Source organism: Diabrotica virgifera, chromosome 5 (genome assembly GCF_917563875.1).
Source record: "Diabrotica virgifera virgifera chromosome 5, PGI_DIABVI_V3a".
NCBI lineage: Eukaryota > Metazoa > Arthropoda > Insecta > Coleoptera > Chrysomelidae > Diabrotica > Diabrotica virgifera.
In genome coordinates this window covers 169441911-169586089 of record NC_065447.1, presented here as the reverse complement: position 1 = coordinate 169586089, position 144179 = coordinate 169441911, and the positions used below count along the sequence as shown (strand labels likewise).

The window sequence follows — 144179 nt, the reverse complement described above, 5'->3', positions numbered from 1 at the left end:
AAAGAGGCATGGCGGATGGAAGTCATCAAACGTTGCTGAAGGATATATCGAAGAATCGCTTAACAATAAGGTTGAGGTGGCAAATAAAATTTTCACAGTACAAAATATTCAACAAAATGACCCTTCCACTCTGCATGTTGTCCAAAATGTTTCTCATAGTTCTAAGAGTGTTCCTCCAATGTTCAATAATTGTACTAACTGTCAAATTACTGTAAATATAACAAATTGATCTTAAAAATGTATTCAGCAATGACTTGATGTTTTCAAAATATAAATTAATTCCTTATAAGCAATGTGTTTTCTATCATTTATGTAGAACACTAACAACTGTACGGAAATATCATTTCCTTACAGTAAGGAAATGACATTTCCTTACAGTAAGGAAGTCCTGACTTTTTCTTCAAGAAATTTTGACAGGAATGTCAAAATTTCCTGGCGATTTGCGGAAAAGGTAGATTATTATTTAACTTTCTGAATTTACGTTCCAACGTCAAAATTATTTGCGAAATCATATGGGTTTGCTGATTAGAAAAAGGGTTTCATCTTTGTAATTATTTCTTGTTTTGGATTTTTTTACTTGACTTTCAGTTCAGTCAGTTGGCTGGTATCTTCTGATGTAGGACTCTAATGTCTTCTTTTTTCGAGCAGGGATCTGTATGTGTCCTTAAAGTGAATTCCTCTAACACCGACCTCGTGTCACTTTTTTAAAATTCAAGATTAAATATAAAAGTTATTAGGCCTTGCTCTGTGGTTAGTTTCAATTACTTTTTAAGATGTTTTCTGTCTAATAAGACAGAAATGTATGGTATGGTGTTAAAGGTGAGAAATTTGACCTCTTAATTTCGGTTTTTGGACTTGCTACCGGAAGTACGGGTTTAAACTCGCCGAAATAGTAGAAGCAATATATTATTCGATGCGTCTTAGCAAGACGAGAATAAATATATACTTCCGGTTTCATGCCTGTCTGTCCGTCCCTCTGTTTGTTCGCGAATATAACTTCTACGTTATTAAAACAGATAGAATGACAAATGAGGTGTGGAATGAGAGCTTATAGCCTAAAGATGGCATTAGAGATGAAACATTTGATCTCAGACTTTCAGTTCCAGAGTTGCAACCGGAAGTACTGTTTTAATCTTTCATCTTTGTAATTATTTCTTGTTTTGGATTTTTTTACTTGACTTTCAGTTCAGTCAATTGGCTGGTATCTTCTGATGTAGCACTCTAATATCTTCTTTTTTCGAGCAGGGATCTGCCTTATATACGCAGGTTCGATCCCCAATGCAAGTTTTTATTTTTTTTTATTTTTTTATACATTTTATGATAAGTATATTTATTATATAATTTATTTATTTTTTTCAGAAAATACGTATTTAGTAATTTTTGCCAACAATTATTGTCCAGAAATCATTTCTTTGTGGCATTTTTCAATGTGTTTGTGTGTGTTTTATTCTTTTATTTTTTTGATTTTTGGGATTGTTTTAATAAAATTTTTTGGAAAGTAGTAAGTAGTAATTAGTTTAATATTTAAATAAAATATAAATACACTGTTTAAAATATATTAATTTCGTTGAAATCATATAATAGAAGTATGTATAACTTCTTACGTGCGTACAAAGTACACACACATTCTTTTTTGATTTAAAATAATCATTTTCTTTGTTTAGATGACGTTGTTTTGGACCTTCAAAGTTAGGACAGAAAAGGTAGATTATTATTTAAGACTAAACTTTCTGAATTTACGTTCCAAAGTCAAAATTATTTGCGAAATCATATGGGTTTGCTGATTAGAAAAGGCTTTCATCTTTGTAATTATTTCTTGTTTTGGATTTTTTTACTTGACTTTCAGTTCAGTCAATTGGCTGGTATCTTCTGATGTATGACTCTAATGTCTTCTTTTTTCGAGCAGGGATCTGTATGTGTCCTTAAAGTGAATTCCTCTAAGAGCGAACTCGTGTCACTTTTTTAAAATTCAACATTAAATATAAAAGTTATTAGGCCTTGCTCTAGTGGTTAGTTTCAATTACCTTTTAAGATGTTTTCTGTCTAATAAGACAGAAATGTATGTTTTGGTGTTAATGGTAAGAAATTTGACCTCAACTTTCGGTTTTTGGAGTTACTACCGGAAGTACGGGTTTAAACTCGCCGAAATAGTACAAGCAATATATTATTCGACGCGTATTAGCAAGACGAAAATAAATATATACTTTCGGTTTCATGCCTGTCTGTCCGTCCCTCTGTTTGTTCGCGAATAAAACTTCTACGTTATTAAAACAGATAGAATGACAAATGAGGTGTGGAATGAGCGCTTATAGCCTAAAGACGGCATTAGAGATGAAAAATTTGACCTCGGACTTTCAGTTCCAGAGTTGCAACCGGAAGTACTGTTTTAAAGTCGCCGAAATAGTATAAGCAGTCGATTATTCGACACACCTTAGCAAGACGAGAGTAAATGTATACGTACTGTTTTATTTAACTTTTGGTTAAAAAGTTGTAACTGGAAGTGCCACATTATAATCGCAGAAATAGTACATGTGATATATTTAATTCTGGTTTTGATGTCATTTCGGGTTACAAACTTATGACCGGAAGTTTGGCAAAAATTACTTAAAATGAGTGAATTCACACATCAATCGACACAAAGTTAAACGAAGCGTCCAAATATCGACTTCCGGTTCTACTTCCGGCCGTGTTTTGGGTGAAAACCTAGGACTTACGAAGTTCAATTGCTTCTTTAATTTCTGGATCTCAAATTAATGTCAAATCAGATCAAAATACCTCAGCATCAGTAGCATCACAACTACTATTACGTCGACCTAATCTGTAAACTGCGGAACTACATTTATCCAAATTTTACAGGACACAAAAAACTATCTCTGTAAATATGACTACGTATGTTTCATTTTAAAAGATAGGATGGTAAAACGGAAATATTTTATAGATACACATATCACTACATTTGTATATTGTTTAATAAGTATTTAATATTACTTACCACAAACTTTTTCTTGAAAATATAACTTTCGTGTGGGTCATAAAATAGGTCAGTCGTGTGGTATAACAAACTAGGCAGTTACGTATTTTTCGTAATTTGGCGGCAAGGGAGATACGGTGTATACGAAGAGGTCGCTATTTACTTACTCATTTGGTAAAAATATGCACGTGCGTCGTTTTTTAAACGATAAGTAGGGACTTTTTGAAACAAATGACAGTGATAACTTATTTTCAGAGAATCATTGAGTTACGCAGTTTATAGATTAGGACGACGATTAGTATATTATTACATTACTTGAATAAATGTAGATATATTTGAGAGAAACTGCATTTAGTCATCGTTATATATTATATTATTTACTGAAGAATTAACCATGTTTCAGGTGTCTCTTGATCAACAAGTCGAGATCTTAAGAAAATTAATAAAGTGTATTGATGACAATCCGGATACAGATGTGCTGAAGATCCCAGAACTGACGTTAGATCTGATCAACAACATGATTACCTTCAATTTAGTGAACGAATCGAACTTTTCAAGAATGAACAGTTTCCGAAACAGCTTGAGAAGATTTTCAATCGCATCTATTAGAATACCATCCCACAAAACTGTTGAAAGATCAAGAAATGTTACTTTTAAAGATACACCGATTATTTATAAGATTTCTAAATGAAATGAATTTTATAAAATAAATAGTTTCGAGATCTGCTGTTTGAGTTTGCTTTAGTTTCATTTATAGATAGTAGGTATTAGGAAGTTCAATCTACAGGGTTGGCCAAATAAAAGAGACCACCCTGACTATTGGCAATATTCTTTGGATTTTGTGAAAATGCTGAAATATGTCGATTTTTAAAACATTTTTATATACTTCACTTGGTTCTTGTCACTATATGTCCGAGAAATCTTGTAATTCATATTAAACATACTTCCAGACTACCTAGACGCCTACCTGCAATTTTTAGAATAGCTCAGAACTCGATAAAAATGCAATATTCAACAGCTTTTATATGAATTCATTAAGTTTTATTTTTAATTTTAATCCATTTTAAACGTAAATAATACAATTACATTTAGATCCCATTGTAAAGTAGGTAAATCAATAGCGGATATAGCTCCGTGGTAGAACATTCGACTGCAGGTCGAGAGGTCCTCGGTTCAAGCCCAATTGTTCTCTATTTTTATTTTTTTTTTCTCTTAAAATGTGTGTAAAACATTTTCTTCGATTTATATGAGTTTAAAGTCGATTACAAAATTCTTTTATGACAGAAATTGAAACAAAATAGTTTATAATTTTATATTGGGTCCTATAAATAATAAAAACGTGATATTATCAAAAGTTCTTAAGAACTCTTAATTTTGTAAATAGGGAATAGACCATCATAATGTATGGTACATTATCATTCCAAAAGTATTTCGCTGGAGAATTCAGGCATGCACAATTGCTCTTTTCATATTATTTATGTTCTTGTGAAAAAGTATGAATTTTCTAAAAGTGTTACACCTCTTAAAAACTAACTGTAACACGTACGTTTTGCTAGTGTTAATGAAACATTTTTTCCGTCGCGTCACAAACTATATTGAAAGAAATTTGCAAAATGTTTAGTTATTTGAACTGTTGTTGGTAGCGTAACAGTAATATTAAATAAGTATTTTTTTAATTCGTCCCTTTTAAAAATGGAAAGTATGCAAGGAGAACAGCGAAATTATTGAACAACTTCATCAAGATAAACAACTTCATCACTCATACGTATTAAAACTAGTAAAAAAATTCATGAAATAGCTGATAAAAAAAGGGAGTGTAGTAAACGTATTAAGACTGAGCTTTGGGTTAATTTGTACTTTTATGTTAATTTGGAACCTAATTCAAGTACTAAAAAATAGCTCAAGAATCTGGTTTTATGAACATTACTGTTCTCAGAGTATCTACTAAAACATTAAAAATTTCATCCCTACAAAATACATTTTTTACAAGAAATAAATGAAGATTATCCATACAGACAACTACAGTTTTATGAGATTATGACTATTCTTATTCTATTCATGATTTTCCACGTTTCATTTCATTGTAAAGTTTTAAACCCATTTCTCTTATGATCTAGAATCTAGACAATCCATTAATATTTGCGAGCTAAATAAAGTCTCACATACGAACCAAACATCAGTTTACACCAAGTCATATGGGTATCCATAAATCCATAACGAAGAAGCACGAAAGCAGATAACTTAAATGCTCGACCAAGTCAGTTAACCTGGCCATCTCAAATCTAGGCCTTAGCAAAGAAACCAAATGCTTCCGAAAAAATTAAATGGCGAATAGTTGTCAACTACAGAAAGTTAAACGGGACATGATTCAATAAAATTGTGTTTTTACTGGGAAAGTTTTGGGGTAGTTCTGATTTCTTTCATTATATATTGATTTTGGGCTGCTGAATTCGAATATGAAGTTTGCGGACAAAATTTCTTGCCGGAACATTGAAAAAATCCCGAAAAAAGCGAAAAATTTCAGCTTTTTTCCGCTTTTTTGCTCAAATCTTGAAAACTATTAACTTTTAGTAAATGATCTGTTAACAGAAATTAAATTACTTAAAATTATCTACAAATATCACTATTTACTTTTTTTTTCAGACGAACCGTTCGGTCTAAAGTGCAAGTTGAAAATTGCCAATTTTTAACGGTCTCGGCAAAACCCACTTTTTACATTCCAAAACTTTATTTTTTATTAGAATGCTGTCATTTGATAAATTTCTCCTAGTTTTCTGTACAAATAATAAATGTTAGTTCATAGGTATGGTATGTCTCTTGTGACAGCTTCCATGAGTCCATTCCGTTCTAAGAGGCCGGGAATGTCTCTGCTTTTCCCTTAGAGTCACAGAAGATCAGGCACAGATGGAGTCACAGTTTCAGTTGGTGTGAACATTTCCTTTTCGGATCTGTTATCTTGATTTCTGATAAACCTTGAGGTTTTGTCCTTTTAAAATGAATTAGTTGAACAGCTCCCTGACTTCCATAAATCTCAGACGCGGGTTTCTTTTTATCCGAGGAATGGATTGCTTAGGAGCTATACTGCATGTTTTGGTGCAATACAAGAAATGCCACATATGACGTGAAAAGTGTGGTATTCGTTGATTGTATGTACGTCAACAGCGTTATCGCAACCCGCACCTGAGGTTTATGGAAGTCATAGAGCTGTTTAACTAATACATTTTGAAAGGACAAAACCTCAAGGTTTATCAGAAATCAAGATCCGAAGAGAATGTTGACACCAACTGAAACTGTGAGTCCATCTGTGCCTGATCTTCTGTGGCTCTAAGGGAAAAGCAGAGACGTTCTCGGTATTTTAGGATGGAATGGATTCATGGAAGCTGTGAGGAGAGACATACCATATTCATAATTATGAATTGTGATTATGAACTAACATTTATTATTTGTACAGAAAACTAGGAGTAATTTATCAAATGACAGCATTCTAATAAAAACTAAAGTTTTGGAATGTAAAAAGTGGGTTTTGCCGAGACCGTTAAAAATTGGCAATTTTCAACTTGCACTTTAGACCGAACGGTTCGTCTGAAAAAAAGTAATATTTGTAGATAATTTTAAGTACTTTAATTTCTGTTAACAGACCATTTACTAAAAGTTAATAGTTTTCGAGATTTGAGCAAAAAAGCGGAAAAAAGCTAAAATTTTTCGCTTTTTTCGGGATTTTTTCAATTTTCCGGCAAGAAATTTTGTCCGCAAACCTCATATTCGGATTCAGCAACCCAAAATACATATATAATGAAAGAAATCAGAAGTACCCCAAAACTTTCCCACTAGGGAGCTCGTAGAGTACAAATTGACTGAATCAACAGCCATTCTGAACAAACGAGGAGGAGGCCAATACTGTTTCACCCTCTATCTACCCAGCAGATTCCATCAAATTGAAATGACCCAGAAAAATATCCAGAAGACTGCATTTAATATTAATGACCAGTATGAATACATTAAAAAGCCGTTCTTAAACTAAAACGACTTATAGGAGAAATATACTTAGTACACTCTCTAGTCTAGATTCAAGATCATACAGTATATACGACTACATAGTAACTCTTAAGAAGATAATTTGAAAGATTACAAGAAACATACAAGTGGGCAAATGCGAATTTCTCAAGAAAGAACTCGATTTTTCAGACTATTTTTCCTCCTGCGAAGGAATAAAACCAAACCCAAAATAAAAAAGCTTTCCATATGGTTCCAACTGACTGTATATAGAGATAAAAAGATGATAGTACAAATTACCCATTTTATAACTTATATCTATAACCTATGAAGCCAATGATGCCAAGAAAATAAAAAAAAAATAATCTCTTGCTGTGTCTGAAATCCAAATTATTTATGAAAGGGGAAAATGTTTTGGTACTTTATAATTATAACACAAAATTATGGCTGTACCATTTAATCCTGTCGCCAGGAGGGGTACAACGGCCTCCTTAGTACAGATGGACTTACCCAAGTTTTTTATGTATTTTGACCCGTAGAACACGAATTTTTTGGGTAACAGTTGATCCGGATGTCGATAAGATTGTTATAAACAAAGAACTTGAGGAATTACATAACAGCGATTTCTCGCAAAACAAAACATTTTTTTGGGTGATTCTAAGCAAAAAATGTTCTTACAAGTTTTTTTTGTAGAATGCATAGTTTTCGAGATAAACGCAGTTGAACTTTCAAAAAATCGAAAAATTGCACTTTTTTAACCCGAATAACTTTTGATTAAAAAATAAAATAGCAATTCTGAAATTAGCAATTCTTATTGAAAGTTCAAGTCAAATTCTATTGGTTTTGATTATTTGCATTGCTAAAAATTAATTTTTATTGGTAAACAAAGCTATAAACACATAGTGTTTCCCGTGCCCAATGCATGCGTTTAATGTACGTAATCTACGTAGAAATTGTCTGTATGCGCACCTACTCGTTCGAATTTAAATTAGAAATGCTTTGAAAACATCATTCAAGCACTATGTGTTTATAGCTTAATGTTTAACAATAAAAAAATTAATTTTTAGCAATGAAAATAATCAAACCCGATAGAATTTGACTTGAACTTTCAAATGCGGTAGGCAGAATTGCTATTTTATTTTTTAATCAAAAGTTATTCGGGGTCAAAAATTGCAATTTTTCGAAAGTTTAACCGCGTTTATATCGAAAACTATGCATCCTACGAAAAAACTTGTAAAAACATTTTTTGCTTAGAATCACCCAAAAAAATACATAAAAATGTTTTGTTTTGCGAAAAATTGCTGTTATGTGATTCCCCAAGTTCTTTGTTTATAACAATCTTATCGACATCCGGATCAACTGTTAACAAAAAAATTCGTGTTCTACGGGTCAAAATACAAAGAAAACTTGGGTAAGTCCATCTGAATTAAGGAGGCCGTTGTACCCCCCTGGCGACAGGACTAATTGCTGTACTGTACCTACTTAGAATGAAAGTGCATGGAGAAATAAAAAAACACTATCCACAATAATTTGTTATAAATATATTTTAAAACATATTTAAATTACTTTCAAGTATAATATTCAATATCAAGTTCTAAAATACTTTTATATGCACATTATAAACCCATAAACACATTATAGGTAGTTACGAATCAATGTATCGAAAATCTTTTTTATTATACTTGAGCGCCTATTTGAGCGTTCCCCTTCAAATCTAAAACAAACATGTCGATATTACTGACAATGCAAACAAATGATAAAATACCCATACTATTATTTTTCCTAAATTACTTTCATTAAAGCAATGACATTGATATGATTTTATCTTACTATGCATACTACCAACACGTGTCAAGAGAAAAAGAAATTACAAAAAAAGTTTTGACATTTAAAATTCTTCAAAGGACATCGCACACATCTTATGGAAAATATAATGTCACTCAAATTCAATAAAATTTATACGAATAGATTCGTTTTAAATTAACGGCCAAATCTTATCATTGCGCCAACTCTTAATTATGATTAATTACGGCGCAAATTGCAATTAAAGTTTATCGAAATCACATTTTTTGAGTCAGTAAAAGTGTCAGTTACCATCATTATTGCTCTGGGTGCTATTCAAAAGAGCTTAAACCCCCCGCTGGGCCTAAGCGAATTAGTGAAACTAATCCTCTGATTTATGGAGTACCGAGAATTTGGGTGTTTTAAAATATTTTTTCTCTCTCTAACTTATGTACGTATCCATTTGATTTCAGATTTATTTATATCAATTTCTGCTCTTATTATTGAAAATATAGAGTTGGCGCAATGATAAGATTTGACCGTTAATTTAAAACGAATCTATTCGTATAAATTTTATTGAATTTGAGTGACATTATATTTTCCATAAGATGTGTGCGATGTCCTTTCTAATTATGAATAAACTAAAATTATAAATTAACTTTTTGTTTGATGTGCTGGCTTTCAGAAGAGAAGCGTTTTTGAAGTTATGCTTCTTTACGATCGAGAGTGAAATTTTATAATGCCGGGCGCATGCGCACCAACAGTATGTAGTTCGTTGCTAATCTTTCAAGATATATGTATGTATCAGCGCTGTCAGAGCAAATAAGTAAAAGGATATATTAGTGTTTTTAGTAAATGTATTATTTATTATAATTTTTATGTATTTGGATTTGTCTTCCTCGGAAATAAGATATTTTATAATAATAGTAAGTATATTTAAAGTATTTTTGTATACTTCGCTTGGTCTATTAAATTTGTCAGTATGTATGAGAAATCTTGTAACCTGTCAAAGCAAAGGGATATAGCTCAGTGGTAGAGCGTGTGAAGTTCAAATCCCGGACGATTCATATCTTTTTTTTTATTTTTGGTATCGTTTTAATAAAAAATTTTAAAAGTGGTAGGTAAGAAAGTTAGTTTAATATTTAAATAAAATACAAATAACCTGTTAAGTATATTTATTTCTTTGAAATTATATAATAGAAGTATAACTTCTTACGTACGTACAAAGTACACACACATTCTTTTTTTTAGAATATAATTATTTATCTCGAGGTTTTGGGCAACACAGTGGGCTAGAGACGTTTTCCGGAACACTAAAAAGATCTTGATGAACTTCTGCGGTCACGCAGAATCTAGCACTCTTTCTTTCTGCGTAATTTGTCATAAATTGCTTAAAACTCGACTAGCCGTCATCTTTTGTCTCATGTTGAAGGACTCGTGCTTCTTCCGTTTCATTTGAGCCAGCCTATGGTGCAAGATGATTTATATGAACAACTTTTGGTTTACCGTTTGGTAACTTCTTAATTCGGTATATTACATAATTTATTTTCTTTTTTTAACTTCATACGAACCTTCCCATTGTCTTTGTAGTTTAGAAGACAAGACTCGACGACGTTGTAGATTATATAAAGCCAGACAAAATCACCTACTTCGAAGCTTTCATTCATGCATCGAGAATCATATTGATCTTTCATTCTGTCACTGGCTATCTGGATGTGTTGTCGAGCAAGTTCATGAATGTTGTTCATTCGTAACTTCAGGCGGTCGACATATTCTTCGCCTGCAACATGTTCCTCGGAAGGTCTGCAGCCAAACTCTAGGTTGCAGGTCAAACGAACTTCACGACCCAATATCAAACAGGTTGGGGTCTGACCTGTAATTTCATTCACTGCCGAACGGTCGGCCATCAGGAATAAATGAATGCACTTATCTCAATCTCTGATGTTAGGATACAACTTTGGACAAGTGTTTACCCATCGTTAGGTTCATCTTCTCGACCATTCCTTCTGAATGAGTATACAGAGGTGTCGTTCTAATCTTATTGACACTAATCAATTAACAAACGTTCTGGAAGAAGGTTGACTAAAAGTTTCGCCCTTGGTCGAAGTGGATCTCCAAGGGAAAACCAAATCGGCTGAAGAATTCTTTAACGAGTACCTCTGCAACGGTAGCAGCTTGTTGATTTGGTAACGCATATGCCTCGCATCAGGCGTAACGTAATTTTCTATAATAATCCATGGCTACCAGAATATATTTGTTTCTAGTATCCGTTTCTGGAAATGGACCAGCAATTTCGATTGCTACTCTTTCCATAGGACCAAAGAATATATACTCTCCTAGAAGCAGTTTTTAAATGGAACAGATGGCCACGCTTATTTGTCACTTCAAAGCAGGCTTGTTGACGAGGGATGTTGCGGCCGGTGGTGAGATCGCTTTAGCTCCGTAGTCGTTGTCAGGTCTATGCACCTACTCAGTGGGAACACAAAATCCTATGCTAAAACATTACAGGGCAGTACCCTTCTACTCACGTATATATTCTTTGATAGGACTACCAACATTTTATTGTTTCATGGGGGCTTTCTGTTTACCAACTGGACCATTACTAGTTGCACACAGTTCACATTTCCGGCACCATCTCCTTACATCATTTTTACAGGTCACCATTACTTTATAGTTCACCCATTCTCGAACCTTTTGTAGAGTCTTCGTAATACCAAAGTGTCTACCTGATGCACTGTCGTGTAACTGTCGCAATACTGCTGACACTTTACTTTTAGGTACAATCGACTGAAGCTCAGATTCTGTACCATCATCGATCTCAAAGGTTCTTTACGGAAGATCATCTTTTAGAACCAGGCAATTCCATTAGCACCAGTAGACTTTGACTTCTCGACTACATGCACTAATGTCTTGTCAAGAAGGTGTCTCACCTCGACGCGTCCCATCCAATTCTCTTTTTATACATGAATCATCTGCTTGTCTGTCTTGTAGATATTGAGGCTAATAAACAGCTACGTCACCATCTGGTGATGGTGATTCGTCTCACATGACAAAGTCGTTCCTCTACTTTAAGACGGTAATTACAACTTTCACCGCATGGCCGTCTCGAGGAAGCATCTGTACGCAATCATCTCATTACTTGCAGCTAAGGTTTTGGTATGTATTACTCGCTATAATACTCGGTTCCGTCATCGTTATAAATTTGAAAAAGTTGTAGATTATTTTTTGTAATTATGGTCTCCAGTTCATAGCAAAATTCCACCATTGCTTCTGTGTTGGCACGAAGCTATTCGCATTGATTGGTAAGCTTATGAATCCCGTGACGTTTTTTGAATCGATGTAACCAACCACTGGATGTATTGAAAGGTTCTTTGATATTCAAGTGTTCGTGAAAAATCTCCTCTCGCTTAGCACATATTGGCTCAAAGATTATTACGCTCTGCGATCTTTTTCTCAGAAACTACTGGTCTAAGAGCTAGCAACGTTTTCGAGAAACTATTTTAAGACAGCTGATTCTTTCATATATTGTTCCCTAGACCGTACCGGCCATCTGGCTGCTGATACAGGTTGCGTTCATTACTGCGCAGTACACCTGTACAGGTAAATACAAAATCAGGGTGATTGATTAGTGTGATAAAGCTTAGTAGATCCGCTATATATAGTAATAGATAGCAATAAAAGTTAATAACAAAACTTGTAGCCAACTTTGAGCTTCACATTACAAAATTAGTTAGAATGTTACAGGGTGTTCGATATCATAGTGGCAGATCAAACTTATGTTTTTTTTTTTAATGGAACACCCTATATTTTATTTTATATTCGAAATCCTGTTAACTTCTCCATCACAAAAATATAAAGGTTTGTTTTGTTATACAGGGTATTTACAAAGTTATAACCAATGTTCTACGAAAATCGTAATAAGTTCAGCTCCCTGTATAAGTAAAAATAAGCACAACAGCAATGGTTTATTGGTGCCATATTTTTTTGTTGACTGTCAAAATTTATAAAAACGGTTGATATTGCTAATTTTCTTTATATCGAATACAGGATGAGTCAAAACGCAAACGCAAGTACATTATTTTCTCAGTAATTTTAAATAGAACACCTTAATAAATAACTTGCTCTGAAAAATGAAAATATCTCGAAAAATAACAAATTTAGACATAGGGAATATTATAAAAAAAATAAAGTACGGTAATGATACTTTTCGATGGTGATATAAAATACAGGGTGTTCCATTTAAAATTTCTGAGAAAAGAATGTACTTGCGTTTTGACTCACCCTGTATTCGACATAAGGAAAATTAGCATTGTCAACCATTTTTATAAATTTTAACAATCAACAAAAAAATATAGCACCAATAAACCATTGCTGTTATTTTTATTTATACAGGGAGCTGAACTTGTTACGTTTTTCATAAAAAATTGGTTATAACTTTGTAAAAGCCCTATATAAAATAACAAACCTTTATATTTTTGTGATGGGAAAGTTAAGGGAATTTCGAATATAAAATAAAATATAGTGTTCCATTTAAAAAAAAACATAAGTTTGGTTTGCTACTATGTTATCGAACACCCTGTAACATTCTAACTAATTTCGTAATGTAAAGCTGAAAGTTGGCTACAATTTTTGTTTTCATCTTTTATTGCTATCTATTACTATAGCGGATCTACTGAGCTTTGTCACACTCATCAATCACCCTGTATATTGAATTTAAATTATTTGAGGACGAAACGTTTTTTTGTCATTACTTTTTAAACCACAAAAATGTCTGGCAATTATAGTTCATATTTCTAATAATGTTTAAAAAGTAATGACAAAATAATTTTTCGTCTTACAATAATTTTAAATTCGATATGTTTACCTGTATAATTGTACAAATGTGCTGCGCAGTAATGAACGCAACCTGTATCAGCAGTCAGATGGTCGGTACGGTATTCGAGGAAGCATAGGGAATAATATATTAAAGAACCAGTCGTCTTAAATAATTTTTCTTCCGACGTTGGTCCATACTTGGTTGGAAAGTGCTTCACCGAGTTGTTGAAAAGTGATCATTTCAATTATTTCCATATAGATATTATGTTTTAAAAGAATCATACTGAGATATGAAAATTTTGAAGGTTCACCTTATATTTATTGATATGGCGTATTGTTCGCTTGCCAACTTCATAGATGATAATTAAAATTTTTATTTACATCTAATAAAAATAAGTTCAATTTTTCATGATACCGTATAAAACAATTTTTACACAATGTTATAGTACATTTTCCACAGTGTGTAAGTGGTTTGGCTTTACAATTTTCCCCTTGGCATCGTCTCTGCTTTTCACGTTTTTCCATGGAGTGTCTTTTCTCATCTCTAATCCTACGTCCATGAAAACTTTTAATGATGGATGTATTCGGTCTGCCTACTATACTTCTTGTACTAAGAGTCAATCTTAGGTAAGGAACTGCTACAGATCGACGAAAACCTAATAAAGTAATATTTGATTCATTTACTCGTTTATAGAGAAGCCATGAATTTACTAATGCCATATCAGTCATAGTGTGAATATTGCCTAATACCACTTCTTGGCTCTGATTTTAGTGGCATATTTTCCAACAAAATACGTTAATTTTTTTAACACTTTTGGTTGAGAAGTTAAACGTTTTCCTCTGAGCTTGCAATCACATTTACTAGTTTGTGCGAGGAGTTTGATATTATCAAAATAGATGCTATAGTAACACACTTATTTTCGTTCCATTTTACAACAAGTATTCGTCTATTTACATAAAACCTAAAATCATATGAACCACAAGCTTCTTTACTAAGGGTTCTTGTATCTTGTATAGGACATTTCAATAATCTATTTACCCGCAAGTTTCCTGTTGCTCGGTATCCACATTTTTGTAAATGTATTGACAAATCTCTGCGTGTAAATAAATTATCAAAAATCAAGTACTACTTTTGATTCTAAGGTCAAATATTAACGATCATTTTTAGCGATTGTTTTGCCAGTATAACGGTCAAAATTATAAACATATCCGCTATTTCCACAAACAGCCCAATCGAATAGGTAATTAAAAAAAGATAATGCGCTAAACAAAAAAACACACCAAAATACCTTGTATGCGGTGTACCGAACGACATTTAGCCACAACAACGACCAAAGCGCTGTGTTTACATCTCGCGATACTCCGTAATTACATCCCCAGTCTGGCCATGCTTTTTACTGCAGCCACTGCCGCTTCATTTTACTACTACACGCGTTAATTTGACGCTCGTCTGCCCTTAGGCTAATCTGGATGCTACTATAATAACGTGGAATTTTAATTCTAAACTTTTTCTAGATTTTTCCACAATTTTCTCAGCTGGAGTATATCAAATCTCTTGTTATAAACAATTTTCCTCAGACATTTTGTGCTACTTTTGTATACACTAGTAACGTTGATTGATAAATACTGAAAGATACGCAACTAAACCGGAGTTTATGTACGTCTCCATCGGTTTTACATCTAGATGGCGCTAAGAGTTTTCTGGTCTGAGAATGAATACGGATTCAGGTAAATTTGTAAATTTCGTGCTGCTATTTTTATTCACTGGGAGGATAATATCGGAGTAGATGCAAGCAGGCGTAGCTACCTGAGTTCGGGATAGACCCAACAGTATTGAGATAATTTATTATATTTACTTATTCATTGTTCTTTTCATGCATTGAAATTTGAGTTATCATTCAACTATTCAACGCTAACAGTTTAAAATAATTACTAAAGTTAGTATTTTCCAAACTCCTTTTTAAATTAGCAAGAATAATAATTGTAGTTGTAATATTGTCTTTTAATTTGAATTCTTGAAACAAATCATTGAATATTATTAATAAAAAAAAATTATTTAACGAGAAATTTTTTTTTGTGATTTTATATACCTAAATATTGTACATTTATCTTATTTGCCCCATAGTCTCAATAAAAAATTAGGTAGTTATTTTCGTTAATTACAGACCCTTCTGATGACTGTATATTTTGTTTGAAGATATTGCAATAATATTTACTTAATATGAAATTGACTAAGCATCTTTTGCATGACATCTTCTCCTAGACCTCTCTTATTACCCTCTATCTTTCCTTCCAGTACCAGTTGCTGAAAAGTATATCGTTCTCCTCGTAATTCGCACCCTCAGTGCAAGACTGCAGTAACTCAAAATTTTATGAAAAGGAAGTAATCATGGAATTCGATTGTAAACATGCATATCTATCCCCTGTAAAACTTTAGTAACTTTCAAATGCTTAATGGGCTAAATATTACAACAACAGTTTAACTATTTTGCATTTTTGAACATAAGTTCCGTGCAAAACTGTTGTAACTCTAATGTAACAGAGTTACAACAATTTTGCACGGAACATTGCAACGGATTAGATAACAAGCAATGAAAAAAGTAAGATATTTGTTATTTTAATATTTATATCTGTGGTGTTTAATTTTAATATACAGCGCGTCTACGTAATCCATTAACGGCTGAGACAATAAACAAAGATTTTCGAGACCAATCTATTCATGTAAATTTTATGTCCTTTGTGTGATATTATATATATTTGCCATAAGATGTGTGCGATCGTGCGATGTCGTTTGACCATTTGTTTGTTAGATTGGATTAAAACCACATAAATTAAGACTAATTATTTACGACCAAAAAGTATTTTTTCTCATGAAAGGAAAAACAGTTATCTTAAAACTTGTGTATTGACAATACTGAGAGGTCAAAAATATCTATTCTCAGAAAACTTGCAAAAGAACAGCCAAAAATTCAAATGGCCAAAAAGAAAGATTTGGTATACTTATGCCATTCGGGTATGATACCAGAAGCCCACCATAGTTTTTATAAAAATATTTTGGCACAAGATGATGTACGAGAAGAGGACAACAACTACGGTAAAACCTGTCAGCAACGGCCACTAAAAATGAAAGAACTATTGGCCGATATAGAAAGGTGGCCAGTATTGCCAGTTTTTGTAGTCTAGATATACATAATTGGTTTGGGGAATATTTAAACTGGCCGTTCGTACAGGTGGCCGGTAACACAGGTTTTACTGTAAAAGTAAATGTGTCTACACTTTTTACAATTTTCTCCGTGCAAAACTGTTGTAACTTTGAAATTCTAATACTAAATGTGTAGTGGTTAACAATTTTTTCCGTGCAAAAGTGTTGTAACTTTGAAATTCCTAATTTTTTTTGCAATATTATTTTATTTAAATTTCTATTTTTTATTAATGTAATATAGGCTGAAAAGCATGCAAAATCATAATTAAATGTTAATTTTTCTTAAAACTTGTGTCTATTTCACCGATATTAGCACGAAAATAAACAAAATCGTCTTTATCTCGAAACTTACTTATTTTGACTTACTGCAGTCTTGCACTGAGGGTGCGATATGTGCCCTAAGTATGCAGTCTTCTTACTTTTTACATAATTAAAAAGTTCCCTATCTGTCTGTCTGTCTATGATATTTTAAGCATTCGTTGCAGGCACCGCATTTCAAAGACTGCAGTTTTGTTAATGGGGCTGGCCTTTAATTAATGTCCATGCTTCCATGCCATACAAGAGAACAGGTCAAACGTAATACTTTAGCATCTTGTATCTCGGGTTGAAATCCAACTTGCGATCAGTCAGAAATATATGAAGCCTCAAAAAAGCATTTCTGGCTTGTTCTACTCTACTCTTTATTTCAGTTTCAGGGTCCCAACCTTCGTTCAGCAGACAAACCAAGTATTTAAATTGCATGACTTGTTCGATTTCTTCTCCAGAGACATTTATATCTTTGCGTTTGGGTAATTATTTCTACTGATAATGGCTAAGTAATACCTATAGATATATTTTTATATTACCAAGTAACATGCTAATTTCCTCAAAAAAGACAAAATGCATGGTTATATGAGCAGATCCAATAAGATGTAAATTGGAGCTGGAAGCTCCAGAACCATCCAAACTATCTAGCTACAGAAGGCTCGAAACAGAAGTGGAAGATCAAGTGAATAGAGCAAACAGAGACGCAGGTTGCCTGAATGACACAATGAGAAATAAAAATATCGGAAAAGAAATGAAAGGCCGGATTTACAAAGCAGTCATCAGACCAATAATGACATACGCGGCAGAAACACGATCCGACATAGAGATGACAAAAAGATTGGTCGAAACAGCGGAGATGAAAACCTTTCGAAAAATCGATTTTAAGACTCTATGGGACAGAGTTAGAAGTACAGATATACGACGGAGATGCAAGGTGGATAACATTAATAACTGGGTAAGAAACAGAAGTAGAATGGAATGACCACATAAGCCGAATGACAACAAATAGGTTATTCAGGACAGCGAGAGGTTCCCCAATAGGAAGACGATCAGTGGGAAGACCACGAAAACGATGGAACCACAACTTACTATAGGCACATTGAAAAAACAGACAGTCATATCTAAACAAAAAGAAGAAGTAATATAACTACTATATTAATATAAGGCTAAGGTATTATCTCCTGAGTTAAAAAGGTGGTTCATCTGATTTTGAACTGAGCTTGTGTGGTGTGCTCCAGTGCAATTCTCATTGCTGAATTATGTACTGGACCCACTTTGAGTAACAGTGAACCTTCCGCGTGTTATCGGCAACAGCACCATAATCTAATTTTGAACGAATTAAGGTTTTGTACACAGTCATAACAGTTTGGAAGTCGGCACCCCATTGTTTACTACTGTTTTGAGCTGACAGTTGGAGCGAGTGTATATGGTTTTACCAAAATACGAGTAGATGATTCATCATCAGTAGCTTGACAACCTTTTTTGGGTCCTGGCTTGTTCTAGGATTTTCCGCCATTCTGCTCTGTTCCTTGCTTTGTTCTTCTAGTGAGTAATCTCAAGTGTTTTCAGTTCTTGTTCCATGTATCTAAGTTTGGGTCTTCCCTTTGACCTTCTACCTACTGCCTCATTATATGTTTTGGTGTTTCGGTTTCCAACATCCGTTCAACATGGCCCATCCAGCGCAGACGTCCGATCTTTATGGATGTTACGACGTCGGATTCGTTTTATATAATAGTTCAAAATTATATCTTCTGCGCTATACGTAATTTTCTTTCACCCCCTTATATATGTGACTAAGGATTTTTCGTTCAAACGTAACCTAATAAGTTCTCATCGCTTTTCGACAGTGTCCATGTCTCTGATCCATATATAAGGACCGGTTTTATCAGGGTTTTGTGTATTTTGCATTTGGTTTTTCTCGTGATGTTGTTAGATCTAGATGAGTAGGTGATTATCCAGTTTTGTTCCCAAGAAATTAATCGATTCTGAATAATTTATTATAAATTGTTTAGGTAGAGTTTCGCTAGTATAATGCGTTTCTTTGGAGTTTCACCGAAGAGTATTGTTTTCGTTTAGTGGGAGAAAATTCTAGGCCAGTAGTGTTCGACCAATTCTCTAATTTGTAAATGACTAATGGGCTAAGTGATTTAGTGATATCATTGATGGCAATAAGGAAAAGTGCAACACTAAGAGTAGACCAATGAGGAATGCCGTTTAATTGGATTTTGGAGTCTGAAAGAACGTTGTCTATTCGAATGAAGTTTTGTCTATATAGGAAATCACTAATAAATTTGATATTTCCTTGAATCAACCAACTTAACAGAATTCTTGTATAGATTTTTGCATTTGTTGTTCTTCGTTTTAGACGATTTGGAATGTAGATCTAGACTTCCTAAATCCACTTTGTATCTAAGTAGGGCTAAGTAACTATCGATCAAATAAAATTATAGAGATCCAGAAGATATTGTTTGGTTTGCGTTGACTTAGCTTTTAAAAAGGTGTATGTTCTCAAAAAAATTATAGTGTGTAAAAAAAACTTTTAAAAAAGTTTTTTTACACACTATTAATGTTTTTGAGAACATACACCTGTTTTCCGGTTTGACCATTAAATTTGTTTTTATGAACTAGGATATATTCTTGCTTTGTTGAATAAATATATGGTTATCACGTTCTAGGTAATGGATGATTTTTTTTTTATTAATGGCTTTGACATAGCCAGACTATTTGTTTTTTTATGGTATTACAATAACAATTTTAAGTTAATATCTAAGCCTACTTATTATCTAAATTTACAGGGTGTTATAATATATTAATGGATACATTTTTCAATTTTGTGTGATATTTTTACAATTTTTAATTTTTATTATCTAAGCCTATTTAAAATTTAAATTTACAGGACGTTACATATTCGTAAAGACATTGTAATGTCTGCTTATTTTTTGGAAAAAGAATTTCGTTTAAATTGACAAGTAAAGGACAATTTAGATCAATTAACTTTTCATACATTACTTTAATATTTTGTCTGTACTGTCCACACTCCAATATGAGGTGCTGTAGATCTCATTCCACCACAGGCGCAATATGGGTTATCACTGATACCTATGCTGTGTTTGTATGCTGGGGTTAATGCGTGATTTGACCTCATTCTGTTTATTGTTTTTATAAATAGCCTATTTGATTCTTGTTTAAACCATCTCTTATTGGGAATTAGTGGTTGGCAATTTCTAAAATTTATTCCCGTTGTACTTTGGTTATATACACGTTGCCAATTTTGTTTGCAATGGTTTTTACTGATATTATCTATATCGGTTACTGGTAGAAGTATGTTGTTTATGTTTCGTTTGGTTAAAGCTGCAGATTTAGCTAATTTGTCGACTTCTTCATTTCCAAATATTCCAGAATGTCCTCTAACCCAACAAATAATAATTGAACTGCCCGAGGAAGTAGTATCATAATATAGACTCTTAATTTCTATCTCAATGTGGTTTAGATTTTTTGTCGATTGGATAGAAGTGAGTTTGTCCACAATACTTCTACAATCGGTGAAAATGATATAATTGTCCATACCAACAGAGGCTATATATTTTAACGCAAGTAATAAAGCTGATAATTCGACAGTATATATTGAAGCTTCATTAGGCAATCGGCATGATTCTTTGTATTCAGAATTCCAGTGATATATTGCACTTCCGGTTTTATTTTGAATTTTGGAGCCGTCAGTAAAAATATATCGAAACATAGGCCACCTGTCTTTAATTATTTTGTTGATAATACTGCCGGGAAGGTTTGAATCCATGTAATTTGTTTGTATTACTTTGGAAAAGAGAGTTTCAGGAGGTTTAGTGTAAATTGGAGGTATTTTATTTTTGTACATTTGGTCTTCATACATTGTCAATTTCCTTTCAACGTATATGGATGATGTTAAATGATTAGAGAGATATTGCAAATTTAACACAGCCTACGTCGAGTTATTTACACCGCGCTATTTTGACAGAATTGACATTTCTCAGACGTGTCATAAATACAGATATTGCTCAACATTTTGGTTGCGGTATTTTTACGGCTCGATTAAGATTAGTTGTTTTTCTAATTTGCATGTAATTTAAAATAGATCACGACTTAGAAGCTCTCATTTTGACCAATGCTAATGATGAAGACTTCGAGTTAATCATTGTGCAGAACATTCTGGGAGATAAACATATATTACATGTTCAAAATAAAAAATTTGATTTAAATGGAAGGTTTGAATTTTCTTCGAAATATCGAACAAGAGAAACAAACGATCCTTGAATGTAATAAAAGATTTTCCTGTTGCACTCTTCATGTTTTCTTGAACTAACGTCCAATTTTTGGATAGGTCAATTGAATTTGACCTAAACCTTGTTTTATTAAACACAAAATCGTCATCAGACTTCTGATTTGTTTGCTGATACTCATTTTAGAAAATTATTACAAATAAACTTGATTTAAATGAAAGACAAATAACAAACATAACCTGAAAATAAAATAGCGCAGCGTAAACTAAATCTCACATCTGCGCGTGCTCTACTGTCAAAATAACGCGTACTGTAATAAGCTAGTGCAAAAGTGACTCTGCAATATCTCTCTATTTTTCCCATTCATTGTGTTAATAATTTGCCAAAAACCTCAGAAGTAGGGGTAGATCAATTTAAAGCTGATACATATTTTTGCAGTCTTCTCCACTTTTTTATAAGCTGTATTTTTGCTAAGAATATCTTTTTAACATGAAATACTTACGTTTTGAGTTATTTGCGAAAATACGTCTAAAACGTGCTTTTTGTCGAAAAATAAACATAGTACACTCGCAAATAACTCGAAAATTAGTATTGACTTATACTAAGCGAAAAAAACTTAGTTTCCAATGTGCCGCCGACTTTCGAAGACACACTGTATATAAAATAATTTTATATATGTGTTGTCGTCATAATGCGTATTATGCGTAATTAGTAACTAACTATAATAATTAATAATATTGAGCTTAAAACAAACAAATAAGCTAAACATGTTTATGCAAATAAAAAAATGACGATAGAACATCATCTAAACAATAGGTACGCTAGCGACTGCTGCGTTAAGGCTATGGGTACATAATTCGCAAATATTTTACGTGTATCCCTACTTTTTCTGTCTTTACACGGCAAATTACGCGTAGTAAAATTCACACTGGTATGGATATATAAACATTACTAGAATGTCATTCTACTTGAAAATGTCATCATTAATTTCAAGAGATGGGTTTTGAATGTTCTTGGATAACTGTTATTTTTATAATTGGAAATTATTAATCCAGTTAATAAATGTGATAATTTTTTCACTAACTATGTATTCCATGATTGTAATAATTTATTTGTACAACAAAGACTAATACTCAATCGAGAACAGAGGAAAAGTGTTAAAGTGATTTTTTAATAATATATTGTTATGGAACGCTTACAATTTTGAACATCTCTAACAACAAAATACTTGGATCACAGATTATTATCCTGATGTATTCTCTGCTTGGATCTTCCACAAATAATACACAATAAATAACTTTTTATTAAGTTCACGTTTTAAATCAATTATTTATAAAATACACTATATTTCAATAATATTTAATCAATAACTCAACATATTCCCGATGCAATGTCAAATATTTAAAATTGTCACTGATATTGTCAGTGCCTGACTGACAATATATGCTGACAATATTATATTCGGTTGAGTGCGTTGTAAGACAAAGATAGATTTGGAAAATATTACCACGGCATTGTGTTTATTTTTTTCGAATCTTGAAAAAACCAATAAATATTTTTGAAAAATTTAAACGCAGAATGAAAGACTAAATTATTACCGAGGGCCGAAAGTCCCTTAGAATAAATAAAAAGTTTATTTTGAATGATATATTTGAAATTAAAAATCACACTAAATTTTCTCTTAGTTTTTCACCCCTGTAACTTATTAAAATAAACATTATAGAAGTTCTCAGGGACTTTCGGCCCTCGCTAATAACGTGTTCTTTCATTCTGCGTTTAAATTTTTCAAAAATACTTATTACTTTTCTCAGGATTCGAAAAAAATGAATCCCCATTTGAATTGCATTGCAGCCGAAAATACGTACCGATCCTCTTAAAATTTTGAATACGGGCAACGTAAAATAAATACTATTCTTGGCTGGTTCTTGGCTAGTTTCAACAAATTTACACCAGGCGCACCACTATACGGGCAAATTTTAAAGGAGACAAAATAATGCATAGGCTTTTGTATCTTCTTCTCTATAATTTATCAATTAACGCTAGTAATATACCGGGTAGTGAATCGTAAAACGGGCCATAGGAAACTCAATGTAAAATTCTAAACTGTTGAATTCCTGCTTCCCTAATTATTTTACATCAAAAGTAATAAGAGAATATTTGTAGAGAATTGAAATCTGTATTAAAATCAAAAGTTAAAATTGTTCTACGATTTAAACGCATTCCAAAATTTTGAAAAATATACATTTTCCACAGTAGGTAGGTATGTGTGTAAAAGTTAGGCCACACGTTACTATTTAACTGACAATGCTCACACCATTGACCGAATAAAAAATCTTTATTAATACTTTCTCCACAACTGAGGGTATCTTATCAACTGTATTGTTTTTAAACAATAAATGATATTTGATGTAAAATAATTAGGGAAGCAGGAATTCGACAGTTTAGAATTTTACATTGAGTTTCCTATGGCCCGTTTTCCAATTCACCACCCAGTATATAAAAGGTAGCTCAACTTCAGTAAGTGTTTAGGTTTATTTAGTACTCATTATGGTTTTAATTTTTTGTAAATCTTTATTATTCCTAAATAAACATTATTATTATTTCTACAAAAATCTAAGTATGTACTGGCTTTCAATAGCCAACTTTTACGCTTAGTCCATAATGAGAGCGGTTTGCCAACGTCGACGTTGCGGTGTACCTGAACAACCCAACCGCCGCGGTTCAAGTTAACATAGAAACAAATACAACCGCTCATCATCGCACATTATGCAATCGCGAGTTTACCAGCGTTTAAACTGGTAAATTGCGGAGTAACCCCCTGCATTTGTACGCAGCCTAAGATTCCAAGTGAACTATAAATTATATTGTTTGGAGAGGGGAATTGAAGAAAACCCCTGTTGAAAGCAAGACATTTATTAAAATGCAATAATTTATAAACAATGAATCATCAATAAATCAATATTACGATACTTACATACAAAAAGATAAATAATCTATCCAAATTAACCGAGAAACTTAATAGAATCAAACGACAACATCGTGATTTTCCAGCTTTTGGTTACAAATTAAACTATGTACAAAATTATATGAAGCCGCTGCTGCCCAGGGCGTAGATAGTACCAGTTTCTTTTTAATGAATTTGAAAACGGGTGTACATACTTAATTACTAATAAAAAGGCACTTAATCAAAAAATGAAAAAGATTGTTTTATATATAATCAAACTGTACAAATAACTACTTCACTGGTCAGTAGAGTCAATTTTACATTCAGTCACAGAGAGGTTACTTTTAAACACAGATTTATTCATGAGTTGCCGTCGCCGAATTTAAAAGATGTTGGCACCGCTTGTTGAGTGAAGATATAACCTAAAAAAATAATATTCATTACTACAGAGTTGATAACATAGATACATAATACTCTAGATTGCGCCCTGTCATCTTAAAATGGGTGACGGTTGCGACAGAGATAAATGAGCCTATTTGGTCGGTAGTCTCTTTTTAATTTAAGGGGAATATCGACGACGTGACTATCCCACTTTATCGAGTAATATGTGTTGACAGTTGGAGCGGGTGGTGACGAGAAATGGTCTTTGGTCTTCGGACGTGGATAATCGTGGTTCGAATCCCATACCAACTTTACCTTTTTTATTTTTATTTAATCAATATTGCGTTTATTAGATATTTTTACATATGAAAAATGGACCTAAGTAAATCTAGCAGATAATAAATGTACCTATGTATAGTAAGTTAATATTGGAATACATCATTTGTGAACTGCATAGTAAAATAAAAGTCATTCGTTATTAATATAAATTCGTCCTTATTCGAATGATGTGAATAATATTTGTTTTGCTTCTACTTTTTTAAAAAATTGTAACAATAGTTTCATAAATAAAAATAATGTCTAATTACTTATAATTAAATCGGTCATTTCAAAAACAGCAAAGTCCACAATTTTGAGAAACTAACTTTTTTAGAGGAATAGACTCCTTTAAGATAAACGTTGTGTGCAAAAACGACACCAGTCCAGTAAAAACATTAGGAACAAAACTACAATATAACTCTGAATTTTGATGTCATCCATTTCATCCATCTTTCAACTATATAGTTAGTTTTCTTTGCTCTTCTGTAAAATTAGGAATATGTGACTAGTGTTGTTTTTGAAATGACCGATTCAATTAATAAATCGATAGTACATTATGTTGATATTAATTATTGGTAATTTGTACGAATATTTAACAATTACTGTATACTATTCTACATTTAACTTATTAAAAAAAATAACATTGGCTTTTATATTTTTAAAAATCTATAGGTACCTACACAGTGTTTCTTATTTGTTATATATTTTTTGCATAGATTTACTTTAATGTAATAATATCTAATAAACGCAATATTGATTAAATTAAAAATAAAAAAAGTAAAGATTGGTACGGGATTCGAACCCCGATTATACGCGTCCAAAGACCAGTTCCCGTCGCCACCCGCTCGAACTGTCAAGACATTTAAATAATACTCGATAGAGTGGGATAGTGACGTCGTCGATACTCCCCTTGAATTAGAAAGAGACTACCGACCAAATAGGCTCATTTTTCTCTGTCGCAACCGTCACCCATTTTAAGATGGCAGGGCGCAATCTAGAGTATTATATATCTATGGTTGATAATAAAAGGTAAGGCTAGTAGTCCAGTAAATGGCAGTTTTTGAGTGTAATTTTCAGCGTCATGAAAGATTTGCTTGAAAATTTGGATTTAGGTTCTATTTACAATCCACTTCAAAGTTGGACTTGTGCCTTTGGATGCTTTACTAAGGGGTGAAAGTCACCCCTTTTCGGGGATGAAAAAACATACGTTTAAAATAAGTCCGACAATAAATAAATTGACTAATTCTAAGCAACGAGTTTTTTTATCTAAGTCAACACTTTTCGAGTTACTTGCGTGTGAAAATGTCTAATTTTCCAACAAAAGAACCACATTTTCAGGCGGTTTTTCGCAAACAACTCAAGAAGTAAGTATCTATCGAAAAAAATTGTTCTGAGCAAAAATGTAGCTTATAAAAATGAGAAAAATGTTATATGTATTCATGAAGTCTATTATAGACTCAGTAAAAGCCAAGTTCTAGCTCATGTTCTTATTCGACAATTCCAAATCGAATATTCAACGTAAAATAACTAAAAAATTGAAGCACTTTTCGGGGAAAACTGATTAAACATTTTTAAACGGTTTAAAAAAAAATTATTTTTATTTTTTATAAAAGTTTCTGGCGAAAAACCTAAGCGAGTTACGATCACAATAAAGTTGGTCCCATTTTTTTTGGTCAAAAATCGTGAAAATCTCCCCCTATTTTGAAAAAATGCCCTTAAAATGACATGGCTTACAAAGTATTAGTGATACGAAAAAATGTAGGTTTTGCTTTTATAAATACTTTGGTTTTATTTCGTTTTTCTTTAATACAAAAATTGATTAAAATATGATGTTCAAAGTTTGCATAAACTCGTGATTAGTGACTCGTTCAAGCCCTTTCAAAATAAGCACTTTGATCCGGTGAAACCTATAGATCAAAAACAATATGTAAAGCGGTAATGATTAATTATATTTGGAATGCTAATTAGGGGCGATTATTACGATTTTTTTAGTAAAAAAAGTAATCAACTTTATTTATACCGTAACTGGCTTAGTTTTGACGCTAGAAAATTTTATAGAAAATAAAAATAAAGATTTTTCAACACTTTAAGAAATTTTTAACCCTGCTTTAGAGCGGTGGGTAAATATTAGTTAACAGTTAACATTAACAGTTAGTGCGGTGGGGTGTGTAGGTAGAACCCCAATAAAACTAATCATGAGTACAAACTAAAATTTGAAAAAATAAAAAAAGTTGCAAAAAAATAACCGTAATCTTTACTAAATACATTTATTGCTTTGACCTAAAAAATAACAGTAAATTGCAAACGTACAAATAATATCATTCTGAATATGTCAACAAAAACACCAAAATATTTCCGGGTGGGGTGAACCACACCCAGCCGCACTAACGCATGGAATGAGCTTTCCCCGAAAAGCGGTTCATCTTTTTGTTATTTCACGTTGAAATATTCGATTTGGAATTTGATGAATAAGAAAGTATTTTTCGTGAGCTACAACTTTGCTTTTATTGGCTTTGTAGACTTCATAAATAGACCATTTTTTTTTTCGTTTTTTTATGAGCTAAATTTTTGCTAACAATTTTTTTTTTCGATACAATACTTACTTTTTGGGTTATTATCGAAAACCCGACCGAAAACTTGTTTTTTTTTTGTTGAAAAATAGACATTGTATTAACTCGCAACTCGAAAAGTCTTGACTTGGTGAAAACACTCTGGATCAAAAGTTGGTCAGAATTAGCCAATTTATGTATTTGCAGACTTATTTTAAACATATGTTTTTTCACCCCCTTTCACTCTCACCCCTCAAGTAAAAACAACCAACGACACAAGTCCAGCTTGAAGAGGACGGTAAGTAGAACCTAAATCTAAATTTTCATGTAATTCGGTGCTCGGTGGTGACACTGAAAATTACACGATATCGCCGTATTTCACTTTTATTGACTGGGCTATAGAAAAGGAAAAAGAATAGACGGCCGGAGTGTGACGTCATGGTTGACTGCGGCTATATTTAGTTAGGTTATGATCACTTTCCAAACAAAGATTATAAACACGTTGAAAAGTAAGGTTTTACCGAATCTCAAGACTTTTTAATTAGTATAAAATCTAAAATAAAATATAAAATCTAAAATTTCTAAAAATCAAATAAATTCTAACCTTACATCACCCATACATACATTTTATTGCTATTTATATAAAACATCATGCTTTATTATTTACACACCCTTGTAAAATTGTTGTATGGGCCATTCCACGAACATACGCCTGTTTTGGATTACTTCGACAACGAATATTTTACTGTGCAACATAAGAAGTACAAAAGTAAATGGAGCTAATAATTATTCCATTAAACAACAATATAATTTGCAATTTACTTTCGTTCTTCTTATTTTTGCACAGTAAAATATTCGTTGTCGAAGTATGTAATCCAAAACAGGCGTATGTTCGTGGAATAGGGTATAGTAACTATAACAATACTTGCATATTGCAAAGAACGGAAATATTCTCTGTAAAAACTGAAAAAATAATAAAAAATACAAATTTGCCACACTAAACAACGTTTGTTTGGAAAGGTTTGGAAAAATCTGACATGACATATGTCAATAAAAATTGACACTTCTACGTCATCACTCCGGCCATCCATAGTAGGAAATGGTTCCTCTAGCTGCAAAATCTAATGTCAATATTAATAAACGTTGGATTACCTCCTTGCTGTTCAATTCTTTTACTTTCCCTAGCTGCGGCTCTTTGTTCTGCCAAAACACAAACTTCGCTTAAAGACTTCAGTTGGGTTTCGTTCAGATTATTCGTCAGGGCGTTATACCATTCTGGGTCTTGACCTTGCAAAGCTACAAAATAAGATGTTCAATTATAATTATATCATATCAAAATAATCCATATTAAATTTGTTACATTTAAATAGATATGGCATTCAGTGATAAGTGTGGACGATCACTGAGATCAGAAATGATGAGTGGCGTGATTGAAGTGCGTGTTCCTTCAAAGGGTGTAAATACCAATGGGTAATTGAGTATTCATGAATCGGTTATTAAATATTAAGAATATATTTAATATGTAAACTATAAAGAATATTTGGGGAAGATGCATAATATTTGTGGAATATTTGCAATTTGTTAAATTTCTTTATATTGTTTACTTTTCTAAATAATTTTCCTTGTGTTTTTTGGATAAACAGAAACACTTAATCAGTGTCGGATCTATAACGTGAACTCTGAAAATTGTAAAATATCTGAACATGTTTTGTAAATTATCTAGAAACGATTTAAGTGAATATATTATCCATCAGTTTACCTAACGTGTGTACTTGATGCTCTAAGCGATTAAAGGACCAGGCCTTGGGTGAACGATGATTTAGAAGGAAACCAATATGCTATTCACCCTCATAAAATTATATCTCTGCAGGAAATATGAAAGAAATAAATTGTCAAAACCTGCGTTCAAAAACTTTATTTAATGTTTATCTAAGTAGGCATATGTGATATCATTTTTGTTAATTTATTTAAAATTCAAAGAAAATATTTATATAAATTTGAATATTGTACATCCTTTCTAGTAACACCCTTAGTCGTTCGTAAGGATGGGTTGCAAATAAAGGATTTTTTTATATAGCACTTTGGTTTGGCATCAATACAAATATATTTTGCTACAACCAAGTGCACTAATGAATAGCCAGTGAGAATAAGAGTGAATGAAATGCTCGAAAATGAAGACCACAGGAAAATAAATAGATTGATCAAGCTACCAAGGAGGCTTTACCTCCGTGACTGTGTTGGTTGTCGCCCTGAAAGGCAGGGTCTTCTGACATTGTTGTCACAAATGGTAACATTACTCCTGTAGTGATCTTTTCCCAAGTTAAACTGCTCCTTCTTCTAACTTGGCTATTCGCGGTGTGCAAGTACTTGGAAAGGGAAACGAGAAACGACCGTGCGCGAGTCGCGGAGAAATATTGCAACTATCTTAAATAATTCATATTGTCAATTGAAATTGTCAAATTGACGTATATTTCATACCTTCTGTCATTGAAGCAATTTCTGTAAAGAATATGGACTAAAAATGAATATAAAAAAGACCAAATACATGATAATAACTAAGAAAACAAACATACAAACAAGCATACATTTGGGAAATGTACCGATAGAAAGGGTTGATAAATACAAATACCTAGGAACCTGGATTTCAGAGAAAAATGATCAAACAACAGAAATAAGGACCAGGATAGAAATAGCAAGAAATGCGTTTGTAAAAATGAAAACAGTTCTCTGCAACAAAGACCTTAGCTTAGAACTGAGAGCAAGAGCTTTGAGATGCTACGTGTTCTCGATACTACAATATGGACTTGAAAGCTGGACATTAAAGCAAGAACACATAAATAAGCTACAGTTATTTGAAATGTGGTGTTACAGAAGAATGCTTAGAATAGCATGGACACAGAGGAAAACGAACACGGAAGTACTGCGAGAAATGGGTAAAGAATGCGAAATAATAAACACAATAAAAATAAGAAAGTTACAATATCTGGGACACGTAATGAGGGGACCGCGATATGAAATGCTAAGACTGATAATACAGGGAAAGATAAGAGGCGGAAGGAGTATAGGAAGAAGGAGAGTGTCATGGTTAAAGAATTTAAGGGACTGGTTTAGATGCAGTTCTATAGAACTCTTTAGAGCAGCGGTGGATAGAGTAAAGATAGTGATGATGATATCCAACCTCCGATTAGGAGACGGCACTTGAAGAAGAAGAAGTCATTGAAGCAGAAAAATTATATATTGCTCCACAATATTGATATGATATGCAATTATTATATAAAGGTAAATTTAATTAATTGTATTTTGCTTGCAGTACTGCATTTTAATAACTAATTTTATTTACTACATACAATTGTTTATGTTTGCATAACATAACCTGCATCTTATTTTTTCTTCTTATTATTTTTTTGGACTATGGCCTTGACAATTATCCAGCAACCAGGACTAATATAATTGGCTAATATAATTAAAAGTGCGAAGGAAAGTACAGAGCGTAGAAATAGAGGTCGCTTTGCCGAACTTGCACGGTCCCAATACTGTACTGATGACGACTAATGAGTCAGAAACACGTGTCTGCAGTTGCATTCCATCTTTTTATATTGTTAATTTTGTATTCACATTCACATTGCGAGTTATTTGCCAATGATTTTTCTTTTCTATTTTTATAGTTGTTGTACTCGCTTACTTGTTGTTTTCCGGGTTTGAATCCGCGTTGAATAATTTTGATTTTGAGAAAAACCATTATTTTGATGACGTTTCGGCAAGATCTCACTTACCATTGTCAAGTCAGGTAGTTCCGCTTCTCGCTGCTGCTTGAAGTAAATATTTTTCAGCCGCGTCGATCTGTCCAATATCCTGGTCGTAGATCTAATCTCTCTCAGACATTGCTTTCTGGATTCCACTTATCCAGGTAGTTTTCGGTTTGCCCCTTTTCCTTCCTTTCGGGGGTTGCAATTCCATTATTAGCTTTGTCTAATGTTCCTCCTTCCCAATGAGTCGATGTTCCTCCATTCTTTGTACATGGCCTTACACGTCAAACAAAGTTGTTTTTGTTGGACTTTTTCTATTCATAATATCTCGTACTCGTTCATTCGTGATATGTGAGATGCAGGCCGATCTTCGCCAGAAGTCCATTTACAGTGCGAGCAACTACTGTTCTGTTCGCTTATTCAGTTGCCAAGTTTCACATCCATACAGTACCACGCTTTTAAAGATGCTATTTACTTTGTGCGAGTTCTTTTCATTAGAGTTATTGCCACCGGAAAATAAAGGATCCTTTATTACAGGATACTTTAATAAAGGACAAATACAGGACGGGTCTAAAAGAGTGGTATTGCAAACGCAGTTAAGGAATCTTTTATTTTGACAAATGACATGAAATATTTTTGTAAATATAAAAATAACCTATAAAATTCCATTTGTTGAAAAGAGTAAAACGTTAAATTTAATTATTTTGTCATTTTTAAAGATGTTTAGACAACAACAATATCCCATAATACTCATCGTTCAATAATATGGAAGCGCAATTGGAAATACTATTTTAGGAGTTTTTAAATACTTTTGCATTATGGGTATATAAAATGGGGAATTTCTGCAGAATATATTATTAGGAAATAGTGGATACCCAGTACTCAACTACAACTACATAATGACACCATTGCAGAATATTCAGACAGAAGTTGTGTTTTATAATCAATCACAAATCCCTTCAAGAATTGTTATTGAAAGGACATTTGGTATTTTGAAGAGATTTCCCATTTTAACATATGTAATGAGATGCAAGTTACCTTTTGTTCAAAGAATAATATCAGCTTGTTCAGTTTTACATAATGTTGCAGTAGATAATAGAGAAAACGTTGAAATACTGGCAAATGAGTGTGCTGTTGTTATTGATGTAAAAGCTGTGGCAGTACATTTTCAACCAGGAGCTAATTTAATGCAACTAAACTGTGTGTGTGCGTGTTTGTATAAAAATATTGTTTGACATTTAAAGCTAGTTTAAACTAATTTTATGTTTATTGAACTGCAGTTTGTTAATAAATTCATAAATAAATATAAATATTATATTGGTGACTGTTACTAGTTACCAGGAAGTTTATCTAACAGATTAGATACTAATAGATATCTGAGAAAAACTTCCCGTTAACTAGTTATCCGGAGCTGAAAAGACAGATACTAAGGATACTGTTATATAAACTTCCCAATAATTAGTTATCTGGAAATGAAAAGACCTCTAATATCTAATCTGTCAGATAAACTTCCCGATAGAAAAAAATATAATAGAAGAATTAAGCTTTATGGTGGTTTTTTATTAATTTTTATGGCAGTGTTTAAATAAACAAATACCAATGGCATGAAATGGGTCATGAACAAGGAGGTTCTAGGAGGAATGAAGAAAGAATTGGATTGTGTTTACCATTAAACGCATAAAACTGCAGTATCTGGGACACATATGAGAAATCAGCACCAATACTCCCTGCTGCAGTACATATTACAAGGTACAGTCAAAGGTAAGCGAAGACCCAGTAGAGGGAGAATATCAATGAAACTGTTTCGAATCGCAGCTAGCAAGGTTATGATTGCTAATATGATTTCCAACATTCGAAATGGATACGAACCAAAAGAAGAAGATGGCATGAAAATGAAAGTGTATTAATACTTTGGATTAAAAACTTAATAGATTCTAATCTATAAAGATTAAATTTTGAAAAATAAATACTTGAACCTTTGTTTTATTTTGTTAACCTGTTGTTATATATCTGTTGAATTGAACTCTATTTTGAATCTAGAATTTTAACAAATCCTAACCTTCATTAAAATTTATTGAAATTTCCTCTTATATCTATAATATTTATTTATATGCAAAAATGTAAAATATATTGAATTTAAATGAGTTAATGATATTCTGTCTGATCATTGTAATTAGTAACACTTTAGAATTATTTACATAATATTCCTTTTTACAACTTTTTGTAATCACTCAAGCTTCAAAAAAATGTTCTTTTTTATATTCCTTTGGGTCAACATCAATAATCTATATCTGAGAATAGTACTTGGGGTTCTTTTTAATAAATAAAACCCAACATACAACTTTAATGATGAAAGTTTAATTGGTTTAATCAAATATCAATCCCGCAATACATAAATTATCAATCCAAAGAAGCCACAATACACCCCCAGCGACGAGATAAATTCAAAATACAAGTGAAGTTAGACTTTTCTTCACATTTATGTCAAAATAAAGGAACTTTTATTAAAAGAACGGTGTCCTCTAATTTTCCTTAAATACAGGCGGCCTGTATTTTATTAAAGGACAACAATAAAAGATGTAATACTGCGCATGCTTATATGTCAAAATAAAGGATCTTTTATTACAGGCGGACTGAAAAGACGTTGGCAATAACTCTCTATTATCTTTAACTTTGTTTTCTTCTACTGTTTGCGCAATTACATTATTATTATACTTCCTTAAATATTTTCTAATTTCCGCTGCAATTCTTTTATTTTGTTTTCTGTATTGTTCTTTGTTTCCCTGTTCTTTCTCGCTTTCTCCTCGTATTTCCATTAGAGCTTTTGTATCTTTGCTATTTTTTTCGCTTTTAGCGTAATCTTTCTTGCAAAATTTGAGTTGTGCATTTTTTAACTAAGTCTGTTATTAATTTATTGTAGTTATGAATACTTAGTAGATCCAACATTGATCTAATGTTCAAACAAACATATGTATTGAAAATTGGCACAGTAAATATATTTCTGCACACAAATCACATGTCTTTAGCAAATAGCATGTAAAATTTCACATTTTCTATCATTTCCTCTCAAAAAAGTCAAACTATGAAAAAAACCTTACCTGTCATCACTTGCTTAAATGCTTGATATTCGTCTACGTCGCAGTCTTCTTCATCTAAAGGTGTCGTGTATGTTTCCAAAACAGTTTCTTCATTTGGTTCAAAATTGGAATCATCATCTTCTGAAGCATCATTGATGTCATTAATTGTGGCTGTTACATTCATGCCTTGCTGAGTTAAAGCTGTAGTTGCTCTCTTTGATAAATTCTCGAGATACTCCTGTCCCTGATCGTCTATTTCGTCTTCATCAGAACTTAAAATATCTGAAACAAATTTATAAATAGGATAAATGTAATGGAATGTCATATTTCACTTGTTCCCTTTTAAATCTGGCAGCACAAGGAGTGATAATCATATCTGTCTGAGATAATGTATATCTAAGTAAGCAGATGCGAGCTCATTGTCTGTAATTGATTAAAAAGTCAAAGAAAATACATAAATTTGAACATTGTTCATCCTTTTTAGTAACACCCTTAGTCGTTCGTAAGGATGGGTTGCAAATAAAGGATATTTTTTATAGCACTTTGGTTTGGCATCGATACAGATATATCTTGCTCCCACCAAGTGCACTAACAAATAGCAAATGAGTATGGCCCTTCTCCGAGACATTTTTCAGTACGTCACAACTAACCAAAAAAAAGGTAAGTCCGTGATAATACACATTTATAACATTTATTCTAACATGACATTTAAGTTAAATGTGACAGTTGTCAGAATCGTAATCAGCCAAATATGATTTTTTTTTTGTTTTGATTCTGGCCTTGGTTTAGAACCTTTAGCCACGTAATTACATATACAATTATTATTCGTTCATACAAAATTGTCCAGTATACACTTAAAAATAAAGAATAATAAAAAATAAAGATTACAAATAACAACGTCTACTTACTATGTTAATAAATACAACTATGCTAATTATTATTTTTTTTTCACTACGATAGGAACTAAACCCGATTCAACCTCTCGGAGATTTAGAACCTCTTAGTGATTTTTTTAAATCTTTTTTTTTAATAATTTTTTTTTATTCTTTTTATATATTTTTTTTTTCGAACATAGGTTACAAAATGATATAATTAATAACAGGAAATATCTCATTCATACATAATACAAAGGAATTACCTATCCATTAAAACGATTAGTTTTACATTCACACCTTTAATTTAATTTTTTGCAGAAATATCATAATTAGTTTAATGGTATTGCAGTATAACCCTTTTTTTGCAATTTGGTATAAAAACTAATCAATTGTGTTTATTGCATTTATAAAATGATATTTTCTTTGATTTGTATAGTGTTATAAATTGTACAGATTACAGTCGTATATATAATTTGTAAATCATTTTTTGTTCGATTATAGCGCCATCTATCAACAACTAGAATAAATGCTATAAATTACTGTGATCACGGAGGTACCTTTTTTTCTGTCACTTCCAACTTAATGCGTTAGAAAGAAATCGAAAAACTGTGACGCACTGAAAGATGCCTCTGAGAAAGAGTATACAACAATACATTAAATAACTAAAGGTTACCCCCCGTTAAGATAGGCAAAATGCCCTCATTACCAGAATTAATTTTTTCTTTCATTTTTTACGTTCTATGTGATTAAAAAATAAGGTACGGCTGAATTTTAACCCTCCACTCCCCCTCCCTCCACAGCCAAAAGCGTCATTTTTTCGTTTTTATTTTCTTTAGGTCGGATCTAATTAATTTAAAAAATTGCAAAAAATTCACAGGCATATTCGAGGCTTTTACAAAACAGATGCATTTTTTACATAACCTCAAAATGCATTTTTTTTTTAAAAATGCGTATAATTCTTTTGACATGGCTGTAGATCTAACTATTTTTTGTATTTTCTGTATTTTTTTAAAATCTATATTCCAATTTTTTTTTAGATTTTTCCGCAAGGTGCGCCATCTTAAAAAATCTGAAAAACTGGTTGCTAGGGGGTTTTTGGGGATTTTTCCCGTTTTATAAACTTTAAAATAGACCAAAATCAAAGATTTTTTATAGGTTATACATAATTTAAAGTATCTCGGTCCTTTCGAGACATTAAAAAATGGGAGAAACGCGTTTAAACCCCCCAAGGACCCCTCCAAAACGGCGGGAGGTTTTAACGTGTTTCTCCAATTTTAAAATGTCCCAAAATTTGGAGTATAGTTTTTAATGAAATACACAAGATACAAAAATAGACATGTGGCCATCTTAAAAAAAAATTAAAAGCATTTAAAAAAATGCATTTTGAGGTTATGTAAAAAATGCACCTGTTTTGAAAAAGCTTCAATCGGGGCTGGGTTGAGGGAAGGGGGTGGCGGGTTAAAATTTCATTGAACCTTATTTTTTAATCACATAGAAAGTAAAAGAAAATGAAAAAAATTGAATTCTGGGATTGCTATCTTAACGGGGGTACCCTTTGGATGAGATTGTTAAAAACATTTAAATGATATTTATATCATGAGTTTTTGAATCTGCGTAATAATGCAATGAGAATCATTTTGAAATTAGTGTTAACACGTTAAGCGCCACGGCGGTCCCTAGGGACCGATGTAGGAAGTTCCCCATAAGCCATGGAGGTCCCTAGGGACCGCTGTGTAAGTTGTCGAAACTGCTATGACGAAATTCCTTGGCCTTGCGGGCAATTTTTCAATATTGTGTCTGGCGTTTAACGTGTTAAGAAAATAAGTTATTGATTTTCAATGCTATTAAAATAGATTACCTTCTAATTCCCCGTCGGAACTTTCGCTTTCCTCTTCTTCAGCAGCTTCTGCAGCTTTGGCTGCGTAAGCTCTCTTAAGTCCTTCGAATAGCAATATCAAAGATGGTACCACTTTCGGAGCTACTTCGATCAATACTGGAGGCTTGTTTGGCATCGATATTAATGTACATAATCCTAATACGCATAATTTTCTATCGTGAATACCTAAAGAACAAGAATAAAATTGAATACAATAAAACATAAAACAATTATAATTATATAAATTATAAATTAAGCATAAAGCGCAGGGTTACGATTTTTAATACAGACTGCTTAGTTTTGGACCATAATAACTGAAAATATGACATGGAGTCGGTGGGCGGGGCCTACGTAGCTACGTCACTCTGTGAGTAGAACAGCATTAAATTCAGTGTAGTCGTATAGTAAACGGTGTTTATTTTTTTGTTTAAGGTGAATTTTACTTATAATTTGTTACTTTTATTAAAAATGAGGTGTGCCCTGTTTGGTTGTAATGTGGACAATCAATCACAAGGTTTCGATACGAATATCAAGTTTTTTAGTTTCCCAAAAGACAAAAAAGTGCGATGTGTGTGAAAACAATTATGTAAACGTAAACGTGCAGACAATTTTAACGTTAACAACGCTCGTATCTGTTCAACACATTGTAACAGCGACGATTATGAACGCAATCTGAAACACGAGCTGCTTGGAGATTCTCCTAAAAATTTTTAATGCCTAAAAAAAGCTATTCCATCCCAAAATTTAGCCAAAGCGGGAAAAGGCAAAGTGGATTCTGGTAGAGAGCAACTAACTATTTTTAATGGGAAATAAGCCACAATTTTATGGTATGTTAAACAGTAAATGGTTAAGTTCAATTAGTTACCACTATAAACAGCCCGGATTAACCGATAATAGTATAAAAGGCCCGGTTTCAGGTAAAATTTATTTTAGGCTTTATTATGGGAGTACCGTCTAGTCAGCGTTAATTGCAAAAGACCAACTCTGTCTACCTCGGTGGCTTATCGCTCCGAGTGGGTCTTAACAATGGGCCAGGTCAGATAAATTTAATAATATTTACGACCGCACTAATTGAACTCAAACCATTTACTGTTGAACAAACCATACGAAAAAATGATGTTATTAACGTTTCGACGTCCAAATCAGATGCCGTTGTCACAATACAAAAAATATTAATGAATTAAACAAAAATGTTGTTGCTTAGTAAAAAATTCTTCTAATAATTTATTTAATCTGACTCATTTATATCGGCAATTCAGACATATATTATAAATTTTAAAGTAAAAGACTTTAAAATGATATTGCCAATTGTTCATTCTATTACATGAAATCAACCCCAACTCAAGAATATCCGTCAAAAAAAAATCATAGCATGTGATGTGTCTTTAAAAATACAACCACATGCAACGGTGACAGTAAAATTCTCGCGTTAGAGATTCCATAGTAAATCACGAGGGAAAACCAGGAAAAAACCTCGTGATACCATCCCGACATCGTCAGTATTAGGTCTTATTTTAGTTTACTCTCAAAACTAATACCAGATTCTAATATAATACTTACGATAATAATAGTAAGACCTAATAGTTACGATGTCATGATAGTATTACCGAGGTTTTTTCCTGGTTTTCACTCGTGATTTACTATGGAATCTCTAATGCGAGAATTTTACTGTCACCGTTGCATGTGGTTGTATTTTTAAAGACAGATCACATGCTATGATTTTTTTTGTGACGGATATTCTCGAGTTGGGGTTGATTTCATGTAATCGAATGAACAATTGGCGATATTATTCTTTAAAATGTATAATATATTATGTCAGAATTGCTGATATAAATGAGTCAGATTAAATAAATTATTAGAAGAATTTTTTACTAATCAACAACATTTTTGTTTAATTCATTAATATTTTTTGTATTTTGAGAACGGCATCCGATTTGGATGTTGAAACGTTAATAAAACCATTTTTTTGGTAAAATTGTGGCTTATTTCCCATTAAAAATAGTTAATTACAAAAATACCACAAGAAAATAGCTTCAGAACAACAGTAGAGAGCAACGCTGTGTATTATACAGTATAATATATGAGACGTATCTTGTCTAATAATAAAAAATCATGTTTGTAATTGATTTCTATTATTAGATTATGTTCTCAATAATTATATTTAATCATACTAAACAAAACAGCACTTCTCGAAAATTTCACAACTGATATTAAAAGCTAAAATCCCCAAATCATAATGGCAAATGCATTCGAAATGTAAAGGATCTACTCACAACGTGACGTCATGCGCGACCTGAACGAAATTAGGAACGCTACATGTCGTATATTGGGATATTGTATCATGGTTTTGGACTGGATTTACCTAACTGAAGGATGCGCTAAAATCGACAACATTGCCATGATTGTAAAATGAAAAATGACTGAATGAATCGGCGCGATTTCAAAACATACATTGTTATCGTCTTATGGGAAGCGGAGACCGTCTCGATCGTACGCGACGGTTTTGCGATGGTCGATTCGTACTCGACGATGTTGGTCTTTATAGCATGTATATCTAATTTAAAACTAAACAATCTGTATATTCAATTATCCATGCTCAGGTAAAACTTGCTTGTTTCGTAAGTACAGAATGTTAAAGTTGAAAATAAAAGAATATTATTGGCCATTACGTATTTTTATTATTCGGTTTAATTTTCTCAATTTGGCATGTTTTGTGTCTCTGGTGTATGTTTTAAGATAATATATGAAATACCTGAATAAATAAATATAAAGCTTTTGTGTCATAAGATATTATCTGAAAACTATTATTGTAGTCAGAAATAGTGTGCAGTCAGTGGTGTAGTAACATTTGGATGGAAAAAAACGTGTTGCTTGGCCATACTCTATGTCACTGGTAAAGCAAAATTAAAACATTTTGTTACTAACAAGTGTATCTTATGACTTGTTAACAGATTTAGCAAAATTATACAGAGTAATAAAAAAAATGTGGTCAATAGTATTTTTTCTTTTTACTTTTTAACTTTAACATCCTGTATTTTCATCATCACGGAATTATATCTCAGAAATACAAACTCAGGTGAATATGAGAGCAATAAATTGTAAAATCTCCGTTAAAATGTTGTTTAATGTATAATGCTAGGGCCACAGTAACGTCTAATGATGTTAATTCTGTGGTGCTAAGGCAAAACCCGATATGTCAAAAAACGTGATTTTGCAGCAGATGAGTTTAAAAGTTCGCAGTGTTGTTGCAATAGTGGACATATCGGAAACGAATTTTATCTTCTACTGGTTACATGGATGCGTTTAGCCATGTAGGGTTTTGTCATCATATTATTCATCATTCAATGTACATATTGGCATTAAGGGGGGGTATGGTTTGAAATCAACATACCAAGCACATTTTTGTGAATTTTTTCGCAGCTCTGGTACAATTATTGTTTTATTTTTAAATTAAATAAGCATATTAAGTACATTCAAAGAATATTTGGAAAAAAATTCAATCCAAAATATTCAAAAATAGGCCACTGGTGACAAATTTTGACAGGCAGCTCACAAAAAAATGGATTTTGCGGTGGACATCAGAACTCGTCACTCGATCATACGAAACAAAAAATTCAAAGAGATTTAATTAGCTTATGAGTTTCACGAGGTCACAACGTAGAGTTTTTTTTATTTTTAATGATTTTTGAATTTTTGGTATCACTCTGAAATCAAAAAACTTATTATTGTTGAACAAAAAATAAGCAAAAAAAGAAAAATATCTCGACGTTGTTACCTCATGAAATGTCTCATGTCTCAAGAAAATCTGTGCAAAATATCAGGTAGATCGGCCGAGTAGTTTTTCAGTTACAATGTCCACCGCATTTGAAAAAGCAGTTTTGAGAAAAATGCGTTTAAAGTTTTGACAACTGCATCTTCATCTTCTTATTTGTCTGCCAAATCGTAAAGTGATGCACATTGGAATATGTTTTTTGAATCGAGGAGTAATCTACGAAAGAGAAGGCGAACAGTTGTTTAACGTGTCTCACTACGCTCAAGCGTGCTGGCGCGAAGTCGCTCCCTCCCTTAAGAGGATCGGTACGTATTATCGGCTGCAATGCTATTCAAATGGGGATTCATTTTTTTCGAATCCTGAGAAAACTAATAAGTATTTTTGAAAAATTTAAACGCAAAATGAAAGATCACGTTATTAGCGAGGGCCGAAAGTCCCTGAGAACTTCTATAATGTTTATTTTAATAAGTTACAGGGGTGAAAAACTAAGAGAAAATTTAGTGTGATTTTTAATTTCAAATATATCATTCAAAATAAATTTTTTATTTATTCTAAGGGACTTTCGACCCTCGGTAATAATTTAGTCTTTCATTCTGCGTTTAAATTTTTCAAAAATATTTATTAGTTTTTTCAGGATTTGAAAAAAATAAACACAATGCCGTGATAATATTTTCCAAATCTATCTTTGTCTTACAACGCACTCAGGCGAATATAATATTGTCAGCATATATTGTCAGTCAGACACTGACAATCAGTGACAATTTTAAATATTTGACATTGCATCGGGAATATTTTGAGTTATTGATTAAATATTATTGATATTGGGACCGTGCAAGTTGCGCAAAGCGACACCTATTTCTACGCTCTGCACTTTTATTCGCACTTTTAATTGTATTGACCAATTACGTTAGTCCTGGTTGCTGCATAATTGTCAAGGCCATAGCCCAAAAAAATAAGATTCAGGTTACGTGATGAAAACGTAAACAATTGTATGTAGTAAATAAAATTAGTTATTAAAATGCAGTACTGCAAGCAAAATACAATTAATTAAATTTACCTTTATATAAAAATTGCATATCATATCAATATTGTGGAGCAACATATAATTTTTCTCCTTCAATGACAGTAGATATGAAACGTACGTCAATTTGACAATTTCGAATTATTTAAGAAAGTTGCAATATTTCTCCGCTATTCGCGCACGATCTTTTCACGTATCCCTTCCAAGTACTTGCACACCGCGAATATAGTGTATTTGATAAATAATTGATTTAAGACGTGAACTTAATAAAAAGTTATTTATTGTGTATTATTTGTGGAAGATCCAAGCAGAGAATACATCAGGATAATATATTCTGTGATCCAAGTATTTTGTTGTTAAAGATGTTCAAAATTGGAAGCGTTCCATAACAATATATTATTAAAAAATCACTTTAACACTTTTCCTCTTTTCTCGATTGAGTATTAGTCTTTGATGTACAAATAAATTATTACAATCACTGAATACATAGTTAGTGAAAAATTATCACATTTATTAACTGAATTAATAATTTCCAATTATAAAAATAACAGTTATCCAAGAACATTCAAAACCCATCTCTTTAAATTAATGATGACATTTTCAAGTAAAATGACATTCTAGTAATGTTTACATATCCATACCAGTGTGAATTTTACTACGCGTAATTTGCCGTGTAAAGACAGAAAAAGTAGGGATACACGTAAAATATTTGCGAATTATGTACCCATAGCCTTAAAAACGAAAAATCGATAATTTTTGACATATGGGTTTTGCCTTAGTACCACACAATTAACGCATTATTTGCATTACCGAGATGGCAAATAATGCGTTAATTAACGGCATTAGACGTTACTGTAGCCCCAGCATAAGGGAAGCAGATACGAGATCATTTTCGTTAATTTAATAAAAAGTTGAACAAAGCATTTATGTAAAGTTGAACATTGTGCATCCTTTTTAGTAACACCCTTAGTAATTCGTAAGGATGGGTTGCAAATAAAGGATTTTTATATAGCACTTTGGTTTGGCATCGATACAAAAAAATATATCTTGCTCCAACCAAATGCACTAACGAATAGCGAATGAGTATAAGAGTAAATGCAATGCTCGAAAATTTAAAAAAAGGAATACAAGCAACATTTTATTTAAGTATTTTTGTCATTTGATTATTTTTAAGCAAAGAATCTTCAGTTATTCTCTTTTCCATTCTTACAGGATTTGAACTCCCGACTTTTATCTCTTATGCTGTAAGTTGGAACGATACCAACATCACATGTTTGTTATTTTTCTTCAAATAACGATTTTATTAAAATGTATTAAAGGATACCGCCCACATCTTATGGAAAATATAATGTCACTCAAATTCAAGAAAATTTACATGAATGGGTTCGTCTTGAAATTACACCAGTTTCATACCATTGCGTCAACTTCATTCGCGGTGTGCAAGTACTTGGAAGGGAAACGAGAAACGACCGTGCGCTAGTCGCGGAGAAATATTGCAACTATCTTAAATAATTCATAGTCAATTGAAATTGTCAAATTGACGTATATTTTATACCTTCTGTCATTAAAGCAGAAAAATTATATATTGCTCCACAATATTGATATGATATGCAATTATTATATAAAGGTAAATTTAATTAATTGTATTTTGCTTGCAGTACTGCATTTTAATAACTAATTTTATTTACTTACAATTGTTTACGTTTTCTGTACATAACCTGAATCTTATTTTTTCTTCTTATTATTTTTTTGGACTATGGCCTTGACAATTATCCAGTAACCAGGACTAATATAATTGGCCAATATAATTAAAAGTGCGAATAAAAGTACAGAGCGTAGAAATAGGGGTCGCTTTGCCGAACTCGCACGATCCCAATAGTTTGAATAATAAAAGCGTAGATTGATAAAAATAAGTCTGAAATCAAATGGGAATGTACGTGTGTCAAAGAGAGCAAAAAGATTTTGTAATTCGCTTACTCCATAAATCTTTCTGAGGGATTAAGGCAGAGCTCTTATCTTACCCAATTATTATTGATAATAAAGTAGGTATATTTTGGTCAGTTGTAATGCTTCTAATCGGCTTAAGCTAATGGTAGATAAGCTGTTTCAATAGCCGCTAGACTCATTTTATTTATGAATGACAGTTTTATAGACTTCAAAAATGAGACTTCGATAAACTTTAATTACAATTAACGCCCTAATTAAGCAAAATTCAGAGTTGGCGCAATGGTACAAAATTAATAAAATTTCGAGACCAATCTATTAATGTAAAGTTTATTTCATTTGAGTGACATTATATTTTCCATAAGATGTGTGCGGTGTCCTTTATTGATTTGTTAACTTTCTGATTTGTTTTACTATTTTTCTTCTAAAATGGCGCTCAACTTTTCTGTCAACTAAGTATTCTCTTTGATCATTATTGTTCAATTTAAATTTTCAATTATTTGAATAATTCAATTCTCATTTACGTACCCCGCAGTATACTATGTATATTAGTTTTTGTGTGTTGGTATTTCTGATAGTCTATGTGAAATATTAAATTATCAAATTATCAAACTAATTGAAGTAGGGTAGGAACTTGAGTATCCTTGCTATTGCTATTTTTTTTTTCTTTATGTTACATACTTTATATTATCAGCTATCACAAGATTTATTGTAGTAGTTTTTTATTGGGCCTTTTCTAGGTGTCTCTCTTTTTGGTGTGACGCCCCAATTAACACCAAGTGTGGTGTTCCCCACAACAACAGATTTAAGGGATGTAGCAAACTACAATCCTAGCTACAACCTTTACAGCCAACATCAATGCAGCTACCATTACAGCTAACATCAATGCTCTACCAACTCTCCTCCAGAAGTGACAGTGAAGGAGAAAACTGTGTAACTTCATATTTAGCTAGACGAGTAGCTTGAGCTATTTTTAAAATTTGCTTGTCCCAATCTTTATGATTACAGTGGAACCTCGATTATCCGTCTCTCTATTAACCATCACCTCTGTTAACCGCCAGGGTCCATACATAAGTTATATTGACTACATAAGTAAAAATTTTGTCAATTCATTTTGTTTGAGCATTGCGATAAGCCAAACGAAATTCGTTGAAATGTACACGTGTAATTATGCCAATAATTTTTGTCCTTATTCAGGGCTCTGGATTAAATTTCAATTTAAATAGGTAATGATAAAATGATACCGTGCTTTTAGAGCTCTATTTTTAGAATCGCGAGCCGAAAATAAAAACGCACAGCTCAATAAGTATTACAGTCAATATCTGTGTGTCACCATAATCAGTTTGATTCAAATTCGATCATTGTTTGTGTCACTTAGTCATTTGATCAATTAAGTTTTGAAAAAGGGAGCCTTCCACATCTGGAGCATCAAAAAGAAAACGTGTTGTTTTGTCAATTGAAAAAAAAAATAGAAATTATCGCAGAACTAAAGAAAGGTGTTTCTGCTGTCGCATTGAGCAAAAAGTATGATGTTCCGAGAACAACAATCAATGATTTAAAGAAAAATGCTGAAGGAATTGAAAAGTATGCTTCGCAAATGGAATCGTTGGATGGCCGGGTGAAACATCGTAAGACAATGAAAAAAGCCACAAATGAATCACTCGACAGGGCTCTGTATTTGTGGTTCGTTCAAAAAAGAAGCGAAGGTGTTCCTTTGTCTGGACCAATTGTTGCCGAAAAAGAGTCGTTTTCAACATGGAATTGAATGGCGATCCTTCATTCAAAGGAAGCAGCGGCTGGTTGTTATACTATGAATTTTTATTTTTTTTAATGTTCTGTTAACCGTCTTTTCAATTATCCGTCATACCCTTGGTCCGGTGCCCTGACGGATAACTGAGGTTCCACTGTACCTTGAATAAAAGATCTGAGTGCTGTTACAATTGTCTTATTAACTCGTTCAGTAGGGTTAATATATGGAAAATACTTAGCATTGTACCAATTTTTTTATAGATACTTATAGTCGAAGCAATAAAGCATTGAACCTCCGAAAAAAAAACGACAAGACGGATCTCAAACAGACAATAAAAAAAATTCAGAACTCGTCAATTATCGGCGGAAATGAGTTCAATTTTGTTACTCGGGGGGTGGTTTTTGCGTCGCTGAAAACGAATATGACGTCGAATGTGATCTCCGGAGTACCTGGTGCCCAGGGTACCTACTGTTTACCTCGTCTTGAGGAGTTTTCGGCAAATTCATTAAACAATTAGTCAAAAATCATTACTCGGGGGTTTTTGGGGTCGCTAAGACGGATATGACATCGGAAGTGATTTCCGGAGTATCCAGGGTACCTACTGTTTAAATACCTCGTCTTGTGGAGTTTTTTCGGCAAAGAATTTATTAAAAAATTAGTCGATCGGATAGCTCAGTGCGACTAGCGGCTGACCCGCACTTCACTTCGCCGTGAGGTACGAGAGTTCAAGCCCAAGCCAGGCCATCGGAAAAACAAAAAAGGCTAACGCGTCAGTATAAAATTCTAAATATGAATCTGGCGCTTAGACTGGAATATGCGGGCATCTGATCGACCTATGAGGGAGCAGTACGGCAAGGGATAAGGGCTTGCGGCTCGGTGATACTCCCCCATAGATCCCTACCGAAGGGCGTTGACGCCTAAGAACGGTGTATATACAGTCAAAAATAATTACTCGGGGGTTTTTGGGTCGCTAACGACGAATATGACATCGGAAGTGTTCTACGGTATACCTGGTGCCCAGGTACCTTCTTCTTCCGGGAGTTTTCGGTAAATTCATTAAAAAAATAGCCAAAAGTCATTATTTGGAGGTTTTTGGGTCGCTGACGACGAATATGACATCGGAAGTGATCTACGGAGTACCTGGTACCCAAGGTATTTTCTGTTTACCTCGTTTTCTGTATTTTTCGGCAAATTCATTAAAAAATTAGTCAAAATTCATTGCTCGGAGGTTTTTGGTGTCTCTGACGACGAATATGATATCGGAAGTGATTTCCGGAGTACCTGGTGCCCAGGGTACCTACTGTTTATCTCGTGACTAATGATTTTTGACTAATTTTTTAATGAATTTGCCTAAAACTCCAGAAGACGAGGTAAACAGTAGATACCCTTGGCACCAGGTACTCCGGAGATCATTTCCATGTCATATTCGTCGTCAGAGACCCCAAAAACCCCCGGAGTAATGAATTTTGACTAATTTTTTAATGAATCTGCCGAAAATTCCAGAAAACGAGGTAAACAGTAGGTACTCTGGGCACCAGGTACTCCGGATATCACTTTCGAAGTCATATTTGTCTTCAGCGGCCTCAAAAACCCCCCGAGTAACAAAATTGAACTCATTTCTGCAGATAATTGACGAGTTATGAATTTTTTTTATTGTCTCTTTATGCACTTTAAGAATTCATTTTTTGTATGCAGTTTTTCAATATTATATCATGGCTCTGGGTCACAAAGTTTCCTGGCGCATTCACGAATCGAATGTAAAAAGAATTATTAAGATCCGTCTTGTCGTTTTTTTTTCGGAGGTAAGGCCGATTTTAGTGCTTTATTGCTTCGCTTACTATAAATATAGTAGTAGGGGAGAGTTAGACAAAACCGGGTAGGTTGATAAAACCGGGTACCCCTTAATTCTTCTAACTGTCTGCTGCTATCTATTAGAAAATGTTAAAATTAGTGTCCCTTTATCACCAACAGTCGTGTGTATTCATTTCTACCTTATTTGAGTAATCTGTGCCGGAGCAGTAAAACCTCACCTGTTTTTTGATGCAGAAAACTCGATTTTTAAGGTAAGTTTATAGCTGTTTTCTCCTCTAATGGATAACTAATGGCCATTTCAAAAGTTAATACATGTAACTTAGTATATTACCTTTAATTTGGCCAAAAATTTTGAATATTCTTTCATAACTTAAAAATTTAAATAACATTTAATGTCTTGTTTACGAGTTTGACAAAACCGGGTAGTCCGAAAATCGACAAAACCGGGTACCCGATTTTATCAGACCTGTTGTTACTTCCAGTTTCTGCAGTAGTTTTTTTTGTTTTTAGTTAACTACAACAAGTGACTTCTTCTGTTCAAGAAGCTAGTAATAAAGCTAGTAGGAAAAATTAAAAAAATCTCCAGTCGTAAAAAAAATTAAAACTAAATGAACTGGACAAAAAAATGGAAAAACGTGGTAAAAAGGGCTGCACCAAAGACAAAATTTTGGAGAGTTTGGAGGAAGAAGATAATAATGACGATGCGTGTCTATATTACAATTAACTATTTTCAAATTATAATGCGAAGGAGGGCTGAATAAAATGTGTGTCTTGCACCAAATGGGCTTATGACGCCTGTAGTGCATATGATGATGTAGATGAAGTTTTTATTTGTGACTTCTGTTCATAGATTTTCGATTTTTGTTCACAAACTTTTAATAAATATTTTATTTTCTGCCCATTAGTCTTTTTACATGGTAAATAAATTACTACCCGGTTTTATCATACCGGTTATTTTGCAATGTTTTCATAAAAATAAAAAAAAATTAAAAATCTAAGAATATTTTTAAAAATTGACATTGGCATATCAAACTTAAGTCATTTGAGAATATTTCAATCTGCAGCAAACATTTGCTACTCTCACATAGCAAAAGATACAGACGGTTTTTTGAGTGCTACCCGGTTTTGTCCAACTCTCCCCTACCTACTTTGTATCCACATTGAAATAGTACATTAAAAAAATACACTTACCTAAGAAGCAATCTGTGTCATGAAGCCATTGTTTAATAAAATGATTAGTGAAATCAGGCATTTTTGAAAGTACAGAAAACAGCAACTGTGGGTCGTAATACAAAGCCGCTATCAGAACCTGCAGACACATCGTCCTTAATTCGCTTGTCTTGACTTCTCTCAGCAATCTTGCAGCTGCCAATTCTATCAGCATGGGAGCGGCCGTGTCGATCTTCTTTCGACATTGCAAAAGAACGACTTCGAGAAGTTTGGCGGCGTGAGATTCTGGATCTTCGCCTGAGTCTTCAGTGAGTATTTGTTTACACATGTTGTAGATGGCTAGCAGTCTTTGTTCGTCCGAAAGGAATGCGTTGGTATCGATAGTTATGTAGTTGTGTAGAGCAGGCATCATGTCTGTGAAATGATCTATACCGTTCTTCATAAATACCTGAAAATATTGTGTAAATAGTATCTAACAAGAAAACTGCAATTGTATATCAATAACATAAGATACGCAGACGACACGGTGGTGTTCGCTGATAGTTCTGAAGCCCTCCAGGACTTAATGAATAGAACCACAGAAGTTAGTCCGAGATATGAACTTAGAAGAAATAGCAACTTAAACAAATCAGTGTGAACGGTCAACAAATAGAAAGAGTAAAAACATACACCTACCTTGGTACGAACGTCAATGAAAATTGAGACCATTCTCTAGAAATAGAAATCAAATGTAGGATAGAGAAAGCAAGCTCTGCATTTCAAAAAATGGCTAAGCTATTCAAATGTCATGATTTATCAATCGCAATCCCCATAAAAATAGGTTATGGTAAAGACAAGATTCCATTGGAAAATTTACGCTAACAAGAGCAGACAAGGTACTAGCAAAATGGCGACACTGTTAAGAGTGACCAGGGTGACAATTTAGTGAACAGTAGCGTAGATATCTAATTTAAATTAAATAAAAGTTATTATTTTGCAAACATTTGATTTTAAGTGTAAATTGTAAATGGGACCATCGCATGTCCTCAAATTATGTGGGTATCAGTAAATATTTCTACATTCTCTAAACCATTGTCTTAATCCGTTATTATTAAGGCCGGGACACACATATCCGCACCGACCAGCACCGTGTCCGCACCGAGCAGAGACAGCAAGGCTGGCCATGCTGTCTGTGCTCGGTCCGGATATGTGTGTCCCGGTCTTTACTGTATCATCTGCAACACGAAAGTTGTTCCAAAATTCTCCATTGATAGATATACCTTTATCGACCTTTAGATTGTAACTCTTTAGCGACGTATTATTAGTATAATATAATATTTATTGACAACCGTCGAAGGCCGATATGATTAACCAAAAAAGAAGATGTATTTGGTGATATTTCTAGTGACTTTCTTGGGTGTGAATCTATCTTTTTAGTTTACTCCTCCTTTAAAAAACAAAGCTTAGTAATACTTTTCATTAGTCTGGTGCTTATCTATAGTTTTGTACTTAAAATTATTGGCTTTAAGAATTAATCGAAGTATTGTTTGACATCATCATAGAGTTATTGAAAATGTCGCTTACGTTTTATTACACAGCTTTGTAAATCTTCCAATTGATTAGAGCAGCGATACTCAACATTTTTTTCCCTGGGCCACATAGCAGCTATTGCCACAGCTTGCGGGCCGCAATCTATGTGAAGTAATATACAGTATGGTACAAATGATAGGAATAAATTCGTTATTTCGTAAGCTGGCAACTTAAAGGAAAAATCCTGAAACAGGTCGATTTTTAGTTTTAAATTACGATTTTTTGGCATATGTATCATACTAGTGACGTCATCCATCTGGGCGTGATGACGTAATCGATGATTTTTTTAAATTAGAATAGGGGTCTTCTGCTAGCTCATTTGAAAGGTTATTCACAGGATGGCCAAAAAATTTTTGATTTGAATTAAATTAATTGACACAAAAAGAAGAATGTACATCATTTATTTAACTCAACATATAGCTTATTGTTGTCAGAAAACAGAAAAAAAAATGTTTATTTCACAAATAAACATTGCTTTTCGCTTAAATTTATTGTTCAAGCTTCCACCCAATTGCCTCTTGGCAGTTTGAACATTGGATTTGAGGGAAAAGCAGTGTTTATTTGTCAAATAAACATTTTCTTCTCTTTTCTGACAGCAGTAAAATGTATTTTAAATTAAATAAATTACATACATTTTTCTTTTTTTTTTCAATTAATTTATTCAAAACAAAATTTTTTTGGGCATACTGTATACTTAATTATGCCAATGTTTATATTGCTATATAGATAATTTCAAATGAGCTAGCACACGACCCCTATTCTCATTCAAAAAAGATCGATTACGTCGTCACGCCCAGATGGATGACGATAGTATGATATATATGGAAAAAAATCATAATTTACAAATAAAAATCGACCTGATTCAGGATTTTTCCTTAAAGTCGCCCGTTTAAGAAATAACAACGTCGTCCAGGTGCGAATCAGTGTCAGGATAGGTAAACATTTTTTTGCATATTTCATTAATGAATATGAGGATTCGCACAGGTATGATGAAGCGAACAACGCGAGGAACAAGTAAGCGCAACTTTTGAGAGTTTTATAGTTATGCGGTACTAATTTCCAGAATTCTTCATATTGATTTGCGTCTCTTTTTTCTTTAAAAATTGCCTCCAGGCTATCAGGTAGATCGGCCGAGTAGTTTTTCAGTTACAATGTCCACCGCGTTTGAAAAAGCAGTTTTGAGAAAAATGCGTTTAAAGCTTTGACAACTGCATCTTCATCTTATTTGTCTGCCAAAAGTGATGAACATTGAAATATGTTTTTTGAATCGAGGAGTAATCTACAAAAGAGAAGGCGAACAGTTTTTTAACGTTTCTCACTACACTCAAGCGTGCTGGCGCGAAGTCGCGGCAAAGCGAGTCGAAGATAGGGATATTCAACACGCTGTATCTCTGGTAATTTTACTCCGATTATTTTGAAATTTTCAGAGAGTATTCTTGAAAGTATGCACTTTTATTTAAAATAATAAAAAAAATTAAAGATTTCAAACCATACACCCCCCCTTAATAGAAGACATTTCCTAATGTTTCACAAATCATTAAATCTTTCCTTAAATTCGTTGCTCAAGAAAACTAGAAAATTAGAAATAAGCAGCATACTTTTCTGGAAATACAATTCCTTCTTGTTGAGCTTTAACCAATGTCGGAAAGTTATGCAGATTATTTATATTAATTTCCTCGATGTACATCTTTAGCTTATCCACGAAAGCAAATAGTTTTTGTCAACTACGAAAATAATTTTATGTTTATCTTTTTAATGTGTAAACGACGATTAAGTTCGCCAAGCTTTTCTTTTAAGTCGCAAATAAATGCTAACAGCCACCACCAACTATCTTACTTGAGTTCAAAACAATTTGACCATTTACAGGGCCTTTTAGTTAGCTTTCGGGCCGCATAAAAAACGTAAGAGGGTCGCGTGCGGCCCGCGGGCCACAGGTTGAGTATCGCTGGATTAGAGGGTTCCAGTGGCTCTTCAGCTGCAAAATTATTATTACACCACAGACGCCACATTTGAAAAGTGTCTTCGTAAAATGTTAAAAGAAATTTAGAAAGAACACTGATGAAGTCACAATTAAATTCACTTGCAGTGCACTATTTGAATTTAACTCAGTTTCTTGTTTCGCAAAATCTGTTTCGCTGCCGCAATTTAAAAATAAAATAATATACCTAACCACGTGCACACCACTGGACGGCTGCGGTCGGCCGAAAGATGACACTTTGTGATAAACTGTTTTATGGCATGGCTCGCTCAGCCAAATATTGTTACATCTTGAGCGAAGGGCGAGTAATTCTTCCGATAAAAGATAACGCATTATGATTGGTCATAACAGCAATATCCTATTTTTTGAGTGGCTCTTTGTCCACGTGGACTGATCAACAGTTCGATGGAAACTTAACTGGGTGACTGCCCATATTTTAAAATATCATACCAGGAACATCTGAATGTAGAACATTAAAACTTTTATAATTTACACATCTTAGTCATTGATAGTTTTGCAGTTAATAACTACTCCTGGTAGGGTACTTTTGCTTTCATTTTTATGGTTTGGTTTTATTACAGATACATTATATTTTTACGCAGTCTCACGGAAATTCGAGGCGACCACACTACGATGTTATATCCTTCCTATACTGTTGTACGGAATTGAGTCGTGGACTCTCACCGACGCCACCTGCAAGAAAATTGAGGCTTTCGAAATGAGGCTTTATCGTCGAATCCTGAAGATATCTTACCGATCACGTTACTAACCAGGGTGTTTTGTTGAGAATACAAAAAGAAAAAGAGCTGTTAACCACAATAAAACAGCCAAAATCGAATACCTCAGTTACATCATGAGGAACAGCGAAAGAGATATGGACTACTGCAACTAATCTTACACAGAAAAGTAGAAGGAAAACGAGGAACAAGAAGGCGAAGGATTTCTTGGCTGAAAAATCCATGTATGTGGTTCAACACAACAACCACAAAAATCTTCTCAGAGCAGCAGTGTGCAAAGTACAGATTGCCATTATGGTCGCCAACATCCGAAACGGATAGGCACTACAAGAAGAAGATAGCTACTGTATGAAAATAAAAATAAACTTATGCTTACCCGATATAATAATTCAAAGACTTTCCACATATCTGGAGAAATTTGTTTACTAGTTAGGTCGTATATTAGTGCCAGCACCTCTTCATAAAACTCTTGAACTTCGTTTTGTAAGACATTAGCTATAACTTGTAGTACAGTTGGTTCTAACAATCTCATAACTTCGGGTTGTTCGTCCATCACAGTCAAAAGAGTTTCTATGGTGTTCAGTAAGCCCATTGCTGTTATGGCTTTTTCGTCAGATCCTTCGTCAGTGTCCAGAACCTGGTTGAAAGTCGTAGCTAAGTGTTGGCATATTTCCACTGCTATCGGTATTAGTTGTTGTGTATATACACAAACTAATTTTTGCATAACACCTGAAAATAAATGTATGAAAAATAACAGAAATTCGTTACTAAGTAGCGTAGAATAGTATATTGTACAACAAGAGATCACGAGCGCAGAAGTTTGTTGGCACGAGCCGAGTGCCGCAAATCAAGCGAGGGAGAAATATGTCGTTTTTTCACATGTTGTACACTGTACTTTTTCTATGGATGCGTTTTTGTCAAGAGTTCAAGCTTCACAATTAAATAATTTAGGTGCTTTTATGTAGATTATATGCCAAAATGGAAATAAAAACATGAAGGACCACGGGAAAGAACGATCAGAGTCCATTTTTGGTCAAAATTTAAATATTGGCACCATATTTTAGCTTTTCGTGGAAAGAATCTAACCATGGTTTCGTTTGTACAATAACGATCACCGTACGTTATGATTAAAAATGTTGAATTTAATTTTCCTGTACCAAAATATACAAACTAAAACTTTCAAACTAGATTTGCACAGAATGAGCAAAATGTGACTCTGATCGTTCTTTCCCGTGGCCCTTCACATATTATACACATATGTAGGTATTTAACATTCTTAATATTTATATACTTTTATTTATTTAAAATTATAGTTACCAGTTATATTTAAACAGTTTTGAAAGGCAATTCCTGGTAAGTTTTGATTTGACACATTTTATTCGACAAAAATATTTGTGTTTGTATTGTGCATGTTACCATGGAAACCGCGATTCTACGTAAGGAACCCGTGAGAAAAAATATTTCTCACTGCAATGGCCGACTTTTCTCACAGCCTGAGAAATTGTTCGTTTTGAATGCATGTAAGTAGTGAGAGAAGTTGCACATTGTATAGCATCCATAGAAAAACATTTTAGCAGTGACTACTTAGTTCAGTCATGAGAAATATGGATCTTTTTAAAAGACATGGATCAACAGGTACTGATTACTTAAGAGAACCGGGTCACTAATTCTGGTCTCGAGTCATTCGGATATTTACTGATGGAACTACCGTCTAGAAAATTTATTGACAATGAATATGCCAACTTCATTGGAAGGTTACTGACTGTACCCTTAATGTCTCAAAGGGTACGGCTAGATAAAATTAATTAGTTAGATAAAAGGATAAATATTTTTAGATATCGCACCCTCAGTAATATAAAGGCACTATTCAAAAAAGAAGATTTTTGGGAAATCGCGTTTAAAGATTCTGGTTTCCAAAATTATAGCTATTTTTTCAAATTACATGCTTATTATTCAAGTTATAAATGTGAAATTTGGCAGATTTGTTATTTGATAATTGCACTATAAATAGCGATGAGAAAAAAAAATTAATATAAATAAAATTAATCCCATATAGTACAAAAAAACATAACAGAAATAAGGAACTGTGTAAGTTTGATCCCTTATATTATTAATGTCCTGTCACTGTTTATGCAAAATAACGATCTATTATGAATTAGACCCACTTATTTACTATATTTTGCATAATATAACGGCTCAACTAAAAACTATTCTGTATAAGCGTTTGTTAATCACGGGCAACTTCACGTAGTCAATACAAAACATAGGCCATGATTATCAATAAACACCGTAGGTCGCGTACAGAGTCAGCTGTGGTCACCAATAAATGCCATAGGTTAGGTACAGCATTTGTCGAACGCCGACAACAACATTCCGATCGTTTTCGTTATCAGTCAAGTGTGATATTTCAACTTGTTGATAAGAGACTTTTCTTGTTCTTTTTTACTACTTCTTTTACTTATTTCGCTAGGTTAAAACCTGTACCGGCCATACATTGCAATGCTCTCAAATAACTAAAGACGTTGCTTCCAGCATTTTAAGTCGCTCATAACGGATGGACTCTACTGCGCGACAGCATAGGCAGCGTACGGCGTTTATTGGTTACCACCGCCTGTGAAGCCACATACAGCAGTTTGATGCTATGTTCGGAGTAGAGATGTTGAAAAAGTATGTATTCGTTACAAAGTACATACTCGTTACTTACGAATACCGAAAGTAACGACTACTACACAGAGAGGCAAATCGTTATTTTGATTACTTCGTTACTTCGTACTAATCGTATCAGAGCGAGTAACGACTATTGTATCTACTTTGATTACTTCATACTAATCGTATCAGAGCAAGTAACGACTATTGTATCTACAACCAGTACACTTAGATTACTTTCTACCAATCATATCCCAGCGAGTAACGGACGGGACGGTATTTTACGAGTGTTATCGAATATCGTTATCGGTATGAAGCGTTTTAAGGGTGTGAGGGTGAGGACTGAGAAATACGATTCTCGATATGATTACCGGTACTCAAATACAAAAGTACCTACCGAGAAATACGATTCTCGATATGATTACCGGTACTCAAATACAAAAGTAATCATAGTAATCAAAGTAACGAATACTGTAATTGATTACTTTATACAAAAGTAATGATTTGTAACGAATACTCGAAAGTAACTATAATCAACATCACTAGCTCGGAGTACGATAACAGACTGCAACTATTATTTATTGTATTAAGCATTCAGATGCGACTCTTTATGCAACCTACGGCATTTATTGGAGACCACAACCTTACAGAAATAACAAATTGAAAAAACATGATTATGGACACTGTATTATAAAATGCCTTCTGTTAGGGATTGATTACATTGAAACTCTAAAAAGTAACTATGGCGTTTCTAATTCCAGAACTGGTCATCCTCAGAAAAACTTAATTACCGTTAATTTTCGAAATACACGAATGTTCGTGTAATTCTTCAATTACAAGTATTTTTGCTATGTAACCTCGTAAGTTGCGACTTGTCATGTTCTAAACATACCTATACATTTTAGTTTTACTTTCTGAACATTTTCTTTACAAACTACAGTTTTATGCAAAAAATTCACAACCTGATATCTATTCTTACCTGTAACATCCTCATTTTCTGTTTCCCTAATAATAGACAATAATTCGAGGGCTAATTGTTTTACTTGTGGTTCAATATACTTTTGGGCTCTTTCTTGGTAATTGAGCAAAGACTGTAAAGCTATGGCTGCCTCCACTTTCACGGGTAAATCTTTGTCGAAAAGAAGAGCACGAACCGTCAGATTAATGGCTTCCATCAAAATATTTTCCTGCTTAAAGTTGAACTCTGCAAAATAGTGTAGAACCCAGCATGCTCTAGCTCGCATGTGTCCCCTGTCGCTGTTGAATTCGGGAAACACGTACTTTATGAAGAGTTGATCCAACTGGTCCCTGTGAAAATTCTTGTTTATTTAAAGAAGCTTACACAAAATGTACTAGTTAGTACACTTTAGAAGACCAAAAATAAGCATTTTTTCAAGATTGTTTTTCTCAGGACCCTTATTAAAAATGAACCTAAAACTGTTTACATATTAGAGATATTCTCTTAGAGAATACAAAAAATGTATCTTTTTTAATTTATGCACGTACACTAATATTGTAGAGGGCGCCAAATTCGAGGCCTCGAAAAAAAGTAGTTCCGATGGCGGACAGTTAATCTCAGGATTGGGATCTCTAAAACAAAAAAATCGTACGGCATTTAAAAAAGGAATGTCTCTTACGTGACAATTTACCACCGTTAGTGAAAAATTCCACAAAAAAATATTTTACGAAAATTTGAAAAATTTTTGTGAAAAAATCGCCCGTTTTTATTCAGTTTTTCATGGCTAAAAAATATTTATTTTATATTTTTTGGTGAAATTGTGGTAAATTGTCACGTAAGAAACCTTCCTTTTTCAAATGCAGTACGATTTTTTTGTTTCAGATATCCCAATCTTGAGATTAACTGTCCGCCATCATTTTTCGAGATCTCGACTTTTGTGCCGTACTACTAATAGTCCTCTACATTATTAGTGCACGTGCATAAATGAAAAAATATATATTTTTTGTACTCTCCAAGAGTTAGGTATTAATATGTAAAAAGTTTTATGTTCATTTTTAGTAAAGGTTCTGAGAAAAAAATTCTTGAAAAAAATGATTATTTTTGGTCTTCTAAAGTCTTTGTTTGAATTTCGAACGAGACAGTCGATATTACCAGTTTGCTTATCTATAGTTAAATATAAATACAAAAATAAAAATCCAGTTTTTGTGGTGAAACAAATTAAACGATTGTTAATGGGACCCAAAAAGCGAAAATGGATTCCGCTTCGACGGCGATAAATCGGAATATTCTGCAATCTAACGAACCTATGCAATGCGACGCAATGGGTACTAGTCAGCAGCCAGTGGCGTACGCTCCAAAATACCAAATGTGCACTGATCAACAATTACAAGGTAATATGCAAATTTCTCAACCATTAAACACATCTTACTCTCAACCCTTAAAGCAACCCCAATATACTAACCCACCTTCCACCTCATTAAATCAAACCGAATGGAAAACAGTCGAAAACTCCAACAAAAGACATCGAACTAGTCCAGACAAAAGAATTGTAAAGCAAACAAAAATAAACGATTACTGGCTGAACTCGCCGACTACCACTTCTAACAGATTCGAGGCACTAAATAGCGAGTCAAAAGATGATGAAATAAATGACAATGAAAGCACAAGTGAAAAAGAGAAAATAACCAAACCGCCTCCAATATTTATTAAGGGGGTTAAACACATACCCCCACTTATCGAATTACTAAACCAAATTGCTGAAAATAATTACGAATTAAAAGTTCTTAGCTCCGATCAAGTTCAACTCCAGCCAAAATCTGCTGACTACTATAGTACAATAACAAAAGCCCTATCGGAAAAAAAGACAGAGTTTCATACTTATCAAATAAAAAACGAGCGCAGTTTCAGGGTTGTTCTTAAGAACATGCATTATTCGATGGACAAAAATCTTATAAAAAAGGAAATAGAAGAGAAAGGCCACACTGTTAGAAACATTTGGAACATCAAACACCCTAAAACTAAAGATCAGCTATCACTATTTTTCGTCGACTTGGAACCTTCTGATAATAATAGAAATATATATGACATTGAGTTCCTATTAAACCATAAGATTAAAATTGAACCACCGTACCAGAAAAGAGATACCACAATGTTCTAGATGTCAACGATACGGACATACCAAATCATACTGCCACCTTAGACCACGATGTGTAAAGTGCACAGGGGATCATGCAACAGAGCAATGCACTAATAAAGAAAGAAGTGCCAACGTCAAGTGTGTACTCTGCGAGGGAGACCACCCAGCAAACTACAAAGGTTGCAGGGTATACAAGGAGCTACAAACGAAAAAATTCCCAACGATTAGACCCAGGCCTAGCATGCCAATTAATCATGCACAACATGTCCAAGCAGGAGTTACCTACGCCCAAATCGTTAATAACTCACAACAAATTACAAATAGTAATACAAACCAAACAGAAGTAATTACTACCAATACTCCCACCTCAAATGACATGGCTGAACTAAAGAATATGTTAAAAGTCCTGATGGAACAAATGGGTACACTGTTAAACCTTCTCACCACCGTCGTCACTAAATTAACAAAATGATCAAATTCTTAAAAATAGCTATTTGGAATGCCAACGGGCTAACAAATCATGCTCAAGAAGTTAAAGCTTTTATACTAATACACAACATCGACATAATGTTAATATCTGAAACACACTTTACAAATAGAAGCTATCTGAGAATTCCCAACTATGCAATATATAACACCAAACATCCAGATGGCACTGCACATGGAGGAACTGCAATCATAATTAAGTCATCTATAAAACACCACGAGTTAAATAAGTTTAAAAGAGACTATATACAAGCAACAAGTATTAGCATAGAAGACTGGAACGGTCCTTTAACAGTAACTGCAATATATAGTCCACCACGACATGCTATAGCCAAAAATCAATACCAAGAATTCTTCAACACACTTGGTTCAACAAACAGGTTTCTAGCAGGCGGCGATTATAACGCAAAACACACTCACTGGGGATCCAGGCTAATAACTCCGAAAGGTAGGCAATTATACATGGCACTGGAAACCAACAACCTTAAATACATATCTACTGGCGAACCCACATACTGGCCCACAGACACAAACAAAATTCCAGATTTGGTTGATTTCTGTGTGACTAAAGGAATACCACTTGAATCCCAAACAGCACAATCTTGTTTCGATCTTTCATCCGACCACTCTCCTGTCTTGGTCATGATATCTACGAATATCCTCGAAACACAACCTCCACCATATCTAAGTAGTAAATATACCAATTGGATTAAATTCCGGGCTATCCTTGATGAGAGACTGGACCTAAACATCCCATTAAAATCGGATGGCGAAATTGACGAAGCAGTAAATCAATTAAATAGGATAATTCAGGAAGCTGGCTGGCAGTCAACACCTAAACAACCAAGAACAATCATACACAAAGATTTACCCAATGAAATAAAAGAAAAAATCGCAGAAAAAAGAAGACTAAGGAAAGTATGGCAAAGAACCCGTGCACCCCAGGATAAAAATAAATTAAACCAAGCTACAGCGCGACTAAAAACTTTGTTAAACAACAATAAAAACAACGACATAAAACGATATCTACAAAATCTATCTGCCACGGAAACCTCCGAATACTCGCTATGGAAGGCAACACGAAATATTAACAGACCACAACTCTCTAATCCGCCTATCCGGGCCAGTAACGGACGATGGGCTAAAAGTAACAACGAAAAAGCTACAGTCTTTGCCAAATACCTGGAGGAAGTGTTCCAACCACATGCCCAAAACAACAACTCTGATGCAGAAGATAATATTCAATTGTATTTAGAATATCCATACCAACTAGAAGCACCGTTGGAGAAATTCACAGCCAAACAAGTTTTCAACAAAATCCAAACAGATATGAATCCGAAAAAGTCCCCAGGGTTCGACTTAATCACTGCAAGAATTTTAAAAGAACTTCCCAAGAAAGGCGTGCAATATTTGACACAGATTTTTAACGCAATCTTAAGAACTGGTTACTATCCCCTTTTGTGGAAAGTGGCACAAATCATCTTAATATCCAAACCAGGCAAGCCTGTAGAAGAAGTTAAGTCCTATAGACCTATCAGTCTACTTTCAGTGATGTCAAAGGTTTTTGAAAAACTCTTACTAGACAGATTACAGCCAATCCTCGTGGAAAAGCAGCTAATACCCAACCACCAGTTTGGATTTAGACAACAACATGCTACCACCGAGCAAATTCATCGAGTCTGCAATTCCATAAACAAAGCCTTAGAAGAGAAGCAATACTGCTCTGCAGCTTTTTTGGATGTCTCGCAGGCTTTTGATAAAGTCTGGCACACTGGCTTGCTATACAAAATAAGAAAAGTCCTTCCTCTCAACTACTTTCTAATCCTCAAGTCCTATCTCTCCGACCGCCATTTCCTTGTAAAAGTTAAAGATCAGTGCACTAACTTATATCCAATCAACGCTGGAGTACCTCAGGGTAGTGTCCTTGGACCAGTTCTCTACCTACTCTACACAGCAGATCTTCCTACAAGCCAAAACATCATCACAGCCACATATGCAGATGACACAGCAATCATTGCAGCTCACTCAAACCCGTACATCGCCTCGCAACTGCTCCAGACAAATCTCGATAGTATAAATATCTGGTTACAAACATGACGAATTAAAGTAAACGAAAGCAAGTCAGTACATATAACGTTCACTAATCGAAAAGATACGTGCCCAACCGTCTCAATAAATAATCAAGTACTACAACAAAAGGATGACGTAAAATACCTAGGTATGCACTTGGACCGCAGATTAACGTGGAAGAAACACATATTCACGAAAAGAAAACAGTTGGGTCTGAAACTCAATAAAATGTACTGGCTGATAGGAAAAAGGTCACAACTGAGTTTGTACAATAAAATTTTAGTATACAAGGCAGTGATTAAGCCAATATGGAGCTATGGTATCCAACTGTGGGGATCTGCGTCGAGATCCAATATCGACATCCTGGAGAGATTCCAATCGAAAACCTTGCGCATTATCACAAATGCACCGTGGTACATGCTCAATGAACACATCAATCGTGATCTCCAAATGAAGACTGTCAAAGAAGAAATTGCCAGTTACGCCCAAAAATATGACATCCGACTACAAAACCACCCCAACAGGCTAGCGAAGAACCTAATGAGACCCCAGGCAAACAGAAGGCTAAAGCGCCACACTCCAAGCGATCTACGAACAAGATTTTAAATTTTAATTTTTAAATTTTCAAAAATATTTTATTTATTATAGAGTTTTATTTGTAGGGTTTTATTTATTAGTCACAAATAATTTTGTTAAGTACTAAAATTATGATTTTATAGGTTATTGTCACTGGACAGTCTCCTGCAAGTCTCTTTTAATTGTTAAACAATTTACTTATTGTAATCATTATTACAGATTGTAAATAAATGGGATGTTAAAAAAAAAAAAAAAAAATTTTTAGTAAAGGTTCTGAGAAAAAAATTCTTGAAAAAAATGATTATTTTTGGTCTTCTAAAGTATACTAGTCCTAAACGCAAAATAAATGTCGCTGCACCCCATATTTAAAATATGGAAGAACAAGCCACAAAGCATCAGGTTTATTTTCAGGCCACTTACATTGCAATTGGATAACTTTTTGTAGAAAGGAAAGACCCAAAAATATTTTATTAAGTAAATATATGTGTGTATTATAAAAATAAGTTATTACCAAAAGAAGGATTTTTTAAATTATATCATATATGTATGTAAGCTTTAAATATTTAAATGCAATTTAATTGATACCAAATTAAATTAATATTTATTATTTTTGTGGGCTTGTTTCTTTATAGAATATAAAACTATGATTACAATACTTTATTGCTTATAGACCTGGGCATTTAGAACAAAAATTACCGGAATAAATAGATTTTTAAATACAGCACCTACTGATTCCCAACTTTTTGCATTGTATTTGGGATGACGTCAGGAAAAAAGTATAAGTTTACTACAATAGAAAAATGGGTGGAAATGCATGATTGTATTTAGTGCATAAACATGTGAAAATCAGTATATTAAGGGCTAGATTTTGTTACTCGGGTGGTTTTTGGGGTCTCTGAACATGAATGTGTCATCAGAACCGATCCCCAGATCACCTGGTGCCCAGGGTTATTGCTAAGGCATGTCATCTGGAGTTTCGAGGGTTTCGGCACTAAATTGATGCAACAGATTACTCGGGGATTTTTGGGGTCGTTGAACATGAATACGCCACCAGAACCGACCCACGGAACACTTGGTGCCCAGAGTCATTGCTAAGGCACGTCATATTCTGTAGTTTTAAATGTTTTCGATACTAAATTGACGCAAACAGATTACTCGGGAGTTTTTGGGGTCGCTAAATACGAATACCCTACCAGAATCGACCCCCGGAGCAAATACCCCACGGACCCCAGTATGACAGCCCTGGGCACTAAGGCTATCTTCTCCCGGTGAGGGTGGTTATCCCTTATCCGAGGGGTGGAATAATTGATACGCTTACTTGTTGAGTTGGTTTATTTACACTCGCATTAGTATAAGCTGGTAGCACCGCACCCAAAGAACATCTCGTGTAGAAAGAGACACTATCTTTAATGTGGAAATATTACGTCTGATCACCAAAATAGAATGACGAATGTCTAATATAATATTATGAATTCCCTTGTTATAGTTTTACTGTTTATATTTTTAGAAATGCCTATTCAGCATCGACCATGAAAAGTGTTTATAATTGACTCTGCAATTATTAGTTGAATCGTGATCTGGGCTAACAATATTTATATAATCGAATGAAGGTTGTAATATTGTTATGATGACATAAATAACTGAAAGTAATTATTGTAGATAATTACAGGGTGTTTTTAAGATATATCTACTGAGTACAGATGAATTCTTGTACACCTTCCCTTTTTAGGAATTTTCCGACTACGGGGAGGGAAATTTGCAAGTCGTGCTACCAACCCATACTGTGTTGTAATCAATACAAAAAATTTATTTTATATACAAACTTCCTAAGCCTACGCAAATACATAAATAATATAAAATGTTCGTTTAACAACATTGTTTCGTAACACTTGTCACTCACTGTGTTTTCGGATTGTAAGCATATAATCTATTCTTATGTATTTCCTTGATTTTATTGTTTTCTATTCTGATTTTACAATTAACGTTATTTACTTCTGTTATCGTGAAAGGACCTACATAAAGACTATCAAACTTACCATTCTCTTCCCTTTTTACAAGGACTAGGTCTCCTCTTTTAAAGTTTGGGCTTATTTTCTTCTTGCCGCTCTTTTTTGTCTTCATTGCTTCTAGTGAGGTGACCTATCGTGTCTATGTACGCTGTGTCCTCTGGTTTCGAAGAAGTGTCCGATATCACGTCTTCTTTGACAAGTGTTCTATTCGGTTTGTTAATGTGACATTCATGGCATTGTTTAACGTATTTTCTTACGTCTTTTTCTAAATTTTTCCATCTAAATCTTGCTTTTAGCTTCTTTATTAGTCTATTTTTCTTTAAGTGTCCTCCGAACATCGTGTGATTATGGTATTCTCCTATTAATCTGTGTTTTTCTTTGTCATCTTTTATTGTTTCTGGTACTTCACATATGTATATTTCTATATTCTTCAATTTTTTATTTCCTTCTTTAATAAATTCATCAATTGTGCACATTTTAAAAATAATATCATTTACGTATATTTTTACTTTACGTACTGCATTCTCTACCGCCAGCTTATCAAGCTGTACCAACGCTTGGTTTAAATCGAAATGATTCAATCCTGTGGCTATGCTTTTGCTGCATTTTATTTTGTTTTTGGCCCTAATGCTCAGTCTTGGTGAGATTAGTTCTGCTCCAAAGGACAAAATTGGTAGTCTATGCGCCTCTAAATTATTTAGTACCTTCCTTACTGTCTGTTTGGTGGCTTCTGGCTGTAGTGCGAGTTCACTTTCAGCCTTTGTTGGTCTTGCTTCTTTCTCCTTTTCTTTTGCTTGAGCTCTTGTTATGGCTAGTATATGGGCGTTGTCTATGTATAGGTTTTTTAGTTGATGCAATGTTATTCTTGAAAGGCTGTCTGCGTAGTTACTTTTCCCTGTTATATACTCTATCTCGAAGTCATATTCTTCTAGGTCTAATCTGATCCTCGTGAGTTTTGAGGTTGGTTCTTTCATTGCAAATAGGTGTGTCAAAGGTTTATGGTCTGTTTTTACTTTGAATGTTGGTGCTCCATATAGATAACATTTAAAATAATTAATTCCCCAATGAATCGCTAGTAATTCCTTAACGATTATAGGTTTATTACATTCTCCTTTACTAAAACTTCTTGATGCATATGCTATAGGTAGGTCAATTCCGTTATAATCTTGACTTAGGATTGCTGAACAACTCTCATTGGATGCGTCTGTTGTTAAGATAAACTGTTTGTTGAAATCAGGATATTTTAAAATTGGTGGTTTCGTCAGAGATGCTTTAAGCTTTTTGAATGCTTTTTCACACTCCTCGGTCCACGAAAATTCTACTCCTTTCCTCGATAATTTGTTGAGTGGTCTGCATATTTCCGCAAAATTTTTAATAAAACGTCTGTAATAGTTGCAAAATGCTACAAATCTCTTTGTTTCTTCCGCTGTCTGAGGTGTCGGATATTGTTCAATTGCTGCATACTTCGCTTTGTCTGGTGATACTCCCTCTTGAGAAAGATCATGTCCTAAATATGTTACTTCCCTTCTAAAGAATTGACATTTTCCTGGGTTAAATTTCAAATTGAATTTTCGACATGTCTCGAATGTCTTTTTCAGGTTGTCTAAGTGATGTTTTTCGGATATTCCAATTACTACGATATCGTCCATGTAAAGAAATGCTTTGTCTGGTGTTAATCCTGAAAATGCTATTGACATCATTCTTGAAAAGCTATTTGGGCTTACATTTAATCCAAAAGGTAATCTGGTAAAATGAAATGCTCCATTTTCTGTGCTGAACGATGTGTATTTTCTCGATGATTTTTCTAATGGTATCTGGTGAAAGCCTGACATTAAGTCTATAACTGAAAACCATTTTGCTCTTCCTAGTTGATCTAATATCGAATCTATTCTTGGTAATGGAAATTTGTCTGTAACTATCTTCTTGTTCAGTTGTCTAAAATCTATGCATAATCTCCATGCTTTTCCTCCATCTATAGCTTTTTTCGGTACCAGTACTACTGGACTGTTGTACTCGGATGTAGATGGTTCTATGATTCCTTGGTCTCTTAGGTTTTGTACTTGTCGATTTAATTCCTCTGTTTGCGCATGAGGTGTCCTATAATTCTTGATATATACCGGAGTTTGGTCTTTAACTCTTAGTTTTTGTTCGTAGAAATTGTTACAGGTTAACATATCATGCCTTAGGGCGAATATGTCCGAATATTCCTCGCATAACGATACTAAGTTGTCTCGTATGTATTCTGGTATGTCTAATTTCAGTGATTCTCGTAATTCTTTTTTTCTGTCCTTGCTGTCGTTGACTAGCCTATATATATTGAATAGTTTAATATTCAACGTCCTGATTGTGCTTGCGTCTACATTTACTGTTTCGTACGTTGTGTTCAAAATTTTGATGTATGGATTATTACTTGAAATAATTGCTCTTGCTATGAATATTCCTGGTTGTATTTCTTGCTGTTCCACTATCCTGTCTTTCTTTAACGTTTGAAAAATTTTTACGATTCTGTAAATTTCACATCTAGGCGGTATTATTATGGTGTCATTGTCTATATTATCCAGAATTTTCGTACTAATGTAACAATCGTTGTCCTCTTTAATGTGCATTTTAAGGTTTGCGTAATCTAGTATACATTGAAAGTTAGAAATAAAGTCTCTCCCAATGATTCCGTCTGTTGGAATTGGAAAGTTAGGTTCTACCAATTGAAAGATGTGTTCCAATCGAGTTCCTTTTACTTCGAGTGTTGTCTCAACTTCTCCCATTGTTTGCAACTATCCTTTAGTGACTCCTTTTATTTTCGCCTTTGTGTTTGGTTTCACCTGTTCCTTCATAAAATCTTGTGAACATTTTAGTATTGAAATGTCAGCTCCTGTGTCTATGATAAAAGTGCTTGTGTTTTCAAGAATTCCTGTTTTCATTCGTACAAAGTTCGTTAGGTTTAGGACGAAGTTGTAAATGTTATATTTTATTTCTGCCTGTGTGCTTCCAACTTCTTGTTCATTCAAAACCCCAACTGCTGGTTTTCTTGCTCTTCTTGACTGTCCTCTATTTCTAGTAACCTTACGTTCCTGTTACGTCCGCCTCTCTGGTTTCCTCTGTATGTTTGATTGTTAAATTGTCTGTATCCTCTGTTCGAATAATTTCGTTGATTGTCCGTTGCTTCTCCTTCGTTCCGTTGTCCGAAGTTATTTCTTCTTCCTCTGTCATATTTGTTATGGTATCCTCTTCTGTATTGCTGCTGTCCTCTCCTATTCTCGTAGTTTGTCCTATAATTTAAGACTCTTCCTTGTGCATTTTCTTCAGTCGTATCGATCGACAAAAATTTAGATACTACTTCCTGCGGTGATGTAAAGTTGCCTGCTTCCAGTATTAGCTTAGCTTTCTCTGAATTAGCGTTTCGTTTCATTGTTGTTACTACTGCTTCCGTCGTATATTTCTTTGCTAAGTCAAGTGGCATTCCTTCCGCTATGTATGCTACTTTTAATTGTTCTGCTAACTCTTCCACTTCAGATGCGTACACTGCTGCATCTCTATGCCCTTGCCTTTTTTTTGCTAATTTGGCTATTAAATTCTTCGGATTATCACCTTTTAATTCTTTCTTTAGTGCTTCAGCTATCCGTGGAATTGTATCTTCTGTGGTTATTAGGTTCCTAGCCTTATTGGTGAGTCGCGTTTTTATTAGCGTTACAGCTGTGTCTTCATGACCTTCTGCCAATTTTCCAAGTAGTTCTAATGCGTCTAAAAATGGTTGTAATTTCCCTGCGCTTCCATCGAACTCGTTGGGCAATATCTTGCTTGCGATATTCAAAAATTCATAGATTGTCAAAGTCATGTTTAATATTGTTATATCTTGTTTTATGTCACCTTTTTTCTCTTTTATTTCGTCGTTAATTATTTCTTTATGTCCTTAGATTTCGGAACTTTTTTCTTTAAGACTCTTCTGCTTTGCCTGTCTATTTCTTGTGCAATTTCCTCAACTATTTTGACAAAATCTTCCCAAGTAACTTTGTTGCTACTCATTTATACATAATTTTTTTCTTTTTTCCAGCTTCTGCACTTCTTAGCGAAAATATAAATTCGATAGTCTTACGGTGTATATAGATATGTAGTATATAGATATATAGTAAAAATATAGAGATAAAATAATACGTCAATATATGGTAAAATATGTAAAAATTGCAGTGGTAATAAAAATTCAAAAATAAATAACGTTATATTAACCCTTGTAAATAAGTAGTTAGAATAATAATTTAAATGTATTATGCATATAGCGTATATTTGTTATATCGTATATTTATTTTGATAGGTATATTTACGATAGCAAATATTAAAATCATAAAAATTGCAAAAATATACTAAAAATCAGTAGTCAAATAATAAATGAATAAAAGTCAGCAATGATAAGGTATACGTTGATAAATATGTAAAAATCATATAAAATTGTATCATTGCGTCCTATAATAACTTAATATGAGGGTAAAAAAAATCTTTTTATATTGATAAATATTGGTAATAGAATAGAATAATTAAGTAAAAATAGGTAAACTTGAAACATATATTAATGTAATTAAGGTAGCACATAATGTTTAAACTTTATACTTTATATTAATCAGGAAATACCATAAAAATAGCTAATATGGACTTACCACTTTTACACGTTTTTGTTCGTATCACAAGTCCTCGCTGCACGTTCCATAGCATTGTCCATTTTCCATTGTCCCACGATGTTCCATCTCCATACTATTCCATTTTCAGCTCCGCGTCGGCCTGATGTCTCCATCCATTTTACATATACCACACTGTTGTCTAAGGTGATCTAGGTGCCTGAACATTGACGTGTTTCTTCATACCTGTCCTGTTTACCAGTCCTGAGTTCTTCCCTGGTTCTGGATCGCCATATGACAGCCCTGGGCACTAAGGCTATCTTCTCCCGGTGAGGGTGGTTATCCCTTATCCGAGGGGTGGAATAATTGATACGCTTACTTGTTGAGTTGGTTTATTTACACTCGCATTAGTATAAGCTGGTAGCACCGCACCCAAAGAACATCTCGTGTAGAAAGGGACACTATCTTTAATGTGGAAATATTACGTCTGATCACCAAAATAGAATGACAAATGTCTAATATAATATTATGAATTCCCTTGTTATAGTTTTACTGTTTATATTTTTAGAAATGCCTATTCAGCATCGACCATGAAAAGTGTTTATAATCGACTCTGCAATTATTAGTTGAATCGTGATCTGGGCTAACAATATTTATATAATCGAATGAAGGTTGTAATATTGTTATGATGACATAAATAACTGAAAGTAATTATTGTAGATAATTACAGGGTGTTTTTAAGATATATCTACTGAGTACAGATGAATTCTTGTACACCAGTCACACTGGGCACTAGGTACTCCGAGGGTCGATTCTAATGTCATATTCGTGTTCAGCAACCTAAAAATCATCCGAGTAATCTGTATGCATCAATTTAGTGCCGAAAACCTTTTAAACTCCAGAAGATGACTTGCCACAGCAGTGAACCTGGGCACCAGATGCGCCGGGGGTCATATCTGATGACATATTCGTGTTCAGCGACTCCAAAAACCTCAGAGTAATCTGTGTGGATCAATTTAGTGTCGAAAACCCTCAAAACTCCGGATGATGTGCCAAGTACCTGGATACCCTGGACACCAAGCGCTCCGGGGAGTCGGTTCTGATGGCGTATCCATGTTCAGCGACCCCAAAAACCCCCGAGTAACAAAATCCTGGTCCTTAATATACTGATTTTGACATGTTTATGCACTTTTGGATGCATTTTATGCACTGTAAATTAAACTATCGGCATATGCGAGAACGATATCGGCAAATTGTCATGGAAGCTACCCGCCTAAAATTTGGACACGGTACTTAAAGAAGAAATGCAACTATGCACTTCCATCCATTTTTCTATTGCAGACTTTTTTCCTGACGTCATCCCAAAACACAATGCAAAAAGTTTTAAGTCAATAGGTGCTTTATTTAAAAATCGATTTATTTTTTCCTAATCGCCCTGGTCTATTATCCAGGTGAAAACGCCAAATAGCAGTGTAGTCTGGGCAGATTATCGGAGAATAGGCCATTTTTGGGAAAAGTTATTTACCAGCAATTTTATTGCTGGAATCGAATCTAATGATTGTATATATTAATAATATAGATATGCAAAGTCCGCAGATAGTGTGCTACTTTTTTTACAAACAAAATGGCGCCCGAAAATCGTGTTTTTTCAATTTTTGCTCTATAGCTCCAAAGACTTTACACCAAAAACACCCAAGTAAAAATTCACCGTAATTAAATTCTGCATAGAGACGCGTTTTGCCCGATTTACTTCGACGAAAATTTTCCCCGGAAAATGCGGGTTTTTCCAGCAAAATCTTCAATTTTCAACTAAAATTTTAGATAAGTAATTGTTTATCAATAATTAAATAACTTGGTAATATAAAAGCTCTTTTCCTTTATAATATTATAATTCCAGAAGCCGGTGGAAATTGAATGAACAGTTAAGCAACAATTGAATTGTTAATTAAAAATTTATGGTCCCCATAATAACCGCAATAATTATGATACATAAGAATAACTATGATTTTTGTATAAAAAGACACTGTACCTATCTAATGTACTTTACAGAATTGAAATTGGACTATTTAAGCGGCCTCAGGAATATTTTAAAATTATAAACAATTTTTTGGCTTATAAACAAATAGAATATCTCGGGAAATATTAAATTAAATTAAATCATGAAAACGGTATTGGAAAAAAAGCGACAGGGCGCTTCTTTTAAAAGAAAAAACGTTTAATTTTGATGAGTGGTTCCTGAGATCCAACCGGTCAAAGTTGACCGGCATTTACGGCAAAAATATAAACAATAGGATCATAATTTTCAATCCATCACCTTTTTATTTTTGTCTTCTTTCTCCACACCAATTTTTATGTCTTGAAAATACTTATAAAATATACTATTATAATAAAAACTATCGATATTATGAGTGAAAATTGCCAAAATTAGCAAAATTCCAATCAAAAATTAGGTTGGAGAAAATGTAATCTCAAAGTTCAAAATCCGGTATACGTTAAAAAATGCATTTTCTCGGCTTCCCACGGAGCAATTTTCTTCATTCTTTTTTTGTTCCCAAGTAACTCAAGGAGAGCCATCTAAATAACGCATTATTAAATGTCAAAGTTGCTTTTGTTTTATTATAATAAATTAATTTATTTATTATAACAAAAACTTGTAATTTGTTTAAATAATTATACAGCTTTCAAATGAGAATATTTGTGTTTTTAACGTTAACAGGTACACTTGTAATAAGTTTGTCTAAAAAAAGTCTACAACTGAAAAAATATGTAGTTTTCTTTTCTTATAAATAAATTAATCTATTATAACAAAACAAAAGCAAGTTTGACATTTAATAATGCGTTAGTTAGATGGTTCTACTCGAGTTACTTGGGAACAAAAAAAAATGAAGAAAATTGCTCCATGGGAAGCCGAGAAAATACATTTTTTTAACGTATACTTATTTTGAACTTTGAGATTACATTCTCTACAACCTAATTTTTGATTGGAATTTTGCTATTTTTGGCAATTTTCGCTCGTAATGTCGATAGATTTTATTATAATAATATATGTTATAAGTATTTTCAAGACATGAAAATTGGTGTGGAGAAAGAGGACAAAAATAAAAAGGTGATGGGTTGAAAATTACGATCCTATTGTTTATATCTTTGCCGTAAATGCCGGTCAACTTTGACCGGTTGTATCTCAGGAACCACTCATCAAAATTAAACGTTTTTTCTTTTAAAAGAAGCGCCCTGCCCCTTTTTTCCAATACCGTTTTCATGATTTAATTTAATTTAATATTTCCCGAGATATTCTATTTGTTTATAAGCCAAAAAATTGTTTATAATTTTAAAATATTCCCGAGGCCGCTTAAATAGTCCAATTTCAATTCTGTAAAGTACATTAGATAGGTACACTATCTTTTTATACAAAAATCATAGTTTTTTAATTTTTGATAAACAATTACTTAGTTGAAAATTAAAGATTTTGTTGGAAAAACCCGCATTTTCCGGGGAAAATTTTCGTCGAAGTAAATCGAGAAAAACGCGTCTCTATGCAGAATTTAATTATGGTGAATTTTTATTTGAGTGTTTTTGGTGTAAAGTTAAAATCTTTGGAGTTCGAGCAAAAATTGAAAAAAAAAACACGATTTTCGGGCGGAATTTTGTTTATAAAAAAAGTAGCACACTATCTGCGGACTTTGCATACCTATATTATTAATATATAGAATCATAAGATTCGATTCCAGCAATAAAATTGCTGGTAAATAACTTTTCCTTGTATTTTGCTAATTAGCCCAGAGTAGTGATAATTAGCTGACAATTAATTGTAGCCAGACCTACAAACTAAGAACTGATACAACTGTAAAATAATACAAAAACAGTAATCATTAATGACGAGAGTGATAAATAAATAAAATAATTGGCACAAGGAATCAGAAAAGAAATAAAAATGTAAGAGCTTTCATACTTCCCGAAAACATTGCTAGTTTTGACATCCGAACTATTGCAGTTAAGACAGTTTCACAAACTAACGTAATATAAAAAAAATTACGGCCGAAAAATCGCCTATGCTCATGTGGAAAGAGACAGGAAATCTATATTTATTTCCGTAGTTCATCAATCGGAACAAAATTCAAACTCTTTTGTTTGTTTTAGTATTATTTGTCATGCAAACGTTAAAATATTAATGAACCTCTATACATATAAAACACTAAACAAAAGATGCCTACCTGTACATTTTCTTTCTTAAAAATATATCTGCTAAGGAACCGACCATGTGCAAAGCTCCATCCTTTTGTGCAGGTTCAGTTGCCGTGTTCGTTAGGATAGTTGTCAACATTACCATAGTTTTTTGCAACATTTCTTTTCGTTTTTTACATGAAGAATGTAATAATGTTTGAGCAGCTGTTACCGGAGATACAAAATCTTCAAAGACGTCTGGAGAAGACATAAAATTCAAATTAGTTTGAAAAGTATTAATATTATCATTACAGAATATACATAATTATAAAACCTCACATCATCACATTCGTAAGTTCTACCAATTTTGAACTAATTCCAAATAATTTTGTTGTCAAATATGAACAAATATCTTAGAAGATCCAACTACAGATCTGTTGTATTTGTATTGAAAAGAATGAGACTTACCAAACTTAACTCTGATATATTCATGTGCATCAACGGTCCAAAGTTCGTGATCTTCAGCCGAGTAACTCATAAGAGGGAACAAAACATCCTGAATGATAGCGGGCATATGTGGCTTTAGTATTTTCCACGTATGTCCATGGGACACTGCCTGATTGAGGTAGTTTAATGTCTGCTGTAGAACTCTAGATAAAAAAAAACAAATAATACTATGGGGCGTGCAAAAAATAACGGAAGTAATTTTGATAAAAACACAGGCTTTTAATAGGTTTGGCATAAAGTAAGTTATGTATTGTCATTTTTACCAGATGATCGCTGATGTTACTGTCAGTCCATACAGTTGATAATATTTCGATACAAAATTGCAGTATAAAGTATGTGGGTGGTAGTTTCCCAAAATGCTCAATATCATACACGTGTCAAAACGTGTTATAAAAAATGTTCAATATATTGAAGAATTTCTTGTGCTACTCAAAAAATGCGAAGGAATTGTGGAATTTTCAACTAGCGACGAAACTTGTGATAACTGCACAAATAGAACGTCCAGGTTTTCAACCATGTACCATTCAATGTAAAAAGTTGTTTTTCTGTGTGAAAAAAAGTATCATGTTCTCCAAGAACGTCAACAACTAAATATGTATTCTAATTTTCTCTTCCTAATCTTGATAAATTAAGTTCCTATTTCATTTCACATAATGCACTCATTCTTTCTTTGGACAGTCCAAGGAACTTCCTTAGCCCTTAGAACCTTATGGGTCAACGTTTTAAAAGTTTCATTGTTGTCCTAATGTACCGGGTGTCCCAATAAGAATGGCTCTCGGCCATATCTCAGGAACCGTTTATAGTAGAGCTTTGAAATAAAAAATTTTATAACAAAAGTTGCCTCAGGAAAAGCCTGGAAATTATTTTCATAATTGTGGGTCCACCGCTAGAGGGCGTAATTGAATATCAAAAATAAAAAAATCTAAATTTTACAAAATTTTCCTAATGAAGGGGCACTGGAAATCCGATTATTGTATTCTTCATCAAATTCTGCGCATATTTGATTTAACAAGTTTAACTCTACCTTTGCAAATAAGAGGTGGGGGTGAGTGGGAACCTTGTTATGAAAAAATGGCTGTAAGTCCGGTTCTGCTAAATCAAATTTTGAAAACTGGGTCTTGTTGAAGACAGATCTTTTTCTTCAATGTAAGTGTGATAATTTTGAACCATCCTAATAAGTAATAAGTTTAGTGTAGTTTTCTTTGGAACATATTAAATACAAGTATGCATTTTTAATCATACTTTATAAAATTAGATTAAATTAGCAATAGAATAGCGAAAACCGCATGTCGATACCTTTTTTTTATCTCAAGATATCTCGAGAAACGTGTAAATTTTATACATAACTGTTACTATCACCGGTAAACTAAGTTAACGAAAAGTAGTGTGCTGTGGAAAAAAACAAAATAAAATTTTCCTGATGTCAACGTATAAAAATATAATTAATTAAAACAACAATATAAAGAGAAACAATACTATTAAAATTAAATATAACACAGAACAAAAAGAAATACTTAGTGACGACCTAAATATTCAAATTGTTGCCCATCATACACTACTCTAGAATACATTATCCAGAGAATACTAAACGCCATTCAAAGCATATCGAGAGCAGAAATTGAGACTGCTGTTCAATCTACTCTTGAAAGAGTAAATGTTTGCAACGAAAATGATGGGCAAAAATTTGAACGTTTATGTCATCACTAAATAGTTGTTTTTATTTCTTTGTAATAGGGCTTTTCAACGCTTCTCATTTGTTTCGAGCCTCTGTCATATGCCGTATAATCCGTGTATAATATTAATATACGAGATATGAACGAGGCTCGAAACAAATGAGAAGCGTTGAAAAGACCTAATATACGTTGACAGCTGGAAAATGTTTCTTTGTTGTTTCCATAGCACACTACTTTTAATGAATTTCGTTTACCGGTGACAGTAACAGTTATGTTTTTAAATTTACACGTTTTGTAAGATATCTCGAGATAGAAAAAAGATATTAACATGTGGTTTTCGCTATTCTGTTGCTAATTTTGTAATATGGTATTAAAAATGCATGTTTGTATTTAATATTTTCCAAGGAACACTAGATTTCTGAAAAAATTAAATAACGCCTTCTAGCTGGCATATTACTCAGTAAGTTGGTTCGAAATCATAACTTTTACATTGACGAAAAAGATCTGTCTTCAACAAGACCAAGTTTGCAAAATTTGATTAAGCAGAACCGGACTCCCAGCCAGTTTTTCATAACAAGGTTCCCACTCACCCCCACCCCTTATTTCCAAAGGTAGACCTAAACTTGTCAAATCAAATATGCGTAGAATTTTATGAAGAATACGACGATCGGATTTCCAGTGCCCCTTCATTAGGATAATTTTGTAAAATTTAGATTTTTTAATTTTTGATATTCAATTACGCCCTCTAGCGGTGGTCCCACAATTATGAAAATAATTTCCAGGCTTTTCCTGAGGCAACTTTTGTTATAAAATTTTTATTTCAAAGCTCTACTATAAACGGTTCCTGAGATATGGCCGAGAGCCATTCTTATTGGGACACCCGGTACAGTTAAATATTCATATTCAAATCATTCAAAGTTAGCACTCTCTTGATAACATCATTACTCACTGTGGTTGTATGTTAGTATGTTATGTAATTCGGATGCTAATAAAATAAAAACAACTAGTAACTTACCTAGGAGGTACCCAATTACCACCACGATAGCCATCTAACACTCTCAGTAAAACTTCCAAAATGCCTGCACTGAACGTTTGCAAATACCACTCGGCAAATTCATTGTACTCTTTAGTCACATGTCCTGGTGAACCATATCTTTCAAACATACGGTACAGGATGTGAAGGGCCCACTTTTTGCATTTCCACCACGGTAAGTCTGGGCGTTCATCTTCATCTGGTTGAAGGGCTGCAGGAGGTACAGGTCTTTCAACGACCTAAAATGTAAATATGTATATAATATTGTGAAAGGATTCGTAGCTGAAAGTATCGAAGATCTTCAATTCCTTATAGATCAAGTCACTAGAGAATCAGAGCCGGATTTAAGGCAGTGGGGCCCCTGGGCAGAATTGGTGTGGGGTCCTACCATCATTAAAACAATTGTTATTAAACTATGGTATACAGTCAAATACAGGATTTTCCCTTTTAGAAATTAAAAAAAAAATGTTGATCTACTTTTATAATTATATTTTTAAATAATAAAAAATACAAGAGTTGTATCTTGTTACAGTAAAATATTAAAAATAAATATAGTAAAATGTATGGTTAAGGTCCGGGTACCTTTCGAGATTTTTTAATTGAAAATTCCTTAATTATGTCGGACATGTCTAGTTGCTTTAAGGAGGGGGTATGGTTTGAAATATTTAATTTTTTTTATTATTTCAAATAAAAGTGCCTACTTTCAAGAATACACTCTGAAAACTTCAAAATAATCGGAGTAAAATTACCAGAGATACAGGGTGTTGAATATCCCTACCTTCGACTTGCTTTGCCGCGACTTCGCGCCAGCACGCTTGAGCGTAGTAAGAAATGTTAAACAACTGTTCGCCTTCTCTTTTGTAGATTACTCCTCGATTCAAAAAACATATTCCAATGTGCATCACTTTACCATTTGGCAGACAAATAAGAAGCTGAAGATACAGTTGTCAAAACTTTAAAAGCATTTTTCTCAAAATTGCTTTTTCAAATGCGGTGGACATTGTAACTTAAAAACTACTCGGCCGATCTACCTGATATTTTGCACATACTTTCTTTAGACATTTCATGAGGTAACAACGTCGAGATATTTTTCTTTTTTTGCTTATTTTTTGTTCGACAATAATAAATCTGTTGATTTTCTCAAAATTTTTACCAAAAATTTCATTTTTTTGATTTCTGAGTGATACCAAAAATTCAAAAATCATTAAAAATAACAAAACTCGACGTTGTGACCTCGTGAAACTCATAAGCTAATTAAATCTTTTTGAATTTTTTGTTTCGTATGATCGAGTGTCGAGTTCTGATGTCCACCGCAAAATCCATTTTTTTGTGAGCTGCCTGTCAAAATTTGTCACCAATGGCTTATTTTTCAATATTTGGGATTAAGTTTTTTTCTAAATATTCTTTGAATTGTACTTAATATGCTTATTTAATTTAAAAATAAAATAATTGTACCATAGCTTCGAAAAAAATTCACAAAAATGTGCTTGATTTGTTGATTTCAAACCATACCCCCCCCCCCCTTAAGACATCGTGTTCAATGCTCAGCTCATTATAGAGAGCTGATTCAAACGCTCTTGGCCCATCATAAAGTCGATTTTTAAGTAACATATATTTTGAGAATGATAAATATTTCTTCACTGCAGTTAGCTGATCAGAACTAAAAATAAACTAAGTGTCACCACAACGTTTGCAAACGCATCATTCGCATTCTTTTCTTTTAGCAATCGCTACATTTGAAGTTTTTTACTTATATTTGATGAGCCGATTTTCTATTTTAAATGAATTGAAAAATTCTACAAATAGGGAACTTGCATATATTTTTAAATATTAAAATAATATAAAATAAACCCTTAAACACGCAACAAGACATGGCGTGTTTGAAATTATTGACTTAACCCAATGATTGTCAATGTCATTTTTTACGTTTTCATTAATTATTGTTTGTTCCTTTAAAATTATTTTAAAGCATCCGCTCAAGAAACTTATTATTCTGACGATGATTAAAGTAATAATTGAAACGTCACCATGAATTTTAATTTAGTTATGGGTTTTATCTTTAAGTTTATTATTTTTATCAAGTTTAATGGTGTGTCCTTATCTACATACATTAAAATAATATTAAAAAATATAAGGTAACATGATCTTACTTAAAACGCATGCATGCAAAAAAATCAAATATTTTTAACTCATACGCTTATTACGCAGCTTTGAAAATGCTATAAAATTCAAATTTCTTCAGAGACGCGTAAACGGGTTTGACGTCACGACCAACTGTCTACCTGCCATCAACAACAAAACCGCTAGGATATTTCGAAAATATTATTTACAAATTCATTCACATTCACTTAAAACTCTTATGTAGAAGTCGATTGTATAAATAAAAGTTCAAAAGAAATAAAGGTTGTTTTGAGGATTGTATGGATGTAGATATAGAACAGGGAACCAACCGCCAAATTGTGAAATATTAGTTTCTGTTGTTAAATAGATTTATACAATACCCCTGCACCCAGCTCCAGAATATAAACCTTAAATAATACTCCTAGCGCCATCTATTGACGAAAGGTTTATGTTCTTATACAGTTTCGCGAAATAGTAATTTTAGAACAAAGATCCACAATAATCTGAAAGTTTATAAGAATGTCGGGTGTAAAACAAATATTAAATCTTTTAAAAGGCTCTGAAGTATTGCCAGGACCAATGCACATAATAAACAGCAGGTAAGTTTACAAATTATTACATTTTTATACGGATTTTATAACCTCAAGTATGTTACGTGGTTCCTTTTTCAATAATGAAGTTAAGTGAAATGTGGGGGTTTGGTACTTTTTATTGTTGTTTGGTTCCATGTTCTAAAATGTCTAGTAGGAATAATATGGATTCTCTTCTTATTGGTTCTTTGTTCAGAAATATGATATTTATGGAATCCGAAGTTATGTGCACATAAGTACCTAGATGTTTTCGTATTTTGCTAAGATGTTTTTTGGAGTAGGATTTGCACGACAATATTCCTAATCATCTCATTCGATGAACACAAATTAGGTAGTCAGACATTACTTTGGTGTTGTGTAATAAATCAAAATATATTTAGATACCGTTTTTTTATAGTCAGTTTGAAAAAAATACTGGTTTATAAATACGCCACTACCTATTATAGCTTTGTTTCAGGATAATCGTAGCTTAGGTAACAACAAAGATAGTTATCCAAATGGTAAGCAAAATGGTGCAAGTAAGAAAAATAGTACAGCTGAGGCTCATAATACAACTATGGAAGGCCGGAACACCGATTTATCTGAAGAGAGTGACTTTGACGACAAAATTGCAGATCCTGATTTTCAAAATGATGAAGCCTCATATCCAGAAAGTACCGATGATTCATCAGACAGCAGTGCAAATACGGGACACGATTCTAACAACGAAAATTATACTCAACAAGTAAACTAAGAAGAGCATTGGAAAGGAAGACCAAGAAAAGGAAGAAAACGGAAGTACATTGGACAAACAAAAGCAATTCGGAGCACTTTAAAAAACACCAAAAAACCATATATTTCTAAAAGAGGGTTACACGTAGATTCTAAACAATTTATTGACTATCAACGTAACTGTAAAGAAAAATGTTATACAAAAATTAATAGTGACATCCGCAGAGAAAATTTTGAGAAATACGTTGGTAGTTATGATCTTCAAACATCATTTATTATCGGCTTGGTCATAAAAGCCATAAAATTTCAGCAAAGATTGTATGGGCCAGAAGATTATGCAAATGTTATGAGAAGCTGCAGGAAAAAAAATGCAATAACAGTGAACACCATGACTACTAGTGACTTCTAAGTTCAAGTACACGAGAAAAAATGATTGTCAACAGAAAAACCGATATTATAGGACAAAAAGTAAACTGGTTGTTGGTTCGAAAAATTAAAATCGAGAAGGTCCATTTAGTTTACTTTTTAAATTATCACATCATGATGATGAACAGTTTATTTAAGTTGATTTAAAACCAAAAGTTAAAGGTAAACCACAGCTATCATTAACAACTGAATTGGAGCTTTTATGGATGACTGTAAAACCTATTTCTGCGCCCAAGTTAAATGATATTAAATCTATTATACATTTGATTCCTAAAAACGAGCAAAACTTGTTAACATCATTGCTTGCTAATGATGCTATTATAGATGATGTAGGTAGATGGTTATGATGGTGACATTGATTTTGAGTTTGAAACTGAAACTGAATAATGAGGCAGATTTTGTTAAAAAGTTCTATCAAACATAATAATTACCATTTTTTTTTATTTTCTTTTACCTTTATTGATACCTGTTTGTAGCATTAAATATTGTTTTTACGTTTTTGTACAAGGAACCACATTACTTTGTTGGAAAATAAACCTGTTTTATTTGGTGACTTGACAATTTCTTGTGTTCCCTGAAACCTACTCGTTGCTAATTTATCAATAGAAATATTTTGTTTTATTATAAAAAAAAATATTCCTATTTATACATGGAACCAAGTGACTGGTTCTTTTTAAAATTGTATAAAAAATATTGAAATTTAATTTTTTAAAAAGGAACCAAGTAGCATATTTATTTTATGAATGATATTTTTTAAACTACTTTCAGACAATAAGAGTATAAATTACCTATACTAATATTAGACGTAACCTACAATATCTTAAAATAACCGTTGTTCAAAATAATCGATTCTAACTGATGACAATCAATTTTGTTGATTTTCTCAGTTGTTACTTGATGATGCTTGGTTCCCTGTTCTATATCTACATCCGTATTAACTCCATTTAATCGTATTTAATTGGAAATTCCAAGGTATTATTTGTGTTCTTGTAGGTATAGTTCATAATCAGTTTATTAATTTCAAACTGAAATCGATCAGGTGTTAAAACAAATAAGTAAGCATTATTAATAAGCATTTTTATATTGTTTATAACAATAGGTTTTAGTTGCTCTTACTTTTATTACAAAAAGTATAATAGATATTGTATTGTTTATTTTTAAGTTTTTTGTTTCTTCTTTGTTATGAATCTAAAATATTTCTAACGTGCTATGTACTAAGAGTAGAAGTCACAAAAAAGATTTTTCGGGATTCTTCTATATTTTGAATTATATAATTAATAAGGTATTACCAAAGTAGAAAGTAAAATAGTTAATTACTAATTTATTAATCATATTTAGTCATCATTTTCATATTTAGTTGTAATCGTTATTTCATCAGTGGCAAAAAAGACTTTGGAAAGTCCTAATAAAAAATTTTCATTTTTGACTTATACTCTTAATACATAGCATTCTAGATTTATAAATGATAGGTTTTAGTTTTGTTTATTACAAAATATTACGACTGAAATAAATGTATTCGGAAATTTAATTATAATAAGGGACAAACGTTTTGGATTGAAAAAGTTGTGTTGGTAGAAAATCGAGACCGAGAGCCAAAATCTAATCTATCAACCAAATAACCAATGCAAAAGTACAGTAGTTGCAAATGTTTCTATTTAAAAAATAAGTGTTTTTTTTGCGTAGCAGATACATACTTTGAAAGTAATTTAAAATTTACTTATAAATATTTGGATAGAATATGACGCATGTCTTATTGACAGTTTGATTAGTATAGCACAAGACTTTTGAAGTGTAAATATTTTCCCCCCATCTATTTGGTTATGCTAATTATTAAAAATAAATGGAATATTATTTCTTTATGTGAGAATGAAATTCAAATTTTGAACTAAATTTATGCCTATTCATATATTTTATTAAAACATTCTTTTTTGTTATACGTAATTTTTTAGTAGTATGTATGAACTTACATAACTTTATAATGTAATTTGGCAGTTGAGATACATAAGTTGTAAAATAAAAATGTATTTCCGTAAACTAAAAACAATATTATAAATAAATGATCTTTAAAATTTCAAATATTGTCTTCAAAGTGCACGTCTGGCACTAGCCAAACGAGAACACTGGCAAACATCATTGTTGGTGACGTCAGACCCCAGCCCGCGCTTTTGAAGTTGTTTGAAATGGTAAATTTGGGCGCGCAACTATTATCAGCTATTGTATGTAAACTATTAATTATTAAGACGTAATATTTTAAACATAATATTTTTAAACATAAATTAACAATTTTATGCAAAAATATTTTTATGTGCAAGTTCCCTATTGTACCAGTTTGATACCTAGGTTTTCATTTACATAATTGCTATAATTGTCGGTAAGCTTCAGTGAGTGAGCTTCAATTTCGTTGGGAGTTGAATTTTCCAAATATTGTCAAAATCTCTATATAAGTGTAGAGGAAATGAAAAATACATCCATAATATAGTCCTTCCAAGAAATCAAATAATGCTTTTGCAGCAGGACAACACTTAGCTGCAGCTTTTGCAATTAAATTTACAGAGTAGGCGGCACACGGAATCCACACCAGGATTATGTTATCTAATTTTAGCCTGAACACCATTGTATTTTCCAATCGTAACTGACGTGTTGTCGTAGGACTGTCCCCTGTACTTTTTCATATCAATATCATCTTCTTGCAAGAATGTCATGAGAGAAATATATAACAAGAGAGAAATAATTAAATGTATCTTATGCTTATTATGACCATGATTTTGAAAAATATGAGAAACCTGAAATATCACAGTTAATGGGGAACTTGCACTAAAAATTTTTTTTGCATAAAATTGTTAATTTATGTTTTAAAATGTTATATTCAAAATATTACGTCTTAACAATGAATAGTGTACGTACAACATGTAATCAAAGTTCCGCGCCTAAAATTTCCGTTTTAAACAACTTCAAAAGCGAGACCTGGGGTCTGACGTCACAGGCCACTCGTATCGTTTGTCCGTTCGGGGTGGGCCATTGCATTTAATGCAGTTTGCCCATAGATAAATAATATAGTTGAAATATCTTGTTTTACTCTGTGGCAAAAATGATTTTTTCTGTGACAGGCAAAATATTAACATTTTATCTCTGTTGACATGTATCAAAAAGTTCTTTTTTATGAAATTACTTTGTTCGTTTCTTGTGTTGAAGAACAAAGAAGAAACAAGTAACTTAAAAATAAACAAAACTTTTAGTAATAAAAGTAAGAGTAACTAGAAAGTATTGGTGCTACTATAGTATGCGGTCTACAGTCGGGTTTCTACTATAGCTTGCGGTCTACCGAGGGATGCGGTGTAAGTATAAGCTGAGATGATAAAGATATTAACTAGTAAAATTACAATAATGATTCTTCTTATTTATGCGTATTATTAACTTTGTAAAGAAGGATTTTGTTGCTGCTAATCACCATAATCTTTTCTCAGAAGGCTTTGAACACAATAATGAAAGGCTCCAGTAGGTACTAATAAACATTACAATAAAATATAATCTTTATTATAATGCAAATTACACCGTAATCTTTTCCAGGATATACGAAATCCTTCGATTAGAGGTAGGTAGATCAAACCCACGGGGTAAACCGTATAAGTACTATAATATAATGGTACCAAACTATTGTTATAAACGGTTTAAACATGCTTATTAATAACTCTTACTTATTTGCCTTGACACCTCGCATTTCTCCAATAGAATAGCTTTTACTACTTTTTATAAAAGTTGCCACGATGAAGACATCAACGGTAGGTAAGTTAGTCAGATTGACCTTTTGAAAAACCCTCGTCCGTCATATTATGCGTTTTAAACTCTTTACAAGGTAGCACTCAACTTTAGTAGCACTCAACTTTATCAATTTCAGTTTAAAACTAAGCTGATTGGGGAACTACTTATTACAATATATAAGATGAACATAAATAATACCTAGGAATTTTTCATTAAAGACGATTAAAATGTAATATACCCGTGATACCTACCTTAATCGCGTTGTTTCCGCCGGTTCACCGTGGCCGGTGACGTCGAACCAATAGAAGGACGTTCAAGAGCCTCCTAAGATATTTGAATTTTATAGCATTTTCAAAACGTCGTAATTAGCGCACGGGTTAAAAATATTTGTTTTTTTCGCATGCAAGCGTTTTAAGATCATGTTACCTTATGTTTTAAGATCATGTTACCTTATGTTTTTTAATATCATTTTAATATTTAAAAATTTTTGCAAGTTCCCTATTGATTGACAAAGATTATTCTATATGAATAATGTGCTGATTTTTTTAAGTTTGGGGCTTTGTGGGGGGCCCGGGCAGCTGCCCAGCCTGCGCCCCCTTTAATCCGGCTCTGTAGAGAATGCTCCAATATCGGACTTGCCACAAATACATCAAAGACAAGGTTAGTTGTGGTTAGTAAACAAGATGTAGGCCCTATGCAATTAATTGTCAACAATGAACCGATAACAAAAGTTAACCATTTTAAATACCTAGAATGTTGGATAAATAAGACACTAAATCCTGATGAAGAAATTAAAACTCGGATAGAAATTGCAAGAGGATCAAGTTCCTAAAATGTTATGTGTATCCTGTATTGATGTAAAACCTGGATCATGAAGGTTAATATAATGAACAAATTAGAAGCCTTCGATATGAGGTCATATCATAGAATGCTCAAAATATCATAGGTTCAACGCATTTCAAACATAGAAGTTTTAAACAGAATAAGTCAAGGCGAAGGTGACTGATGGTATATAATGAAAGGCAGCAGATACTGGATACTACCCCAAGTAGCACAATAAAAACATATTAGTTTTATTTAAGGTTTATAAAGGTTTTATTGAGGTAAATAAGAAAATAATGGTTTTAAAGTTACCTTGCAGATATACTGCCAGAACTTTAAAACTGTTAAGCATTTGTCACTAGTTTTAAAGCATCTAATAAGAGTATCAAATAAGACTAATTCTGTGGCTTGGTTCTAAAAAAGCCAATGTCAAAATTTCACTTTTTTGTACAGCTCTATTTACAATTTAATATTGACAAATCAAAACGCAAAAAATTGACACTGACCATTTTAACAGAAAGCCACAGTATGTAACTTTGTGTTAAAATGGCCAATGTCAATTTTTTTCGTTTTGTTTTGTCAATATTAAATTGTAAATAGAGCTGTACAAAAAAGTTAAATTTTGACATTGGCCCTTTTAGAACCAAGCCACAGAATTAATCTTAATAGATAATTTGTCTTATTGTAGTTTTAAAATGGTTTATTCTCAGTTCAATTTAAAACTAATCGGATTTATGAAGATCTTCCGGAATGTTTGGTTTTATTAGATTCTAGTTTGTTACCTTTTAGTTTTAAAGATTCTCCTAATATGACTAATAAAACCTATTATTAAAACTACTTGATCTCAAGACTATTATGTCACTAAAACATGCCTTAAAACTATTTTTTTAGTTTTCTTTAAAGTTGCTTTCTTAAAAGCAATTAGTAGGCTATATTAAAACCAAACGCTCTTAACTGAATCAATTTGGTTATCGTAAAGACTAAACCATGCTTCTTGTTAGAAACAATAAAACTAATCGCATCCCATCTTCTTTCATGTCCAAAATGGTCGCCCATTTGTTTTAGAGCGAAACAGTGGTGTAGTGTGTTGTAAAAAGTGGAAGTACAGTTAATATGGAAGAAATAAGTCGCAAATACTTAAAATATAAACGAACTGGTCATTTTAAAAGAAAAATATAACACACACAACATTACGACGCCTATATTTTAGGTTAGATTCACATTAAAACCGAGTGGCATTATTGACAGCAGCATTAAAACTAAACGGTTTTAATTCCAAGGCAACCTTGCTTTTATGTAGGATATAAGCTCTTGCAAAGGTATAAAATAAAACCATTTGATCTTAACAATTCTCTGTCGATAAGCTAAATAGTTTTATTTGGAATTCGCCCATATTGCTTTCTGGAGATGCTGAAAGCCATGATAGATTACAATATAAGGGTTACATAAAAATTATAAATAAACGACTTAAAGACATAAAATCGATTTATTTTAACATTAAAACATTAAAATTGTAGATAAAATTATTTTTCTGTCAAATTAATATTTTTCGGATTTAAATTTTTTTATTATTTTTATTTTTTAATCGCCAAAAGTCAGAAATTTTAGGGCGCCTGCGATATTTAGACCTACTTTTGTTAACATTATCAATAAAGTTGGGTGCGCAAGTGTTTTTCAACTTTGACAGTCCGAAATAACCAAGTACTTTTTATTATTTTATGGTTACAAATACGTATCTACCTATCATAACACATGTAAAAATTTGTTGGCCTATAATATGGAGTATATGGGTTTAAAAAATCATTTAATATGGTAAATTGTCTTTAGAAGTCTCCATTTAGAAACCTTTTTAAGTTTGCTATAAAACTACCTGCGCTTAAAGTGTCTTTTAACATGGTTTTAAAAGCACCTTCACAGCAGCTTTAAAACCAGTTGCTTAAGAAAACAAAGTTTTAAGAAGGTTTTTATTTTTGGTTTTATTGACCTCTTTCAGAGTGGGTCTTTTTATGCTGAAAGCGGTTTTATTGCAACCTTAAGGTTTACTTAAAAACCAAATGGTTTTAATTTTAGTTTTATTCTGCAGTTTTAAAGCATCCTTGAAATACTTAATAAACTCATTCGGTGCTACTTGGGACAGTTAATACTCAATGGAAAGATCGACGGAAAAAGAGGAATTGGTAGGACGAAATAATATTCATGGCTCCAATACCTTCGTCAATGGACTGGCTGATCAGCAGATTAATTGTTATATGCCACGCAAGATCGAGATCGATATCGGCAAATTGTCATGGAAGCTACCCACGTCTAACATTAGGGCATGGTACTTAAAGAATAAGATTTCGTAACTGCGTATTTGAAAAGATTGTGATTAAAACTGCAGTTTGTTTTAGGATAGAACTATTAAAAATTAATTTGTTCAAAAGAAAAAATAGAAAAAAAAAAACTGATATATCCAAGCACCAAAATAATTAACTCTGAAGATAATGTTCGGTTTAGGAATACATTATCAGCAACTGGTCTATTAGTAATACACATATTATTCTCACCTGTCTGCAGACTTCCATCCATTGAGCAAAAGCATCTTTACTAATCAAATCTAAAGGCAAAATATACTGTGTAAGGGCAAAATAGACCTTTAATCCTTCTTTCTGTAGAAGTACTGACTGTTCAGATGTGTCAGGTAATAATCTAACTTCTAATTGGTAGAGCTGAGGAAGTAGGAGGTTCATAGCTTCATGGAGAGGCCCTCTTTCTTCAGCTTTTTTATATTCGAAGTTCTTTACTAGTTGATAAAGACATAGGAAAGCTCCTTGCCAACCGTTTGGGTCTGGATTTGATAAGTAGACGCTGATCTGGTAAACAAAAACGGTTGTTGATATACAGAACAAAATAAAATATGTGATAAAATAATATATGTCACAAAATAAAGTTGTGATTCTTCATTAAAAAAAGAGTATGTGTACTTCGTACGCACATAAGAAGTTATACTTATATGCATTACTATGATTTCAACGAAATAAATATATGTATTTTAAACATTTTGTACTTATGTACTTATTAAAATAATACCAAAAATTAAAAATAACGTTAACACGTCATTTTTTATGAACTGTAGCCTCCCCGCAATTACTTTTCCCTTGACGAATCGTAGAAAATCAAAAAACGTCAGATTTTCTACACAAATTCTTAATTTTCTTTTTATATTTTAAAGGTAATCATATTCCTAACGAAGACAAATCCAAAGACACAAAAATTATAATAAATATGTTTACTAAAAACACTAATATATTTTTTTCACACTTTATTTATATTGATACATACGCAACTTGAAAGATTTAGCAACTAACTTCATACTGTCGGTATGCGCGTACTTCATACTGTCGCACTGTGGTTCCAAATGCCGAAAACGTGATCATGAACCTTTAAAAGCGTATATTGTTCATACACTTCGGAATTACTTTCGTACTTAAAGGTTTTTGGCATCACTGATTATGAATCTGACATTTTTTTAAACAAAATGGCGGATCCAACATGGCAGAAAAAAACTGAAAATATCAATCAAAACGTAAATTTTTTTGTCAAATTTGATTTTGAAAGAAATTTGATATTAAACGCATATTTTTTGGAATATTACATTATAAGGGACGTTTGAAATTGCTGATTATCAGTACATTTTCTTTTTGAAGTACATTATACAGAACCTATTACTTATGTACAACCCTGTATACATACGCAACAATCGCCAGAATAATGTAATACCCGTCATTTCACACTTTTGTATTCAAATAATTGCCATCAATGCAAAGGCAGTTAAAGGCAGCTAAACCAATGTGATTTTGTATCTTCTGGGCCCTGATTCTCATTCAAATTTCGACTGAAAACAAGTCGCTTTCAATATGGCGACGTTGAAATGCGACTGTGCGGGCCTTGTGGATTTTAGTTGAACTAACGAAATGACGTCACAAAATAGCGACTATCGAAATTAATAGCGACTCCAAAAAAGTGGTTGATATTATAATTTCGAGTCGAAATTATTGTTGGGGTTTGGTTTAGATTAGGAGATGCGTTTTGTTTGTTTCTTGCAAGGAAAACTAAAGCAAAAGGTATGAACATGGCTGGGTTTTATTGAAATTTACTGGTTTTGAGTAATTAGAATTAGATAGAATAGTATTAAATTAGAAATATAACAATTGAGAATGTCCACACGTGAATTATCAACTCAATGAAAGATTTAAGGTAATAATCTGGGAAAATTAATATAAAACAAGGAAAATTAATTGCCAGCTATTTTATTGCTGGACATGCTGAAACCAAATCTTAAGATCTCATATATTAGTAATATAGCTATGCAAAGTCCACAGAAAGTGTGCTATTTTGTTTATAAACAAATTAGCGCTCCGAAATCTTTTTTTAAAATCATTGCTCTATAACTCAGAAAATTTTAACTTCAAACCAAAAACACTCACATAAAAATTTAATGTAACTTAATTCTGCACATTGACAATTTTTTCCGATTTCCTTCGACGGAAATTTTCCTCGGAAAATTCGGATTTTCCAAACAAAATCTTTAATTTTCAACTAAAATGTAAGGGAAGTAATTATTTATCAATAATTAAATAACTTGGGGACATAAATCTTCTTTGTTATGAGTGTCTCGAAGATATGAGAATTTGTATGTACAAAGAGGACCGGGATAAAAAGGTAATGGTTCAAAGATTAAAATCCTGTTGTTTACAACTCTGTCGCAAATACTGGTCAATTTTGACCGGTCATACATGGAACCACTCCTCGTAATTCAATTTTTTTTCTTCGAAAAGTGCACAGAAGCCGTGCCCTTTTCAACAGCGTTAACTTAATTTAATTTAATCTAATATTTTCTGAGGGGTTCTATTTGTTTATAAGCCAAAAAATTGTTTCTTTATAACATTCCTGAGACCGCTCAAATAGTCCAATTTCAATTCTGTAAAGTACGTTGAATAGGTATACAGTGCTTTTATATACGAAGATCATAGTTATTCTGGTGTATAATCTTTCTAATTATTATTTCGACCGAAATTTTTTAATTAACATTTTAATTATTGCTAAACTATTACATCGCTACAGTGCGGTGGAATAAGTGTTACCCCCCCCCCTGTTTACTTGTTTATTTCAAGAATATAAGCAAAGCGCTCAGACAATTCGATTTTTAGACTAATCATAGTATATTATAGCATCAACGTTTCGAACTTTACGCGATCCCTCTTCAGGTGACAAGACATAACTTTGATTTTTTTTAAATGGTACATCATGTGACACCTCATTTAAAAGCTTTTAAAATACTGATTACAAAAATGTATAATAATTTACTCCTATTTGAGAGCGTAGGCGCAAAACTTCGGTCGAAATATTTTAAAATGCATTTATTTTTTTCGAATTCTGAGAAAACGAATAAGTATTTTTGAAAAATTTAAACGCATAATGAAAGATTAGATTATTATGAAGGGCTGAAAGTCCCTTAGACTAAATAAAAGTTTATTTTGAATGACATATTTGAAATTAAATATTAGACTAAATTTTCTCTTTTTTTCACTCCTGACATATTAAAATAAACATTATAGAAGTTCTTAGGGACTCTTTACTCTCGATAATACCGTAATATTTCATTCTGCGTTTAAATTTTTCAAAACTGAATGAATACTGAATGAATGTATTTAAAAATAATTCTACCGAAATTTTGCGACTACTCTCTCAAATAGGAGTAAGGTATTATACATTTTTGAAATTAGTATTTTGAGAGCTTTTAAATGAGGTGTCACATGAAGTACTTTACCATTTAAAAAAATCAAAGTTATGGCTGTCACCTGAAGAGGGATCGCGTAAAGTTCGAAAAGTTTATGCTATAATATACTATGGTTAGTTTGAAAATCGACATGTCCGAGCGTTTTGCTTTTATTTTTAAAATAAACAAGTTTTAACAGGGGGGTAACACTTATTCCACCGCACTGTATAAACTACTATTATATAAAAAAATCTTTAATGTCATCAATTTATTTAATTATTGATAAATAATTACTTCCCTAAAATTTTAATTGAAAATTGCAAATTTTTTGGAAAAACTCGGATTTTCCGAATAAAATTTTTGTTGAAGGAAATCGGAAAAAAATAACTTTGTGCAGAACGAAATTACGGTGAATTTTTATTTGAGTGTTTTTGGTTTAAAGAAAAAATCTTAGGAGTTACAGAGCACCAATTGAAAAAAAAAAGAAGATTTAGGAGTGCTAATTTATTTATAAATAAAATAACACACTTTCTGCGGACTTGTCATACCCCATATTACTAATATATGCAATCTTAAGATTCGATTTTAGCAATAAAATAGCTGGTAAATAACTTTTCCCAAAAATGGCATTTTTTCGATAATTTTCCCAGACTATTAACAAATGTTTCGCTGGTTGCGTAGCCAATAAATCCAATAAACCGGAGCGCCAACCCAAATTCTGAGCAGTGTCAAAATGATAACGTTAATATCCCCAGTTGTAACTAATATCGAAATGAATAAGAATCGCTATAAATTGCGACCATCATGGCGGACTCGAAATTAAATTGCGACGTCGAAATGAATTAGAATCAGGCCCCTGACTGTACATTTTGAGATTAATAAACATTAATTGAAGAATTATGTATTTTTAGGAAATTTTGATTATTTCAAGTATATTTTTACTGTTTATTCATTAAAAAATTCTATCCATTTATTGTTATCAAATCTCTGGTCAACTTTTATCTCACATACGTGAAAAAGAAGAATCTGCTTTACAGCAATAAAATTGATAAACTACAAAACGTTTTACAACGTTTTCAATTTACACATTCTTTTTTACTTTCACTGCCGGCCAAAATAAGGTCGTACATGACTCACTTGGCCCTAGTTATGAATAAGAATAGATGCGGTCTGATCCTTATACCCGCGTATTAGGATTCTACAAGAGTATGAGAAAACAACTCTAAACGTGAAAATCCCTAAATAGGGACTTTTTATTGTACCTCATGACCACGTTGTCAGCATTTGGAACCACTGTGTGTTGCTTTTATAAAGATTAACTCTCAACACTTTTCCCAATCGCGCCTAAAGAAGTATTACTTCAAAAAACTTACTTTGTCAACAATCTGTGTCCATCTTCCTGGAAAGTCATGCTTGACCATGTGATTAACACAAGTGCACAGTTGAGTTCTAATCAAATCTGGTGCATGGACTACAGCATCCACTATACTGTCTCTAATAAGCGCTCGGTCTTGTTCATGTAGAGCAAAAGGTATCGGTTGTCCCGCTTCTGCTTCTCTATCCTGCCAATTAGTTGAGATGAGGTTTTTGAGATAAATGGCGCCAGCTTGACGAACAGGCATATCACAGTCAGACATCATTATGACTTGAAGGAGGGATGGGGCGAAGCCGATAATTTTGTGTATCTATAAATGAAAATAAACATTTTTATTATTTTAAATACAAAGCAGATCCTTTATACTCTGATATACAGTGATGAGCGCGCTAATAACCGGCGAAATAACGCAAAAGATGGAAGACATATTAAGTTATGAGATAAAAAGAGATGAAACTAGTGAAGGTGGAAAATTTAGCGATAGAAACCTATAAATTTACATTATATTGATTGTTTCCCACCTTTAGACGTATCAGAGGAGTATGTCAACTAAAACTGTCACTGTGACAGTGGTAGTTGCCAAATTCGTCCGATATGTCCAAACGTGAGAATCAATCAATATAATGTATATTTATAGGTTTATATCACTAAATTTCCCACCTTTACTAGTTTCATCTCTTTTTATCTCACAAATTAATATGTTTTGTTATTTTGCCGGTTATTAGCGCACTCATCACTGTATACTCTATACTTCTGGAGATACATTTTATGTATAAATATCTAGCAAAATCATACATTAAAAGCTATAAATTACATGGAACCAAAATACATATGTTTAAAATAAGAAATGAAACTTAAATAAGACTTTTGTAAATCTACAAAAATTATATGTAATTAAATTCAACAGGCAATAATCTTTGGTTGCCTGTTCAAAAGTGAAGATATTACATATTATGCACGATCGATCCAGCCTAAAAGCACCGCTTCCTCATCTGACTCCCAAATTATTTCTTATTCTATTCTTCCTGAATGTTCCGAATTGAATTTTAAGAATGTACTATACACTCGCCAGGGAAAAACTTACCAGACTCAAATATATAGAAAGCAGTAGATCTTGGGTTTAACAAGAAAATGAGGGAAATATCAAATAAAAACGCCTTTACTATTACAGAAATGAACTAAAATTAAGTACAATAGCAAAAGAGCAAGAATAGATGAATGAAATTCTACAGATAATGGAAATGATTGGACATGATTACAAGACATTGGAATGGACATGATTACAAGACAAATATTATGAAATTGAAGATCTATAAAAAAAATTATGACTTCAATTTACATAGAAAAATAAAAGATATGCGTAAGAAAAACCTGCAATGTCAGTCAGCAATTCAGGATAAAGAAAACAATTGTATCAATTAAAAATATCAAAAACTAAACAACTAAAACCAACACAATGGCTTTTTAATTAATGTAAGACGAATTATAGAAAAAATTCGAACAATCAGGCCTATAATTAGCAGATAAAAGCCATTGTGTTAGTTTCATTATGTGGATGACAATTTTGTTATCTGTAGCTACGAACGAGGAATGTCAAGTTACAAATTTCTTCAAATTTGATAAATTATCTAAACCTTAAGATCCACTTAAACACAGAAATAGAGAACAGACATATTGCGTCTCTAGAAGAACGAAAAAGGAACTCAAAACTTGAGTGCAGGGTATACTGAAAGCCAACGCACATAAACCGTTATTTCAACAACTCGAATCACCAGATTCTAAACAAAAGAGAGGACTCATAAGAACCTTAACGGGTTGTGCTACTCAAATATGTAAACCTGAATATTGGGTAGAAATCCAATTTTAAAACCAATTTTAGTGTCCTGACTACATATAATGAAAAAACTAAAAGTGCGAATTTTGTCATGATTTTTGGTATGTGTGGTTAGAATAGAATAATATTTGGAACAACTTGTTCAAATAACTTTTTTCGATATCTTTAACAACTCAAAGCAAAATAGCAAAGTAAACAAAACAGTGTAATGTGTGTAAAAAATTTATGTCCCCTGCCTCCTCTGGAACAGAATGGTTACGATATAAGGGACTAAGTGAGAGAACATAATACAGTCGCCAGTGCTATCTATGCCCTCTACTCGCGCTGGTCCACTATTCGCTGATGGTTTCAAACCGTTTGAAACTGATGCTAGAACAAACCTCATGTTCAAAATGAGGCAACAGCAACATCAATCAACAAGAATTAAAATCTTTAACCCGGTCTATATAGACATTTCAAATAACAAAAATTGCCGGAGAGCCAAATTTTGGTGGAGAGCTAGGGTATACCATAACAAATAAAGTTTAAAAAGTCCCCATCGATCCCATGTGTGCGTCAAAAGTTATTCGGGGTCAAAGGTCAAAATTTGAGATTTTTTGGATTTTTTTCGAAAATGGTAAGTTTTATCAAAAAAAACCTTAAACCAAAGTTGTAGATCTTAAAATTCTCTACAAAAATAGTCCTTACTATTTTTTTCCTAAGAGTTGCCATTCCTGAGATATCGCGATTCAAAGAGTCACATTATACATGATATGCACACGTTTCCACACCACACCTGTGAGGTAGTGTACTCGGCGCGTTTTTTTACCGTGGTTTCCCCTGTAGGCCTACTCCACTAACTGTTTTGACAATTTTAGGATAATTTAAGGAAACAATACCGGTCAAGTTCTAGATATTACCTTATTATTGATATTGATTATTGATATTGCTATTGATTATTAGGTTAACTATTGTTTTGATTTCTTTAGATATTTTAATCAGATTCATATTCTTGAAAGTCTACTTCAACAGTCAAGTCTTCTTCGATTTCATCTTCTTCCTCTTCCTCTTGCTGGATGTTCAAAAATTGTTCAAATGTGACTGAGTCATTGGTCCCTTCATTAAAATCACAGGAGTCTTCCTCTGTTGTACTAAACTGGACATTTGAGCAAGGCTGACCTTGGCAGTTGGTACACACTAGAGAACACAGCAACCCGACTTTTTTACATCCACATTTGGCACTACAACCTTTTTTGCAATTGCAAAAAATATTGTTAAGCAGTTTTTCTGGAGCAGGTGGGAGTAAGGTTTTAATCGGTTCCAGAGTATTATATATATTAATTTCCAACCCCAGTCTTCTGGATTCAGTTCATTGCCTAGCCATGTTTGAACTTGATAATATACTCGATACAAATGTTGAAAAGCAGATGCTGATGTTGGAGGAAGACAAGATAGTTGTACTTGTTTCTTGTTTCGCGTATTTTTTACAAAAGTTAAGTATCGGTATATGTATCGGTTTATGGAGCTCCAAAAAACATTATTTGTCTTGATAAATACCGATACTTAACTTTTGTAAAAAATACGCGAAACAAGAAACAAGTACAACTATCTTGTCTTCCTCCAACATCAGCATCTGCTTTTCAACATTTGTATCGAGTATATTATCAAGTTCAAACATGGCTAGGCAATGAACTGAATCCAGAAGACTGGGGTTGGAAATTAATATATATATAACACTCTGGAACCGATTAAAACCTTACTCCCACCTGCTCCAGAAAAACTCCTTAACACTATTTTTTGCAATTGCAAAAAAGGTTGTAGTGCCAAATGTGGATGTAAAAAAGTCGGGTTGCTGTGTTCTCTAGTGTGTACCAACTGCCAAGGTCAGTCTTGCTCAAATGTCCAGTTTAGTACAACAGAGGAAGACTCCTGTGATTTTAATGAAGAGACCAATGACTCAGTCACATTTGAACAATTTTTGAACATCCAGCAAGAGGAAGAGGAAGAAGATGAAATCGAAGAAGACTTGACTGTTGAAGTAGACTTTCAAGAATATGAATCTGATTAAAATATCTAAAGAAATCAAAACAATAGTTAACCTAATAATCAATAGCAATATCAATAATCAATATCAATAATAAGGTAATATCTAGAACTTGACCGGTATTGTTTCCTTAAATTATCCTAAAATTGTCAAAACAGTTAGTGGAGTAGGCCTACAGGGGAAACCACGGTAAAAAAACGCGCCGAGTACACTACCTCACAGGTGTGGTGTGGAAACGTGTGCATATCATGTATAATGTGACTCTTTGAATCGCGATATCTCAGGAATGGCAACTCTTAGGAAAAAAATAGTAAGGACTATTTTTGTAGAGAATTTTAAGATCTACAACTTTGGTTTAAGGTTTTTTTTTGATAAAACTTACCGTTTTCAAAAAAATCCAAAAAATCTCAAATTTTGACCTTTGACCCCGAGTAACTTTTGACGCACACATGGGATCGATGGGGACTTTTTAAACTTTATTATTTGTTATGGTATACCCTAGCTCTCCACCAAAATTTGGCTCTACGGCAATTTTTGTTATTTGCCAAGCATTTTGATGTCTAAGTTGACCGGATACTGTATATTAAAAACGTTACAGATACAGATACGAATCGGCAAAATCTTGACAACATGACGTCAAATCCCTTCTTCTAACTAACGAAGACCATACAAGAAAGTCTAAGATCAGCCAAAGATCGAAGAGGATCATGTTGTCCACTCAAGAAATTTACCACACCATCTGTAATTTTGGTTCAGTACAACAAAACGTAGTGTAAATACTCGTTTAACTTCTTTTTTCTTCTCTGGAAGCTCCATGTTTTACACCGGTAGTTAATTGGCTTATTGTACATATTCCATTACCATACAAGTCATGGCAACATTTAGCGCGCCTATGAGTATAATAATTATTGTTGTCACAATATTGTGCCTTCGTGTTTGATAGTATAGTCAGTATAATGTCACTGTCACTACCGTACTGCCGTCGCACCGTTGAAAGTTCGCAGAACTTTCGAAAAAAAAATATTGATGACGCGCTGATCTAGCCTCTTAATGCGAGACGGCCACATGTGACTACTCAGAAGAGTAAGTTTAGATTGGGCTGCATTCGCAAAAGTGAGAGAAATGTTTAAAGCAAATGTCCCAATCCATTTAAATAAGAAAGCTTTCAACAAGTGTGTTCTACCAGTCCTCACAAACAGAGCCCCGCAAGGCTGATTGGCGCCCGCGTGCGGGACATATTTTAGCGCCCTTTAAATCTACTATAATGTGTATAAAACTAATTTTTGAAAAATTTAAACCCAGAATGAAAGACTACATTATTACTGAGGCCAAAAGTCCCTGAAAACTTCTATAATGTTTGTTTTAATAAGTTACAGGGGTGAAAATAAAAGAGAAAATTTAGTGTGATTTTTAATAATTGCAAAGATTTAATTCATAAGAAACTTTTTATTTATTTTAAGGGACTTTCGGCCATCGGAAATAAAGTTATCGTTAATTCTAAGTTTAAATTTTTTTAAAATACTTATTAGTTTTCTCAGGATTCGAAAAAAATGAATACATTTAAAACACATTGAAAATTTTGACAGGCGACATTTTGCGCCTTTCTCTTAAAATTTTTGCAACATCAATGAAGCACCCTGCATCTTAAATTAAAAATATACATTTAAGTAAATAAACAATTATATTTTGTCATTTCAAATTTACAAAACCAATTTTATACAGTGTGTCTACATAGCTAGGAACCATATGGGAAACTGTTTTATTATTAATTTTACGAGAAAAAGTTACTTCTTTATAAAAAGTTCTGCATTGTCTAGAACTCAGAATGCAACTATCAAATATCAAATTTTATGAATCTTATACGAGGTATGTCAAAAAATATGAATTTCGGTCAAGAGCAAAATACGTCTAGTTTTCACAATATTGAAAAGTTATTATGAAAATTTGTTCAGCATTTAAAACTATGTTTATACATATATGCAATTACATCATTCTAATTGAAATATATTGTGATCTAGAAAGTCTCTTTAGTTTTGATCGAAACTCATATTTTTTTCCATATATCTCATATAAAATTGAAAAAAATTGATAGGACGGTTGCATCTTAGATTTTAGACCATGCAAAGCTTTTTAGAAAGAACTTTTTATCTTACATTAATTGTACTTTTAAACAATGCCCTTTTCATTTATTAGAAATAATGTGATGTCTTTTATTATTAATAATTAGCCCTTTTCAGTTATTACAAATGATGTGAAAACTCTTTTATTATTATTAATTAATTAATCAGTAACAATAAAAGAGTTATCGCATTATTCGTAATAAATGAAAAGGGCGTTGGGTATCTGTAATTTGAGAAAAAAAAATTCAATTGAAAGGATGTAATTGCATATTAAAACATAGTTTTTAATTAATTCCGAACAACTTTTCATAATAATTTTCGATATTGTGAAATATAAGGTACTCTTGATCGAAGATTTACCAGTAACAGTAAATAATGTTTGTGAGTAATAAACGCATAGACAAGAAGGGAAAAAATACTTAAGTCAAATACATAATCATAATTCATAGAGTATGTATTTGCTTACTTAAGGGTAATTATCATAAATTCGAGTAAAAGATTCACTTTATACCAGTAAAACTGCTTGATCCAGCAAGTTGTGTTTTTGTTGGAGTAAAACTGCTAGGTTGCGTTTTATGGGTGTTAATTTATGTTTCTACTCGTCAAGGAGTGTGATTTGATGTTTATTTCACTATTTTGAGTGTCGCGTCGTTTTAGTTTACAACATAAAATGGATTGGATAGTATGCCAAGCGTAATTCAATCTACTTCAAAGAAAAAAATTAGGAAGGAACAACAAAATGTAATATATTTTTGACGGAGTAAGTAAGTCCAACATTTCGTGACGGGAATAATTATTTTTTCAGTAATAACATTATTTGATTTTTAAGATTTCTCTAGCTGTTCATGAAATAATCAAAATTGTATATAAAAAATGATTATCTCATTTAAAATAAATATTTCTTATTTAAAAAACCTTCGATTAGGCGCCCCTTTGGGGTTACGCCCGCGTGCGCCGCACGCGTTGCACGCCCGGTTACGGGGGCCCTGCTCACAAACGGAACAAAAATTAAGATAGACGGGATATGTTACAAAAATGTAAGACGATTGATGGATAAAAAAATTGCTTCAGTGGAAACCAAGGGCAGACAAGCGAAGATCCCTAATACAATGTATCTATGAGTTCTATGATCTCAGAACAGAATTTCGACTAAATTGTGTAGCAAAGGCGAAGAACAGAAACAGATGGAAATATCTCGAGGAGACCTTTGTTCAACAATGGACAAATCACAGATGATTGATTGAGGATGAATTACAACAGATCTGACCATTATACACAGAACAAGCCGACTAAAAAGCTAGGGATTAATCAGACTTACTTACTCTAAAATCTTTCAGTTATCATATCATAGTCAGCATATTATAATTCAAATAATTATTCATGTTCGTAGTTCATTTTTAATATATTGTATGCTTACAAAATATTTTTATAATCTAATTCTCATTTTCAAATCAACACATCAAATTAATCATTATTTATTAGCAACGATAATATAAAATTATTTGAACCAACGTAATCGCAAACATTAATCATCAGAATCGTCCAGACAGATAAAACTAAAAAAGTCAATGACACTCCTGTTCCACTGTAGGTATAACAAGTTTTTTTCCTTATAGACAAAATATACCATAAAAATAAAGTAATAAGAAGCAAACAGCATTTTTTTACTGACATCTCCCAAACAAAGGTAAACATTCAAAAATATATCAAAGGTTAAAATATTATGTATTTAAAAATAGAAAATCTAAAGAATGTTGAACTAAATAAACTCATTTAACTGAATGAATCATCCAACATTCCAGCAGTATAATTCAAGGGCAATCAAATTTTTATTTTTTGGTACTCTACGCAATTGTAATATAATGAATTCCTAATAAATTTATATTAATTGGTATTCAGAAGTCCATCCATTCAGTCTACGAGAGATTACTAATAATTAATTTTTGGGAAGGGCCAGGTAAAAACAAATATTTATAAATATTTATAACTATAAAAACACTGGTTTTCAAATATTTTCCGTGAAATCAATAGAATTTTGCATGTTTTAAAAAATTTTCGAACCACTTTTCCCAATCCAAGCAATGTAGCTTCAAAATAAGCATTCTGAAGCCTTCACCGAATACTGGAATAGACAAAAAACCTATTCGATATACACACATCAAAATAATCTAGGGGACACCTATATTAACCTTTAACTACACGCGCTGGCGTATTTTGTACGCCAGATATAAGAACTCTACTGCAAATATACAGTCAAACCTGCCATATCCGGATCAATGTGGCGACAGACCGATCCGGATATGAAAAAATCCGGATATCAAGACCACTACTTCTTTTACAGTCTCTGAAACGTTTTCTCCTTCATACATTCCAGTAATCAACGCCGTCAATAACTTTCGTCGATAGACACGTTTTATAGATTATAATACATTATTTCGCCATCTTTTAGTTCTTCTTTTAGTGCGTTGTCCAACAGCATCCAATAGACTGCCTTTCTCGGTAGATTTCGGTAGATCCGGACGGCGCAGAACCGTCCGGATATGGGGAGGTCCGGATATGGCAGGTTGTACTGTATTTAAAAATTCAATTTTTGACCTTGTTTATCTATCTAACAATCTAACTTAACACTGGAATGTGCTTTACAATTGGTTTTAGTTTTGTTATAATCGGCGTTCTGGGAATATAGTAATTTACAGTTGATATTATTTGTTGTTTCCGGTGGTGGACAATATACCCCACGATTATAGTAATATAAGTATCATACATCTTTCGATTGTTTTTTAGTCATTATGGCACAAAATATATTTTTCTTTATAAACAATACTTTTTCTCATGTAAAAAATCACATTTCAAAAATTTTTTTATTAGTAATTTTATTTATCATGGAATCAGATTCCAGTTATAAATCCCAATTGGCTTACTGCGAAGGAACTTTAAGTATTCGCTGATGCCGAATAAGGTTTATAACAAACAACTAAATGTATTTTTTCAAAAATAAATAAACAAATCCGCTGTTTTTAAGTGTACTTATTTTCAATTTTCTTGTGGTGTATAAAGTACGCCACGCGTGTAATTATGTTATAACTTGATGCGCGGGTAGTTAAAGGTTAACAGCTTTAAATCAATGTTAGTTACAAATATTGGACATATTTGCAGCTACTGGAAACATATTGGAACACTGCACTATTGGAAATATTTTTTCGGAACATAGGAACTTTGCTTATTGTTTGCTTGCAAAGGCATGCAAAGGTGTGATAGTCAGCGGTAAAGGGATTACAGTCAAACAAATGAATTAATTTTAAAACATCGCGACGTTACACTGGTTAATAGCAAATCAAGAATCTAACTTATGGCATTGAAAGTGCCTATGCTCCGAAAAAATATTTCGAAGACCGTATATGCATAGCATAAGCAAAACCCTCTTGGAGGAAATGGTACAATTTTTCACATGTGAAAAATAAAATCATATTTTTACTGTATCAAATCCTAAATAGGGAACTTGCACATTTTTTTTATTAGATAATAATGTTCAGTTTTGTTTAAAAATGAGATTTCCAAAATTTCACGCTTCAAAAACTCGTAATAACTTAGAAATACATATTTAAAGTCTTCTGCGGTATAAAATAGTTCAAACGGCCCGTGACGTCACATAGTTTTGCATTAGTTTTGATTATGGTTATATTTCGCTGTGTCTAGGTACACGCTAACGTGTACGAAAATAAAAAAAGTTAGGTAGACGCGAATTAAACTTCATCAAGCCAGTGGCATCATTATTTAGCTTGCCCAGTGACTATATATTTTGGTACATGCTATTTTGATATGTTTAGTGTTTGTTTAATAGAAAAATATTTGTTAAGGAAAGGGAAGCAGAACTACTCAGATTTTTCAAACTTAATTGTAATAAATCAATGTATATATATATATATATATATATATATATATATATATATATATATATATATATATATATATATATATATATATATAAAAGTATATATTTAGGTTAGCAAAATAATTATATTTATTTAGTTGACATGACATGTAGGTACAAAATATTGTTAAAATAATTTTTATACGTAAGTGAATTATTATAATCAACTATTCTAAATACAAAATAAGCCACAATTTAACTAAAAAAATTATTTTATTAACGTTTCGACGTCCAAATCGGATGTCATTGTCAAAATACAAAAATCAGTCAGATTAAATAAATTATTAGAAAAAATTTTTTACTATGCAACAACATTTTTGTTTAATTTAATAATATTTTGTATTTTGACAACGACATCCGGTTTAGACGTCGAAACGTTAATAAAATCAATTTTTTAGGCTTTAGGCTTTAGGCTAAATTGTGGCTTGGTTCCCATTTAGAATAGTTGATTACAAAAATGCCACAAAGATAATAGCTTCAGAACAAGTTAATTATTATTGTGAAAGCTTTAGGTCTTCCTTTTATTTTAATCTTGGACGGTAATACTATTTCATTTATAACTAAAAAAATATATATTAATTTATAGTCTCTTATCTTTTTCGTACTGTTTTAAAATGTTCTTAAACTCATTAAAAGAACTAAATAATTGTCCACACTCCATAGTTAATTTAAAAACAAACACTAAACAAATAAAAAATAAGAAATCACTGACACTCAAACTTTTTTATTTGCGTACACGTTAGCGTATACCTAGACATAACCTTATATTTAGGTATATTCTTCTTCTCCTGCTTTAGTTTATTGGCCTCCACCTACTTGGGTATTTGGCCAGCTCATCGTCGTGGAATAAGTCAAAAATATTTATATTCTAATGACATTTATCGTATGTCATTGTAATAATATATACCAGTTTGTTAAAATTGGAGTTTTATACTGCTTTTGAAGGAAAGGAACGAAGGTTTACTATTGAAAATAAAACCATTTTGTAAACTACAAATTTTCTATGAATAGTTCAAACGATCAAAAACACTTGTAACGTCACATAAATGTATTTTCTACTGACGTTTATAACGTCTAATTTAAAATTCTGTTTACTTTATTGGAAAAATGTAAACGTAAAACCAAGTGACGTCACGACTCGTTTTGCACCACCTGTTTTAATTTGAATTTTTAATCGTCTTTAGGGGCCAAACGAAAGACAAGCAAAACTTTTTTATCTTTGATACATGTTTTAAATTATGTTCTGCTGTGATTTATAACATTTTTTTCGAATTTAAAAATTAATGCAAGTTCCCTATTATCTCTTAATCTACTCCTTATTAATAATTCCTACTACTGACTACCCCGTTCCTGTAGAAATACAGACATTTTTGAACAATGCAAACAAAAAACTTTGTCTCTGGTTTTGTCCCTCGAAGAGAACACACGGTTCTCTAGGCAGTAGGAAAACCAAGGAAGAGGTGAATAGACAAAGTGAGAACCTATGCTAAATACATTTTGAGGGTGGATGACCGAAGTGGAGCTGCCAAAGAAAAGGATACTTGGAGGCAGGGTTGGCAAAAACCAAGGTTTTTTCGAAAAAACCACAAAAAAAACAGGTTTTTTGGTTTAAACCAGGTTTATTTAGTTTAAACCAGGTTTTTTTGATAAAAAGTATAATAAGGCTAAAAACTTTAAAAATGAATAAATTATTTTATAAAATTAACTAATAAACAATGAAAAAAAAATGATTAAGACTACTTTTATTTTTGTTTACACTAGTGATGAGCAAAACAATAACAAGACCAAGACCAGGCTAGTCTTGGTCTTGCAGCTAAAAGGCAGTCTTGGTCTTGGTCTTGCACTAGCCGGTCTTGTTCTTGGTCTTGGTCTTGCTGCAAGAGTCTTGCTTTTTTGGTAGTAATAATTTTAACCAAACAATTTCGAATAAAATGTACATTGAAATAAATAAATATGTGAAGAATGAAACTATATTTTTTGCTTTAAAATTTTAACAGAATGTAGAATGTAGTTTCAAACGGATACCAATTTTAACATTATACATTCACTTAATGACCTAATTATTTCTCTCTATATAAAGAGATTAGAGTATATTTTTATAATGGTAATGTTTACCAGTAGGAAAAACCTGCATTTACAACCCTTGTTGCAATTGCCGACCTTCGGTTGTGTCACGTTGTGTTTTGCATGCTGTCGATACCTGCCGCCTGCCTTCAGACCACGTCTTGAGTCTGGATTATTGTTTATTGCCCCTGTATTTTAATAAAATGTTAAAGAAAAAGAGCTTCTTAAAGGTGCCACAAATGGTCGGGAACCTTCAATTCACGGATTTTACGAAAAGGAATAAACGGTTTATAGTTGTTAACAGATAATGATCTGCTCCTTTCACTCGAACACTGTAGTATTTATCCTACGAGGGTAAAATTTAAGAACATAAATTAAATTTTTTAAGAGAACACAAAAATCAAATATTTTTTACTCTATTTAATCATTATTTAATATAATTAACTTTTTTATAAACTAACTAAAACATACTTTTTAGTAAATACGTAGTTTGTTATCTTGCAGTAATCTGTTATCTTGCAGTTCTTTAATTTTATTTAAACTACATTGCTCTCGTAACACGAGTTGTTCGCACTTTTTATTTTCACATATTTTTGGATTGAATACCCATTATGACATTTAAAAAGTTGAAAATATTCGGATGTGGGTAGTAAAAACTAGAATTTAAAACACATTGAAATGATGCGCATGCATTTCAAGTGCGGCACATACTATTTGTACTACTGGCCCTTTCTGGGGAAAACCTAGATTCTTCCAAATAGTTTTCAACTATGAAATCAGTAAAATTCTTTACACGTTTGTCATCCGGGATTTTCACAAATAAAACTTCCAACTTTCGTTGATTGTAAAAAATTAATCCAAAAAATAATTTTAAAAATTTCCCAGTATCGGAATTTTTGTCATTATATTCAGAAACTGAACCTAAGCTTTGGATTTTGCGATACCAAGCTTGACACATTACAATCGACAACCAGTTATTTTTTATTCAGGCCACAATGCTTTCACAGCATTGTGAATCCCTTTTCAAAATCTATTATGATATTTTTTGTATTCATTTTAAATTTAACGACCTACATTTTTCCTCGATTATGCGAAAAGAATTAAAATAAGTGTCAGTATTTTTATTAGACAAAAAAGCGAAAACTACTGGTACATAAAAACCGTTTTTAGTTGCATTTTTTTTAGATGGATTACCCTATCTATAATTACGTTTTTTTTGTCTTACAAGTAATTTCAATTGTCCTTGAACTGTCACCGTTTGAAAACTTGCCTTCTGGACAGTTTGAAGGTTGAGAAAATGCAAACCGTTTGACTTAATCAAAAAGACTTAAACATATAACCAAAATATTATGTATTTTAAAAATTCGATATTGTTTAAGGTTTCTTACAATGTCAGTATATATGATTGAACTAAAAAAATAAAGTTAAATAATAAAAACCGATTTTTCTTTGGGTACAAACATATCTACATAAAAATTGTTCCTGGTTAAATTTTCTATCTAAATATCACTTTTTAAAGTCAATGATACTTTTTTTCACAAAAATATATTCAAAAGAAAAAGCACAAAGAAACCCAAAAGAAAGAAATTTTGTTTTTTGTCCCATAACTTTTGTCTACGAGGATATAGGTATAGACATTGCTTTACAGAAAAAAACCTACATATTTCTTCTTTAAAATGATGTTTAGTAGAGGTAATTAGGATTTATAGTTTTCGAAATATGATTTTTCAAAGTTCGTCACTCACAGCAATTTTGGGCAATTTTCCTTGTTATTTCGCAAATATTGTTCTGTAACTTTTTTCTACGTAACTTTAGGTATATGCAATTGTACACGTAATAGGAATAGACATCAATTGCCTTTAAAATGGTCTACTGTATAACGTTGTACGACTTTTTTTTAAAGAGATTATGGTTTTTCAAGATTTTATACTTTTAACGATTTTTTATAATATAATATAAAAATAAAATAATATTATTATATAATATATTATATATAATAATATATTATATATTATGTATTATATATTATATAATACCTAATATAAAAAAATATTATTTTTTACGATTATTTTTGAATTTTCTCATTATAACATTTTTTTCTTGTACATGAATATACATACTATATATTGCTCAATAAAGAGGGCTTACTTTCTGTTCTTTTAAATTGTGTATCATCTATATTTAAATATATAATGGAAACCGAGTGATTCTTTGATATTGTTTACCTGTATTATTTAAAATTATTTCTTTTACAAAAATTACATAAACATTAGTCTTAGAAAACATCACTTTAGTTAAAATTATTTAAACGTTGACATTTAAAAATTTTTCAAAATCAAAGTCTATCCCTTCGTTAGCATTACCTTCAATATCTTCCTCTAACACCTCAGTTATCTTAGAGTTCCCACAATTAGTACCCATGCACATGAACCCTTTGCAGAATATTGAACAACTAATTCCTATCTTCCTACAACCGCAGTTTTTGTACATCCTTTGGTACATCTACATGCTATTTTTTCAAGCAAAGCAGGTGCAGGAGCTTTGACAGTAAATATTGGAATTAATCCATATTTTTAAGTTTGCCCGGCCGAGTCAAGTGGATCCAAAGTATTACCTATTAAAAATAAGATTCAATCATAACACACAATCACACAAAAAAGTTATAATGAGGAATTTAAAAAATAATCATAAAATCAAAAATTGTTGCCTAAGTCCCTACTTATTACATTTTGAAAAAGCATATCTTATTCAAAAATAATCCTAGAATTTTTTATAATACACCTTTTTAAAGTAAACAGAATAAGCTTTCTTTTTTATTATATAATAAAATATATACCTAAATGTAAAAAAAAAGTTATAATGGGAAATTTTAAAAAATAATCGTAAAAAATATAAAAACTCGTTAAATGTATAAATTCTTGAAAAAGATAACCTCTTTAAAAGAAGTCGTACAACATTATACAGTAGAACATTTTAAAGGTAATTGATTTCTATTCCTCTTACATGTACCATTGCATATGCCTATAGTTACGTAGAAAAAAGTTACAGAACAATATTTGCGAAATAACAAGGAAAATTGCCCAAAATTGCTGTGAGTGGCGAACTTTGAAAAATCATATTTCGAAAACTGTAAATTCCAATGACCTCTACCAAACATCATTTTAAAGAGAAAATATGTAAGTTCTTTTTCTGTAAAGCAATGTCTACACCTATATCCCAGTGGACAAAAGTTATGGGACAAAAAACAAAATTTCTTTCTTTTGGGTTTCTTTGTGCTTTTTCTTTTGAATATATTTTTGTAAAAAAAGTATCTTTGACTTTAAAAAGTTATATTTAGATAGGAAATTTAACCAGGAACAATTTTTATGTAGACGTGTTTGTACCAAAAGTGCATAGAATTCACCCTAATCTAACCTGTGCCCAGGGACTAATTCACCTATTTCTCAAAAACGCACCTCTTTAAATGGTAGCAATTCGCGGTTTTTTTATATATAGAGATTCATTGACCATATGAAATAATAAAACCCCATTAACGTTGTAGTTCCTTTCTATAGTACATAATCAATAGCCTATAAAATCTAAAAGCCCTGATATATGTTTAATTTCCATATTTATAGTTATCTGACTGCACTGTAGTATTTGTCTGTGATTTATTGCTGTTAAAATTTTAAACCAAATCTATGACATTAGTACACATTCAAATTTTTTTTTAAGTATTTTTTTATTTGGTTTAAATTTGTTTTCAATACCCGTGTTGAGCTGCCCCCCCACTTGCAAAAATCAAAAAACAAATAGCCCTGATTTATGAGCTCTCATATTCCGCAAACTAAAAATTTTGAGCTCGTTCCACTGAGCAGGAATTTGATACTTTAGTGGGGGGCTGAGTCAGCCCCCCCCCCACTACTTAAAAATAGGAATATTGAATCGGTTTTTGCGGCAGAATTATGAGCTATTTATGAGCTCTTGAAATTATATAGTTACGATTTTTGAGCTCATCCCCTTCACCCCCAAACAACCCTTTAATTGATTTAACTTAAGAAAAAATGCTGAGAAAACTTAAAATATATCGTATTGCGAATATAATTCCTATAGCTTATATACTCTAAGAATAAACTATTAAATCACGTGCATTTCGATTATTGAGCTACAACCCCTTCGCAAGAAAACCACCCTATCTTCCCGGCTTAAGAGAAAGTTGTACTTAAAATGCATTAAACTAATTATTTGGCGACTATATATCATTGAATAATTTATAAGCTTCCAAATTACGCGCATTTAAATCAGTAAATTGCAATTTATTTCAATTTGCAATTTCAAAAAATCAACGATTACCTTCAATTTCGGTGAACCTTCATCGATTTTCACGAAAATTGGTCAGTGGTTAGAGGATACCTCAAGAAACAAAGGTGACATGGTACCTCCTTGCGCCTTTACCCTGAGGGTGGATACCGCCCCTTCTCGGGGGTGAAAATTATTTTATAAAAAATAACTGCACAAATCTATAAAAGAACAAATTATAAGCAAAATTTATTATATAAAGTTATTAAAATAAGTCAATACTTTTTAAGTTATTAAAGATAAAATTTTTAATTATTCGTGAAAAAAATGCATGTTTTGAAGCGGTTTTTCGTAAATCACTGAAAAACTGTAAGTTTTTACAAAAAAGTTAATAGTAGTTTAATTCGTATAGCCTATATTCTAAGAATATACTCTTAAATCACGCGCCTTTCGATTATAGAGCTTACAACCCCTTCGCAAGAAAACCATCCCGTATTCCCGGCTTAAGAGAGAGTTGTACTTAAAATAATTTAAATTAATTATTTGGCGACTACATATCGTTTAATAATTTCTGAGCTTGCAAAATATACGCATCTCAATTATTGAATTGCCATTTTCTTTCTATAGTGCAGTCACTGAAGGTAAAAATCAACTATGACCTTCGATTTCGGTAAATCTCCATTCATTTTCACGAATTAACAATACCAACTGTGGGTTTTAACCTGGGATATATGTCACCCCTTCTCGGGGGTGAAAATTACTTTATTAAAAATAACCCTACAAATCGAGAGAGGGACAAATTGTAAGCAAAATTTGTTATATATTGTGATTAAAATAAATCAAGACTTTTTGAGTTATTAAAGACCAAATATTTTAATTTTTGTGAAAGAAAATGCATGCTTTAAAGCGATTTTTCATAAATAACTCAAAAACTGTAAGTTTTTACAAAAAAGTGTTTATCACTAAAATTGAAGCTAATAAAAAATATAATAAATTGCTTACTTGAAAAACCCTTTAATGTTAATTTAAAGTAAGTTATTGATAATTAAATGTATATTTTTTTCTGTGACTGTTCAAATCTAAGGATTCAAGCTTAAATAACGGGAAAGAGATGCATTTTATAACACTTAGGTACTAAATACTTGTCAAAGTACTTAGAAATACCTATCAAAAATGAGCTCCAGAAAAAGTTGATAGCATCAAAATCCGCTCACCAATTTTCATGAAAATAAATGGAGATTTACTGAAATCGAAGGTCATAGTTGATTTTTACCTTCAGTGTCTGCACCATAGAAAGAAAATGACAAATAAATAATTGAGATGCGTATATTTTGCGAGCTCATAAATTATTAAACGATATCTAGTCGCCAAATAATTAATTTAAATTATTTTAAGTACAACTCTCAAGCCGGGAATATGGGATGGTTTTCTTGCGAAGGGGTTGTAGCTCAATAATCGAAAGGCGCGTGATTTAAGAGTATATTCTTAGAATATAGGCTATACGAATTAAACTACTATTAACTTTTTTGTAAAAACTTACAGTTTTTCAGTGATTTACGAAAAACCGCTTCATAACATGCAGTTTTTTTTACTAATAATTAAAATCTTTGATCTTTAATAACTTAAAAAGTATTGACTTATTTTATTAACTTTATATAATAAATTTTGCTTTTAATTTGTTCTTTTATTGATTTGTGCAGTTATTTTTAATAAAATAATTTTCACCCCCGAAAAGGGGCGATATCCACCCTCAGAGTAAAGGCGCAAGGTGGTACCATGTCACCTTTGCTTCTTGACGTATCCTCTAACCACTGACCAATTTTCGTGAAAATCGATGAAGGTTCACCGAAATTGAAGGTAATCGTTGATTTTTACCTTCAGTGACTGCACTATACAAAATAAATTGCAATTTACTGATCTAAATGCGCGTAATTTGGAAGCTTATAAATTATTCAATGATATATAGTCGCCAAATAATTAGTTTAATGCATTTTAAGTACAACTTTCTCTTAAGCCGGGAAGATAGGGTGGTTTTCTTGCGAAGGGGTTGTAGCTCAATAATCGAAATGCACGTGATTTAATAGTTTATTCTTAGAGTATATAAGCTATAGGAATTATATCCGCAATACGATATATTTTAAGTTTTCTCAGCATTTTTTCTTAAGTTAAATCAATTAAAGGGTTGTTTGCCTCCCCCCCCCCCCCCACAAAGTATCAAATTCCTGCTCAGTGGAAGGAGCTCAAAATTTTTAGTTTGCGGAATATGAGAGCTCATAAATAGCTCATAAATCAGGGCTATTTGTTTTTTGATTTTTGCAAGTGGGGGGGGGGGGGCAGCTCAACACGGGTGTTTTCAATTCCGTCTTTAGTCTGGTCAACGCTGGGTCCCTTATATCGCCGGGCCCCGGTAAAATGTACCGGCTGTACCGCCCTCTCGGCGGGCCTGTTTACCAGCACACTAACTTATATTGTGTTCAATATTTAACAGACAAATCAGTGTTTTCTCTTTACCATCAGTTAAGTTTACCATCACTCTTTACCATCATAATGAAACAAAAAAGGTAGAAAGAAGAATGAAAACAAATGCCGAAATTGAAGAAAATTTTTAAAGGAAGAAAATATATTCAGATGCATAAAATAACTTTGCTTAGAATCGATTGCACATATTATGTCCTATGCACATAGAGATACCCACACTCAAATTGTCTCACGATATGTTGAGAAGGATAACTAACTGGACACCAATATTAGGTCCAGGTGAGACACACACAGCAAGCTATAAATGATATTATAGAGGAGTAATCCACCTCACCCAAGAATAGGATTTTGAACGCCAAGGCGTTAGTTGTTATCCCTAGGGATTGTAATGCTTAACGAATGAATAAATTAATGAATAGACAGTTCTAACCTAGTGCCGGCCTGCCACTTTCTTACTGTAGTTTACTTACTTGCACTATTGGCATGAGAGGAAGAGTTGTCAAACAAATCTTTTTATAATACTCTTAAGAAATCATTGCTAGAACAATAGTTTAGAGTATCAATAAAAATAAAAAAGCATCTAATAATTACCCAATTAAAGATATAGACAAGGCGAAAACGGCAGGTTTGTTGGAAGAAATATTCCCATGAGATTTTTTTGCATAATCACATTCGTGAGACATTCCAGAATAAGGTTCAAGAAGTCGTCCACGCGAAAAGTGGTCCAATTTTTTTTAATCAAATTGCAAAAATCAATGTTTTCGGGCCGGAATTTTTTTTTAGATTTTTCGGACCATTCTGGACAGAAAAGTAATTTTTCTCTAAAGTTGATCGTGTTCGAGTTATAAGCAATTTAAAATTTGAAAAACGCGAAAATGGCCATTTTTAAGAGTTAATAACTCGGTTAAAGATTATTATTATGAAAATCAGAAAGTGACTGAATCAAATTTAAAGCCGCCCCTTCATGATCCTGAAGAAATTTGTGTCATTAATTTATTACTAAGCTGTTATTTTTATTTATTAATAATGAGCGGTAAGATCGTATTGATGCGGCTGTAAATGTGAGTGTGAGTGAGATGCGCCATTGGACTGCATGAATTGCATCTTTTTCGCACTTATCATGGACGGCCGCCTAATACGTGCATGGCGCTCATTATTTTTACTTAAAAATAACAGCTTAGTAATCAAATAATGACAAAAATTTCTTCAGGATCTTGTAGGGCGGGCTTTAAACTTTGATTCAGTCACTTTCTTACTTTCATAGTAATAACTTTTAACCGAGTTATTAAGCCTTGAAAATCGCCATTTTTCGTTTTTTTTTTCAATTTTAAAATGCTTTTACCTCAAAAACTATCAACTTTAGAGAAAAATTATAACAGACCTTTTTTATCCAGAATAGTCCAAATAACCTAAAAAAAAAAAATTGTCCAGGAAAAAATATTGATTTTTGCAATTTGATTAAAAAAAATTGTTAAAAAAAATTTGGACCACTTTTGGCGTGGGCGACTTTTTTTATTTAATTTGATGGCTTTGGTAAAGACCAATTAGCCAGATAATTTTTACATCTAAGTATAATATTACATATCTAGAATAGTGATGTATGATACAAGTATAAAACATTTACGTATATTTAAGTAACATAATAAAAATATATTTACACCTAGATATACAGGGTGTAACAAAAATACAGGTCATAAATTAAACCACATATTCTGGGACCACAAATAGTTCGAATGAACCTAACTTACCTTAGTACAAATATGCACATAAAAGAAGTTACAGCCCTTTGAAGTTACAAAATGAAAATCGATTTTTTTTGAATATATCGAAAACCATTAGAGATTTTTTGTTGAAAATGGACATGTGGCATTCTTATGGAAAGAACATGTTAAAGAAAAATTATAGTGAAATTTGTGCACCCCATAAAAATTGTATGGGGGTTTCGTTCCCTTAAACCTCCCCAAACTTTTGTGTCCGTTCCAAATAAATTATTATTGTGGTGCCATTAGTTAAATTTAATATTTTTAAAACTTTTTTGCCTCTTAGTATTTTTTCGATAAGGCAGTTTTTATCGAGTTGCGGCTTCTTTTTTAATATGTTTACATAAAAATTTTATGAGGGTTTTGTTCCTTTAAACCCCCCAAATGTTTGTGTACGTTCCAGTTAAACTATTACTGCGGAACCATTAGTTAAACACAGTGTTTTTAAAACTTTTTTGCCTCTTTGTATTTTTTTGATAAAGCATCTTTTATCGAGATGTGGCTTCTTTTTTAATATGGTTCAAAATATACTTAAAAATGTAAATCATAAATAAATTTTCATATTATTACCAAGTCTCCATAATCGTACTTTACCATATACAAATATGTGGTGGATTTGACAAATATTCAAATATCTCGATAAAAACTGACTTTTGGAAAAAGTACTAAGAGACAAAAAAGTTTTTAAAAACTTGTGTTTAACTAATGGTGCTAAAATAATAATTAAATTGGAACGTACACAAAAGTTTGGGGGGTTTAAAGGAACCAAACCCCCATAAAATTTTTATGGGGTGTCCAAATTTCATTATCATTTTTTCTTAAAATACTACTACCATAAGAATACCACATGTCCATTTTCAATAAAAAATCTCTAATAGTTTTCGATATATTGGAAAAAATCGATTTTCATTTTGTAACTTCAAAGGGCTGTAACTTTTTTTCCGTGCATATTTGTACTAAGGTAAGTTAGGTTCAATCGAACTATTTTTGGTCCCAGAATATGCGATTAAATTTATGACCTGTATTTTTGTTACACCCTGTATATGCACACACATACATATACAGTGTGTCAATTTTAAAACTTACAATGGGTTATATCTCTCGAACAAATTCTGATATGGAAAAATGCTTAAAACTGTTTCTAGGATAGTAAGGGGGAACTATAATGACATGAAAGAGAACTCACCCCCATCAACCCCCACAACCAAAAAAGTTTAAACTGCAAACCCCTACTTGTGATACATCGTTAAAAAGGCTATAAAAATGCTATCCAATGGTATAAATAATAATTATACAGGGTGTTAACATCAGCTGGCTTACTATGACTTTTGTATTTTTGTAATGCTATCTCCCAGACTATTATTTTGAATGATAGTGTATGTCGGTACTTTTTCTCAGTTGAAAACATTTGAAGTTGAAAACATCTTTTTTTTTTGGGTTTTGTCAGATTCAATAATTTTTGGTTTATTTGAGACTTTTAAATTAATTAGTTTTCACCATTTGTACGATAGGTACTGTCATTCAGCTGTAGTTGTTGTCACGATGGTTTACAGTATACCTGAAAGTGTGGAAATAATTTTCATATTTGCCTCCCAGAATTAGTGTTATTTACGAGCAGCTCAAATATTTAATGAAAGGCATTTACGAACAAGGCAACCTAGCTCTAGACAAAGATTTGCTGCACTTCCAACAAGATGGAGCACCTCCTCGCTATGCAGCTCCAGTTAAGCACTGGTTGGATACTAATTATCCGAACAAATGGATTGGAAGGACAGATCCTATTGAGTGGCCACCGAGGTCACCAGACTTACTGCCACCTGACTTTTTTCTATGGCCTTAAGTCAATTGTTTATAAAACTCAACCTGCGTCACCTGGGGAATTGCGAGAAAGAATTAATCAAGCATGTCACGCTATTACTACAACAATATTTGGCAAAGTTCGTGCAGAATTTGAAAATAGGCTCTGTATTATTTTTTACAAAACAATGTTTACAAACTTTGAACATTTATTTAATTGACATTTTTAACAAATTTGTAGTTCAACAAAAACCTCATTAAATTTTCCATTTAAGCCAAAGTTTCACAGTTATTGCTTTACCCTGTATAATTATTATCTATGTCAATGGATATAGCATTTTTTACAGCCTTGTCAATGATGTATCACAAGTAGGGGTTTGCAATTTAAACTTTTTTGGTTGTGGTGGGTGGGGCCTAGGGGGTTGATGGGGGTGAGTTCTCTTTCATGCCAATTTAGTTCCCCCTTACTATCCTAGAAACGGTTTTAAGCATCTTTCGATATCAGCATTTGTTCTTGAGATATAACCCATTGTAAGTTTTAAAATTGACACACTGTATAAACTAGGGAATGCAATCCCGATCTCGCGGGATCCCGATCTCGCGAGATCCCGTGTAATTTTTCGGGATCAATCCCGAAGCATAATATGACGAGATCCCGTTCGAGATTGACGGGATTGGGCGGCAATGGTCAGCGATGCTACACACATCTGCTCGGGACGCGAGCGGTGCGCCGACTGAACTGACTGACGGCCGGGCGGGAGTGCAGTGCCGAATAGCACTGCAGAGGGAGGGAGAAAGAGGTGCATCATACATGCGTGCGCGGGCAGGCAGCCATTTGTTTGTTTACCTACCTAATTGTTTAAGTTATGCTCGTGCAGTTTTAGTAATTGTTTTTCCTTAAATTACGCATTTTTATGTTGTTTATGTGAGTTAAATACATAATAATATAACTTTTGGTTTCCTATAAGTAATAAGTGATTACTAGTAACTTAAAATGGCGAAAAACAATCCAGATCAAGCCTACGTGGAGTTTAGCAGTCGTTTACCGGTATGGAGATATTTCAAGAAAGCCGTTAATAATTTAACTGCTCAGTGAAAACTATGTAAATCTATTCTCAAAACCTCATCCGGGTCTACAAAAGGTTTACACGTCCATATGATGGCAATCCATAAAATCGACACAAAAATTGCGGGAGTCGGAAGAACATCAAGTACACCTGAGTCAAATGTATCACTACCTTCGACGTCGTCAGCGCCTACTAGAGCATCGTCGTCAGCTGCGCGGTCGTCTATTGATGTTGAGGCTCAATTTACACCAGAAGATCGTGAAAATTGCCAAATACCACAGAAGAAAATCAAAATCAGTGATTATTTTCCATCCGATTCTAACGTAACAAAAGACTTAATGATTTCCCGAATGGTTGCCAAAGATGGTTTACCATTTAGAGTATTTTGTAGTTCCGAGGACATGAAGAGTCTTTTGCTGCGAAAGGTAACAATTACAAATTGCCTTCTTCACCAAATACAATTAAACAAATTGTGATGAATTATGGAACGACGCTCAAAATGAAAGTGAAGGAAGATCTTTTAAAGTTGAAGAATGAAGATTATAGGTTTACAGTTACGTTAGATGAATGGACATCTGGAATGAATCGGCGATTTTTAAATGTTAATGTACACACAATTATTAACAGTGAGCCTACTCAATGGAATATTGGACTAGCGCGCATTTTTGGAAGTATGTCGTCGCAGTCTTGTGTTCAGCTTCTGAAAGAAAAACTATCAGAATTTAATTTATCCCTGGATAACGACATAGTCGGTATAACGACCGATGGAGCCAGCGTCATGAAGAAAGTTGGTCGACTGATTGAACCACTACAACAGCTTTGCTACGCCCACGGTGTACAATTAGGTATAGCAGATGTCATTTATAAGAAGAATGTAGAATCTAATGAAGTGGAAGAATTTGAAGACCCTGAACTGAACACAAATCGCAGTGCGGAGGAGGAAGAAGTCTTGGACGACAATCCGGATAATTATAATGGTTTATACTTTTCATTACCTATAAGACAAGTTGATCTGGCTACAGAATACCAAATGATTATATCGAAACTAAGAAAATGCGTCAAACTTTTTAGGAATTCTCCTACCAAGAATGATATGCTTCAGAATTATATTCAGCAAGAGTTTGGCAAAACAATTCAGCTGGTCCTTGACTGCAAGACACGTTGGTCTAGCCTATGCAACATGATAAGTACATACAATAGAGTAAAGCATTGTGTAGCTAAGACCTTAGTTGACCTCTCACTCAGTTCCAATTCAGACTATTTTTTCACGGATGAAGAACATGCTGTCCTTATCGATTTGGAAAATACATTTCAGCCAGTAAAGTTGGCCGTTGAGGTACTGTGCCGTCCAGATACTGATTTAGTTAGTGCAGAACATACGTTGCGTTTCATGATTCGAAAGCTAGAAGAACTAAAAACTCCTCTCTCAGAAAAGTTGGTATCTTCGATGAACAATCGTATCTCCGAGCGTCGCATAAAAGCAACTGCAGCGCTGTTATATTTGAAAAATCCGAATAATTATCAAGATGATTTAGAACAATGGAAAGGCAACGAGACTTTCCAATTTCCAAGTAAATATCTCATAAGGAAAGAAATTAAAAATATAATCACACGATTATATCGCGATGAACCAAACCAAGTAGAGATTAATACCACAGTATTAAACGAAGATGACTTGCCACTTTCTATGATTGCAGAGGATTTAAATTTAAGTGCAGTAGCAGTAGCTACACAAACTAATCCTACTTCACTTCAAGAGGAATTAGAAGAAACTCTGCGAGCGTCTAAAAGTCCTTTTACACGTGTAGCCAGGTCCACAAACTTAGACAAATTAGAGTCCGTAATACAAAAAGAAATGGATTTATTTGAGTGTGGAGGAACAAGGGGGAGATTTTTGCAGTTTGCATATAATTGCTTAATCACGCTGTTGCCAACCAGTGTTGAGTCTGAGAGGGCATTCTCAGCAGCTGGCTACATTGCAACGGATATTAGATGCCGGTTAGCAGATAGTACTCTAGATACACTTTGTTTTTTAAGAAGTTACTTTCAAAATCACCCGTAAGTTACGGGTGATTTTGAAAGTAACTTCTTCTCTCTTTTGAAAGTTACGGGCCGTAACTACTTTTTGATCTCCTTGAGCACTATATTTACTTTTGTTTTGATTATGTTCTTCGTGTTACTAAAACTGTTACTTAATTATTTAGTTAGTAAAAGTTAAAGAATAAAGGCATTTTTTTTTCTTTCAAATAATATTTTTAATTAACCTCACTATCACAAATAAGCAGTTTTCATCGTATTCAGTCATGTGATTATTAGATATTTTTTTACCTAGACGAGATCCCGTAAATTTCGGGATCCCGCGGGATTGACATTTCTAATCCCGAGGGATCTCGACTTTATGATCTCGAGTCGGGATTGCATTTCCTAGTATAAACACATACATATATACACATACAGTGCAGTGGAATAAGTGTTGCCCCCCCCCCCCCTCTGTTAACTTGTTTATTTTAAGAATATAAGCAAAACGCTCGGGCAGGTCGATTTTTAAACTAACCGTAGTATATTAAAGCATCAACGTTTCGAACTTTACGTGATCCCTCTTCAGGTGACAGCCATAACCTTGATTTTTTAAATGGGAAAGTACATCGTGTGACACCTCATTTAAAAGCACTTAAAATACTGAGTTCAAAAATGTATAATACTTTAATCCTGTTTGAGAGCGTAGGCGAAAAATTTCGGTCGAATTCTTTCTAAATGCAATCATTTTTTTCGAATCCTGAAAAAACCAATAAATATTTTTAAAAAATTTAAACGCGGAATGAAATATTACAGTATTATCGATGGTCCAAAGTCCCTGAGAACTCCTATAATGTTTATTTTAATAAGTCACAGTGGTGGAAAAAAGAGAAAATTTAGTGTGATTTTTAATTTCAAATATATCATTCAAAAGAAACTTTTTGTTTATTCTAAGGGACTGTCAGCCCTCGGTAATAATCTAATCTTTCATTCTGCGTTTAAATTTTTCAAAAATACTTATTAGTTTTCTCAGAATTCGAAAAAAATAAATGCGTTTAAAAAGAGTTTGGCCGAAATTTTGGATCTGCGATCTCAAAAAGGCTTAAAGTATTATACATTTTTGAAATCAGTATCTTAAAAAGCTGTTAAATGAGGTGTCACATGATGTACTTTACCATTTAAAAAAATCAAATTTATGCCTGTCACCTGAAGAGGGATCACGTAAAGTTCGAAACGTTGATGCTATAATATACTATGGTTAGTTTTAAAATCGACCTGTCCGAGCGTTTTGCTTATATTCTTAAAATAATCAAGTTAACAGGGGGGGTAACACTTATTCCACCGCACTGTATATAAACACACATACATATTTTTCTAATTAAAAAAATTCATCCTTCTTCATGATTATATTTCTGTATATGGGAGGCATACTATCCTAAGTCCATTTTTTCAGAAAAATACATTATTGCATAACTGGGATCGAAATACTCTATATTATTCAGGGGAATACTATACTAAGTCCAAACTCTTTTAGAAACGAAATTAGACGAGAAACTATGTATACTATGTCCAGTTTGCTTTAGAGGTATATAATCTTATCTGGACTTAAACTTGTATTCCTCCAAATGAAATATTATGAACCGGATCCTAAGTCCATTATAGGATTATATGCCTCTCAAGGAAAATATATCAAGTATATAATAAAATATACACACACGTGTTCCGTGGAACTTAATCTTTTTAAAACAAACTCAAGTTAAATGCATAGTATATTAAGTGCACATCAAGTGGTAACTGTTTAGAATATTGGTTTAGTAATTTTATGGTTTACAGGCCGCCCTAATTTATTGTGTTTATGTCTTTTGGAGATTGGATTTAATTATTACTTAATTTATTAGGTTGTACTAAGCAGTATTTTAACGAAAAATCGTCATTAATGACAGACAGGCGCATTCTGAAAATAATATAATATTTAGTTTTTAACGTACCAGCATAGCAAACAGATAACAGATTTAAAGTCGAAAGTGTGTTATTTTAGAGAAGGTATTTAGTTAGTCTTTTATTGCTTTAACAATGGCTTTTCGCAAAAGAAGTTTAAGGATATTAGATTTGTCGCTCTCCGACATACCTAATTCTTTAAATACAGACCCCAGATTACAAAAAGGTAAGTTTTTTTCACTAATTTACTATTTTTTTTCAGTCAGTCGTGAAAAAATAAATGCAATATTTACTGCTTTTCTAAATGTTAATAAAAATATCTTTAATAATAATCATTTTATTTAAACTCTGCTTCCGTTGTAACGAAACTTTCTATTGCAGGTGAAGATAAAGAAACCCTACCACATCACGAACTTAGCGATATATGCGGCCAAGATGCAGCCATCAAATCGGCTAGTGTTGCAGAAGAAAATCACTCTAAACAAAGTTCTGTGGTAAGTGCCAACCTTTATTTAAGTGACAGCGATGACTCAATAAAGGATAAAGATTATCAACCAGATTCGGACACTGATTCAGATGAAAGTGGAAGTAGGTTTCCTGTACCTTTATCGGCATTTCCAGAAGGTGTGCCAAGTACATCTAATGCTATACCAGACTCTTTACCTAATACAGTAGAAGATACTAGAAATCCCAATCGTCTAGTGAACAAAAGATAAGTCTTCAATAAAACAAAAATAAAGCAAACAGGAAAGAAACGAACACGACATGTTCTTAACTGGACAGCGAATGAGAGAAAAAGAAACTATGCTGGTGGAAGGGCCTATGTTAGTAAGAAGGGTAAGAATGTTCCTTGCAAAAACTTAAAAGTGTCATGCGGAACATCTTGCCCCATGAAATGTGGTTCAAAATTATCTGAAGCTCAAAGGGAAGATATTTTCAAAAAATATTGGAATGATACAGCAGATTATAACATCAAAAGGCAATTTATATTATCTTGTGTCCAAACGACACCTATAGAACGAAGTAGGTCGCGCTCAGGAGATGAATCTAAACTAAGATCAAATACTTTGGTTTACTCTTTTGTAATTAACGGTAATAGAACTGTAGTTTGTAGAACCATGTTCTTAAACACGTTAAGTATTTCACAACAAGTAGTGAAGACTGCTTTATCAAAGCGACAGGATGGCGGCATGGTTCAACGGGATCTTAGGGGCACTCATGAGCCAAGTAATAAGACAACAGAAACAATTATTCATTCTGTGGTATCACATATTTCATCTTTTCCCAAATACGAGTGTCACTAGAATCGGGAGAGGTCCAAAAAGAATTATTTAGGGCCTGATTTAAATATTGAAAAAGTGTATAAATTATACGAACAGGAAAAAACAGAGAATAAGGATGCTACTGAAGACATAGCAAAGCTCTGGCTATATCGCGATATTTATTTAATAAGCAATTTAATTTAACATTTAAACCCCCAGAGGTAGACACTTGTGACGACTGCGATATGTTTGCAGCTAAAATACGAGCAATTGATAATGATTCTGAGAAACAACTGATTGAAAACGAGAAAGATACGCACTTAAAAGAAGCAGAAGACAGATATAAATTTAAATCTATTGATATGGCCGAAGCAAAAGTAAATATAAAGCACAAAGTACTGACTGGTGATCTACAAAAGTGCCTTCCAACGCCATATTTGACCAATTGTGTAAATTTTTAGAAGCGAAAATTATGGACTTTGAATTACACTTTATACGATGGATATAATAGTGCTGCTTATTGTGTAATGTGGGATGAAACCAAAGCAAACAGAGGAGGAAATGAAATTGCTTCGGGAATTTTAAAGTGGGCTGATCTAAATATTCCATCATCTGACGTCGAATGTGTAACCATATGGGTAGATAACTGTTGGGGCCAGACCAAAAACCTATGTGTAGTTATGTGTGCATTTTACCTCATTCAAAGATATCCCAAACTACAAGTAATAGATTGTAAATTTCTTCTAAAGGGGCACAAGCATATGGAATCCGATTCAGTACACGCTAATATAGAAAGGAAACGGAAAAAACTACCCAATCTAACTATATTAACACCCTGGGACTGGCAACAATTTATTCGTCAGTGCTCAAATAAATACGAAGCTGTCAACATGGAACTCAATGATTTTAAAAATTTTGAATGCTTATTATATTCTTCAACAGGTCCATTTATTAATCGGAAAATAAATACTGATAGAGGGGCATTTCAAAATTCAAAATCAGTGATCTTACGTGTTACCAAAGAAAATTTTGGAATGCTTCAATATAAAACATCATTCAACAGTGACACTTTTCAAATGGTTGACTTAAGACGAAATAAAAGAGGTGATATCATTTTGCCAGAAACTTTACCACACGCAATTTATTCCTATATCAACAAAAACATATAGTGATCTTATGGACTTACTCTTATACTTGCCATCCTATTGCCATGATTTCTATAAAAATCTGCCACATTCAAACGAAGAATCCGAGTACCCTAATGATAATGATGACATGTAATTTGAAAACTGTATGTTAATTATAACTAAATAAAATAAATAAAGAAATATTGACGAGTTTTTTTACACAGATAACCAATTTATGAGGACTTAGTATATGTGTATTATAAATATAAGGAGTCTTATAACTTAGAGGTAATATATCCTAAGTCCATTATTTTATTATCTTTAAACCCTTACTTTACTTTCAAAATACCACAGCAAACTATATATAATACTATTTTTAAATACCGACAATAGTTTTCACTACAATTATTAATTACTTATCATTTTTTGAACAAACATCAAATATAATGTTTAAGTGCTCCTCCTGTAAAATTATGAAAATGTGACTTAGGATAGTATGCTTCCTATATACAGATTTATAAATTATATTAATATATAATATTAATACAATTTGGTAAAATTATTAATTTTTGGTAAAAAGTAATTGGATAAATTATAAATTTGGTAAAAAGTGTGCAATTTTTTGTTTTGTGTTATAAAATGGAATTATTTGCAGAATTACTAACGATAAGACATTGTTAGCAATTTACAATTTCATTTTGCACCTCTTGGTGTGATTATATAAACAATACAGTATATTAATATTTTTATTGAAAATTATACAGTTTAAATTAATCGGTAAGGTAATTTTGTTATTAATTACTTCACTATAAAATTTATCTGTGCTTTCACTATTTAATGGACAATCAAGTATAATGTTTGTTAAGTCTCCCAGTTCATCACATAAGCATGAGGAATTATCAACTAAACCAACTTTACATTTATAGCTTGGTGACATAGAATGATTTGTTGTTATGAATCTTATTCTGGAATGTCTCACAAATGTGATTATGCAAAAAAATCTCATGGGAGTATTTTCTCCAAAGAACCCGCAGTTTTCACCTTGTCTAATATAGCAGCTGAAACATTTACTTGGTAACACTGGAACACTGACAATATATTAAAAAATAAAAAGACACTTTCAAAATTAAATATACTAAATGTAAATATACAATTTATAGATTCATGCGAGCTGTAAGTCAAGTTAGTATAATTATCAGGATATGAACTAATATACCCTGTTTTTAAACCAGGAGGAGTGAACTCAAAAGACAAATACATACAATAATGTCACTAGAAAAATCACCAAATTCATCTTCTTTTTTGGTTGATCATGTCGAGCTTCGACACTACACTATTAATATTATTTTATAGTAACACATCACTAAAGAACTCTAGTTCTTTTCAAAAAAGTGTTTTTTTATATAAATGCAGACTGAAAATCTAAAAATTAAAGGAATAATGTGGAAAACACAAAAATCGCAGATATAATTATTAACCTATCAATTTTAAATGCCATTAGTGTCAAAATTTGGTAAATGTCGATAGTGTCAAAATTTCAGAAGTTGATGGAGTACACTTGCCTGCGGCTGGACCAATTACAAAGAAGCACTACTGAGATGTAAATTTGAATTAGGTACTCCTCCTAGCTTAAAAACGAGGCACAGTTGATTTTAATAATAGAACATTTGAGAAGCAACAGTGTAACCAGGATGATCCCAGTGATGAGCGTGCTAATAACCAGCAAAATATCGCAAAGATGGAAAACGTAATACATGGTGAATTAAAAGGAGATGAAACTAGTAGAGGTGGAAATTATCGATATAAACATATAAATTAACATTACATAGTTTCCCACCTTTAGATGTATCGGAGGAGTATGACAACTGTCACAGTGACAGGAGAATTTTATAAAATACTCCTGTCTAAAGTTGGAAAACTATTGCCCGATTTCACCAACGATACCTAAACAGTTGCCTTATTAAGTAATTCTTATCCATAGGAACTTCCTAAGTCAATACTTAAGAACAATAGCGTTTCACAACTAAAAGAACTGCTTATATAGGAAATTCTTTCCTAGGTATTAATTCGGATACATTTGAACTATTTTTGATAAATAAAAAGAAGAATAAGATGCCATTACCTTACTTTTTTGATTATTTGTCATTATTGTTTGTTTGCCAAAATGGTTTCAGTTTTGTAATGTTATAGTTATTTTATTTAGTAGTTAGTTATTTGTGAATTAGGTTTGTTAAGTTTTGTATGTTATTTGTATATGTACAGTGAAATTGAGGAAAAGAAAAGAGTTGTAAATTTCACAATGTCGAAAAATTAAAGTTAGTTGAATTGTCATTAATGAAATAATTTTAAAATAAATATGTTGAAAATTGCTTCTTTTATTATTAATTTTTAATGACACACTTTTAGTGATATCATGAATGGGTTTTTGAAACACAACACTAGTTAGGTAGTAGGTAGACTACATAATTTTGTCAATAGACCTGTAAAAAACTACCAAAGGATTTTCTATATTTTCCAACACATATTACAGTAGAACCCCGCAAATCCGAACCCCGCAAATCCGAACTTTCGGCAAATCCGAACCAACGGAAAGTGAAAAAAATTTTAAAAATTCAAAATAAAAATTTAAAAACATGTTTATTATATGTACAGAAAACCAGAAAATTTAACAAAGTAAAATTAATAGGAATTTGGACATGTGAAATTTATTAAAAATAAATATGTTGCTTTATACGTAGTACATACTTATCAGTAACATTATAGTAACACAATCAATAAAGGAATGTGCATAATACACATTTCCCATGGTATACTATGAACCAAAACATTGAAAAAGATAAGAAACATGAGAAACATATTGTAATCAATATCCAGATTACAAATTAAATGATTCATTTACATTGCCGAATTACCATGTCCCCTGATGAAACAAAACTACTGGCGTTAGCGATTTAATATTTCAGTGATCTAAATATTTTTAAGCTTTAGAATATTGGAGGCATAAATGTGCGGATAAAGTTTCATAAAGGGCTCGGTGGCAGTCCAAATCTTTTAAAAATCATCTTTCGTTAGCTTCTTAGGCTAACTTTCGGATAATCCGAACCGGCTGTCCCCCCAATTAGTTCGGATTTGCGGGGTTCTACTGTATATTAATAATATAAAAGAAAATACAAAATTACAACTAATATATCTAATATTACAGAATAACAGAAAAATTAAGGTAAGAAGCAAATTATTGACAAATGTCACAAGTACATTATGACTTAAAAATAAAAATATATATAGCTGATTTGTTTAATACTCCCTTGGGGAGATGTAAAATAATGGGATATGCAGACCTAGTTGTATTCATAAAAGGCGTAAATGTAGAATATATGGGACAAAACATCAACATGGCACTTAATAATATACAAGAATTCCTAATAGGTCATGGATTACCCCTTTCACTGGAAAAGTGTGAGGCAATATGGTTCACAAAGGGATACAGGAGAAACACCCCACCTGTTATCCAAATTAATGGACATCAAATTAATTATAAACCACAAGTGAAATACCTTGGGATAACATTCCAGCAACACCTCAAATGGGATACACACATAACAAATAATATCATAAAAGCAAAAAATCTCTCAATGTACTAAGAGCTATAAGCAGAGTATGGTGGGGAGCTGACCCGTGCACCCTTTTGATGGCATTTCAGGGACTTGTGAGATCCCACTTAGACTTCGGTGGACTCTTTATAAAACCAGCCAATAAATCAATCCTAAATAAACTTGATTCAATCTTTTTTGAAGGTGTTAGAATAGCTCTTGGTTGTATGAAGTCAACTCCACATGCAGCACTATTAGCAGAGGCAAACTTACTAGAACCAGAACAAAGAAGGAAACTATTAACAATAGGGTTCTTGAAGAAAATTATATGTATTAGAAACCACCCTCTAACCAAATTAATCTCAAATACCAGAAGAATATTAATAAATAGACCAGCCTTTTGGAGAGATGACAATACGCCCTATTTGATAGCAGGTTTTGCTGAATTCATGCCATATCTCAAGGACATTTATAAGTCAAACAACTTCCCTTGTTATGAAGTCCCTTATAATACACTGTGTAGTATAGTGAAGACAGTCCCATTGAGTCTAAAAAAAATGATCCCATGATCAAAGAACAATTTTTAATAAACACAGAAAAATATAAAGCAACCCATACCTTTATATTCACTGATGCATCGAAGAAAGATCTTACAAATTATCTGCATTAGGAATTCATGGATCATTATTATCATGGCTTGAAAGTTACTTAACAAATAGAAGACAATTTGTCAAAATTCATGATTGCTTATCATCAGAAATTAAAGTCTTATCAGGAGTTCCTCAAGGAAGTCATCTCTCTCCAATGCTTTTTAATTGTTTTGTCAACGATGTTTTAAACTGTTTTTCCGATTGTAAAATATTACTGTATGCTGATGATTTAAAGATATTTAGGGTAGTTAAAGATATAAATGACTGTCTTCTAATACAAGAGAATCTTGATAATTTTTTCAGGTGGTGTTGTGACAATAAACTGAATTTAAATATTGATAAATGTAAAATAATGAGATATCACAGAATCTTACAACCTACACTCTTTAACTATTCGATTGACAACAGAAACTTAGAAATTTTAACATCCATTAAAGATTTAGGCATTATTTTTGACTCATCTTTGAGTTTTACTAAGCACTTTGAGTTTGTTGTTAAGAGGATCGGTACGTATTTTCGGCTGCAATGCTATTCAAATGGGGATTCATTTTTTTCAAATCCTGAGAAAACTAATAAGTATTTTTGAAAAATTTAAACGCAGAATGAAAGATTACGTTATTAGCGAGGGCCGAAAGTCCCTGAGAACTTCTATAATGTTTATTTTAATAAGTTACAGGGGTGAAAAAACTAAGAGAAAATTTAGTGTGATTTTTAATTTCAAATATCTCATTCAAAATAAACTTTTTATTTATTCTAAGGGACTTTCGGCCCTCGGTAATAATTTAGTCTTTCATTCTGCGTTTAAATTTTTCAAAAATATTTATTGGTTTTTTCAGGATTTGAAAAAAATGAACACAATGCCGTGGTAATATTTTCCAAATCTGTCTTTGTCTTACAACGCACTCAACCGAATATAATATTGTCAGCATATATTGTCAGTCGGACACTGACAATCAGTGACAATTTTAAATATTTGACATTGCATCGGGAATATTTTGAGAAATTGATTAAATTAGTGTATTTGATAAATAATTGATTTAAGACGTGAACTTAATAAAAAGTTATTTATTGTGTATTATTTGTGGAAGATCCAAGCAGAGAATACATCAGATATATCCTGTGATCCAAGTATTTTGTTGTTAGAGATGTTCAAAATTGTAAGCGTTCCAAAATAACAACATATTATTAAAAAATCACTTTAACACTTTTCCTCTTTTCTCGATTGATTATTAGTTTTTGTTGTACAAATAAATTATTACAATCACTGAAAACATAGTTAGTGAAAAAATTATCACATTTATTAATTGAATTAATAATTTGCAATTATAAAAATAACAGTTATCCAAGAACATTCAAAAGCCATCTCTTTAAATTAATTATGACATTTTCAAGTAGAATGACATTCTAGTAATGTTTACATATCCACACCAGTGTGAATTTTACTACACGTAATTTGCCGTGTAAAGACAGAAAAAGTAGGGATACACGTAAAATATTTGCGAATTATGTACCCATAGCCTTAATAGAGCTTTGAAGATGCTTGGTTTTGTAAAACGTAGTCTTTCTGATTTTAATAATATAAATTGTATTAAATCTGTCTATTGTGCATTAGTTAGATCAATATTAGAATATTCAAGCTGCATATGGACACCCTACTACAGATGCCACATCGATAATATAGAGAAAGTCCAAAAAAAATTTCTAAGATTCATTGCATATAAACTAAATATACCATCTGAAAACATCAATTATAGTGAAATTCTCAACTTATTAGATTTATCATCACTGGAAAATAGAAGATCATTTCTTGATTTAGTTTTCTTATATAAGATTGCTAATGGATTGGTTGATTGCTCAACACTTCTTGAGAAGATAAAATATAGAGTTCCTCAATGTAATACTCGTAGTAAAGAACTATTTTTTGTAGACTTTCATTGCACCAATTATGCACAGAACAAAGCAATTGGAAGAATGTCTAAGGGGGCCAATAATATCGATATTGACTTTTTTGACTGTTCATTGCCTAGTTTTAAGAAAAAATTGAAAAAAAAAATGCTAAATTGTATTTAATATATGTGTGTATATATGTGTATATACTGTGCTAGTCAAAAGTCCGTACCCCCCCTCGTATATTTTGAACGGTTATATCTATAATAATGAAATTTGGAGGAAGGAAATAACCGGACGTAAGCTTCTTAACTAGTCATGACAGGTGACGTAATTATGACAGAAGACTTTACAGCGCCACTGTGACAGATAATTTTAAATGGGACCTTATGGCAAGTGATACCTCGTTTGAAAGGTATTGAAAATACCTATTCAGTCATACTAATATTGTTTGAGTTTAAGCTAATTTTGATGAATAAATGAAATAAATATAAAATTGTAGTTTCGCATTTAATTAATAAAAAATCAAAATTCCGAATATGATTACTGGTCAAAAAGGTTGACGTTGACGTAAAAACTACTAGAGAATCGAAAAATGTCAACTTTTTTGACAAAGAAACCATAGGCGGATATTTGAATTTTTATTAATTAAATGCGAAACTACAGTATTATATTTATTTAATTTATTTACCAAAATCAAAATCAACTAAAACCCAAAAAAATTAGTATGACTGAATAGGTATTTTGAATACCTTTCAAACGAGGTATCACTTGCCATAAGGTGCCATTTAAAATTATCGGTCACAGTGGCTCTGTAACGTCATCTGTCACTATTACGTCACCTGTCATGACTAGTTGAAAAGCTTATGTCCGTTTATTTCCTCCCTCCAAATTTCACTATCATAGGTATAACTGTTCAAAAGATACGAGGGGGGGTACGGACTTTTGACTAGCACGGTATGTATGTATGTATATATATATATACTAGCTATAATACCCGGCTTCGCCCGGGAGTTGATATGAGATTACGCGGTAGTTGCAATAAAAAAATAAACTATGACGTAATAGTAAAAAAATTTATTGAAAACATTCGCTCACACTATTTGCTTATAAACAACGTTTTTCATTTTATTGTCTGGAGTATATATATATATATATATATATATATATATATATATATATATATATATATATATATAGATTTTTCGGATTTCCTACCCTTGAGCAAGCTACATATAGCTGACCGTGAGAGAAGCAGGGTTCTTTGAGGTTAATCTTATATTTTGAATAAAGTGTTTTGATTCTTGTGTTTCCCCGGTCATGTAATGTAGAAATTCCTGTGGAGGTGCTTCCAGTGGTGGTAGTCGAATTTTTCCATTCATGCAACAGAGACCTGCTGTTTCTTTACTGAATTTTTTCGCGTGGCAAAATTGGCAAATGTTATCCATTTTTCCGATCACAACATGTTTATGATTGTAATATTTTTTCGTCGGTTCGTAGTGGAATGCTTCCTTTGTTAAATTATCTTTTAAAATTCTCGATTCTTCTATACTTTCGTTCTCTTTTCTTTCTTCATTTTTTGTGCTTCTCAGAGTTCTCATCCTAGTTCGTTGATTTTGTAAACGTGCTTCGCGCTCTTCTTCCGTTTCATTTCTTCTATGTTCTTTTTGTTTCCGCCGTTTCGCTGCAGAACTGGCAAGATCTCCTCCTTTTTTACGTCTAGGCATTGTATTCGCGTGTGATTTGTTGTGATCCAGAAATAACCTCAAACAGTGGAGATGGCATGGACAATACGACAATCATTTCTCTACTAAATGAACTAATTGGTGAGTTGAGAAGCAAAAATCTAATCCTGGAAGAAAATAATAAACTCCTACGGGAAAAAGTAGAAACCCTAGAGAAAAAGTTCCAAAAAAAATCCGAGGTAAAAATTGCAGCAAAAACTAAAAATAATCCACCCACAGAACAAAGTCATGAGACTCAGCAGACAGAGATACAAAACACAAGGTCATCAGTGTCAGTAGACTCAAACATAGAACAGCCACTTTCTTCTACGGATTTAACTGAGCTGTCAACTAAACCAAAAATATCAAGTCTGTCAAAGACAAGTAGTTCAATTGAACCAGTGACACCCGTTGGAAATGTCAATTGTCAGATGATTGAAAATCGAAAGGATAAATGGGAGACACAAACAAAGAGAGGTTTTAACAAAAAACGATCAGAACCGCTTCAGGGAACCAATGAAAATGCTGGAAGTATCCTGCGTGTGGCCCCAAAACATATGGCGATCTTCCTGTCTGGTTTCGATCCAAAAACGGAAACTCCGGAAATTATCAACTACCTAAAAGAAAGAGAACTGGATGAAAACGTTATCTGTGAGAAAATGAAAACCAGGACAGATAAATACAAAAGTTCATTTAAAATAACTGCACCAGAACTAAAAATACCCCAGTTGATGAAGGAAGAATTATGGCCTAATGGTATAATATTTAACCATTTTCAGAACGTTCAGAGGCACCCAGGTGTCAGAAGACACAGCAAAAGATATCAATAATACACTTGAATACGCAGTCAATCGCAACAAGCATTGATGCAATCAATCTTGTTGTAGAAGACCACGATGAATGTTTTGCTCTGTGTCTAACTGAGCACTGGAAAACAGAAGATCAACTGAGGGACTACAATGTGAAAAATTTCAAACTGATATCTTCATATTGTAGAGGCAGTTCACAGGAACATGGTGGTAGTGCGGTATATATCAAAGAACCGTTTATTGCAAAAGCCCGGGAAGACATTTCAAGCTTATCAGAAAGATCAGTGTTTGAGTGTTCTGCTGCAGAGGTGCAAATTGATGGGAAAAAGATTGTAGTGCTGTCCATATACCGAACCGAAAACCCACAAATTTTAATAGATAAACTGGACCAAATACTCTGTGACCTAGTTGACAAGGACTCCATCATTTTTCTGGCTGGCGATTTTAATTTGGATATGCTGCTTGATGGTGTAGGTTGGCCAGGTACATTAAAAACGTTTTTGAGCTCCTTTGATATTAAACCCTCCATCAAAGACTATACACGCATACAAGGTAACAAAAAATCCTGTATAGACAATATTTTTACAAATCTAGACATATTTGATTCTGTTATATTCAATCCCCATACATCTGATCATACTGCTCAAAAGGTAAAATTTGAATTAAATAATATTGACTCAAATATAACAAAAAAACGAATATTTAACAATGAGAATAAAGATTCTTTTAAACTTATGTTGAGTAATGTTGACTGGGTATCTGTTATCGAGACATTAGAAGTAGATGATCAGTGGGATACTTTCATGAATATAGTTCAAAAAATTTTTGTAAACTGTTTTCCACTTAAAGAGATAAATACAACAAATAAAAAAAAATCTCAACAGTGCTTGCAAAATGATGATATAAAAAACTGTAAATCTAGGCTTGATGTTTTGTTTACACTATCTAGTAATAATGATGAATATAAAGATATTTACAGGGCAGAAAAACGTAAGTATAATGCTTTACTCACTCAATATCGAAAAAATTGTTATAAGGAACGAATCGAAAATAGTGAAAATAAAACTAAAATGGCTTGGCAGTTGGTAAAAGAGATTAAGGGCAATTCAAAAAATCAAGGTAATTTTTGTTTAGAGGGTGATCCTCAGGTGCTTTCTGATGAAATAAATCAATTTATGGCAAATGCTGCGGCTGAAGCTGTAAAGAAAATTAAGCCTGTAAAAAATTTTCAAATTAATATCGAACAAAATAATCATTGCATGTTTTTAACTCCTGTTTCAGAAAAAGAAATAGGCCATATAATAAATAACTTAAAAAACAAGCATAGCTCTGGTTATGATGAAATATCAACCAGCTTAATTAAATTTGTTTCATCAGAGATTTGTCTTCCTCTATCCTTTATAGTCAACACTTCTTTCAGGCAAGGTAAATTTCCTCAAAGTCTAAAACTGGCAATTGTCAAGCCACTACATAAAAAAGGTGATGCTACTAAGATGGAGAACTATAGACCAATAAGCCTTCTTCCATCATTCTCAAAAATATTCGAAAAAGCAATATATTACAGACTACAAAACTTTTTTACTACAAACAACTTATTTAGTAATTCGCAGCATGGTTTTCTTGCAGGGAGGTCAGTTGAGACAGCTACCTATGATTTTATATCAAAAATTTTAGAAAAACTAGAGTCAAAAATGAAAACACTAGGTGCTTTTTTAGACCTATCTAAGGCTTTTGATAGCCTAGATCATGCTCTCCTATTGCAAAAATTATATTGTTATGGAATACAGGGACCAGCATTGAAATGGATAAAATCATTTCTTACAGATAGATCACAAAAAGTATGCTTGGAGAAACAGGGATGTAAGGTTTACTCTGAACCGATAAACTTAAAATTAGGTATACCACAGGGGAGTATTTTAGGGCCTTTTCTCTTTTTGGTCTATATAAATGACCTGCCAAATGCAGTGATTAGTGGTTCCTCAAACCTGGTAAACTTTGCTGATGACTCAAACATGCTATTTTGGGAAGAAACATTAGAAACACTCCTCACAGTGGCAGAACAAACTCTGGACAAGGCTGAACAGTGGTTCTGTGGAAATAAGCTGGTGCTTAATACTGATAAGACAGTATTTGTTTACTTTAGAACCAGCCAATCACGAGAAGAGTTCCCAGATACAGTCAATCTTTTATCCCAAAACACAGAACCTTCTAGATCAGTTAAGTTTCTTGGTCTTCATATTGACCAGAACTTGAATTGGGGAGAACAAATAAAAAATGCAACAAAAAAACTAAATAGAGCCTGCTACTCATTAAGAGTTTTGAAAAACTATCTAGACCAGGGAATCTTACTATCGGTATATTATGCAAACTTTTATTCTCTTATGCGATATGGAATAGTCTTCTGGGGTGCTTCGGTGGATAGCTCAACTGTCTTCATAGTCCAAAAAAAGGCAGTCAGGGTGATCCTAGGACTAAAGGCGAGAGAATCCTGTAGAGGCCGATTCAAATCACTCAATATACTCACTTTCTCAGCTGTCTATATATATGAATGTATTATGTTTCTCTTTAAAAATTTTACTTTATTTTATCACCTACAACCAAATCATGAATATAACACAAGAAGCCTTAATTTGAATATTCCACTTCACAGATTGTCCCTAACAGAGAAAAGTCCTTTGTATGCGTGCGTTAAATTTTACAATAGTCTACCATCTGACATTCAACGGGAAACAAGCTATAAAGCTTTTAAAAAAACGGTTTTTCAACACCTGGTTAACATTGAGCCGTATACTGTGGTGGAGTACCTGGCCTATCAGCCTTGATCAGCATATATGTAATTTGTATTGTTTGTATATTTTAGTGTATTGTTAATATATCTTTTTAATATGTGATTATTAGTAGCATTTTTTAATATGTGATTGTTAGTAATGTGACGTTATTTGCTCAATTATGTTAAAAATTTATGCAAATAAAAATTTACTCTACTCTACTCTACTCTACTATTCTGTAAAATATAAATTAAATAAACATTTTATAGACAAACAATTAAAAGAAAAAGAAAAACAACCATTAGAATTAATTAAAGACACTATTAATTATCTTTTCAAAAATAATTATTTTTTCAAAAATAATTAATATAAATAATTAATAATCAAACTGAGAACTTCCTTTTTCTGAAGTCGGTTAAAAATACTTACATTTGATATTTCACAATAAAGGCTCACAGACGACTTTTTTCTTCTCGGCTTCAAAATCGAGAATTAATTAAACACACTATTAAAAATACTGACACGTGATACAAAATAAATGCTCACAGATAACTTCTTTCAGTTCCTTTCGCAATCGCTTTTCAAATCGAACTAACTCTGGCGGGTGATACCGGGCCCTTATATATTCAGAGAGCTAGGCTCTAGCATATTCGGAAAAGTTCGAGAGTATTTTCTTTTACACATTCTAGAATGTACTCGACATTATCGTCCGCCGTAACAATAAGTTCTGCAGCTATAGCATAAGTAGTAAAGGCGCGAAATTTGAAAACTTAAATTTTTAAATATTTTCAGAATTAATAGTTAATAATTTGAATAACTAAACTTATCTCGCTTCAACTCCAAAATATATATATTTATTATATATAATGATGATAATGATGTTAATACCGGAATATTTAAAAGTTTGGCGAAGGGGCAAAATTGGGAATATTTAAAAATTTGGTGGAGGAGCCAGGTCTAGTGCGAGCCAAGCTTGCTAGGAAAAGCCCTTATATCTTTAAAAATACGCCCTTTAAGTTAAAACGGGAACTTACTTGTTCGAGCGGGGATAAAGGGCTATTGCACTATATAAGTCCCTTTATCGTATCGGGAATCCTTTTTAAGTTTTATCGGCACACACATTTTATCAACTTAGTTTTATTATATATAATGATATATGTATATATTTTTGATTTTTCAGTCTTTATATAGTGATATTGTTCTATATTTTAATATGTATTTATGATTTTGATACTACCTATATCTATTGTGATATGTGGTATTTTTGTGAATGGTATTTTGGCCGTAAATAAACTATTTATTTTTTTAATTTATTTTATTTATTTACAACAGGGTTTGGAATCAGTATACCAGATATCAACATCAAATACAGCTCAAAGTTACCAAATCACCTCTCCATATGTAAGGCGGAGATTATAGGAATCTATGAGGCAATTAAATTAGCACTTAGAAAAAACTTATTCAGAATAATCATTTTTTCGGATTCCAGCAGTGCAATTGAAAAAATCAGCAGTTGTTCAGCCAAAAATATATCAGAGTTTTGGCCTATTGAAACAAAAAGACTTATAGTTCATGCAACTGAAAATGGCTTTGACATCAGATTAGCATGGATACCAGGACATTCAAATATCCCGGGTAACGAAGAAGCTGACACCCTAGCTAATATAGGAAGAAATTTGAACATACCAATGGTCATGCCCCTCGATGTCCAAGACATATATACTGATATTAAATCTAAAGTGTAATCAGAAATAAATGGAACAACCTAATCAGAATCAAAGACCATCAATACCGAAAAGTACAACCTACGTTTCCTAAAAATAAATGGTTTGCTATTCTTCCATTCATAGATCGAAGACACATCACTACAATTATTAGGTTACGTACAGGGCACTGTCTAACAAAAGAAAACTTGCATAGGATGAACCTGACAGACAATCCCTATTGCGAATGTGGGAAAATAGAAAATCTTAATCACATATTTTTTGAATGCCCTATTAACTCCATTCCAAACTGGGATATCTACAATTTTTTCGCCCATAAAGGACTTCCCACCCCGATAACAATATATTCAATTTTACATAACGTAGATGAAGAATCAATCAGAGCAATTATGAGGTTTCTTAGCATAAACAGAATAAAATTATAATGCTCAACTAGCTACAACTTATTTATAATTCATGCTTATTACTAATAGATTATGTTTGTTATTGTACCTTGTACAAAAAGTAAATATTTAGTCAAAGTTATCACCATAGCCAATTTACTTCAAAAGAGATCAAGAAGTAGTCATATTTGGTGGGCCCGACATGGTCATGAGCCAGTCAACGTCGTGACCGCCAACCTGATCGAGCTGGCCAAATTGCATAAAGCAAGGCCAATAACCAAGCAAGCAGGCAAGCAAGCAACCTGACTGTCAACGATAAGTAATACCTAAAGTTTAGGGAGATCAAAAACCGTATCCTACCGTAAGGTAATGCTTAAGCGGTTTAGGCAATTCTTATCGTATGGTGAAATCTGTTTTAGAGTTAGGGAATACCTAAACCCACTTAGGTAATTCTTAAATATTTAGGTATCGTTGATGAAATCGGGCATATGTAACGTAATGTTAATTTATATGTTTATATTGATAATTTCCACCTGTACTAGTTTCATCTCTTTTTAATTCAGAATGCATTATGTTTTCCATCTTTTGGGTTATTTTGCCAGTTATTAGCGCGCTCATCACTGTAGAGCTCAAAGTACATCCCAATGGGGGGCTATAACCACAAAATCCTCCCCTGGTTATGCCACTGTTGAGAAGTGACAAAATTATACACAGTACAAGTTCTTTTCAATTTAATTCAATTTGTTATGAAATATATTGTTTTATTTGGGTTTATATGACTGTGGACACTGAATCCATCCGCCCTGAAATATATGAGTAATAATATATTTCACAATATGAGGTGACAAAGTGGCAAGACTGTAGTTCATTTGATGAAATACATCAATGAATTGTCGTGACACTAATTTTTAGCATAAAAATATATTTTAGCGTTATTAAAGTTAAATTTACATAGTTTACACCAATGAGTCTTTTAATAATTGAGTTGTCTAGTTTCAAAACCCAACATATCCACTGAGGTCAATGTTGGGAAATTCAAAAAAACTGTTTTGGTATGAAAGTTAAGCTTATGGGTATTAATTGGATTTGCTGGAGTTTGAAACCAACCCAATATTTCAAATGCAAATTAAGATTAGATTTGGAGGGTTTTGCATCGGAAATTCAATATATACTTGTAGAGGGCAAGTTTACAAATATGTTGACATGAATAACTCAATATTCATAAAAAGTGGATTTGTCAGGTTTTGAAACCAGACGACTCATTTATAAGCATTGGAATACAACATGTTTACTGAAACTGTATGGTAGGCAGGTGAACATCTGCTATAGCACCAATTATTATTTTGCAAAAACGTCAAATTGACTTTTTAAACAATTCCAAAATTAAATTAAAGTAGCTATTAAGTCCATAGTTCAGAGTTATTTTTTGGATTGTGATAATTTTTTAAATCACGTCAATTGAATGTGACATTCGCATGTAAAGGAGGTAATGTAAAATTGAAAAAATGCTACTTCAAAGTACCTATCGAGGGTTAGGCAGTTCTTAATAGAGTATCATTATGCCTAACTTGAATTATAATTATCAACAATAAAGTAATTTGGCGTAAATAGTCGGAAAAATCTAGATCTAACCGTGACCGCATGGAAAGATGTAGTTACCTGGTCTAATTGAGCTTCAGCTTGCTGTCGTTGATTTGGGTCTATAGTTGCCCGAAGTAGGTCTATTAACTTCCTGATTTCCATTTTTAATTTTCTGCAGTCTTTTCGACAATTTAACTTAAATTTTAGCTGTACCGAGACAGAAATTTAATGCCTTTTTATACTTCAAGATGCTCGGTATTTGCTCTTCGCGCACGATGCACGATAGCTTTTGACGTTTGACAAAAGATGAATTTCGCTCCGACAGTCCTGTCAGTTGACACCGGTGAGGAGAATTTTTATGAGGATTAGAAAATTGTGGATCATACGTCACACAAGTAATGAGTGTATTGCTGATTCAACGTCTGCAGGACCGCTTTATCCATTAGGCAATATAGGCAATTGCCTAGGGCGACAAAAATACTGTACAAAAAATATTTGTATATAAAAATTAAAATCGAATAACATTTGCCTAGGGCGTCAATTGACCTAAATGCGGCCCTGAACGTCTGTTATAGTTGAAATGGAAATCGGTGGGAATGCGCATTTTACCAATGAAATTCGATATCTTCTAAAAGCCGCTAACGATAAGATGTTTTAACATCACATTGATCATTCTAAATTAGTCGACGGATATTCATACAGTGAAAATAATTAGACGATAACTGGACGATAATGATTAAAAGGATAAATTTAACGTTTTTCCTACTTTAATAACAAAAAACAAGCTCATTAGCGGAACCGAATTCAAAATTATTTTGCACATCACATTTGAAACAACTATTTGGTTAAAACCTCTTATTTTTGTTGGCAAAAAAATATATTAATTTGTCTGGAGTAAATTACAGTTCTGATTATCTTAGAATTGATATGTTAATATCAACATTCACACTATATAGCGGCCGATAGTTGGCTGACAGATTAGTTTGAAGGCAATCGGGAAGCCCATACTGTACTGATTAAGACGCTGACCAAACTATCGGCCGATAAAAAGTGTGCAGTCCGCGGGGGCTCTAATGTGTATGTGTAGTGTGTGTGTTGAGTAAGTGTCTTGTTACTTTGCAAACTCGACGTCATTGTCTTTGCAAAGAGACGCTAATTGTATCAAAACGTCTGCGGTTCAAATTTTTAAATTGGTTGCTGAGAAATATTATGTTTATTTATGTTGTTTAAATACAAATAAACAAAAATTATATTCGCCAAAAAATGACTTATCTGCGCGCCAGCGCGCCCATTGGTTAAAAAATGTTAACATGTATGCTGTCATGTGGCTGTCATTTGCTGTCATGCTAACCAAAATTATACACATGCGTGTTGAGGTCTTTTCTTTTCCCAAAACTTGACAAAAATGGTAGGTTGAAACAATTTTAATTTTGTTAAAATACAAATCATCCATTATATATTATTGTTAATATGTATGCTGGAAAGTGTACCAAAGTCTTTAAATCATTTCCACATTCATATTTTATTTATTTTTTTAGGGTATCGACATCAACCATAAATACGACCGTAAGGTTAGGAGAACAGAACCTAGAAGTCAAGATGTATATTTACGTCTTTTAGTAAAAGTAAGTTAATTCGTATATTGTTGACTTCAATTCATATTAACTATGTTATATTTCAGCTGTACCGTTATTTAGCCCGTCGTACAGGGGCCAAATTCAATAAAATAATCCTGAAAAGATTGTTTATGAGCAAAATCAACAGACCACCACTATCTTTATCCAAGTTAGTGCGTTTGATGAAGAAGCCTGGCCGTGATGGACTTATTGCTGTCGTAGTAGGAACAATTACTGATGATGCTAGGATTTTTGAAATTCCCAAATTGTCTGTATGTGCCCTTCGCGTGACACAAACTGCTAGGGCCAGGATCTTGAAAGCTGGTGAGTAACAATGACTCCATTACATTTCCAAACTTATCATCCTCATTAATAAAATTATTCCTGAAGTTTAATTTTTTTAAAATATAATTTGTATATTAACAGAAAATTAATTTTTCACTAAATCTTTTGTGTCAATATCAATTGTCTTTCTTAGAATTCAGTGTAAATTTCTTGATTATGTTTGTCTTAATATATTGCAATCTTTTGTGTTCATTTCGTCGCTTTAATACTATAACTTGATAACTCAAAAACAGTAGTTCTAAGATAAACGGGTTTAAAGATTTTAGATATATTTGTGCTGCTCCTATGATGTTCGTAAATATGGAATTCACTCTGCAGCTCTACAATACTGTTCCTTAACTTCTTGGCTCCTGATCTTTTTAGGAATACGATGCAAATTTGTTTCCCAATATGGAAAATAACATGAAAAAGTAAAGTTGTTAACTTTTAGCACTACAATAATGTTAACATTTGGTAATCTCGCATGTCGTGCCAAGTTTCATCTAAGAATCTAAGCCATTTTTTAACAAAACTATTTTGAGCATTTTTTTGCTGAGAATTAGCCCTTTGCTATGGAGGTTGCCAGATCTGCTACAATTCTCGATTTTTTGCATAGGGCTTTTCATTCACAGTCATTTGTTTCGAGCTTCTGTCATGTGTCACACAATATTAATACATCTACGTTATTGGTAAATACTCTTTGGTTTGTATCATTGGTATTTACCAATAACATATGACGTAGATGTATTAATATTATGTGACACGTGACAGAAGCTCGAAACAAATGACAATTGATGAAAAGCCCTATAAACATGAACCGAATCAACAGATAGCAATTACGTGGTAGGCTCAATAGTTTCAGAAAAACACGTGCTACAACTATATAACTAGCATTAGCTAGTTGTGGCATTCAGTGTATGTCGCATTCACGATTATTTCTAATAATCAATAACTTGATAACTCATCTTGTCAAATTTTAGCACTGAATATTAGGGGCATTTGAGTTTTATCAAAAATAAATACTTAACCCTTTTGGAGCAAGTATTAGGAGCAAGGTATTAGTTTTTACACAATATGGAGGCAAATAAAATACATGGTAATTATTTAGTGTTGACTCACCGCTCCCACAAGTCTGACAACTGTATATATGGTATCTGCCTTACCTTCTTATCATTTTAAAATTAACAATTAACTGCGCTCGGCTTTAATTTTTGTATTTATCTCATTTAAAAATGTGAAATTTTCACATCAATTTCAAATTATGGCCGCCATTACAGTATGCGCAGATCGCTTACGTATGGATTGATGACAGTTTATTTCTGCAATGTTTATGTCTGCAATTGATATAATATGCAGTTTATGTCTGCAATTAATATAATATTAATTATTAATAAAATTAAAAAATTAATATATTATGTATTATACAGTACAATTTCTCAAAGGAGGAAGACCTAACCCTTCGGTCCAAACCTAACTTTCGGGTATTAGAGTGTAGAGTGTTTTGTTAATTATTAATAAAATTAAAAAAAAAATAAAGCACCTTCCGTCTTTGCACAAGAAATTATAAAAAATTTTAAATTAGGCAACATTGCAGAAATAAACTGTCATCAATCCATACGTAAGCGATCTGCGCATACTGTAATGGCGGCCATAATTTGAAATTGATGTGAAAATTTCACATTTTTAAATGAGATAAATACAAAAATTAAAGCCGAGCGCAGTTAATTGTTAATTTTAAAATGATAAGAAGGTAAGGCAGATACCATATATACAGTTGTCAGACTTGTGGGAGCGGTGAGTCAACACTAAATAATTACCGTAGTCATAAGATCTGTTCACTTGTTTTTAGGTGTAACACTATTTGTGAAGAAGTGTAGAAGTGCTACACTAAATTGTTTCTTTGTTAGGTGTAGTGGTACACCAAGTAATTTCTTAGAAAAGTGTAATACTAGTGTAGTTAAATCTACATCTATACTTCTGAGAGGGTGGATAACTACACTTGTCTTGCACAGTATCATCCAACCATTTTTGACTACAGTTTAGAGGTTAGATGTTTGTTTACAATAAAATATCTCTATTTTTAGTTTAATTTATATCTAAAAACTTCAAAAAGCTTTTAGCAGTTTTAAGAACTAAATTACTTACAAATTGTAATTCATTTAAATTTTTTATTTTGTTGTTCCTAACCTAACGAAATAACCTAATTTGTCATAATCGTACAATCTGACAAACGATAGCTGGCGGGTGACCTTGAGCGAAAATACACAACGATAAATACTCAATATGAGAAGGTTAGCCGCCAGGTCATGCTTGTCAGATTCTAACTCAACTTGAACTTTCTTTGTTTAGTGGGACGCCTATGATTTTTGTTTGCCACTAGATAGTGTAACCTACACTTAAATGTGTTCACTAGAAAACAAAGAAACAGACCTACACTTGGGTCCATGATTCTTTACCTGTGCGTCATTAATACCTGGCGAGATAAAACACATACTTTTTATCTAGCATCATTCTCTTCCACTTATGAAACTAATGACAAACCAGCTACTGCCTGTTATTAAGTAAAAACACATGTTATTTTTATAAACACTCTAGACTGCCTAGACTCAGTATATTGAAAAGAAATAGGTACAAAAAAAGATGTTTGGGGATGTTTTCAGATTTTGAGTACAATAATTTGTGACGTTTTTGTTTGTTTAATTTTGTGGCTGTCAGTCATGTTGAATTTTGTCGAATTTCTGCATTTTGAAGTTTTTTATAGTACAAAAACAGTTTTTTTCACAACTAATTTTATATTGGAGTTCGAAATTTTATGGTAAGTGTATCTACAATATTTGTTACATTTATTTTACAACATACAAAGCTAACCTCATTTACACAGTTAAGGAAGTGTTTAATTTTCCGCCAAAGTGAATAAAATGCCAAAAAGAAAAAAATATGTTACTGAATTTTTTTATAAATTGTTTATTTATTAATGAATGATATTAAAATGTAGCTGTAATTATGCACCAACATTTTGAAGCAAAACCTACATTTGACATTCTATTTATTTGCTAACGTCTAATTTTATACTATATAACCCATGTTCAGAGCAGTAGCCACTTTTTGTTGCTTGCTGTTGCATTTAGTAAAGGACATCGCACACATCCTATGGAAAATATAATGTCACTCAAATTCAATAAAATTTATACGAATAGATTCGTTTTAAATTAACTGTCAATTCTTATCATTGCGCCAACTCTTAATTATGATTAATTACGGCGCAAATTGCAATTAAAGTTTATCGAAATCACATTTTTGGAGTCTATAAACGTGTCAGTTATAATCACTATTGCTCTGGGTGCTATTCAAAACAGCTTAAACCCCGCTGGGCCTAAGCGAATTAGTGAAACTATTATAATAAGATGCTTAAGAGCTCGAGAAGATTTATGAACTAACTATAATTTGGGTATTTTAAAATATTTTTTCTCTCTAACTTATGTACCTACCCATTTGATTTCAGATTGATTTATATCAATTTCTGCTCTTATTATTGAAAATTAATAGTTGGCGCAATGATAAGAATTGATCGTTAAATTGAAACGAATATATTCATATAAATTTTATTGAATTTGAGTGACATTATATTTTCCATAAGATGTGTGCGATGTCCTTTCTGACTTATTTTGTATGCTTTAAATGATGACGCACGGTAAAGAACTCTGACCTCAACTGTATTATAGGCTCTCTTTTCCAGTTTTTCCATACATTTGTTTATTTTTATGACAGTAAAAACTGTCACAAAAGAAGTGTATTTTTCATGACAGGGTCATATTAAAAAATATATAATTTTTTTCATTTTTAAGTTAGTAAAATTTTTTTAAGTATTTTTACTTTAGAAAATTTAATATTTATGCATAATTAAAAGTAAAAACTTATTAGGTGCATTTATTTATAGTATGACTGAGCATAAATAAAAAAAAACAAAAAAGGTTTATTTTAAAAATTTTAATCTTGTGTGGTAAGTCATATAACGAGGTACAGCACGTAGTCCTATGTTATAATTTCTGGAGTGATACCTTGTTTCGTTCCTTATTTTCTTTCCTTTTTCATCTCTTACTGTGGCAAATAGCGCATGTCCTACATGGAGTAGCTTTTTTCCTTCTTAGGTTTCAATCTTGGAAAATGGCTCTCAGTTTAAATGGTCGGGCTTGATTACTAAGTCTCCTTTTTTGGTAGTGTGGTGAAACCACAGATGTTGAACAGCAGTTGAACAGATTTTTTTTTTCTATTATTGCCTGGCGAAATTCTAAGCTGTTTTTTTTTGCCACCTTGTTTCTTATAATGTATAAGAGCCACACTGCTATATCTAATATTTCTCTTCCCTATTTTTAGCCATGGCATAGTCATGGAGGTGTTGATATTACCTATTCACACCACCTATTGTATCATTATGGTCAATAACTAATTTGGACATAGCACTAGATTTTCTTCAGTCTTTTTATTTGTTTCTACTGGTTAACACATCATTATTCGCATATGCTGTTTCAGAAATTCTTAAAACATGTCTTTATCCCGTCACATAAAAGGAAAAAAATAGAATTTACACAATTTAGCAATATTTGGTAAATTTTAAGTTACTTTTGTGTAAGGCGACTAATCGCTGCAGAGCCTCTACTTGTGTAGCACACATGGCGCATGTAATGACATGTTAATTCTACCACCTATTAATTAGTAAGAACATCTATTACTTAGTAGAAAATAATAACATAATAAATTCATCATGAACAGGTCAGAAACGGCTATAAAACATTTGAATAGTACTATATTACAGTCAAACATGTGAGACACGAGTAAGTCCTGAATTTGTCAGCAAGTTGCTCTGTGTTAGACATGGGATAATGCAATAAGTGGATAATGAAACTATTAGAGACCTTTATAACAAAATGCTGCAAGAAAAAATTTTCTTGTCTAATGCCATCTCTCCCTCCACACACAAACTATGAGGCTACAGTCCTTGCCCTCTTTTTTTTTGAGACCACATTTTTTTAGATCTTACATTTCTACTTTTTCATGTTTTACCACACAGTTAATTCATAAATACACAATTCATAAATACAACAAAATAAATATCTCAAAATATTAAAGGTTGTCATATTAGTTTTTATTTTTTTTATATCATTCCATTATTTTAGGAGGTGAAGTCATCACCTTCGACCAATTGGCACTCAGGGCCCCAACTGGCAATAAAACTGTATTGCTACAAGGCAGACGTAATGCCCGTGAAGCTGTGAAACACTTTGGTCCTGCTCCTGGTGTACCACACAGTCATGCTAAGCCATTGGTACATTCCAAGGGACGCAAATTTGAGAGAGCACGAGGTCGTAGGCGCTCATGTGGTTACAAGAAATAGACTTAAGTTAATCATTTTGTTTCTGCTGTATTCATATTTGTTGTTCAATAAATAGGAATTGCAGTACATTGGAATTTTGTTTTGTATTTTATAGAATATAACAAAATAAAGGAATTTAATATAGTTTGGTTTGTTTGGTTAAAAATCTTAACAAAACACTAGTTATAATTTGAGGATGACACAGCTGTGATATTCTTTGGAAAAGATTTAATAAGTACTAACAACTTAACAAAGGCAGGTGGATGGCAAAAAATTTTGAAAAATAAATGAAGATTTAGGAAGCTCGCATACCAAAAGCAATATCTGAACGATATTTGTAACAGGCAACATCCCATATAGTCCAGACTGTATCGTCGCCCCCGTTAGGTACATTATTCCGATCATTTTTTTTTGCACAAACGTTTTTCTTAAAAAGAGGTCCTTATAACAAATACACAGAGTGCCGGGAGGTGCCGCGGTCGGAAAATTGTTTAAACAATTTTTTTACCAAATTCAAAAAATCAATTTTTTCACTTCGTATCAATTTTTTTAGTTTCTTTAGAATATTATGAGCAAAAAGGGTCTCTTATGATTTTTCTCTAAAATTAATTGTTGTCGAGTTATACGCACTGTAAAATTTGAAAAACGCGAAAATGGTTATTTTCAAGGCTTTAACTCTGTTAGGAATTATTTTTAACTATTAGCGCTAACAGCGTATTGAGGCGGCCGTCAATGTGAGTGCGAGTAAGATGTACCATTGGTTGCCGGAATGGTGCATCTCTTTCGCACTC

At 32.6% G+C, this 144179-nt stretch overlaps 2 protein-coding genes across 2 annotated transcripts; one reads left to right on the top strand and one right to left on the bottom strand.

Moving 5' to 3' along the window:
- Positions 1 to 24222: 24222 nt before the first annotated feature.
- On the bottom strand, positions 24223 to 136394 carry LOC126884552 (importin-7). Its single transcript, XM_050650511.1, has 13 exons — positions 136156 to 136394; positions 91265 to 91576; positions 86680 to 86985; positions 75687 to 75943; positions 72960 to 73141; positions 72542 to 72749; positions 56470 to 56798; positions 53221 to 53573; positions 48582 to 49008; positions 37074 to 37277; positions 34362 to 34622; positions 28670 to 28813; positions 24223 to 24691 (listed from the first exon to the last, which is right to left on the bottom strand). The coding sequence occupies exons 1-13, from the start codon at positions 136237 to 136239 to the stop codon at positions 24630 to 24632; spliced, it is 3129 nt and encodes a 1042-aa protein (XP_050506468.1). The 5' UTR covers positions 136240 to 136394; the 3' UTR covers positions 24223 to 24629.
- A 964-nt stretch (positions 136395 to 137358) lies between these two features.
- On the top strand, positions 137359 to 143533 carry LOC126884553 (60S ribosomal protein L18). Its single transcript, XM_050650512.1, has 4 exons — positions 137359 to 137485; positions 137616 to 137702; positions 137759 to 138017; positions 143192 to 143533. The coding sequence occupies exons 1-4, from the start codon at positions 137483 to 137485 to the stop codon at positions 143407 to 143409; spliced, it is 567 nt and encodes a 188-aa protein (XP_050506469.1). The 5' UTR covers positions 137359 to 137482; the 3' UTR covers positions 143410 to 143533.
- The last annotated feature ends 646 nt before the right edge of the window (positions 143534 to 144179 follow it).

Bases quoted from the DNA above. Each gene is read 5' to 3' on its own strand.
- LOC126884552 (XM_050650511.1), bottom strand. From the start codon at position 136,239: ATGGAAATCAGGAAGTTAATAGACCTACTTCGGGCAACTATAGACCCA. The intron at 73,142-75,686 runs GTAAGTTACTAG...TTTTTTATCTAG, and splicing joins GGTAATTGGGTACCTCCTAG to AGTTCTACAGCAGACATTAA. The intron at 24,692-28,669 runs GTAATCCAACGT...TTATTTTTTTAG, and splicing joins AAGAATTGAACAGCAAGGAG to GTTATATCTTCACTCAACAA.
- LOC126884553 (XM_050650512.1), top strand. The intron at 137,703-137,758 runs GTAAGTTAATTC...GTTATATTTCAG, and splicing joins ATTTACGTCTTTTAGTAAAA to CTGTACCGTTATTTAGCCCG. The intron at 138,018-143,191 runs GTGAGTAACAAT...CCATTATTTTAG, and splicing joins GGCCAGGATCTTGAAAGCTG to GAGGTGAAGTCATCACCTTC.